Below are 144179 nucleotides of genomic sequence, written 5' to 3'. Positions count from 1 at the left end.
AAATTATAGAGGTGTTATCTATTATTAACAGAGTATAAATTTAATATTTTTGCTGTATATTATGTTTCATTTACCCAAAACTCTCACATTTGGTTTATCATCTTATTCTTACAATGTGCTTTTGATAGGCATTCAATTTCACCAGCTAATCCTATATCTCCTTTTATTAAAAAACAACGGAGATAGAGTGCCCATGACCCTTCTGAAATCTCACGGTTAGTTTGCTGACCCTTTTCTTCTAATTAATTAATGTGCTTTTGGAATTTACATGTTCTTAGGGTGGGCCTCTGTGCTGCTCCATGTGCTCGGTAACATTCGTAGTGTCAGCAAATCAAGCAGCCAACAACCATTGCATGTGCACCTCCCTTTATTGCTTCTGCAACGTCCTCAGATTTTCAGTCAGAATTCCAAATTAAGCTATTGTATTTGGAACACAGCTTTCGAAACCCTGTCTTCAAATAGCAAGATCTGGCTCCCTCACACATTGTGATGTGAAAATCTGAGTACAGGGAGCTCTAAAGGAGCAGAGCTCCCTTTGCTGAGGCCAGGGTTTCCCTGGAGGTAGAGAATTAAGATGTAGATGCTGAACTGGATACCCAGAACCATTTGTCCCTTTCCTCTCCTCTCTTTCTTACCCCTCCACTTTCCAGTTGGAGGAGGACTTGAAAATAATGAGATGACTTGCCTGAGGCCGAGTACCTAGTTGTCTCTAGGGGTAGGCCAACGTACAGGGCTTCTGGACCAGGGTTGCATAAGGGAAGCATTAAATATCAAAGTGAACAAAGAACAGCCCCGTTTTGATTTGCAGATGTAGCTGGATTATAAAAAATTTAAAGTGTATTCCATTTAGCAAAACATCTAAACATGTTCTTCATAGTGACATTATAGATGCTGAGTCAGCCTCTTCTTGCCCTTTTATGACTGAAGAAGTTGATGAGAATGTTGGACTAATAACAGACAAACATGAATTACAACTTACATTTGTATGACTGGGCTTAGTCCTTTGCAAAGCACATTCATGCATTTGATCCACTAGAGACCTAGATCCTTATCGGACCCAGATCAGCATGGAGGTCTGCAGGGCAGCTGCTGACCTGACCCATCCCTCTGTTGAGATGAGCCCAGGTTGCATCCTGAGTCCCGGACCTCTACGTGCAGTGCTCTGCGGAGCACGTCACACGGTAGGAATCTACTAATCAAGTGGAGGGCCACACGAATGTGAAGTGAAAAAGGTCAGGGAGGAATGTCCAGTCCTGACCCCAAACCTGCCACAGAGAATCTCTGCTACCATTCGGACCTCCGTGTGGCCTTTATGGAAGAGAAGCTCAGGATTTCAGAGAGGGGCTCAGACATGTGAAATCCAGTGATGAATAAATCTTCAGAAATGCCAAGCTCTGTTATTATTCTGAGTAACAATTAGTCCCCAGATGATTTTTATTTTGGGGAAGAAGATCTCAGAAGTGATTAGTCAACTAGCTGCACAGCTGCAAATGTCTTCAGATTTGAAAACATTGCCCTTTTTGCAGAGGACAGACAACAAGGATCCAAATGCAAGCAAATTTTGCATATACAAAAAAACTACTCCGTCAGCAAGCTTAATTAGGTAGAAAAAGTTTGTCTCTAATTCCATTATAAAGGCAGATTATAAATCAACCAATCATAGGATTTGGAGGCTAGAAGAAACCTCAATTTTGCTACTGCCCCACATGGCTAGCTTGGCAAATACAAAAGCAGATGAAATTTGATTCTGATTAGTGCTCTAAAAGAAAAAAAAATATTTCTATTCTGACATACAATATTTCTTTACTAATATGAGACAATTTTTAAAATGTAGTATGTTATTAGTTTGATATTTAATCTTTGAGCCCTGAATTATTAGTCTTTAATAAACAATAACATTTAATATATATTAGTGAGTATTAAAAACACATAAGCTTTTTATTTCTTAACATATATTTACTTTACAAAACAGAGCAGAGGAAATATTACCTACAAGAAATGCCATTTCTTATTCATATTCTTTCTGTAATCCTGGTTCCCTAGCAACCAGGGTAAATTTTGTAGGGGGAAATTGGAATAATAATGCCTTTCTCATAGGATTGTTGTAAATTTCAGTAGAAAAGTACTTGTTAGTCACCAGTTGTGTTGAGTGGTCGATAAAGTTCACTTCTATTTCTTGTTTCCTTCACATAAACGCGGGAGTTTTGGTCCCTGGTCAGCCAGGGGAAGACTACTTTTAGTCAAGTAACCCTTCAGATTAAACTAAATTGGAAATCTTTTCTTTGAGCTTCTTTTTTTAAAGTTTATTTTCATTTTCACTTCTTTGTAACAGGAAAGATGGGAGGGCTGGAAGGGTCCCTTCATGGAGAAACCTTGCTTTCAGTATGTGTGATTGAATTTTTAAAGTATCCTTGCTTCTGATGTACTTAGCCATTTGCTGTATTCACTCTAGCTATTGGCAAGGTATATTTATGGACTCCCTACGCACACCTATCTTCTAGGACATACAACTGAACCCTTTTGGAATGTTTGTAGTCTAGGGAATACATGATAATATTGTACTGTATGATCAGTATTGAGTGCTGGAAATACAAAGCACTTTGGAATTCAAAGAAGAACAGGATCACCCCCTCCTTTGGGGGTGTAAGATATCTTCTTGGAGAAAGTGGGATTTGGATAGAGAAGTGGAGGGGGTGGATTTCACAGAAAAGAACATGGAGAAGGTGGAGTGGTTAATCTTTCTTAAAAGAAAAAAGGGAAGAGAGAAATATTCCAGAAAAAAAGAATAGGCCAGTTTATTTAGAGCCTAAGGGTTTGTGCATTATCATGATTAATCACAGGAAGAGTTGCCAAGCTTTCATTATAAAAATATTCTCCAGGAGAATTCATCAAGTTCTATTGCCTATTAATTTCTGTTGATGCATTTTATTTAGCATCTTCAATGACAGTGGACACTTTTTTTAAAAAAAGAAATGAAAGCAATAAGATGACGCTCATTAGATAAATGATTTATGTGTCATATTTTAAAACTAAGCAGTATCATGGCCCCAAGCAAATTACAAGTCTTTAGTTTTAGTATGTTTGCAGTGTCCTTGAAATGTCTAAGCTTAGGACTTAACATTTTTACTTAGTGCATATCAGTTGATAGTGTTTTATCATCTCAAATTTATTATTTATCAATAAATTATGAAACAAGGCAATGTAGTTCTGTGGTACATGTTTTAATTTGGAACTTTAAAAAATTTTGGTTTAGGGGCACCTGGGTGGCTCAGTCGGTTAAGCATCCAACTCTTGATTTCAGCTCAGGTCATGATCTCAGGGTCATGAGATTGAGCACCAAGTCAGGCTCTGTGCTGAGTGTGGAGCCTGCTTAAGATTCTCTCTCTCCCTCTGCTCTCTGTCCCTCTCCCCTTCTCACCATCTCAAAAAAAAAAAAATTGGTTTACAGGCTTACTTTTACCATTAAAATAATCTTGTATGACCTTGGATATATTTCCCATCTGTGAATCTGTGTAATCATGTATAAAATAACTGAGACTAAACTTAAATATATTTTAATCCCTTCAAGTTTTAAAATTGTATAATATAAATATATAGACACACATATATGTATTTTTTAAACTACGATACTCTTTTATTTTTATCTTTTTTTAAAACCACATTCATGAAAATGGGATCTGCACAGTGCAAATGGTTTTTTCTTAGGTAGCAAGAGAATTTTTCAAGAGCTGCATAGCAGCTTTTAGCCCAGCTAAATCTTACTGTCAAAACCAACATCTGGGGCACCTGGGTGGCTCAGTCATTAAGCGTCTGCCTTCGGCTCAGGTCATGATCCCAGGGTCCTGGGATTGAGCCCCACATCAGGCTCCCTGCTTGGTGGGAATTCTGCTTCTCCCTCTCCCAGTCCCCCTGCTTGTGTTCCCTCTCTCACTGTGTCTCTCTCTGTCAAATAAATAAAATCTTTAAAACAAACAAACAAACAAAAAAACCCAACATCCTGGGGACGCCTGGGTGGCTCAGTAAGTTAAGTGTCTGCCTTCAGCTCATGTCATGATCCCAGGGTCCTGGGATTGAGTCCCGCATCAAACTCCCTGCTCAACAGGGAGCCTGCTTCTCCCTCCCCTTTGCTGCTCCCCCTGCTTGTGCTCTTTCTCTCCCTCGCTCTCTCTGTGACAAATAAATAAATAAAATTAAAAAAAAAAACCCAACACCCTAAAGAAATGTAATGAGATAAATGATGATTTTAAAAGCAGGTCTTCTTTCTGTTCCTGGTTGGGTGAGGCTTGCAAGGAATTCTGAAACACGCGTAATTCAACATTCATTTCAGAACTTCATGAGGTTTTGCAGTTCCAAAGTGTATCTACCCATACACTTGACCTGAATGACCTCTTATGAAAGATAAAAATATACTTAAGTCTCACCTCCGGAACTGTTGAGGGATGCCACCCTTCTGAAGATTGTGCTATTTTCTATCTTGAGGATATATCCACAAGAGGCCAACAGCTGATGAGTGGTTACCCCACTTATCAGTATAGCTAAAACGTCCCTCTGGTAATTGTGTCTCTCAATGTTCCAGCGAGAAGACTGGGCTCCCACTCTCTGAGCCTATGTGTGTTAGAGAGTATACTTGCCAATATCAACTAACACAGACCATTGATTGAACATTGCTGATGCATCTCTATCAACAGAAGCCATGCAGGGTTTCTCAGAACCCCTGCAAGAAAGCCCATGACAGACTTCTGCATAGTTGTAGTTTCTCACGGCCCTGAGAAAATCTTTCAGACATTTTCATAAGCCTGAGTCCTATATGGGCATGTAATTCTAGCTACACATAAATAAATAACATCAGTGCTAATAGTACATACACTCTGTATTGTGAGGTAATTTTTTCCTAAAGGCCTATTGCTATACATTTTTAATTGCCTTCAGAATAAATAGAAGCTTTTCTTTACAAAGAGGTTAATGAAAGATTAAGCCCTTTTTTCCTGTGTTTCTATCTAATGAAAACAAATGTATACATCTTCTTCAAGGTTTGAGAACATAGGAGACCCCATTTCTATTCCCCCAAAGCAGATTTGAATTTTCTAGCTTTGTTTTTTTTCATATTGAAAGGTAGTAAATTATATAAACCAAAATAAAACTATGATTACAAAAACTATTATTCACAATAAACCTATATTACATAATTTGAAGTTAGCCATGGTGTAGTGTAAAACTCATAGTAAAATACAATAAGGCAGAACTGGATTGAGACTTTGGCCCTATTAGTTAATAGTATGATGACTTCTGGAAGTTGCCTAAATTTTCTGATCCTTTGTTCTCATCTATCAAATGGAGATGATAATCTGAAACCATAGGGTCATAAGATAATGAAATAATGTGTTTGGCACAGAAAAGGTGTTAAAAAAATAGTACTCTTCTTCTCCCCTCTCCTCCGTAATCATGTTGAAAGCATAGGGCAGGTATTCAATGAATGCTTCATGGAAAAACAAAAAATCAAGAACTCATGATTTTATTTCAGGCCTCCTGTTTTCCTTACTTATACACTTTCCTGAGTTATCTTGATTTTTTTGTTGGCCACAACTACCACCTCTATGCTCACTGATGGCCTCCATATTTCTTTTTTTTTTTAAAGATTTTATTTATTTATTTGAGAGAAAGAGAGAGAGAGCACATGAGATGGAAGAGGGTCAGAGGGAGAAGCAGACTCCCTGCTGAGCAGGGAGCCCGATGCGGGACTCGATCCTGGGACTCCAGGATCATGACCTGAGCCGAAGGCAGTCGCTTAACCAACTGAGCCACCCAGGTGCCCCGATGGCCTCCATATTTCTGTGTCTGGTCCAAATCACTTTTCTGTGCTCCAGACCCTTATATCTTTATGCTTTTTAGTACATGCCTCTATTAAACTCACTTTAAAGTCTACATTTCCCAAATTGAGTTTAGCATCTCTCTCTTACCATTAAAAAATATAACAGCAACCAAACAATTAGCTTTTCTTGCTTTGTTTCCTATCATGAGTGCCCAAGCTTCAAATTTGAGTTACAGCTTGGACTCTTCTCTAACTTCTTCACATCCAATTCCTAAGTTTCATCCCTTCTACTCCCTGAATATCTTTCAGATCCACCTACAACTCTCCAGTCTTACTGCTACTACCCTGCTTCAGACCACCATCATTGATTGCCCGAATTTTTGCAACCAACTTTCAACTGGTCTCTCTGCTTCTAGTCATGCTTCTCTCCAATCTGCTGCTCATTATGCAGACAGAAAGATCTTTCTAAATCTACTGCATATTGTGTCTCTTCCATACTTAAAGTCCAGGCTTATCACCCTTCTAACACAGCTTATATGATGTCCCCTTAATATGCTTTATTTACAATGGGGTGCTCTCTCTAGACCTCCTTGAGGACTCAAGCATTCATTGTAGTGTTACAAGCCAACAGCTCCCAATTATGTCCCTCCGCCTTTCCCTCAGCTGAAAGTACTTGCATAAGGTTATACCCTTCCCAGGGTAGCCGGCATTCCGTGACAGCTCCACTCAGAGGTATGACATTCCACCCCCTTATCCCAAGCAGAGAGAAGTCTGAATTTAAGAACTCTCTGTAGGGTTGGTTGAAGACTCTGTTGTGGTTTTGTTATAGCCCAGCTTCTTTCCTGAACACAGAGATAGAAGTTGAGTAGTAGACTGCCTTCATTGCTTCACAGGTGTTGATACTGAAAGTTCTCCCAATAAACTTCCTGCATGAAAGCCTTGACCTCTGAGTCTATATCCCAAAGAACCCAACCTTTGACACAAGACTCTCCCCTGGACTATGCAGCATTTCAGCCTCATACTGTGTGACTTCTTCCCTTTGCCTTCTATCCTTTATCCAGTCTGACCTAATTTCAGTTCTTCAAACATACAGTGCTCTACCTGTAGCACTTGTCCTTTCCTCCAGGCTCTCCCTTCCCTCATTCTTTGGGTCTTTGCTTAAAGTGTCACTTCTTTCAGGAGGTTTTTCCTATCCAGATTCTAGTTAAGTGCGCTTTCTTTGTGTTCTCCTGGTGGTTCCTTCCTCATTGCACTTGCCACTGCAGCATTGTATTATTACAGCCCATGACCATGTCTAGTCTCTATTACTGATTGGTTGTAGGCTCTGTAAGGAAAGGGAATTATGCACCATTGTATCCTCATTCATTTCACAGTGTTTGGCTTATTCTGGTCTCTCAAAAAATGCTGAATGATTGAAAGAATATGTGAATGAATGAATGTTATTTAAGACTGGATTTACAGTGGTTAAAATTAAGACATTCATGGAAGAAGAATTTATATGCTTATTTAAGAATGATCATGTGCATTTTGGATGAGAACTTTAATTTTTACTGAATATACCCGTGTGTGTTAATTCAGTCATTAGCTCATTTATCATTCAAATGCAGGGATTTTTAAAAATTCCATAATGCATAGTCCTCCATAGGAGTTGGTCAAAAAATGTCAATTCCACTTCTGCTAAGAATTTATGTCCAATTATATTAACATTATATTTAAAGATTTACTTATTTATTTGAGAGAGAGAGGGCTGAAGGGAGGGGCAGAGGGAAAGGGAGAGAGAGGGAATCTTGAGCAAATCCTGGCTGAGCAGAGAGCCTGATGTGGAGCTCGATCTCATGACCCTGAGATCATGACCTGAGCTGAAACCAAGAGCCAGAGGCTTAACCAACCAAGCCACCCAGGCATCCCATTAGTATTATTTAAAAAAAAAAAAAAATACCTCTTCCAGAAACATCTGACTTGAAATTTTGTCAGAACCTAAAGTTATACTACTTTTTCCCTCCCACCATCTACTCTCTGTCTGCTGTTCCCAGCAATGGGAAATGAAGGACCAAAATTGATCACATCCTGTTAGGGTAGTTTTATTAGGTGACCCAAGAAATAAAATAGCCCAACAATGGTGTTCAAAGTAGTAAATTCCTAGCCTTATGCTATAAAATGGGAAAGAAGGAGGAAAGTTGATGTAAATGCCAACCACCCTCCACACTGAGTTCCTCAAGTTGGGTTTCCTGGAAGTAGGACAGGCTCTCGGACATCATAACAATCAGACTTTGAGGAATCAGATGCTCCCCTGGAGAAGAGGGTGGGACTTCCTAAGCATTTCCGGGTTAAGAAAGTCACTCCTGTTGGCCTAGGGCCATTCTTCAGGAAAGGAGAAAGCTAGGACCTGTTTGACATCCACACGGACAACAACTGCGGGATCTGCACGCTGTCCTGGTAAAGGGAATTTGACCAATGTCTATTACGCTCTTCCCCTACCTCTGTGTTTGTATCTTGAGATAACTACAGTCTATGCATGCTGCTTGCTGTCATCCTTATTTTGACCTCAAACTTTTCTTTTGGGACAGAGTACCAGAATTCCCTACATTGTCAGAAGTTATCACTAATTTTCTTAGAATTTACAAGTGGTCCATGTACTGTTGACAGTCTCTTATTTCTAAATTTGAAAATGAAAATAATAATTCTAGTCTAGAATTTCATAACTTCTGATTTACTATTATTCGATCTCTCATTGAGATAGAAGAGAATATTGAAATCTCGTAGATTCTTACAAAGCATGTTAGAAACAAGTTATTTTCTAAAGTTTTTAAATATTTGGTGACATTGCTGGTGTCAGTGGGAAATTTGTACATAATTATATGTTTATTCCCAGTGAAATATGAGATGATCTGCTACTGAAACAATTAGAGGGAACCTGAGGAAAGGGTATCATAGGTCCACCTCCCAGGTAAGAGCTTGGCATAAGGCGTATACTTGTTCACAAAAAGATGTCAGCCTTCCAATCCACACATTTGATAGCAAAGGGGTGAGAATTTGCTCTTATCCAACATTCCAGAATATTCATATTTTAGACCCGTGTCAGAAACTGTAACACCAAACTCTGCTTTTGGACTCATCAAAATTTAGAGAAGTAGAGCTCATAGAGGATACTTTGATGGCACGCAGCTCAGTCTTCTCAGCAGTTTTTCTAGACCTCATTATTGCATAAGCAGAGAGCTTTATCCTGGGACCATACTGTTGTTTTTTTTAAATCAAGTACAGAAACTAGAAGCACACAATGGTCAAATTCTAGAGAGGTCCACTGCAGCTTTCATTTGATTATAATCCCATCATTTTCACTGATGTAGAACCATGAGAGGCTGTGGTTGAAACCACTGCAGTGTCTGTTAATAGTCTGACCAAACAGTTTCAGTTAAAACCAAAGATCATCTAAACATGTATCTTTTGGATAGAAGAAAAAAATTCAGTGAAAATTGGCTTCAAACTCAAGTTTAGAAAGGATTCTAAACAGGATTATGTAAGTCAAACTAAAAATGCATGCAAATCACTACCTAATTTCTATGAAACTTAGCACATTCATTGCTAAATTAGAAAGTAGTTGGACAATTCTTTGCTCTCTGGGGAGTGTGAAAACCTCCAGGCCCATAGCCAATAGACTGAATGCCTGGTTAACTTCAGGCTGCCTGGATACTCACTATTGTTACTGAAACCCCTATCACATGGCTCAGATCTAGCTCTGGCAGGTGAAATCTAGGGAAAAGGGAAGATCACGTGGCCCAGTTTGTCCATCTCAAAAGGCTTCTCTACTTTTGCCAAAACGGAGTCCATCCTCATCTCTGGGAGGAAAAGAAAATTGTTTTAAGAATTGCTTATTAAGGGGAAAAAAAACTCTTTACAGATTTTTTTTGAGGTTTTCACCCGTTTATTTGAGAGAGAGAGAGAGCACAAGCGGGGTGAGGGGCAGAGGGAGAAGCAGACTCCCTGCCAAGCGGGGAGCCTGATGTGGGACTCGATCCTAGGACCCCGGGATCATGACCTGAGCTGAAGGCAGACGTTTCACCAACTGAGCCATGCAGGCATGCCAAACTTTTTACAGATTTTTAAGAATACGTATGTGTGTGTGTGAGTGTGTGTGTGTGTGTGTGTATGTGTGTGTGTGTATGTATACACACACACACAAACATATATATATATATATATTTATGTTTTTGTTTAAAGTCTAGTTAACATACAGGGTAATATTATTTCCAGGTATACAATATCATGATTCAAAAATTCCGTTCATCAGCCCGTGCTCATCACCACAAGTTCACTCCTTACTCCCCACCACCTATTGGCCCCAGCCTCTCGGCCCTCTCCCCTCTGGTAACCAGCAGTTTGTTCTCTAACTTTAAAAGTCTGTTTCTTAGTCTGCCTCACTTTTTTCTTTTTCCATTTGCTCATTTGTTTTGTTTTTTAGACATTGGGGAGGGTATGTGCTATGGTGAGCACTGTGAATTATGCGCAAGACTGTTGAATCACAGAGCTGTACCTCTGAAACAAATAATGCAATATATGTTAAAAAAAAAAAAAGAAGATAGCAGGAGGGGAAGAATGAAGGGGGGGAAATCGGAGGGGGAGCCGAACCAGGAGAGACTATGGACTCTGAGAAACAAACTGAGGGTTCTAGAGGGGAGGGGGGTGGGGGGATGGGTTAGCCTGGTGATGGGTATTGGGGAGGGCACGTTCTGCATGGAGCAGTGGGTGTTATACACAAACAATGAATCATGGAACACTACATCAAAAACTAATGATGTAATGTATGGTGATTAACATAACAGTAAAAAATTTTAAAATTCCACATTTAAAGCAATTTTGTGCTTGGATTTTAAACACTTAGCTTTTGCATAAAATATCCAAGTTGACTCAAAGAGAACACAAGAGATCTTTAGATTTTTATCCAGACAAAGCCAAAAGTAGATCGGTTACGGGGCTACATTGCAGGACTCTGCTATTTGCCTCACACCCTCTTGGCTACACAGGCCATGAAACCTCTGCTACTTTGTACCTCCTTTGCACAGGCTAGCTCAGCGTGTTCAGGTGAAGGCAGCTACAGCTGGTCACAGGGTGGTCACAGAACATTGGGGCCACTTTAAGGAGTCTCTCTCTGTGTTCTCCACATCTGAAGCATTGTGCTACAGGGGCCAGCAGGGTATTAAATCTCCATGGGACGAACATTGACCATGGGCAGACAGGAGAGAGGAGGGAACCAGCAAGTCGATTGTGTGTCTTTTCCTTCCTCTTAAGGACAGACCCAAAGCCTGGTTTTGTGATAGGGCCTGTGCAGAGACTTCCCACATGGCTAAGTGACCAGCTGTGTGTTTTGGTGAAGTAGGCCAGCTCCAGAATGCACCACCTGAACTGACTTCCCGCTTCTTGCTTCTCTCCCTCTGTTTGCTCCTCTGTGATGGCCTCAGGCTGTTTGCTAGTCAGCCTTGGCTAGGACTAGAACAGAATCCCTTAACTACTGCTTGATGAAATAATTATGAAACACTAAATGTCAACCACATAACAACATTTCCAAAGCCCAGCTTAATACTTCTTTTCAGGTTTTATTGTCATTAAGAACACAGTAGCTAAACACAAGGGGAAAAATGAGGAAGGCTTAAATGAGAAGTAGTAAGAGTGGTTTTCATTGGTAAGTTTACAGAGGTACCCAGTTTGTTTGTTTGTTTCTTTCTATGGCATATTCTTATTTTTAATTTTTTACCTAAAGTGCAGGTATTTATGCATTTAAAGGGTTACTAAAAGAATATGTAAAATAATTTTATATTGTATCTTAAAATGTCATAGCTATTGTTATTTTTTTCTAATCTACTTTGAAGTATTATTCTATGAAGTATTTTGTTTCCCTTACTATATCGCAAGTACCAAAACGGAATTTAGTAGGTGCTCAAAAACTGTTTGAATGAGTAAGGGAATGTATGGAAGGAAGCTTATGAAATAGGTATTTCATTTCCAAAAGATCATTTTGCCTCTCCACATCTCTACCACAGGACATCCGCCCTCCTCCATTTTTACCACCTGATTCAAGTCCCCATCGTCTCTTGCCTAAACTATTGCAAAAGCTTCCTAATTATAATCCCTGCTGGTTTTCTTGCCCTTGCCCTGTTTAGTCCAGGAAGCATCCAGCAGGGACCTTTAAAAAGTGAAAATCAAAGTATGTCATTCCACTGCTTAATGCATCTGGAAGAAAACCCAAAGCCCTTATCAAGTCACACAAAGCCCTCTATGATGTGGCCCCAGCCTGTCACTGGTCTTGTTTCCTACACCATCCTTCTCCTCCAAGAATGGCGCTCATTCCCACCTTAGCAGATTTGCCCATACTGTTCCCTTTGTCAGGAATGCTCTGCCTCTGGATCTTTATCTGACTTATTTTCTAGTCATTTCAGCCTTACATTATATACCACCTCCTCAGTGAGGTGTTTCCCTAGTGAACCAATCCATTGTTGCCCCTCTGCTGCCCCCTTCCCCATAGTCATTGCCTCTCACAGCACCCTAACTTCCTTTGGTTCTAGATCTTGCCGCTCCCAGAAATTAGCTTGTTCATGTATTTGTTTAGCTTTTTTTTTTCTCGTGCCCCTTCCTCACTCAGCACACACGCACTAAAATGTAGGCTCCATGTGGACTTAACACACACTTGTTCAGCACCTGGTTCACACCAGACACAGAGGATTTATCTCCACTGTTAATTTTGGCACTGGTATTCTATACAGAGCTTTTAAAGTTCTTTCATGTTAGAAATGTTATTGTGAAACCGCAAGCAGCTTTAACTTGAATCCAGTGAAGGAATAACAAACAAATGAAATACTTCTTTGATGACAGTGCCCCACAAAGATGTAAATTATATCCAGCTACTTACTTTGAGAAATTGGATAAGGGGATACGAAGATCCTTAGGGAAAACTACTTGTTCACTCCTTTAAACTCTCATATTTTGTTACTACTTTTATTCTTTTTTAACAAGCATGTTATAATCTTTCTGGAATTTTAAAATACATTCGTGTCTCCACACTTTTGTGGTTGATGTTTTCCTGGGTCTAATAGGGTAACTCTTCATGTTGAGGTGATCTTAGTTTTGCTTTTCTTGCAGGAAAATACTGGAGTAATTTCCCTGCAGAATTTAAAACTGAGATTACCCAAAGCAATTTCATCTAGTTAATTGTTCCACTGTGACCTAAGAGACCTTTCTTTCCCACTGCTGTTATCAGAAACTTGACATCATCAGATAGTGAAACCAGAGGTACTGACAACTGAGGCCTCAGCCTAATCTTGGCATCTTTACATGAAACAGATTAACTACCGGCTGAAGGCTGACCAAGAAGTCCGCAAGATTGCGGCAAAAATCCCTTCCTGTAGTTAAGAACTCAGATCAGCAGTCCTTAAGAGCTTTGGAAGCAACATCAAGATTTTAGTTTCTTCTACGCTTATTTTCTCACCCTGCAACACACACATTTTTATGTACTCCCAAAAGTAATATGAAACAGAAGTGTGTGTGTGTGTGTGTGTGTGTGTGTGTAGTTCATCGCTCTGGGGATATGGAATAAGAACATTTTTCTTAACAGAAAAGACTTTAAATGTAAAAGCCATCCCCACAGAAATTCTTTGCTTTATAACATGCCTCCTTTATTTTCCTGGGGGAGAAAGTGCTCTATGGAGGGTCAGTAAAGTTGCTAGCTTCCACATTGGTTTAATGTCTGCAGATAGAATTAAGAACACTTTAATGTGCCCATCCTCCAATATTACCACTTTCTGGCCAGGTTTAAATTGGGTTTGAGGCCTTCAGTGTCTACGAATGGCAATATCCACACTAACAGTGATTGGGGGGCATGTTAAATATTTCACCAATGGTTTTGTCTGGAGTCTCTAATGCTGTCTTTGTAGAGGTAAACTAAGTACATGATATTGGATATTATCTGTGGGCAACGGACAAAATATTTAAATGTAGTGGTTCCGGGAAGGTGTAACATTCAGCTGTCTTAACTGCTCTGTATTTTTACTTCTCTTTTAGTTGTACACTGACTATGACAAGCTTCATTTTGCAGTAGACCACATCTCTTAAATTTTCTTTTATTCCATGACAAGTTGGTAGAAGGGAAAGTGCAGATAGGAATCCATCTCTGTACCTAATCCTTGGAGCTCCATTAAAATGAAAACTTCCTTGTCTTGGTTTGTAGCTCCTTTGATCCAATGAGTAAAATAATTTCATACATATTAAATCATTTCCCAGCAAGAGTTTAACAGGTATAAATATCATTTTTAGAAACTGAGCTCTAAATCTTTAATAATGGATTCAAAGATTTCTCATCAGTTTAGTGAGGTCTTTCTCTAACTGAAATACCACATTTGCTATGGAAATGGCACTGATTCATTGTCTTCTTGTTTCTTGTGTTTATCAAAAATATTGAGCAACTACTTATTGGTGCTGGATTCTGTTCTGTGTACTAAGAAAATAAAATGTTGATTTTTTTCTTGTCCTTCTTAGTGTTCTACCTAGGTATACTATATTCACTAGTAGGATAAAATATCTTGCTCAGTTCTGAACAGCATGTGCAATCGGAATTATTCTTTAAAACATGTTCATACTGAGACTAGTTCTCGTCACTAAAAAGGAGTCTTATTTTCTCAATGATTTTCTTCCGTTCCCAAGAAGACGTGAGAGGCCTACTGCTGAGAGCAGAATAATTAGAATCTTCTTACAGAAGGAGCTTTGTACTTACTCTTCTTTAAGATAATACAAGCAGTTAAAAGCAACATAAACATGAGAAACACATACTGTCGGTAAATTATTCTTTTTTGAAACTACGTACAGTCAACTTGTAGTTTATTCTCGGGCTTAGGGTATTATTCTTTTCCTGAAGTAAAGTTAGTTGGTAAATGTTTTGTAGATTTATAAGTATATCCAGATACTGAATAAAAAAGAAGCATTTCTAAGACCTTTGTGTTCGTTTGGCGATGCCCGATGAATAACGAGGCAGCTCTTACCTTCTGCCTGTGTTCTTGAATATAATTCTGTACAATCTAGATACCACTTGGGCACTAAGGATCCACGTTAGGTACAGCCTTGCTAAATTTGGTTAATTGATCCCTCTTCCCCTTCACTGTGAAGCAATGAACGGTCACCCACAAAGCCCCCACCCAATGTGAACCAGGTAGAATCATTAGCAACATGACCTTAAAGGAATATCCAAGCAGATAGTGGATCTGTCTGGATCCCGAGAGCATCTTCATCTGGCAAGCTGCCTGCTCTCTGCATTTAAGATTGACCTGATTGTGCTTCCTGCCCAAAAGCTCATTCTCACACTATGGGGCCAAGTGTGCCTCAAGACTAAAGGCTCAGTATGGTATTCCAATGTAAACAGCCCCTTTGCCCTATGCTCAGTCCACCTGCTATATGCCTAAATGGATTATAGAATTCATTCACCATGATGAACCGTGATCTGTGAAACCTCACCTTTACATTCATTGAACTATAATGTGTACCAGTTTTTCCAGTTATATTTTATTTGGAAGCCTGCTTTCCATTGTTCGTCTTTTGGTAAGACTGCCAGGATTTACTTTGGGCAAATTACCTCTCTTCATTTTTGTGCAGTTAAGGTATTTTACTTTCTGCTGCTCAAGAGGAACAGCAAATGACTCGGGCTGGGCCAGCTGGATTTTCTCTCCCGCCAGGCTTAGCACTTTGAGCAGAGGAACAGAAGGATAGAACCGGTGCTCAGAGCCTGCTCGCGTTGGCAGCGGCACTCTGATAGGCCCGCTGCTTTGGGTCTCCGGAGCCTGTTTCATCGTTCTTATCTTTTTCTCGCCAAGGCCTCTTCTCCAACCTTTTCATGAATCTTGAACTACAAACTATCCTCATAATACACTGTTTTCTCCTTAAGTTTCTCCAACTCTCAGTCAGAGTTGATTTTGTTGCTTGTCACCAAAGAATTCTAGCTGAAATATGTTGCTTTCTTGAGTGCCAGTCTGAACTGCATCTGTATTCCTTACGGATTTAACCAACAGAGTTATTTTTTGAATGGGCACTTTGGAGTAAATATTGACGGTTTTAGAAATGGCTTCAGTGAGGGACCTGTTACCATCTTGCATTTCAGGCCTAGTTAAAAAGAAGATTAAGTTAATATACCATTTCCCTGGTTGCGCATTAAATATTTCTTTGGGTGCCTAGAAAGAGTATATTTCTTTGTCAGATTAAGAGGGAGATATAAAGTAATAAAAGATCCATATTTCCGTATGAAAGGAAGTTTCAGTTTATTGTCTAATAAGATTAACCTGTTTATAAACCCATTATATTTAACCACAGAAAGTTAAACAAAATGGAAGTCTTAAGTAAAAAACAAAACAAAAAAAAACCCCCAAAACAAAACTCGCCATACAAAAAGAGGTCACAAGGCAATCACGTGGTTCAACGCCAAGCCAGGGAAGGGTTAACAAGGGCCGCAGCGTCAGAGGAAGGTGAGATATGTAGTGTTGGAGTGATCTAAGGAAGTTTCCCAGAGGCTTGCTGGAGGTCGGATGAACAGGGCCAAGAAGGATGGGGTGTCCAGTAGAGTAGTGTTGTTAATTTAAGGATATCCCCCAACTCCGCAACGCATGCCAAACCACGAGAGAGCACAGCTGTGGAAGATACGTTACAATAACATTCTCGAACTGGCCTCTGGCACCTGGACACCTCACTCCTACATCTTCCAATTCAACTCTCACATTAGCTTGCTTTCTCTTGCTCACATTGTCTGATTTGGCAACACATTGGATCAAATCTCCGAGCTCCTGACCCTCCCCACTTTCCTTGCAGGTTGTAAATTGCCTCCTTCCTCCAGTATTGATTTTGGAGTGTCCTCTTGGTAATGCCCTTCTTCCAACTGGCTCCTCTGCTGACATAAAACTGCCCTTTTCAGCAGCACCTCCTGGGTACGTGCCAAGCTTCTCTCCTTTAAAGTCCCCAAAGGCTGTAGTCCTGTAACTGGGAGGGCCTGGATTGACTGAGGGAAAGAGTGATATAACTTCAGGCAAGAGAGCGAGAGGCCAAAGGCAGATGCAGAAAAGTGTGTGAGATACTAGGGGAGAGCACTGACTGACTGGGATGACAGGACTCAGTGGGGGACTCGTGAAAGATTAAAACTGCTAAAGCAGGGTGCAGGTGATGAGTGGTCAGGATGGATTTTGTACTATCGGTGATAGCACATGATTCGGTTTTTGTTTGTTTGTTTTTTTAAGATTTTATTCATTTATTTGACAGAGAGAGAGAGAGAGAGAGAGAGAGAGAGAGCAGGAGCATGTGGAGCGGCAGACAGAGGCAGAGGGAGAAGCAGACTCCCCGCGGAGCAGGGAGCCCAATACGGGACTCGATCCCAGGACCCCGGGATCATGACCTGAGCTGAAGGCAGGATGCTTAGCCGACTGAGCCACCCAGGCGCCCCCACATGATTGTTTTTAAGCAGCACCATCTATAGCAGCACCATTCCTATAGCAATAGGAATATCGACTGGATTTTAGAAAGATTAATTTGGGAAGGTTATGATCAATAGACTGAAAACAGGAGACTCTTGCAATAGCCTAGAGGTGGAGAGATGAAGTTATTGGATAGATGGTGACACCATCTTTCACTTATATGGAAATAAATGACTGAGGAGAGAGGCATATTAATGTTCCTAAGACCCAAAATGGTTTTAACTATGCTGGGCTCATGCGGAATAAATTACCATTGATTATTCTATAGATTTCAGAGTAAGCCAAGATAATAAGAAAAAATGATTCTTACCATTTTATCCAGCTTGGTTGTCAAAAATAGTCTGATTCTTTGAAATTCTTCTACTTGAGATGTGCAGGCATAGAATATGCAGTACTGTTACCAATATAGGAAACCCCAGCCCCCTATCCTCCTACCAAGATGGATAATCAGGCAGCTGCCCATGAACAGAAACAGCTCCAGGGCAGTTCAGGAGGCCACATAAGAAATTTTAGCAACACAGTGAACAAAAATCCTGAGAAGAGAATACAAGAAGGGTAGAAAGAACAGCTGCATTTTGCCTGCAGCATCCCAAGCCCCAAGCTGGCACTGAGCAGAGTGAAGAGGGAACTCCCCAGATGGAAAGAGTTTCTCTCCCAAGGAAAGGGACGGTGAGGTGAGTCACTGGCTTCCCTAGCCTTTTGTGGCAATAAATAAAGGGTCTGATTGGGTTTCACTGAAGACCAGCAAAGCTGAGACTTAAAGAAATGGCTAGAAATAAGAGTAAAGGATGCCAATGTCAGGCACATAGTGAGAGCAACTTTGGTTCCCAGTGACATGCCTTGCGGAAGACCCCTGTAGCTTTCACCTGCTGAAGAAACCAATGGATAGCACAGCTACCTTGGGCCCCCTGCAGGTTTCACCGGTTTTTATCCCCTTCGTATTAGCATCCACAGGTGCCAGTGACTGGAGTCTTTTCCTGTTGCCTCCTCCCTGTCCCTATTAGAACCCAGGATCCTCACCAGCATCAGTTCCAGGCCTCTGTGGCTGTGGGTGCAAGATGCCAGGCTACGTTCCCAGGACTGAGCCCCATGACTCTGGCTCAGCTGGGGGGCTAGCCTCTCCAGCTATGCCCCTGCATACTGCTGGCCTGGTGCCCATTCACAGGCTTCTACTGCTGTGTTTATGACCATGATGAGACACTGTACATGGAAGCACACACTGACAGGCAAGGTCCCCATAGCTGTACATGCACATAGATTCGGCCCTATCTCCTATCACTGGCCTAGGCCACTAGGCTTACCTGTAGCTAGCCAAGGTACATGTTCCCAGCCCAATTCCTGAGACCAGCCTCCACTGAAATGCATGCATCTGTGGTGAGCCCCTATAGTCATAGGAGTGCACACTGACAGCCAGTGTCCCCACAGCTGCCAGCAAGCCCATATGTGACCCTGGCCCTTGCAGCTGACCCTGGCCTCTACCACCATGTGTGTGTCTGCCATCGGCCCTACTACTAACCAGGCATCTTCAGCTGACCCCTGCAGCTGAGGATATACCCACCCCTTGCTCCAGCCACTACCACTGCCCACCATAGTCCCTAGCTGCTGGATCTATAGGTGCTCCTGAGGACCCCATCAACCCTTGCAGACACTGTGGATACCCCACAGTGCTCACCATGGGAATAAAAGGCACAGCACAGGAAATATAGTCAATGGTATTGTAATAGCATCATATGGTAACAGATGATAGCTACACTTGTGGTGAGCATAGCATAACATATAGAGTTGTTAAATCACTGTGTCATAGACCTGAAATTAAGTGTGTTAACTATACTCAAATAAAAAATTAAAAATTGAAAAAATAAACTCCCAACAAAAAAGCTTAGAATCCCTGGTGAATTCTATCAAATCCTTAAGGAAGACTTAATTCACACTGATTCTTCTCAAAATCTTTCAAAAAACTGAAGAGGCAGGAATACTCCCAAACTCAGTTTACAAGGCCAACATACCCCCTAATACCAAAGCCAGATATAGATACTATAGGAATGGAAAACTACAGGTCATTTACCCTAATAAATATAGATATACAAATTCTCAACAAAATACTAGCAAATGGAGGTCAACAGAACATTAAAAGGATCATTCGCCACGATCAAGTCAGACTTAACCCTACAATGCAAGGGTGGCTCAACACCCAATACATGTGAATATATCACATTAACAGAATTAAAGGCAAAAATCATGTAATCATCTCTGTAGATGCAGAAAAAGCATTTGAAAAATTCAACTGTTGACAAAAGCTCAACAAACTGGGTATAGAAGGGACATCCCACAACAGAATAAAGGCCATACATGACAAATCCATAGGTACCACCATACTTAATTGTGAAAGGTTTAAATATTTTCTTCTAATCTCAAGAATGAGACATGCATGCCTATTTTTCATCACTCCTATTCAAGACAGTAAAATAAGTCCTAGCTAGAGCAATTAGGGAAAAAAAAGACATCTAAATCAGAAAGGAAGAAGTAAACTTGTTCTGTTTGCTAATGACATGATTTTGCATGTAGAAAATTCTAAAGACTCCACCAAAAATCTGTTAGAACTAACAAACAAATTCAGTAAAGTTACAGGACGCAAAATCAACATACAAAAATCAGCTGTATTTCTATACATTAGCAATAAACTATTTGAAAAAGAAATAAAGAAAACAACCCCATTTACAATAGTATCAAAAATGATAAAACATTTAGGAATAAATTTAACCAAGGAAGTTAAATATCTATATATCAAAAACTATAAGACATTGATAAAAGAAATTGAAGACACAAATAAATGGAACGATATCCCACGGTTATGGATTGGAAGAGTTAATATTGTTAAAATGTCCTTACTTCCCAAAGCCATCTGTAGATTTGATACAATCCCTATAAAAATTTCAATGGCATTTTTCACAAAAAAGAGAAAAAGCAATCCTAAAATTCCTACAGAAACACAAAGGACAAATCTGGAGGCCTCACTATATTACAAAACTATTGTCATCAAAACAGCATGGATTTCATATAAAAATAGACACATAGACTGGTGAAACAGAATCAAGAGCCCAGAATGCATATATGGTCAACCGATACTTGACAATGGAGCCAAAAATATTCAAAGGGGAAAGGATAGTCTCCTCAGTAAATGACACTGAGAAAACTTAATATTCACATGCAAATGAATAAAATTGGATCTCTATCTCACACCACTCACATAATGCAGAATAAGGACTTCAACATAACAAACCATTAAAAAACTTTAAAAGCCCATAAAACTCTTAACAGAAAACATAGGTGGTAAGCTCCTTGGCATAGATCTTGGCAATGCTTTTTTTGCATATGGCACCAAAAGCACAAGCAACAAAAGCATAAGTCAGCAGGAAGGAGTACATCAAACTAAAAAAGTTTCTGCCAGCAAAAGAAACAATCAACAAAATTCAAAGACAACCTATGGAATGGGAGAGAATGTATAAGGAATACATAATTCAATAGCAAAAACATACAATCTGATTTAAAAAATGGGCTTGAACAGACATTTTTCCAAAGAAGAAATATAATGGCCAAACAAGTACGTGAAAAGGTGCTTGACAACACTAATCATCAGGGAAACACAAATCAAAACCACAAGATATCACCTCACATCTACTAAAATGGCCGCTACCAAAAAGAGAAAAAGTAGCAAATTCTGACAAGGCTATGGAGACAAGGGAACCCTCATGCACTGTTGATGGGAATGCAAACTGGTGCAGCCACTATGGGAAAGCGCATGGAGGTTTGTCAAAAAGTTAAAAATAGAACTACCATATAATCCAGCCATCCCACTTCTGAGTATAGATCCACAGGAAATAAAATCACTGTCCCTAAGAGATCTGCACTCCCACGTTCATTGCAGCATTATTCACAATAGCCAAAACATGGAAACAGCCTAAGTGCCCATCAGTGAATGAATGGATAAAAAAACGTGGCTTATGTGTGTGTGTATACATACATACATACGTAATACACACACAATGGAGTATCAGTCAGCCATAAAAGAAGGAAATCCTGCCATTTGCAACAACGTGAATGGATCTTGAGCCTTGAGGGTATTATGCTAAGTGAAATAAATCCGACAGAGAAAGACAGATGCTATGTGATCTCACTTATATTTGAAGTCTGAAAGCATGGAACTTATAGGGACAGAGCTTGGAATGATGGTGGCTGAGGGGTAGGGGTAATGGGGAGATGTTGGTCAGAGAGTATAAACTTTCAGTTAAGAGACGAATAAGTTCTGGGAATCCAATGTACAGCATGGTAACTCTAGTTAATGGTACTGTATTTTATAGTTAAAAGTTGCTTTGAGAGTAGAGTTTTAATGTTCTCACCATAACAACAACAAAATGGTAATTATGTAAGTTGAAGGATGTGTTTACTAACCTTATGTGGTAAACATTTCACAATATATACATGTATCAAATCATCACATTGGATGCCTACATTTATACATTTTTATATGTCAATTAATATAGCAGGGGAAAATCAGTTCTCTAATATTGCAGTAACTCATATTCCAAAGTTTACTTGCTGAAGGTTTTTTCCAGACAGGAATATTTTCTCCAACTCTAATATAGTTTTAAGCATTTTACTGTTAGCATTGGCCTCTGTAGAGGGCAGTATGCTATCATTTTTTAATGATTAAGAACACATAGTCTTCAAGAATCTTTAAGAACATGATCTGAATCAGGTAGGGTGCTCTTTATCTAATCACTTTGTAGTTTTGATTAAAGGTTTTCCAGATTCGTTGACTGAGGCAAGGAAGACACCTAAGTCTCTTAAAGTGAAAATTAGATATTATTCCTGTTGCTGCCATATTCAGAAGATAGTGCTATATCACTTTCTATGTATCATTTCAATTGCTCCAAGCAAAGGACACTTGGCAAGCAAGCCTTGCCTAATAGGGGAAGCCTGTGTTTGCTCCCACCCCCCCGCCCCTGTACTGGTATCACTGTCCTCTACTTCCCATTCACTGGTGCAGATACAAACAGGGCCAGGGCCAGTGCTTTGCTGAACTTCATCATTTAAAGGTTTTTGTTATTTATAAAGTTCAACACCCAAAAACTAAATAATCCAGTTAAAAAATAGAAGACATGAATAGACATTTTCCCAAAGAAGACATACAGATCGCTAACAGACACACGAAAAGATGCTCAACATCACTCAGCATCAGGGAAACACAAAACAGAACTACAGTGAGATATCACCTCACACCTGTCAGAATGGCTAAAATTAACAAGACAGGAAACAACAGGTGTTGGCGAGGATGCAGAGAAAGGGGAACCCTCATGGACTGTTAGTGGGGATGGAAGCTGGTGCAGCCTCTCTGGAAAACAGTACGGAGGTTCCTCAAGAAGTTAAAAATAGAACTACCCTATGACCCAGCAATTGCACTACTGGGTATTTACCCAAAAGATACAAAAACACTGATTCGAAGGGATACATGCACCCCAATGTTTATAGTAGCATTATCTACAACAGCCAAGTTATGGAGAGAGCTTAAATGTCCATCAACTGATGAGTGGATAAAGAACAACACGGATGGAGCGACAGTGTATTATGCTAAGTGAAATAAGTCAGAGAAAAATACATACGATTTCATTCATATGTGGCATTTAGGAAACAAAACAGATGAACATAGTGGGGGCGGGGGAAGAGAGAGGCAAACCATAAAACAGACTCTTAATGGTAGAGAACAAGCTGAGGGTTGCTGGAGGGTATGTGGGTGGGAGGAGGGGGTAAATGGGTGATGGGGATTAAGGAGGGCACTTGTGATGAGCAACTGGGTGCTGCATGTAAGTGATCTAAATTCTACACCTGAAACTAACATTACACTGTATGTTGACTGGAATTTAAAGAAAAACTTGAAACTGCCAAAATTTTTTTTAAAAATTTAAAAAATTTAAAAAATAAATTGGACACTACCTCTTTTCCTAATGATAAAAGTAATTCATACTTAGCTTTTAAAAAAAATCCAGACAAAAGATGAAATTCTTAAAAGCACAAGAAATTAAGAAGACATACCCAAATACTATCACCTAGAGACATTAGTGTATGATATATATGATTCTACATATTTTTTATGACTCTGTATACATACGAACTAATAAGAGTTTCAGGGAGTTGAAGAACGGTTAAAATAAGTAGAAATATTTTCAAACATACTCCCTCTTTTTGGGAAATATTTTCAAATTCACATATATACGCCCATTCTATTTGTGATTACAGGAATAATACATGAACAGATATGTGAGATTGCTTATGATGGAACTTTGAATCTTATGAGGGCCTGCCCCCAGGACCAGAGGAGTAACATGGACTGGCTGATGATCTTTATCTTTGCTACCACTAAGAGGAAACACACAAAATTCAGCTTCATTCCCCTGTCCACTGTAGTCAAGTAAATTAAATTGGATAGCCTCTATATGTGGCCCTGGGGAGTGGGGACATTTACCAGCCTCCCTGATGAGACAGAGAGGCATGAAGAAAGACAGAGACAGAGACACAGAGAGAAAGAAAGACCAAGAGAGAAAAGAGAAAGCTTTGTAAGATGGACCAAATATAGCACTGAGCTGACAGCTGACAATTTAAAGAAATAAATGCTCTTAGGTTACTGTATAATATTATGACCCTCTCCAGACCACATGGAAACACAGAAATCAACTTTACCTGTGTAAAAATAAAAATGACTAGGAGGAATTGTGCCAAAATGCAATGATTGTTTATCTCAAAGGAATATGTCTTTATTTTGTTTTTCTTCTTTTTGGGTTTCTGTGTTTTTCAAATTTCTACAAAGAACACGTGTTACTTTTGTAATCTGAGGACTTAATACCTGATTTTAAGGAAATAAGAAATGTTTCTGTAGTTCACTGTGTTCTCCCAAATGCAGCAGGCGGTGCAGACCCCTTTGAAAGGACCGGTGTGATATATCTGGCCCCGTGAAATGTGTGTAAGGAGCCTACCCGAGCTGGCCAGACTGCAGAGGACTGGGTTGTGATCAGTAAGTGGTCACTGGGCAGAGAGTTGGTTCAAGGTTGCTTTCACTTTCTTTAGTTTATACCAAACCGGCAGAAAGAGGTGCAAAGGTTAAAAACCAGATACGCCAATGACAATGAGTGGGTGGATGCAGCCCGCCAGAGCCCTCATTCCTTTCTGAGGGGCACCCAAAGTGAGCTATCTTCAAGCACAATGAGCAAGCTGTAAGGGCATGGGAATCCGGAGCTGAGGGCTGGTTGCCTTTTATTTCTTTGGAGGCCAAGTCACAATTTAAGACTTACCTCCTACCATTTAGGGTCTGCCTTGCTGTCCACAAATGCATATTCTAGATCCATTTCTTACCATCAAATCCTGCAAGAGGCCTTTTACAGGGAGATCTATGCAACTTATACTTGTCTACGAAGGTGTCCCTGACCTGGTTTCCCTCACTGCTCTCACTTGCTTACGGTTACCCATTTAGTTCTCTTGACCCTTCAGGCCGTCTAAGTGGGATCACGGTACCAGGCCTCTTTTAAGTGTAGCTCTCAGGACTGTGTATGCACTGAGTAAAGAGGAAGCTAAACCCCAGAGAGCCGAGCACTCGGGGCTGTCCTATTAATTTGCAGTGAGGAGAACTGAGACGCGTGGAATTTATAACAGAACTGTGCTAATCATTAGCACACTCTCCTCCACCCCAAAGCTCCTTTCTCCTAGACCGCTTAGGATGAGCTTGAACGGTGAATATTCTTACTGCGAATGAGGGGCATGAAGGATGGCAAAGAAAAGAGAGCGACAAAGAAGAAATTTGTTATGAATGTTAATTGAGGAATAACTTAGATGAATAGATCACTCAGAATCTGGTGTAATGATGCCCTACTGTTAGCTATGTTGTTGTTGTCAATAATAGTAAAGACTGGAAGTTTTGTCTGCCTTGTTCATGGCTTTCCCCCTCCCCCCAGTACCTATAACAGTACTTAACACAGGAAGCAGTCAATTCATATCTATTGAGTGTCTATTGAATTTATTCCACAGAACAATCATTGGTTATCATTTCTTTTCCTTTTACATTTCATATTAGAGAATGTAAGACTTTGTTAGTAAGTTAGCAAAAACATTGTGTCCACTGGAGATTCAAACGTGGCTCGATGATCATCGTGATATTGGAGCACCTAATACCCTATTCCTTCATTCTTTTTAGCCTCTTGACGACAGTTTGAGGTAATTTTCTGTCCTTTCATTTTAATAAAACTATTTAAAATATCTCAACACTTAAATATTGGAAGAGACCGTTTTTCACTCTCATATTTACAGCATAAAACAGTAGCAGACGTTTTATATTTCTTATAGAGAAGTTGCAGAGAAAGAAGTACGACATTTCTTCCTAGAGTTAGTTAGCTAACTGCTTGCACAGGCTTTATCCCAAGAGACATATTGGTAGACTCAATATGTCTTGATATGAATAATGTCCTTTATTGTGGCCCAGAACATTCTAGGAAAAATAAATCACAATTTTCATAAATATAAAAGAGTAAATACATAACTTCTATTTAAGTATGTCTCTGTCTCCCCATTCCAAAAAAAGATTTTGTTCCCCTCAATAAAAAGCAAAACAACAGCTAAAATGACAATAAGGCTCAAACTGGATTTCCAAAATACTAACCTAGCTGTATATATTAATATTCAGTTATATTGAACCAGTAAGTTATATTTGCTAAGGCTCAGAAAGATGTTGAAATACAGTTTAAAATGGTCTCCTATTTTACTGTATTTTATGAACTCAAGAATATGGATAAATTATGTTAAATTTCCCAAAGGAATGTTAAATAGACCGAGGACAGGGAGAGTAAAACATTTCCATGAGATTTATGTCCAAACATAAAGTAGTTTCATGGTCATTTTTTTTCTTTGCATTCAAGTACACATCTTTTCTAGTCATTTAAAATTAACTTCACTCTTCAGGCGGTCTTCAAGATTCCTTCTAAGCTAAGCCCATAAACCCCCAAAGATCTCAGACTTATTGGATCTAGATCTACTATTGGTAGTCTTCCTTTCTGCAGGACATTCCATCTCTAGGAGCCAAACTTTGTTCGTGGGTCAGTGCAGCGACCCATAATTTCTCATCATGATTTTAGCATAAATTTCATAAAAATTTCTTCCAAATTAGAATGAAAAGTTGGGTACAGAGCGTAAGATACCACGTTCACATGAAGTCTCAAGAGTAGGATCCGGACTCTGAGTTTCCGGGGGAAGAAGTACCAAGAGGGAAGGTGAGGAAACCGGAGAGAGAACCAGAGAGAACGAGACAAATACAGTGCTGTCTGCTTTGATAGGCAGCATTGGAGGGAGACCCGGGGGGCAATTTAAACAAGAAAGTAAGTACAATTCACAAGGAAGAAATTCATGAAGTTTGTGAAACTTTTTTTGAATAAAAAGTCACCTTATTTTTTTTTCTGACTCATACCTAGACTAGTTTAACTATTTGTGGAGCCTGGAACCCAACTACATTTTGGAGTCTGGAAACTCTTTATTTCATTGACCAGAAGATGGAGCCATTATATAAAGAATTTTAAAAACTTGCAGGCCAAAATGGAACCACCATTTCTTTTACTATATTATTATTTTAAACGTTTTATAGAATCTGAGTAATCTCAGTGTCATTTTGTTTTTGACAACGGAAAGGAGGCAGTGTGTTTTAACCTCACATATGCAGTGAAATAGCATATTATTTAGGTGATTGGCACTTAAAGAAGCACATACATAGCTATATCTTCAATAGCTATAAAAATATACACTGTAGAACTATAAGCACATTAGTTACCTTGGACCAAGGCAGATTTCAACAGGCAGGTAACATCTGAGCTTCTACTGTTAACATTCTCATTTGGGATTCTCATACAGCAGATAATCTGGGAAAATATATTTAAACTAGGAGCTGCACTAATATTTTTTTTATCCATAAACCATCTCTAAGCACCACTGTCATTATACCCACTCATAATAATTCTTCTCTGTAATATTTTAAACTTTTCTAAGCATTTTCCAAAAAATTTTAAAAGATTTTATTTATTTGAGAGAATGGGGGAAGGGCAGAGGGAGAAGCAGGCTCCTCACTGAGCAGGGAGCCTACGACTCACGCAGGGCTGGATCCTGGAACTCTGGGATCATGACCTGGACCAAAGACAGATGCTTAACCAACTGAGTCACCCAGCGCCCCTCTAAGTTTTTAATATACTGCTCATTCTTAACCAGGAGACAAAACCAAGAAGTTAAATGTCATAGCCAACTAAGAAAGTCATCCAGCAAAAAGCAGAGACTGGGACCCAAAATTAAGCTTCCCAACTCACCGCTTCGGCGCGGTCTACTTCTGGATCTTTCAACTGGCATTCAAACTCCTACTGTTCAACACACACTTGAAACAAACTGGGAAACTGAGGGAATGATTACCTTTTCGATAGGTCAGTTTCAGGAGAGGCGCTGAGAGTTGTGTGTAAAAAATATAGTGAGGGAGACAGACCATAAGAGACTCTTAATCACAGGAAACAAACTGAGGAGGGTTGCTGGAGGGGAGGAGGGTGGGAGGATGGGGTATCTGGGTGATGGACATTAAGGAGGGCACATGATGTGATGAGCACTGGGTGTTATATAAGACTGATGAATCACTGACCTCCACTGCTGAGACTAATAATACATTATACGTTAATTGAATTTAAATAAAAAAAGGTAAAAAAAAATTAAAAAAATATAGCGCCTATGTGTTAAAATCCAGGGCAACTTCTACTGGTTTTCAAGCTTAGCTGCACAATAGAATTGCCTGGGGACTTTCTAAAATCTCAATACTTTCTAAAATCTCAATACCCAGGCTGAACACAGACCAATTAAAGCAGAATATTCAGGTGGGATCCAGGCATTGGTTTTCAGGTCCAAGGGTGATTCCAATATGCAGTAAAGTTTGAGAACAGGGATCTTGACCACTGCTCTTCCAGCTGTAATGTATATACAAATTATTTGGCGTCTGGAGCCTCCCTACTTCAAGTGTGGTCCCTGGACAAAAAGCCTCAGCATCCTCTGGGAAGTTGTTAGAAATGCAGATTTGGAGCCCCAGCCTGGACTTACTGGATCCGAGACTGGCAGTGCAGCCCAGCACCTGGAGTGCTTCTGAGAACCACAAGTCCATCCTGGGACCCATGTCCTCTTTTTGTCCTTGGCAGGTGGTGATTCCATCTTCCAAAGGGTGATTCCATCTTCACTGCCTCACTGACAGTTTTGTCCTGGAAACTGACCCATTTTTGGTTTTTCTACCAGATTTGCTAAATAAGTAGACACATTCTGTTTGATACTGACTCACTTTTTCTTTCAATGCCTGCTCCCTTTGATGTCTAGAAGGTTAATGTTTACAGGGACCGGGGAAGGGGGTCAAAAAAAAAAAAAAAAAAAAGCTAGCAAAGAAAGTAAGAAAGAGGAGAGAGAGGGTTCCAAGATTTTGGTGGTGCACAGAACTCTGATTAATCTACTTTTAGGATTCTCAGTCCACCTAATTTAATCTCCACATACAATTGATGCTAGCAATAAAATTGGTATCATCTGCAAGACATCCAGGATATTCAGAAAATAGCCATGATCTTAAGAAGCAGCTTGACATTTAAGCAAAGTCCATTGGTTTTGTTTGTTGCCGGGTTTTGTTTGTTTGTTTTTTGGTGCGTGGCTTTTTTTGGCTACCAGTCCCTGAAACAAATGAGAGATGTGGTCCCTGGAGTCAGACTGATCTGGATTTGAACTCTGGTTTCAGCCCTTTCATGATGGGCATCGTTGGGCGAGTTATCTAAGCTTCTTTCCTCATCTCTGACATAGGACTAACAAATCAGTTTCATGGGTGACTCTAAGATAGAAGAGACAGAATAGAAAATGTTGCACACTATTCTTGGCACGTGGACAACAAGAGCAGTGTTCTGGGGCCTGCTTGGAACGGTGGAGAGGACCAGAGGTGCCCATCTCCTCCCCAGTCCAGTTTCAGTAACTTCAGCTTATGTGCTTGGAACTGGCTGTGGCGGGAGTATTGGCATCATGGAAGTCGACAAAGGGTACATAGAAGCAAGAGCTTTTTTCTCCAGTAGAGACAGTTAATTATTAAACACTTACCAGCACCTGATCTGCTTTCCTTTTGTGGTTGTTTATTTCCCGATGGGCTGATTTTGGAGGTAATTTGCTTTTCTCTTATGAAGCAAACAAAAATAGCCAAACATAGCCCAAACAGGTGATATGAAAGGAAAGGTTCCAGAAAACCCTTCCCTGCCATCCCTCTCCCAACACGCATTCCCAAGATTTCCCTGTTCAATCTGCAGACCGTGGAAAAGGTAACACAAAACTATGAGCAGACACTGACCTCTCCGTGATATTAGTCCATCAGAGCTTTTCCTCTTCAAGTCAAACTGACGGAGTTCAGGACTCTGAAATAATCTATTTAACTAATACTGAGCATCAGTTGTATGTCAGGCCTTCTAGGGATGGAGATCGCTAAAATGAATAAGGTCTTCGCCTCCTGTATTTATATTTGTCAGTTGAGAGGAGATGAGTAAACAAATAGATAAAATCAAAATAATTTTAGATATTAGTAAGTAATAAGATGAAAATAAAAGAGTTTAGCGTGGTGGAGAATGACTAGGGCAGTGGGGTTGCTCTGAGTAGGCTTCTTAGGGAAGGCCCATGTGAGGAGGAGACACGGGAGCTGAGATCTGAGAAGACACAGCTATGTTCGGAACCAGAGGAGCATTCCAGGCAGAGAAGGGCGAGAGCGAAGGCCCTGGGGAAAGAGGAGACTTGGTGGACCAACGAACAGAAAGAAAGTCAGTGGAACTACAGCTTGTGAGTTCTAGAAAAGGGTGTGTGATGTGGGGCAGTTAAGAGGCCAGATCACGTAAGGCCCTTTAGAGTGCTGAGAAGTCTGCCCTTCCCGCCGAAGAATTGCGAGAGGAATCCAGAAGCCAGAAAGAAGAGCTCGATGGAAATTAGAGTTTCAGTGGATCACTTTGCTCTGTGGAGAACAGATTGTAGGGAATCAAAAGTGGATCCAAAAGGCTAGTTCAGTAGCTACTGTCAAGGCCCAGGCAAAAGATGATAGCGGTTAGGACTAGGGTGAAGGTGGTAGAAATGAAGAGAACTGGGCCGATTTCAGAAAACACGGTCCAGGTTAAGCCAATAGTACTTGCTGTTTGCTGGATTTCTTCGTCCGTCAGCTAATTTCTAGCCTGAGTAGGTTGTAAAGAGAAATGACTTGGCTAGGAAATGAAAAAAAGAAAAGCCTTTAGACTTGTGAGTTGGAGAAAAGAGAGCTGTCCATATCGCATTCTTGATTTCAATCCATTCCTCCAAAGAGAAATAATTAAGGTATTTACAGTACATCCACCTTCTCAAGGAGCTTCGTGTTGTTAGCGAAATGCAGTTAGTGTCGCAGGAAAATGAAGCTGCAATTAGATCACCAAATAATTACTCTCATGAAAAGAATTACAACATTTTCTAAATTTACAGACTTAAGGGGCACGTGGGTGGTGCAGTCGGTGAAGCGTCCGCTCTTGGTTTCAGCTCAGGTAGTGATCTTAGGGTCCTGAGATGGAGCCCACGCCTGCGGCTCCCTCCTCCTGCCCCCTGCTCTGAGCTCAGCCCTCACTAGGGAGTCTGCTTGCAATTCTCTCTGCCTCTCTCTCTACCTCTCCTGCTGCTTGTATGCTCCCTTTCTCTCAAATAAATAAATGAATTAAAATTTCAAATTTACAAACTTAAATCTCAGTCTTAATGAGTCTCCTGGAACACATTATTACTTTTTTTTATTTCCCTACCTTTTTTTTTTTTTTTTAAAGCTATTTCTAGGTTTGCTGTGGGAGGCTTTAAAAATGGAGAGAAAATTATTTTGGAAGCTCAAGTTTCCTTAGAATGACCTTAGGTTTTATACTTGTCAGACAAAGTTCCAGGAGATTCCTAGACAGGAAATCACTTTGCATCCATTTAGTGTTCAGCAATTAGATGACTAGATATCCTGAAAAAAAATCCTAATATAAAATGTCTGTTGGGTGAAATTTCATAAATATCTTTTTGAATGCAAGGCAAAGCTTGCAAGAAATTAAAGGAAGCTCCCAAGAACCAAAAGCAAAGAAACAGCAGGAAACAGAGCAGTAAAATGATAACTGCAGCTGAGCCCCTGGAGGTGGTGGCTGATCTCAGTAATGCAGTCTTGTTGCTTCTTACTTTCCAGAGGTATGATAAATGTACAGTACAGGGGAAAAGTTCTACAGCTCAAATGTACGTACTGTACTTCTATGTAAACACCACCTGGGGTAAGATACAAAACATTTCTGGTACCCCAGCGTTCTCCCTTATGCCTCTCTAAGTCAATAACCCCCCAAAAGTCTCTACTCCTCTGACTTCTATTATTGGAGATAAGACTTGCCTATGAGTAAGATTCACAAATTAATTCATACACTATGTAATCATTGGTGTCTAGCTTCTTTAGTTGGTGAGATTTTCCAGGATCTTGCAAGTATCAGTAAGTTGTCCTTTCTTGCTGTGCATAGTATTTTGTTTCAGGCCTGTACTCCTATATTTATCCTTTCTAATTTTGATGCATTTTTACATTGCTTCCCATTTGTTCCAGGCTATTATGAATATAGTATCTCTGAACAATCATATAAATGTCTTTGGATGGTTATAAATGCTCATTTCTCTGTATATATGCCTAGTATAAGATTTTTGATCATTGAATATGTTTAGCATTGATAGATACTGACAAACATATTTTTAAAGTAACTGTACAAATTTATGTTCTTGCTAGAAAGGTATGAGAATTTCTTTTGCTCCATATATTTGACAACACTTGCTCTTGTCAGTCTTTTTAAAAATCTAGCCATTCCTGGAGTGCCTGGGGTGCCTTTGGCTCGGGTCATGGTCCCAGGGTCCTGGGATCGAGCCCCACATTGGGCTCCCTGCTCGGCGGGGAGCCTGCTTCTCCTTCTCCCACTCCCCCTGCTTGTGTTCCCTCTTTCACTGTGTCTCTCTCTGTTAAATAAATAAATAAAATCTTTAAAAAAAAACCTAGCCATTCCGATGTTGGTCTAGTGATATTTCATTGCTGTTTTAATTTTCATTTCTCTAATGAATAGCTTAAAAAAAGAATAAGAATGATATTCCAATATATTGATAAAGTAGCATTTCAGTTTGCCACTTTATTATTACCTATATGCCATGGTTTTTTTCCCCTCTATCTCTCCATTACTGCTTTCTTTTGTGTTAAATACATATTTTCTAGTGTTCTATTTTAATTCCCTTGTCATTTCTTGTATTATATTTTTGTGGTTGCTCTGATGATTACAATTAATATTTTAACCTATAACAATCTAGTTTGGGTTAATACCAATTTAATTTCAATAGTATATAAAACATTTGCTCCTAAATATCTCCTTCCCTTCTCCATTCTTTGTGCTATTAAGTCATACAAATTACATCCTGACACCTTGTATGCCATCAACACAGACTTAAAATCACTGCTTTACACAGTTATTGTTTACATCCCATAGGAGAAAAGGAGGAATTACAAATAAAAAATATATTCATGCTGTCTTTTATACTTCCCGATTTGGTGACCTTTCTTGGTGCTCTTTTTTCCTGTAAATTTGAGTTACTGGCTAGTGTCCTGTCATTTCAGCCTAAGCACTCTCCTTAGTACTTCTTGTGGGGCAGATGTGCTCACAACATACTCTTTCAGTTTTTGTTCATCTGAGAATGTCTTAATCTCTCCACTTTTGGAAGGTTAGTTTTTCTGGGTAAAGAATTCCTAGTTCAGTGTTTCTTTAAGTACCTTGAATATGTCATCTCACGGCCTCTGCCCTCCATGGTTTCCAACAAGAAATCTCCTGCTAATCTTAGGGTCAGATTTCCCCCTCCCCCTTGGTCTGTCCTTGGTGGTGGTGGTGGTGGTGGTGGGTGCTTGTCTGTTTAGTGGCTTACCTGGGCTAAATCAGTAAAGTCTGTCTTCTTTCTCATGTGCGGACACTGAAGTCTCTTCTCAATTAACTAGTGCTCAGCTAATGATTGGACGGAAATTTCTTTAGATGCCTTGGATCATTACATCTCCCAGCCTTTGCTGAGGGACTTTGTTTTCTTGTTGAGACATGCTTTACGACTCAGGCAGGCAGTTTGCCACTCTACCTTAGCTGTCATTTCCTGCTTATACAGAGCATCAAGGTCAGCCAGAGGTGAGGACTCAGCACATGTGCACGGCCCTGGCACGCACGTGGCCCTGTATCTGCGGTCGGCTTGTAGATTTGCAGAAATATGTTCGGGTTTTACAAAGTCCATTATGGAGGTGTCTTTCCCTGTCCTTCCTTCCCTTTTAAATTTTTCCGTAGTTTTATTTACCACAACTATCATCACTGCCCCCAGGCAGCTGCAATGTTAGATAATTGCAAACAACCCCAGGGAAAGGCTGTTTGCATTCGGTCAACTTTGAGTCAGGCAAAATAAAGGGTGATTTTTCAGGCAATTGCCAGACAATTCTCTGGAAACAGGGCTTTGGGGGAGCTCCAAACCTGTTCTGCCTCCTCCACTGGCTTTTAGGCTACAGGTTTTCACTGAGATTATGAGACACCTGGTTTTTTGAAACAACTATAAAGCTTGCTGTGCTTACTGAGATTCAGCCATTTTTCTTGAATAAAAGCTCCTTTGGTTAAATTCCAGAGTTCTGAAAAAGCTGGTTTTGACAATTTTGCCAGTCCTCTTCCTTTGTGGAGAAGATTTTGAGAAGTCCCTTACTTTGTCACTTCCACTGATGTCCTGAAATTCCAATTTAAAAATGGGCAGAAAATGCAAACACACATACTTCACAAGAAAAGATACTCAGTTTGATTCCTTAAGTTTTGATCTTTGTAATACCTACCCCACTGTGTGCTGGAAAGGTGAATTTCATGGGAGGTGGGTGATGGTCATATTAAGGCTTAACATATTTCTCATTGCCTCATGTACTGGGGCTTTTGCATCTACAATTCCACCAAAAACACCGTCCTCAACAATCGACGTCTTCAGTGTTTAGTTGCGTGACAACTCTGAAGCAGTTTGTAAAGCTGATCACTTTCTCTTTCTTCATACTCTGTTCACTCCTTAAAACTCTGTTTTGAGCTTCTACTTGTGTCTACTCTTCCTGGTTGACTTGGCGTGTCTTTGGATTCGCCCACCCCTGGGAAGCAATGACTCCTGGATATGTGTCTCTAACCCTGGCTGAACTTCATTTAACTTCATATTTCTATATTCTTTATTATTCAGAGCTTATATTCAATTGCCTTTAGGACTTTTACTTTGACTCATAGTACCTCAAACTCCACCACATTCCCAAAACTGTTACTCCGATTTTAATACTCAGCTCCGGGCTGCCCTGGCTAGAGAAAGCTCCTCTCATGTTCACATGCTGCAATACGGAAAAATAGCGTAGTGCTATGATCATCAATTCTCCCACCACCCAGGAGATGCTCAGTATCATTTTATCGAATTTATGACTGAATCCTAGATTGAGAGGTACTTCAGAAAATGCATAATAAATTGCTGCCCTTTGAAGTTCCTACAATGTACTTATGTACTTTAGGACCACTGAGTGCCAGTCTCTCGTAGATGAAATTGAGGCTCAGAAAATATAGCACATGGTTCAAGTTCACAGCCATGCTGTTAGTAAGTGACAGGTTTAAACTCATGATATGACTGCTGCTGTGTATATATGAGTATATTTACATTTTTTGACAATTCTTAAAGGCATAAGATGGTATTGCAGTGGGAACAACAGAGCTTAGATTTCTTTAAGTGCTTTCAATGTCATGTCTAATTTGCTTTATTGATCTTACAAAGAGGAAGAGATTAGTTTTGTTGGTTTTAGCTCCCAAGGTGACAGAAGCAGGGGAGGAAAAAAGAGTTCTCTTACTCTGGGAAGAAATAACTGGATAGGAAGAAATGACAATAGGGAAAAAAGTGCCAAAGGCTGTCATTTTAAGCTGCCAGAATGACTCCTCAGCTTTTGTACAGTTCCAAGGGCTCCGTTTTTCTGTACCAGCACTGGCTTCTTGGGAGCAAGCTATCCATGCCCCTTCTCGCTCTAGGCGTAAGGGTTAAGTGAAGTTTTAACCTTATTTTAAAGAAAAAGATTAAAAGATGCTTGTCTAAAACCGTTCACTTCTTGACTGCAGTCATTCTTCAGATTTCTGATCTAGGCTGTGGCCGGTGTCACAAAGCTAGAGGAGATTGCATCTCTTGTTCTCCCTGGCTCCCTCCCAGATCCCTTTCTGCCCATAACTCGGCTCTAAGTGGTATTCTGGCTGAGGTTCGTAGGAGGCAGACCCATTTATCTCTAAAATAAATGGACAGTATGTGACTCTTCAGAGATAAACATAACTTTTCTTCTAGTTGCAAGTGCCAAGGCCAAATCAGGTAACTCTAAACCAGTCATCAATCTTTGGTCTGAATTTAGGGTCTAAATGAGATGGTTAGGGTAAGGTGAATATATAAGAGGAAATAAATAAGGCAGGAAAATGAAGCATGAACAAATGCTTTTCCCACTTCTGTTTCTTCCCAGTCCTCTCTTATCAGAGCTGATTCAATTGAGGGCATCAACTAGAACCAATATATCAAAATGCACTAAGTTGTTCAGGAGATTACAAGAGACTTCTATCTTTACCATTTTCTTAAAGGGAGATGGAATGAGAGTTTGATCTTTAGAAGTTTGGTAGTTGACAGCTTCACTGATTTTTTTTTTAAAGATTTTATTTATTTATTTGACAGAGAGCACAAGCAGTGGGAGCAGCAGGCGGAGGGAGAGGGAGAAGCAGGCTCCCCGCTGAGCAGGGAGCCCGATGCAGGGCTCAATCCCAGGACCCCAGGATCATGACCTGAGCTGAAGACAGACGCTTAACGGCTGAGCCACCCAGGCGCCCCTTCACTGATTTTGTTTTAAGAAAAAAATATTTTCATGTTCACATATTCTGTTACTCTTCCCTTCGAGAAGTGGTTTCATGCCCCTCCTTTGAGCATGTGCTCAACTTGCATCTCATGAATAGAATGTGGTGAAAATGATGGATTGTGACTTCTGAGGGTAGGTCACAAAAGGCAGTGAAGTGTCTTCCTTGCTCTCTGGGGAAAGCCAGAACACTCAAGCAAACCCTGTGGAAAGATACAGGTGGAGGAGGAAGTGAGGCCTCCTTAAACAGCTGGTGAGGATCTGAGGCCTGCTAATGGCCATGTGAGTGAGCCATCTTGATAACAGATCTTTCAGCCTTCCTCAAGCCTCCAGATGACTGCAGCCCCAGGTGACAACTTCACTCTCCAGATAAACTACTCCCAAAGTCCTGGACCACAGAAATTGTGAGATAATAAATGTTGTTTTAAGTTACTAAAATATATATATACATATATATATATATATATATATATATATATATATATTTTTCCCCCTGTGGAGTTTTGATACCTATTTTTCATCTATAACATTTTATTACAAAATTATTTCTTAATTTTCAATGTTGAGAAGAACACCAGGGACAATGATAATATCCTAGCTTCAAACAGAAGCACATATTTTTATTTCAACTATAAATTTTAGTCTTTGACTTATTAAATCTTTGGCATGAATGCCAAAGCAAAATGACTACTTTGAATATTTTTTTAGAAAATCATTCATTTTTGGGAGTGAAAAGTGAAATAACTATTAGAAATCAAAGCTAGCTCCTGAGTGATTTTCTCTGGCAAAACAGCTTATAAATCACTGGAATGACCAAAGCTACAAAAATTTACAATAAAAGAAAATATATAACTTCAAGTCACTGTTTTTAAGTTTTTTTTTTTTTAAGATTTTATTTGAGAGAGAGAGATAGTGAGAGAGAGAGAGAGAGCACAAATGGGAAGGAGCAGAGAAGCAGGCTCCCCACTGAGCAGGGAGCCCAACATGGGGCTCAATCCCAGGACCCTGAGATCATGACCTGAGCTGAAGGCAGATGCTTAACCGACTGAGCCACCCAGGCACCACTATTTTTAAGTTTTGACCAAAAATTATGAAGCTTTGAGAGTAAAGCATCCTGATATTAAGTAACATAGATTATAGAACATACAATAAACATAATCGAATACATATAACATTCATGACAATAATGCATGATAAAATCAATCTAACATTATTCTCTGATATTTATAGTCATTTATGGCTCATCATTTTTGTCTCCTCCTCAAATAAAAGCTTCATGAGGGAAGGAATTTGTCTGTGTCTGCAGATTGAAGGGGGGATAATGGATTGAGGGTGCTCAGTAGATATTGAATAATGAATAACAAACTCATATATGGTGTTTCATTCTCTGTGAACACTAAATTTTGCTAAGTTTGGCTTTCTAGAGGTTAATCAAGAATCAGAAAAGTTTTAAAGTCATGGATTGGGTGTCTTAGGCTGAGATGGAAGTGAAGGTGTCCACAGCTCTAAAACTCTGCAGAAAGACCCAAAGTAGGAAGGATCTGTGAGACCTGTTGGGAAGTTTGGGAAACTCTGCATACCTGTACTCTCAATTTATCAGTGGTCTTTCTCAGACTGCGTCTTTGAACTGCTTCTTTTCCCTGCAATACATTAAAAAAAAGGGTTTCTTTGGTAGTGCTCATTTCAACTTTGCTAGGGGTCTAATGTCATTAAAATCAACTCTTATTTAAAATTCCCAATGATTATCAAACCTCAGTGTGTTCTGACTGCCCTGAAATATTCCCACTGGAGCCACCTGCTTGTTTGTATAGTATGTAGCCTTTTCAGATGGACTTCTTTCACTTAGTAATATGATTTGTCTTTGCTTTTCATTATTCTGATCGGCTCATAAAGACATTCTAAGCTGTTGCTAGTAGAAGTTAACTAAATGGAAGATGTTTTATCTTCTATGAAATAAAACCAAAAATAGGACATACCAGCAAATATTACATCTGGAGCAAGAATAATTTTTGCTCAGTTTAGCTAGATTTTAAAATTGTTAACAAGACCTAAATCTTTTCTATATACTTCTGTCCATTGTTTTATCTATTCCTTTGTTGCATTTCAATTGTTTTTGAAAAATGTTTTAAATGAAATTCAAGCTAAAACACGATAAAACATTAAACATCCCTCCTAAATTTCTTAAATTTGGCTTTTTTCTTAGATCAATTGTTAATGTACCTATCTAATTACACTCCTCGGAATAATAGGGAGTAAAGTATAGCATGTTTGCTCTACTGCTTGTTTAGAGCTATCAATTATTCATGTTACTCTTCCTGTGTGCATCAAATGCTATTGCAGCAAAGGTCTGGCCAGTATGCAATCCTCCCCTCCCTTGAGAGAGATTACCATGCACTCCGCAGCATATTTTGCTTGGGTTATGGTATAGTGTTATCTATAGCAAGGAAGAAGTTAATTCTTTTGTTGTAGGAACTTCATGTGATTGCCAATCAGTTATGTTAAGATGCATAATGATGCTGTGCAGGGACTATAATTTTATTTTGCAATGATTATCACAACTGCCAGTACAGAGGTCCCTAAGAAGATTTTCTATCTTTCTACATGCCATTATAATAGCACACAAGCTTGAAATAATGGCTGAACACAGCAGCAATTATTCTTAGTGTATCTGATTTAAAAATCAAAAGCAGGACTGGATGCTCATAGCTAAAGCAAAATAGAGGTTTGGATTGACTATTTAGCTAAATATGGGAACGACCTCCTCCAAATTTTTCTTGCAATAAGCTAAACCTTTGTAAATATGCATGTTTCTTCATTTAGCATGTTGTTTGAATTCACAAATCTCAAAAATAGCTCAATTTTGAAATATTTTTGTGTATATATCATATCGCTAAACGTTTTTTACATGCCAGTAAGATGTGTAAGACTCTTTTGGGTACCATATTTACACAAAGTCATGTGAAATAGAGGAAACAGTGTCATCATTTAGTATTTATGAAGAATGCATTGTGCTCCTATGAGCACAGGGGTAGCCTGGGCTCTTATGCTTAGTGGCAAATTTGTTGCCACACTAACTACTACTACTAATGTAAATTATTGATTTTGTATTGTCAGACATTGCTCTGATTGCTACATGTGTATTTTCTCATTCTATTTTATGACCATAAATAGTGAAGTAGTACAATTATCCTCATTTTATAGATGAGAACGCTGAGTCACACATAGGTTAAATAACGTATTCAGGAAACTCAGAGAGTCATAGCTTAACTGGGATCCAAACAGTTTTGGGTCTGGAACCCAAGCCCTTGGCCATGATGTGTGTTAAACTCTCAATGACACAATTACGCTATTATATGAAAAAGATACATGCTGTCACTGTGTGGCTAAATGTTTGCATATCTTCACTTCTTGTTTCAGTTTTTTCCTTCTGCACAAACTCTGTTGTGAATGTCAATGAATTGTTTTAGAACTCTATATTCTTTGTTCCCATATTTCTTATCCTGGAAGACTTCTTATGGAGGACATTTGAAACTATCTTTCCATTTAAAGAAAAAAGCTACTAGTCGCTTCAGTGTAGGCCTGCACTGAATTTACCTCCTTAAAGATTATTCTCACAGAAACAGAAAATCCATGCAAACATGACTTTATTTTGTTAATGATTTTTATTTTTACATTCTATAGGGAAGGCTCAAGTATAACTACAATAATAATTTATGACAAACTCAAACATTTTGAGCATTCACAGATGTATGAAAATTGTACAGAATTCTATGTAAACAGCATTATTATATGCATGGCTATTCATTTATTTTTATGAAGCAATTCTTGATTATTTTTCTCAAGAATATTACATCATAACCACAGATACTTAAAAAAATGTGTAGTCTCTATACATAGGTCCTAAACCCAGGCCGATTACTTGGCCATTCTAATTTAGCTGGCCCTCCTTTCATTACTTCCAGTAACATTTCTCCAAAATTGCTATTTAAAACTGCTTTATTTACATGTGCACTTTATCTTAAATCTTTTTAATAAAGCTATCAAAAATCTGTAAAATCATGCTGAACATTTTGGGTTGAGGTTTTCAACAAGCAGCATTTAGAAAGAGCCCACAAGTCACTTATATCTTTTGCAAACTATGTAACAGTCAAAAAAGCAAAATGAGATTCTCCTACTTTTCTCCAAATTGCATGTAGGCATTTGTGTTCAAATCTTTGCTTCCATTTGTGTTCACTTCCATTTTATTTTAACTTAAATTTTACAGTGTAACTGCCATTCTACATCATTAGGTGAAATGAATCCAGTGATTATGTAACTTAAAGATTAGCATGACAGTGCCTTCTGGAGGCATTTCATTATCAGTTCTGAGCAGTAACCTACATGAAAAGCAAAGGCTAATTTTACTTCAAGCTTACACAGTACAAAATAAGCTCTCAATTCCATATATTGTTTTTAATTGATTAAAAGTCACAACTAGACATTCCTGGGAAAACATATATACAAAACCTAAGTATGTTATATTAAAAAAAAGTATCGTTCAGCATGAAATTGGTTCAGCATGAAATAAGAGAAAGAGCAAATTCATAATTTTTTTTTGAAGTGCTAAGAAGAAACTGTTGAGGAACCAGTTGCCAGTTTTTTTATTTTACATAAAAATAAGGCAATGTAAAAACATTAATAGTAAATCACACATAAACCTGTCCACCATACGTCTTTTCATAATATATAAATATGCAAAATGCAGTTATATTTATATGGGTTTAAAATAATAAGGATAGACTGAATTTAAATCTAAGGTGATATTAATTTCTTAATTTAATGTATTAAAAAATATTACAAATGTAATATATTTTGTACGGTTCCCTAATTGTCAAAACCTATTTTCAACAGGCTTAGCAGGTATGCAATGCAATGCTCTACATAGTCCAGGAAAACACTGCATGGTAGCTTTCATATTAAAAACAAGGGGGCTCAAATAACCTAAGATGAATAATTGAATGTAGGTGCAAAGAATCTTTGGCCCTAGATTTAATTTCATATGTACCTTAGGACAAATGTCTAGAAGTGATAATCTCCCTCACGGACGTTGTAAAATGTGTCATAATTTAAAAACTTTCAAGATACAAAGTTCTGTGAAAATTTCTTAGTCTGTCCCTCTTTCTGTCTGTCATTCTCTACCCATACTCTTCATTTCTGTAGGTTTTTTAAAAATCTCCTTTATTTTTAACTAGCCTGAACAACAAAAAATATGTTGTATTTATTATAGAAATATAATTTATGTTCTTTTTTAATTTAGAAAAGCAAATGAATGATATATATACTTGCTTTGAAAACTCCTACAAAATCTTCTAAATAAAATTACTTTCTACTTATGTAACTCAATTTTTGCCTATGCATAAGTAACTTGATAGAAGAAAGAGCTCATATTCCTGAAATAAACTCATGGAAAAAAATGCATCATGGCCATTTCTTTTCAAGCCATCATCAACAAGGATTTTTTAAAACTAGATTTATAATCCTTGGTAGGCGGACAGCAGCTAAAACAAAACGACTATGTACTTGGTAAACTATAAGCTCAGGGTACTTTATTGATTGATATCAAATATACCTCATAGTCATAGAATTTTAAGTCAAAGTACCATTTTCCTCATTTTTGTAGATGAAAGAGAAAGGTCCAAAAGGATTAATAGCACAAATTAGGGAAGTAAGTTAGTGGCAAGAAAGCAGAGTGGCAAGAATTCCCGTTGAATGATCTTTCACTCATGCTAAACACAAGTCTGTGTTGAAAGACCGTCATGTAGCGTGACTTGAAAGTTTGCCATACACATTTCAGATGGCATGCAGGTGATGCAGTCCAGACTTTGCCCAAGCCATTATCTGCTCATACATGAACCACAGTATCAAATAGATATCTGCACATCAGGAAGCACTTCACTGAAGAAAAATACTAACTTTGCTTTGTGCTAAAGAATGACTAGACAATACTGCCTGAGAAAGCAGAAATTTGTGACCAAACAGATGAAGAGTAGGGTTATCATTGGTGTTTTGGGGCAGCACAGCCAAGTGTTAGACTGTATAAATAAAAGTGAAGAATGCTTTCTTCCATTCCTTCTTTTCTTAAGCATCTTCAGTTTTTTTCTTCTTTTGAGGAATGTGATATGTACTTAAAATAATTTTTCATGTTGTATGGTTATCATATGAACAAAGGGTATTTTAAAAGGCAGGCTATGAAGCACGATACTCTAAAGGTTAAGTCTTATCCTGGTCTATGAGTCCAGATGAATGAAAAATATTTGTTGAAATGAATAGCCTATATATGTTTTTAATCACATGGCATTGTCTAGGCACATAAAAGTTGGTTCTGATGCAGTACAGAATAAAGGTAAGCACCTCAAAATATAGAACATTCTCTGTACATGGAGAAGAGTCTTGCTCCCTAATAACAGATGTGTTAACTAAACATTTGTTACTAATGGCCATTCCTTCTATCAAGACATTTCAATGCAAAGCCAAGGTAAACTACTTTTATAGATATCCAAATGATAGATGCGTGTGTGTTTGTATTTGCATGGGAAACAGGAATGTTCAGAATCCCGTGAAAAATGACAAGGCAGATGTGAACACTTTCCACATGGTCTTCTGATTTATTAAAAGCAAATAAAATTAAACCAGCCTTATTTGCTATAATCAAGACTCCCTATAGAGTACTCTCACAATTCGTACAGAATCATTTACCAATGCAAATGTAGCCATCTGCTAATGCTGCCCACCTATTTTAGGGAATCAGAGCTAGTCACTGCACTGACTTTGAGAATATTTCGATAAAAAGTTTTGGCATAGACTTCCTTAAAAGAGTCTTATTAACACAAATATATCACCTTCAGGGGCTGTAAACAATATATCAAAAACAAAGCTCTATTTTTTGCTTTCCTTGCTATCTTTCCCTTTGTCTTCCTTTTCTGTTTTGTCTGTTTCATATTTCTCTTTGTCTGGCTTTGTTACACTGTCATATGAAGGTGGAGAGACAGTGGAGGGGGTTGCATCTGTTTTTTCTGGACTCGAGTTCTCATTAATGTTATCAAACACCATATCTTCTTTATTGGGGGCACCATCATCTCCGTCTCCATCTTTTATGTATATGCTCGATATATTTTTGACATTTTGTCGTAAGCGGTAACGTCTGTAAGCACGTTGAATGACAGTAGCAGACACATCCTCTTGTTTTCGTTTTAGTGTAGTTGTTATGGGTTCATAGGACACTTTAGAAGGATTTGCTGACATGAACCTTTCCTCCATCTGTGAACGTAGAGAGTCCATCTCTCCACTTTCACCCAAAACACGCTTTGTAAAAGCAAATAAGATGTCAAGACAATGGATCCGGTCCCCACTGACCATGGGCAGGTCCATGGCGATGAGCTGGACTTTGTTTGGTTTGGCTATGAGAAGAGGAGGATCCAGGGCAGCTGCAAAATCAGAGAGCTTGGCAAACTCTATAAACTGGGTGGCATCAGGATCAAACTTTTCCCAAACCTCGTAGAACATCTCAAAGTCATCCTCACTCAGGGGCTCGGTACTTTCTTCAGTAGCAACACTGAAGTTCTCCAGGATGACAGCGATGTACATGTTCACCACAACCAGAAATGATATGATGATGTAACTGACAAAATAGAATATCCCAACAGATGGGTTCCCGCAGTCTCCTTCAACTGAACTTCCAGGATGAACTTTTTTTGGATCACAGTCAGGCGGTGCACTGTTGAGAATAGGTGCTAGCAATCCGTCCCAGCCAGCAGAGGTGGTAATTTGGAACAGGCAGATCATGCTGTTGCCGAAGGTCTCAAAGTTGAACATGTCATTAATTCCAGCTTCCTTTTTAACATAGGCAAAGTTGGACATTCCAAAGATGGCGTAGATGAACATGACCAGGAAGAGCAGGAGGCCGATGTTAAACAAGGCAGGAAGGGACATCATCAGAGCAAAGAGCAGCGTGCGGATTCCCTTGGCCCCTTTGATCAGACGCAAGATTCGACCAATCCTGGCGAGCCGGATCACTCGGAACAGGGTAGGGGACACAAAGTATTTTTCTATCAGCTCAGCCAGAAACATACCTGGGGTGGGGGAGGGGTTGGAAATAGTTAAATATCCATGCTACAGAAAATCATGACTTTTAAGTAATTTTATCTGCCATCTTCTCTCTTACCATTTCAGGACTGTCATTTTATATTGAAAGCAATTTCCCAACAATCAAAAGATTGAGCAATCCCAAAGGAAAATGATTGATACTGCCATTGTGACATTTTCTCTCCCTTTATTAAGTTTGTGGACATTTTTTTTTCATCCATAATAATTTTTGATTATATGGGCGATAGCTACTCATGTAGAAAATTCAAGCAATACAGTAAAGTGCTTAAAAGGAAATCTAAATCACCTGAAATACCATCAATTATAATAACTGTTACTATTTTGTTGAGTATCACTTTAGACATTTTTCTGTGCAATCATACACACACATTGTCACATGAATGTAATTATGTTACATAGGCATTTTTTATAATCTGAGTCACTTTATCATGTCATGGAAATACTTCCATTCAAATGGCAACAAAGTAATTTCTCATAGTTTCATAATGTTCTGTCCAAATAACCACATATTGAAGAATTTTATGTTGTTTTCAATATTTTTGGCTGAGGTAAATATTCAAGTAGGTATATTTTTTCTAGTTACATGAGAATTATTTGATAATATGTTAATAAATGATCAAACAGTGTATTTAAGATTTTCTTATATATCACCAAACCTATCGCCAGAAAGTCTGTATACCTCTTCATAGTTATGTATGGAAGTGCTCATCCTCCACATGCTCAACCAGTATTGTGGTTCTTTAAATTTTTACCAGAAAATCTTTATGATGTTTCAAAAATACCTCATTATAAATTTTTTGTTGGAAAAAAATCCATGTTTTTTTCTTGTTTAGTGGACGTTTTGTGTGCTTGTTGTCTATTTTCAACTTTCTCTTTTTGGCCGTGTCAAGTCCTTTGCCCATTTTTCTAATGAGATATTTACTATTTTCTTATTGATTTAGGAAGACTATTTTTCTACTGAAAGTGCTAATCCTTTGTTGGTCTTACATGCTACATACAATTTTTCCCTGTGTTTTGTCTTTCAATCTTTTTGACTGGGGAGAGGTGGTGGTAAGGTTTTCTCCATAGAATATTTTGATTTTTATATAATCTGTTATTTTTTTCTTCATAGACTCAAATTTGTGTCATAAATAGGAAGGACTTTCAGGTTCATTGTTATAAGTCTGTTTTTTCTTGAATCCATTTTTAACACTTTAATTTTTGATTCATGTAATCTTTCTACTGAGCAAATTAGTAATTCTCTACATAGTGAAGTTAAATTTTGAATTATCTATATGAATCCATTGAGAACACTGTTTTACTTCATCAGTGTTATAATAGTCTAAGTATCTAGCAATATAAGTCACTCCTCATTACTTTAATTTTTCTTCCAGATAAATTTTAGAATCATTTAGACTTATATTGCCAATATATTATTTCCACCAGGCAAAAAGACTTATTGATATTCTTATTGGGATAACACTGTATTTACAAATTAATTTATTTCAAAAAGGGTCATGATTACAGTGACAGCCTTCTTATCCAAGTATAAGAAAAGCCTTTCAATTATTTAAGACTTCTTTTATGTCTGTTAGCTTTCCTCATAGAAGTCTTATGCATTTCTTAATAAAGTTGTTACTGGATAGTTTATTTTTATTGCAAATGCAAATGAGATTTTTCTTTAGGTATACTTTCTAAATTTTTTGTCCACATATAAAACACTTATTAATATCGATACATGTGATTTAAAGTTTGTACCTTCTGAACTCTAATTGAATCCATTTTTTTGGTTGATTCTCTTTCATTTTTAAAGAATGTCATAATATGATCTGACAATGAAGATCATTTGCTCCATGTATCCCTCTGTTTTCTTATCTAATTGCATCGGCCAACACTGTTAAAAATAGAGGTGATAGAGGAACACTCTTTTTTTCCTTCCTAACTTGATGGGAATGCTTCTGCTATTTTGCTTGTTATTACTCTGAGATTCCTACCTAAATTTTAATTTGTTTTCTGATATCTTAATACTTAATACTCTTTTTTCAAAAACTGATTTTGAATGCCTCTTTTAAGGGACATGGTATTCTATATTGAGGTGTTAGGTTATGTGACCTTTAACCTTTCTGGGCCTGCCTGTTTCATCATCTGTAAGTTGAATGTGTATTAAAATAATCTCCTTCTGTCTAAAATTTGTAATTCTAAAAATAAATACAATCCTAAAATATGGGGAAGGCATGTGCAGATAGTGAGAAAACAAGAGGACAAGAGCTATGCTAACGAAAGGGGAAGAAGGATAAAGTCATGTACTGTGATTCATGGCCATGACTGCGGTTGGTTGAGAAATGATTCTATTTTCTAGACTTGCCAAGTATGAGGCTGTAAGAAATGAAAATGGCATTTCTTGAGACCTTACCTTCACTTCAAATTCAGAAAGAACGTTTACAAAGAGTCAGGAATATTCTAGCTATTAATGATCATTAATCAAGGGACAGTTCTCATGATGTGCTAAAACTAGAGGTGATTTCAGATTCTCCATTGGTCTTTCTACCTCCCATATAGGTCTTTCTCCTATTTACCTACATATAGACACAGTTGCTACTTCTTTGAAGGGTAATCTTGGAAATCAAATATCAAGGAGTATTATATGCTTCTAACAAATAGAAAAGTTGTGGCTTCGAGACCTGGAGCATGAACCCAGGAATTCTGACACAGAGGTCTTTGTTTTATTTAGTTTTGTCTTTAAGGCTCCTTCATTCTTTCCTTTTACTTATGTACTCAAAAGTAAATTTACATTCAAGAATTCAGAAGCTTCTCTGAGCATAAGTGAAGTTTAGTTTGATTCAAAATGGTCTTACCTACAATGGAGAGAATCACAACCACAAAGTCAAAAATGTTCCATCCTACAGTAAAGTAGTAGTGTCTGAGGGAGATCAGTTTCAGCACACATTCTCCAGTAAAAAGGATAATAAAAACCACATTTATCCAGTATAAAACATCAGTCATGTATTCACTTTGTCCCTCTTTTTCTACCATCATGGTTACCATGTTGAGGCAGATAAGAACCATGATGGTGATATCAAAAACTTGGTTTGTTACGAGGTCAAATATACATCCTTGGAATTTGTTCTGTAACGAAACAAGAATAATATGGAATGTAGAGTAGAGTTTGCAAGTATCCATTCATCATTACATTAATAGAAAATATTTTAAAAAGGTTTGTCTTTAAAAGTTGCATAAATTATCCTTGGTCATAGGTTCTTGATTTTTAGAAGAAATATTATGAATGAGTTAAATCTAACTCAGAGCAAATGAAAACTTTTTGTTGTTGTTGTTGACTTCTGGTATATACCAGACCAGCCAGGTTTCCGTTGGTTGTGTATACTAACATTTGCTTTTAAACTCATCCACCCTAGTATGTTATATATGAATTGCCATAGTCACAGGTAATTTTTTACTATAAAAACCTCAGCTCCACTACCTGGAGTATTTCAAGTTAATAAAATAACATGTCTCTAATTTTCTACTTTGTCATATTATTTTAGCTAATGTGTTACATGGTCTTGCACTGATATGACTGTTATGGTATGAGACATATAATTTCCTATCTCTTTCATGTATAGACATATTTTCATACATACCCATACTTATATATCACCTTTCCTTTTAATCTCACTGCTAGTATTATGCTTTCCGGGAAACACGAAATTTTTCAAAATCCTTTTTATAGTTGCATTAGAAAGTTTTAAGGCATTTTACCAAAATCAAGTGGGGCAAGCAAAAAATTAAATACCAGGGCTGTGATTCAGTAGGTCTGGTTGAGACTTGGCAATGAGTCCATTTAAAAAAGTGCCAGGTGATCCTCATGTAGGCAGCTGCGTACTAACTGGCTTTGTCTTCAGCTATGACTCTTTGGCAAGGTATGTTATGTTGAATATAAATTGAAATGCATATAATGCACTTAAACTTTTGTGTCTGCCCACTCCCCCGCCCACCGCCAGTTGTTAGAGGAATACAAACTATCCTTTGACGGCTAAGACTCACTATTTCCATCTAAGCCCGCTCTGGTCTTTGACCTCACAGTAGAAAAAAAGTTTAGATTCATGATCAGTCCAACTGCTTCTCTTGCTATTTGTCACAATATCAAAAATCTGCAAGTTAGTTTTACCCTAATGATAGATAGCAATCACTACATCATAAAATCGTCATTTGGATAAATACATTTCAGTCAAAAGTAAATTTTATTTGTATCCTCTACAGACCATTGTACTCATAGTAAGCTGTATAGCTAATATAAAAGTAAAACCATATATAATTACTTTTCATTTTTATAGAAAAATAAAAAATAAGAATACTAAGAACTGCAGTAATGTTCAAAATACATGTATTTAGTTTTATAAGGACTTTTGTTCAAATATTAGCATTTATGTTTAAGAACTAGTTGTACATTAAAGATGAATTAAAATAATTTGAAAATTTATATGCTAGAGATATATATATGTACATATACATGTATACCTTGAACAACACAGGTTTGGACTGCATGGGTCCACTAATACATGAACTTTTTTTAGATAAATATAGTACTGTAAATGTATTTCCTCTTTTTTATGATTCTCTTAATAACATTTTCTTTTCTCTAGCTTACCTTATGTAAGAATGTATGTATGTACATACATGTGTATATAACACATGTATATATAAACTATGTGTTCATCAACTGTTCAGTTTATTGGTAAGATTTCTGGTCAACAGTAGGCTCTTAGTAGTTTAAGAATTGGGGAAATCAAAAGTTGATACACAGATTTTCAACTGTGTGGAGGGTTGGTGTCCCTAACCCCTGTGTTGTCTAAGGATGAACTGGTTTTGTTTTGTTTTGTTTTTTTACCCCTGGCCGAGGTATTGGCTTTTGTGGTTTCTTAGATCCCAGCTTTTTCATTGCATTATAATATTTCTTCTGTTCTTCTGTCATAAAGATGTCTTGACCTCCAAGGTAAAGAAATAAAAAATAAACCTAGTTAAAACCAGAATCATTACCTAGATCTTTTCTCAGATCATTAAGACAGGTTAAAAATGTTTTATATAGAAATAAAATGCATTTTATTATGTGGCACATAGCTATAAATAAAATATGTCTTAAATAACTACTTAGATATAGGCCCATGACTCTCCATAAATAATGTAATGTGCATCTATAAAATATATATATTGCATATAATAATTATTGGCTCAATTTTCTTTTGGTGAGGTAACCTGTGTTATTTTAAACTATGTGCTGATATTTGATTTTATCTGCTATTTGTCTCATCAGGCATTTTATTGCTAGATAACTAATATATTAGGAAAGGTTATAAGAAATAAGAACACTGAATATCTTTTTTGACGATTTGTCTAATATTTGGGACTCTAATGAAAAGTAGGGGCCAAAACAATAACAAAAATAGTTTTATATTTATTTGTATTCATTTACAAATGCCATATTCCTTTAGCATAGAAAAAGAATAAACAGTAGTGCCCTCTTATCCATGGTACCCCTTTCCATGGTTTCTGTTACCCATGGTCAGCTGTGGTCTGGAAGCAGGTGATCCTCCTGCTGGCATACTGTCAGAAGGTCAATAGTAGCCCAAGCTACATCACAATGCCTAGGTTATTCACCTCACTTCATCTCATCATGTAGACATTTTATCTCATATCATTATAAGAAGGATGAGTACAGCACAATAAGATATTTTGAGGGAGGCCATATTCACATAACTTGTATTACAGTATATTTTCTATTTTATTATTAGTTATTGTTGTTAATCTCTTACTGTGCCTAATTTATAAATTAAACTTTACCATAGGTATGTATGTAGAAGCAAAAATATGTTTTTTTTTGTTTGTTTTTTAAGGTGGGGTACTATCTATGGTTTAAGGCATCCACTAGGGGTGTTGGAACATCCCCTGCAGATAAGGGGTGGGGGAGACTACTGTACAGTGAACATGTAACACATATATCTGTGTGTGTGTTTCAAGAAACTGGTGAGCTACTTTTTTCATTCCAATAAAGGATTTCAATAAACATTATGAGTGTCAACATTGTACATAATAGCATTCTAAGTATTGAGGAAATTACCAAGGATCCAGGATCCTTGACCTGAAGGACTTCTTAATTGTTGAAACCCTAAGTTTCAACAGTAAAAATAACTAACATCTAAATGAAGTTTTTTGATCTTTTCAACACTGTAAGAGTCCAAATCTCACAAAGAATGCCTATGTGTTCTTTTAGGACATGCTAATTTTCTTAAAATTGTCTGTAATTTTTACATATTTGTGTATTTTCTACACTGATCTATAATATCAACTTTTTAGTCATGGGATAAAGTAGTATGATCCATGTAATTAGGAATTTATTTTGGGGAATTTACAGTTCTCAAATCCTTACTTAACTTGTAGGGTCCTAGAGTTAAAGACGAGATATCTGGTTATGGTTTCCCTTTAGATTTCTTGGATTAGGCAATATTCAGTTTCCTATTATACTGCATTTTTAAAAAAAACTTATCAAATACCTAATGGTAACCAGACTCCCCTTTCTTTCTTAATATGTTTTAATTTACCTTTATTCTAGTTGATATACAGTCTTTGGTGTTTATCTTACATACTGATGCTAGGCATCAGGGAGAGCCTTCGGGCCAATGTTACTCATCGGCAAGGGCTGAGTACCATAACATGTCAGGAACTTCCCAGAAGAAGCTAGGAAAACACTGGGAAGAGAACTATGAATTCGAGGTAAAAATCAAAGTAGCACATTTTAACTTCTCTTAATGATACCCTGGTTGCCAAAATAATAAAAGGTGGGTTGAAACTAGGAGGAGATTACAAGATGCTCCAATAGAGGAGCTTGTGTTGTTTAACTTGGTTTTACTGTAGCTTTAGAGACCTTATACAAAATGCAAATGCATCCCTTTAAAAGCTAGATGAAAGATACTCTATAGATCAGGCTGGTCTTTTTCAATATTACACACTATGTCAAAGCTGTGTTACATAGTACTTAAGAATTTAGTTCTAGTGTCAGATCATCTTTGTTCAAATTCTCTGTTGTCCTTGGGCAAGTTTCTTAGTGTCTTTAAGAAGACAGTTTAAGTCATGTTATCATTACAAGAGTAATTACACCTCGACGGTTTGTTGGGAGGATCAATTGAGATAATGCATTCAAAACACTCAAAAGAATGCCAGATACACAAGCCCTCAATAATTGTTAGTTGCTGTTACTGTCATCGTTATTAACCTTCCTAATAAGGTTATAGTTACTGAAAGGGGTTGCTTTACTTAGAATTTACCCATATGTACCCAGGTTTATACTAGGTCTTTCTGTAAATAGACTACATATTTTTCCTTTTATAACTTGAGACTATTAATAACTTATGTTCTAATTTTCCAAAGTATGTTTTCTGAAGAATTAAACCCTAAATCTCATGAACTTATTAAATGAAAACATTACTTGTAAAAGTGATGGGTATTTGGAAAAACTAGTAAAGTGGGGTTGGTTATTAGAAGAGGTATGGTTAGTTGGTAGAGCCATGAGCTGAGACCAAAGTGCCGAAGTTAAAAAGCCTTAAGAGGCAGGAATACACTATGAAAAGAATATGGGCTTTGAAGTCAAAAAGACCTTTGGGTCCTGACTGCCAGTGGACCTGTTACTTGATTTGAAACAAGCTACTTATCCTGACTAGGCCAGTGTATACACTTTTGTGTAAAGATGCCACTTTCATTAGTCTGGGCTATGGATTAGATGAATTCATAGACACAAAGTATCTAGCAGAAAGGCTCCAAAGCGGAGGTTAATTGAAGTGTTAGTCCTGTCTCTTAGTAGGGTAGAAAGAAACCTGAAGCCATTCAGAAAACGTCAGAAAATAAAAGGTACGCTTAAATTGCAAATGAAATACTGGAAGGAAGGCAGGGGATAGTGGTAGTTGTCAGCGCTTCTAAATTAGTAACTTTTGCCTGAGAGAAATGGTAATGGTGTCAGCCCATCCTCCAGTGGCAATTCTTGCTGCAAGAATAATACTTAAAAGCAAGGAGGTTAAAGCAATTAGGGCTGTGGCTGTCCTGTTCATGGTCACATGGCTTTATCTAGATACTTGTCTAATTTATCCTATTCAAGGAATACTGGGGAATCGTATGCATATGCTTATATATCATATATACACATCTATAATGACTAAAATTGGAAAAATAATTAAATTGAAAATTAGAGTATACTTTGTAAAATTATTTTCAAGATTCTCAATTTTTAAAGATTCTCTGTCTAAAGGCATGAATGTATGATAATGTTAGTGAAGAGTAACTCTCAGATATTAAATGTAAGAATAGAAGATGGAATTTTAAAATATCTTTGAAATAAAAAACCCTGTATTGGAAAATGTAAGCATAAATAACATTCAACATTTACTAAATTTTCTTCCAGTTGTGAATATCAATCATGTACAATAATGATATTTCACTGCACATACATCCGTCTTTTCTGAGATGCTAAGTCAATATCTAAAATCACTCTTTGAAGTCTACCCCTTATCTTTGAAAAATATCTTTTCCTGTGGATGATGCTGCAGCCACAGTACGTCAGTCAACTTTGACAGGAAAATGAGACTTCTTAGATGCTTTATCTCTTACAAGTCACAGACCATACTGTAGACTCTACCTCTTACAATCTCTTCATTGAACATATCGTATATTCTCCATTGCTGCAGATGACTAATTTGAAGACTTAAGTGTGGTTGAGGTGGCAGGTAATGCAGAGTCTGACCTTGTCTTTGGTCTCTCTCCAATCATTCTATACATCATTACAGGATTCATTTTCTCTTTTTATTTTTTAATATTTTTTTATTATTATGTTCAGTTAGCCAGCATATAGAACATCATTTGTTTTTGATGTAATGTTCAATGATTCATTAGTTGTGTATAACACCATTTTTAAAATCAGAACTGAGTTTTCATGGTCTCTGGAAGACAAGACTCCAGTTGGATCTGCAATGAAGCTACTTTCTAGCTGTCGGATGACATGCAAGTAACACAACCTCTCTGAGGGGGAAGTGAGGACACAACGTCTTTTAGATTTGTTGTAAAACCTAAGATTACACATGTGGAGTACTTTACACAGAATTAGACACATCATCAAATCTTAATAAGTGCCAATGTCCTGATTATATGTACTCCCTTGCTCAAAATACTTCAATGACACATCAGCTCCTACTGAAAAAGGAAGATCTGCTCTCAAGCAAGACCTCATTCATTTTTACTATTTCTCTTCTTAAAACTCCACTGTTACCAGAGGGGAGGTGGGTGGGGAGACTGGTTAAATAGGGCATGGGGATTAAGGAGGGTACTTGCGATGAGCCATGGGTATTGGATGGAAGTGTTGAATCACTGTATTATACCCATCATGCTGATATTACACTGTAAACTAACTGGAATTTAAATAAAAACTTAAAAAGAAAAACTCCATCTCAAAACTCCACTCAAACTGGATGAAGGCTATTCCTCCTGGATTATTGTCTCGTTTGTCAGCCCTGTGCATGTGCTCACACATTTCTCCACCCTTCCCTGCGGATTATTCATCTTTTTGCCTCTCAGCTGTGACAGGTCTTACTTGTCCTCCAAAGCCTACCAACTGTCACATAAATCATACAACTTTCCATAGCTGTTTTTTTCTATTTGTATCTATTTTTTCCTCTGACTGCCCACTTATTTTTTTGTTGTCATTGCTTTGTTAACTTTTCTTATTACACTTATCACTATTTCATATTGTAGTATTGGGGGATATAGAATAGTAGAGGACCTAAAAAATATATGGGATTAACTGCTGACTCTATCAAAACTATCACTTACTAGATGCATGATCTTGGGTAAATCACTTAACCTCTCTGTGGCTGCCCACACTTTTAAGACAAAGTCTATAATAATAATATATTTTATGGTGGATGTTTTAGGTTGAATTGTGTCCCCCAAAAATATATTTTAAAGTCCTAACTCCTGGTACCTCAGAGTTACCTTATTTGGAAATACTGTCATTGTAGATGTAATTAAAGTAAGGTGAGGTCATACCAGAGAAGGATGGGCCCTTAATCCAATATGACCTGTGCCCTTATAAGAAAAGGAAAGAGATACATAGAGGGAGCATGCCATGTGACCACGGAGGCAGAGACTGAAGGTATGCTCCGTAAGCCACAAGCTCCGTGAGCTACAAAACGCTGCAAGATGCAAGGAAGGATCCTCCCCTGCCAACACTTTGATTTTGGACTTGTAGCCTCCATAAAGAAAGAATAAATTTCTGTTGTTGGAAGCCACCAGTTTGTGGTAGTTGCTTCTAGGAGCCCTGAGAAATTAATGCAGTTGACGTGAAGGGTAATGAAACAGTAATCTCAGGAGAGTATCTCATTTGTAACATTTAACAAATCTTAATTTCCATTACAGGTATCATTTCTTCTGCTGTAATATAAACTCCCTGAGCTCAGGAACCATATCCTGTGTTGTTGTCCATCATGGGCCAGCCCAATACATATCCCACAGAACAGTGGCTCAGAGAATGAATGAAATGTGTCTTGAATAAATAAATAGTGCACTAATTTTAATTATAAATTATTAGTCTTTTATAGGGAACATTGAAAAAAACTGAACACTTGTCATATTGCTTAAAAATAGTCATGACTTAGGGGATAATTATTTTCTATGCAGAGATGAGTGATATTAAGCATATCTGTACTGTATCCTGGTCAATTATTTGAAAAATCAATGAAGTTCTAATGAAGCTAATTACTAACTGATATCAAATTAAATTTCCACATTATGTTTTTAGAAAAATAATTGTTCATATTTTTCAGTGCAGTATAAAAACCTTAAAATACTTATCTTCTTTTTCTGTTGGTTGAAATTATCTATGATGACACCAATGAATAAGTTCAAAGTGAAGAATGACCCAAAGATGATAAAGATGACAAAATAAATATACATGTAGAGGCTGTATTCATATATGGGCTGCTTGTCTACCTATAAAATTAACAAAAGTTAGCTGTATGTTGACAATAACATTAATCATTTTCTTTTTCACATGGTTTGACAAGTTAATCCAAATCGTTCTATCCTAGGTGAACTTGGCTTTTCAGAAGCCATAACATTTTAAGGATCGGCATAAACATTCTTAAAAATTTATTCAACATTAAGTAAATATTTATTACATGCTTACTATGTACATGAATATAATCTTCAAATGACTACAAAGGACTTAACCATACATAGTACTTGTTCTCAGATTGGTAGGACAATTTAGTAACTAAGTGACCTAATGTATGTTTTCTATTTCCAGAAAAAAACTGTAAAAGAGGAGATAACCATATTTATAGAAATTCTGCTGATTTTTTTTTTCTTCATTTGATGACAGAAATGTCTTCACTGGATTTAACTTTCTTAGCATGGAACTCATTTCACATAAACTCTTCCACAGCATTTTAAGTATAAAAACAATAAAAACTATGAATAAAATTTTTTAAACCCATGAATAGCATTTGTTATTGAATTTTTATTTTGATAAACATATTCATTCAGCACTTGTTATTGCTAGGCGGTACAACAAAGTGCTCTACTTACATTTTCTTTTTGGATCCTCAGAACAATGCCATGAAGTGGACATTGAATTTTTTTGTTTTTTTTCAGTCAATAAACAGGCTGAGAGAGGCAAAGTAATTTGTTCAAAGTCAGGTGCAGAGGTCTTATGAGAGAGCCAGAATTTGAGCAAGTTCAGTCACCAAATGCTGCACACAGAATTGCTAGTCTATTATTAGGTGGAAGTGCTTCATTCTGTGTGTACATACCATCCTTGGAGCTACTATTTGAAAATGGCCAAACTGAACTAAGGAGCTTTAAAAATTGTAAGTTTGGTGTAATAATGATCAATACTTACATTAACAGAATCAACAGCTGCATACATAATATCCATCCATCCCTTAAATGTTGCCTATAACAATAATAAAATCTGAATGTGAGGCTCAGACTCTAAAATAGCCATACCTGAGTTTAGTCCATTTATTGTTACATTTAGTGACATCAAATCACTGTGTTTTACTGTATTTCAAAATTCCAATTTAATATAAAGATGCTATGTCAAGAACAAAAAGGACATGGTCCCAAGTCACATCTAAATCTTAGTCCTAGTTAATTATTTACAGGTTGTTACAAATCCAGCAAAGTTTGCACATGAACTTTTATTTTTCCAGAGGTAGAGGAGAATTTTATGAACAAGGCAGGAAACATTTTTTTTCTCCATTTTTTAAGTATCCTCTATGATAGTGGGAAGTTCTTCTCATTCCCATATAGTGTAAAACTGGCAGTCCAAAAACTATTTATTTTTGGAGCAACATTCAGATAGTGTAAATGGTGAGGAGCCACATGACACCGAAAGTCTATTGTGAATTAATGATTCTCAAATGCAACAGAACCTTTGCTTCTTAACTCATGTTTTATAGGTATATGTTCTAAGAAAGACCAAGTCTCCTTTTTAAAGTCACAAAGTACCTTATCTTTAATTTCTAGGTAATAGATTATTTAAAGAATGACTTCTATCCCTCATCTAGTGTCTACCAAAATATCAAGCATTCATGACAGGGCTCACTTACAACTTGAAGCAGAGACAGGTAACCAAGTCCAACATTATCGAAGTTCACCTTCAGGTTCTTCCATCGTACATTTTGACTAACATTCATCAGCGCGGAACAATCAGAACGATTTTGAACTAGATTTGTTGGAAAGCGTGACCCGTCTGTGGTGTTAACACACTCATAGAATTTCCCAGCAAACAAATTTACTCCCATGATGCTAAATATTAGCCAGAATATAAGACACACCAGTAGCACATTCATGATGGAAGGAATTGCACCTATGAGTGCATTCACGACCACCTAGTATTCAAAAGAAAGAAAAGGATGATTAGGAGTAGTAAAAATGTTAAATGGTCGACATTAACGAAACACAATACAGAATTAAAGAAATTAGAAAAGCCACCGTTACATGTTTAAGACATCAAATCATCAACTAACATGTATTAATTGAATGTCTAGCTCAGTAGTATGCCAAGCAAGACAGAATGAGACAGGAGCCCTGTGAACAAGTTTACTAAAATACATGATGAACACACATTGAAACCATTAGCCACAGTGCAAAACAAAGTAACTAAAATGATACCACAGCTTAAATAAATGAAAAAATAAAAATAATAAACCAAAAACCTGATAGATGTAAGGTGAAGTCCTAAATCTGCATACTCTAGGGAAAAAAAAAGAAATTTCTAAGTATGAATGATAAATAAAATGTACATTTAAAGGTTCATAGTCCTAGAATGACCAGTGCTAAAATTCTCCCATATACAGAAGCTATTGATGTATGTAAGCTGAGTTGAGGTTAGGAGTCTTTTATTGTATGAACCCTTTCTATTTAGTTGGTTCTGCTAATAATGTGATATGTGAATTCAATTAAGACCTTGGGACCTCTGTTTCTTCATCTGATAAATGAGAGCCACCTTTTCAAATTTATTATTCTAAGTCTAAATATACTTTATATATAAGTCCTTGGCTAAATATAGACAATGCTTGCCTCAGTTAAAATAAAAATGAGGTAGTTATCTTTAATACTTCCTTTATTTCTGCTTTTTGGCATTTCCACTGCTATTAATGACCAGTGCCTCTTGCCACTCCAATTTTCCTGCATGCAGACTATCAGTATCACTCTCCAGATTTTCCTAATTACCCCACCTTTCAAAACCTACCTGTCTTTTTATACGTCAGCTCTAGTCTGAATTTGAGTCCAAATGTGTTAAAGACTAATTTGTTAAGTAAGAGCACTGTGTTCCCTCTTTTTTCCAAATGGTGAAACATTAAGCATCTCTGACTACTTTTCAGATTGTCTACAGCAGGAGTTGGCAAACACTTTCTTAAATATTTGTAGGCTTTGAGGGTTATATGGTCTCTGTTGCCAACTATTCAATTCTGCCACTGTGGCAATAAATTATAAACAAATGGATATGGCTGAGAAGCAGTAAAATTTCCTTTACAAAACAGGCAAGCAGCCTGTGGGTTTTAGTTTGTTGACCTCTGGTCTAGAGCAATAGTTATTACCCTAGGGTCTATGGGCCTGTTGAGATTCTATGCGAGCATGAAATTATATGAAAAACATTACAGGTGTACTTTTTTAATGAAGAGATGATTCGTATTTTTATGAGATTCCAATAGTGTACATGACACTAAAAGGATTAGGAAGAACAGGAGTAGAGAATAAAGTTCAAAGTGGCCAACTCCTGTTCAAGTCTATGCTTTCATCCTCACTTCCTACTGGCCTCCCCATTGTGCTTATCAGTTAGGCACATTGATCTTCTAGTCATTGCTCAAACAGGCCTTGCACACTCAATCCTGTGCTTCTCCCCCAGGTAGTGTCTCTGCCTGGAATGCCTACATGCCTGGGATTTGGACCCACTCTGTCAGTCACGGCTTCAATGTCAACTCCTTGTGAGGCCTTCCTGGACTTCCTGTGGCAGCCACTCCAACCTCCCCCATGTTTCTGTAGTGCTGCATGCTTACTACTTTATAGCTGATGTCCTAGAATAACTACTGTTCCCCTGTCTGTCTCTCCATGATCTGTGTCCCTATTCAGTCTTGGGGGACTGGGTCTCTTCACCACTGTACTCTTTTTATAGAATAATAACTGACACATCATTCGTGTTTAAAAGGTTTGCTGAAAGAATGTGAGCAACAGTGCTCTGAGGGAGATAGGTACGTATCGGTCTGATAAGAAGCCATTTGGGAAAGTCAATAAGCTTAGGAGCCTCAAGACTCAAAGGAAGCTAATGACAAAAATGCCTCAAATCACTGTTTCATTTATTCTTCAGAATCATCCTGCAGTGTGAAGGAACATACCCTTTTTGCGTGATTAATAAATGCTAAAGGGACATATCTGGCCCTCCAAATATATTAAACCATTCTCCTGCATCAGCTCTATTACAGATAAAGAACAAAGAGAAGAGAGGATAAAATAATGTGCTGGCTTCATTGCTGAGGGAAGTAGTTTTGTAAGGGAATGTATATTCTTCATTCATGAAAATGCAGTATACTGATACTGTCTGAGTCCAGAAATCAGTCATAAGTTCTAGACAGATTGTAACATTCTACCAGGGCTCCAAAAATAAAGTTAATGCCAATGGATTCCAATCCCACCTTTCTGTCTAATAACGTAAATTTAAAATTTTCAATTCTTATATGATAGAAAGGGTTGACTTATACTTATGATTTTTTGTGTGTGTAATCATGATCTCTCATATACATGGGTACACTGGATGCATTAAACAGTCATAGTTTAGCAGAGGTAACACTAAAGATCTGCTAGACCAGAAGATCTCTGATATTTACCCGAGGTTTCAGATTTCCAAGCCCCATCCCGGAGTTTATGATCCAGTATGTCTGGAGCGGGACCTGGGCATTTGCATTTCTAATAAGTTCTCAGATGACGCTGATGGCTGGTCTGTGGATCGCACTTAGAGAAGCAGTGAGATAGACTAATCTACATGTTGAGTTATTCAGGGACTACAGGTAGAGAGGCAGTCATGTAAATAAGTAGAAAACAGTATAATAAGGATTTTGTATGTCTGAACATAGAGGGAGGATGCCCACTTATGCCCCATGGTGAAGAGACAAAGCAAATTTAAATTGAGGCTTACTGGCTGGGTAGGTATCTGTCTGCTATATTGATGAGTCAGGGTTGGGACAGGGCAGGGAGAAGCATTCCCAGCCAAGAGAACAACAGAAGCATGAGAAAGCAAGTATAAAGCTGATGAAAAGGAAATTTGAGGAAAGCAGCAATAAATGAGGATATGGACTAATTGGAGAGAGTAAGGTCACTGTCCTCCATGCATTTTATGAAGTTGCTGGCTTAATACAGCCCTTAAAGCTAAGTTGCTACTAGTCATTATTTATCTCACCTTGTTTGTCTCTACAAAATGATCTCTTTTCAGGCACCGTGCAGCCTAGTACAAATTATGTAAATTCTCAGAGCTTTAGTTGTGTCAAATGTAATTTGGAGATAATTCTACTTTCATTGAAACATTTATTTTAAGGATGAAATTTAAGATGTGGCTGAAGCCGCTCCAATTCCCTGTTTTTTTCTTATGATTCCTACCCAGGTTAGTTCTTTAAAAAAATTTTTTTAAAGATTTATTTATTTATTTATTTATTTATTTATTTGACAGAGAGAGAGAACACAAGCAGGGGGAGCAGCGGGCAAAGGGAGAAGCAGGCTCCCCACTGAGCAGGGAGCCCCACGCAGGGCTCGATCCCAGGACCCTGGGACCATGACCCGAGCTGAAGGCAGACGCTCAACCGACTGAGCCACCCAGGCGCCCTATAAAATCTGAGCATTGGATACAGGCAAGTCCTTGATAACTTGTATATGGGAGATGTTATCAGAATGAATAGTGTTTCCTAGTAGAGAGATTTTCATTTAAAAAAGAAGTCACTTATTTGGATTACTGCCTAACAAAATTATGTGAAGGAGGCATTACTATATTTGATTTACTCTTTGTTAAACAATATGCACTGAATACTATGTATATGCATATGCACAAACACACATATAAACAGTCCATCTATATGTATATTTGTAGATATATGTACATATTAATATAAACAGCCCATAATTTCTACATACTTTTTTTTTATATTTTATACTCCATTTAGAAAACAAGGATATTAAAAAGTTTAGCATTTTCTTACCCTCATTCCTTCAAATCTAGATAAAGCTCTTAGAGGTCTTAAAGCTCTAAGCGTCCGAAGGGATTTAATGGGGCCAAGGTCTGAGTAGCCAAGAGTGTTTGCAACTAAAGTAACCAAAGAAACCTACAAAAAATAAAATTTTCATTAATCATTTCAGTAAAATAATAAAGCACGAAGAGGAAAAGTCAATTTCAAAGATCACTAAGAGCAGATCAACAAGAATAATATTTTACATATCAAGTTATCTCATCACTGCCTAAAAATAGATAAGATGAATGAATGCTTTTATAAGGAAATAGCTACAAAGGAAGGCTAAAGAAAATAAAAAGAAATAGTCGAAGGAAAGTAGGTTATTTTTTTTTCAATGGTTAACTTTTAGGAAAGTAGGTTATTTCTTATATCTGAATAAAGCTTTTCACACTTTTTGTCATCAATGATTATGTACTTGCTTATTAATTCTGAAGTTATGCTTGATATATTTAATTAGATATGCTATACATTTAATTCTTATGAACAACTTATGTCATACACTTATGCTATACATTTAATAAGAGCAACTATTAAATTTCAATTATAATAAAACCTAGGGCATAACAAAGTATGTGATTCTGAAGCTAAGTCGTAAGAGTGTGGCATTGACTCAACCAAATCTAAGTCTAGTATAGACTTTATTCAAAAGCATTTGAAGACTCATGATTTTGAGATGGAGCTAATTCCCCACAAATTGTTCTGCCTTGCAATTTCTCAGAACTGGTACCAAAGATTTACCTAGGAATAGTGGGAGAAAATCTCAATTGTATGGAAGAGAGCACAAGAGTATGGGATCTCACTGGCTTTACAATCAACACAGACATACGGAACTTTATCATGTTAGACCTGCCACAATGACCATAACCAGTGTCCAACAGAAATTTGTGTTCTTATCATAAACTATCTTAGAAGAAAGAACATGGACAGAAATAAAATCAATACACATTTTGGTAATCAGAGTAATGAGCTCCCCAATGACCTTACATCTGGATCTGTAAATGCATTCAGTCTCTGAGTAAGTTCCATTTAAAATATTCATGTTTTTACACTGTGAGTAGCAGGAAGCAATGGCTAAGAACAATGTCCGGAATGCAGCTCTTCATTATGAATTAAGTACTGACTAAAAGATTAAAATTTTCCAGGGAAGACTAGGAAAACCTGAGAGTCAACCTCCTTATATTTAACTATTGACAGAGTAGAAAAATTCATTGCTCACAAGTTCACTGCTCCTGCTATCAGAGACAAGTAAACTGATTTATGAATCAAGATGTGTTGAAGTGTGTGTTCTTTCTCCTGCAGTTGCTTCCAAATATCTTAATGTAACATTGTTTCTTTTTAAGTCTTTATGCTACATATCCAGCAGAACTAATCCTCCCTTATATCATTCCGAAATTCACCCAAGTCATTCAGGTCCATTATTTTCTTAAGTACACTTAAAATATGCTCTTTAATAAGAATAGCAAGTATTCCTTTTAATCAGGAAGTTTTTAAATGTCTATTATAATGGGAATAGCCCCTACAGAAATGGCAGACCTAATTTCCAAACCACTGTTAGGTGTCATGATATTGAATATAATAGATACATATTATTGAGAAAACTAGAGATTACTCTGTAACTGAGAAGATATACACACATCTATTTATCTATGCATACATATGTATGTATACAATATATGCCAATACTGACGAATAATGCTCAGGCAAATAAATTTCAATTAAAGAACCCTGTGGAAATCCAACAATCCATCCTGTGAATATCAAATCAGATCAGTGGTTCTGAAACCTCAGTATGCACCAGAATTATCTGGAAGGCTTATAACAACAGTGTTCTGGGTCACAATACCTGAGATTCTGATTGAGTAGATCTTGGGTAGGTCCTGAGAACTGGATTACTAACAAGTTCCCAACAATGCTATTGGTTCAATGAGAACCAACTTTGAGAACAATTCCTCTAGATAACTGGTTCAATTTTTGAGAAACAAAATTTCAGTTCCTCCTCCAAATCTGCATCACTAAATTTGCATCTCTACCAGCAAGAATATTGTGTACAGCTTGACTCTCCATGTTGCCTTTTAAAAATATTATATATAGAAAAAAATATTATATATAGAATATTATATATAATAGGTAATGTATATTTTTATTTACATGTATGTTACTTTTTCTCAAAATATCAAATAACATTTCAAATTGAAGCTATATACCTGAGTTCTGTATATTACATACTCTTAAATATTAAGATTCCCCAGCTCAGATTTTGAAATACAACACAAAACAATTTCTGCTACGAAATGGCTTTATCTCTTTCTTAACCTAAAATAAATCAATTCTATGTATAAGCTTTTATTTCACAGACTGAGTGATGAAAATAACTATGTTTGTGGTAATATTTTTAAAGGTTTTTGAATATCTTACATATTTTATAGTAACTTTTAAAAGACCCAATCAAATTTAATGGTTAAGAGAAAAGAAAAGAAATAACCTACATTCCTTCTATCATTTCTTCTTATTTAGGTTAGCCTTTCTTTAAATCTATTATGTTACAAAAGCATCTATCTTACCATTTATTTTTCTAGCCAGTAACTAGGTAACATATATATAAAAGTAAATTAAAGAACAATCAATATGGAATCACTAATATAAGGTTTCAAAAATTAGAGATCTCACAGAGAAGGCCTAAGAGAACATAAGAGATGTAACGTAGAGCTATACCTCAAAAAAAAAAAAATAGTTTTTGTACATCACTGATATAGAAAACAAAAGTGTTATTGTTTGCAATATTTTATATATTGAGCCGTTAAAAAAGAGTTTACTGAGCTTTGGATAACAGTTCAGAAATTGAACTTTTGAGTAGATATGATGAGTTTTGGTTTAATTTTGCAGTCAGATTTGGCTATTTATAATGCTTATTTGTAATTTTGATATCTATTAATGATGCTATATTTATCTTTTCTGAAAAGTTTGATGATGCAAACTCTTGGTTAAATGTTAGAGCACTTGTTAACACTATAAAAATTTGCATGTTGCCCTCTAATTCCACATCAGATGGAAAACCAATCTCTAAGAAGTGTAACTGATTATAAGTTGTCCCTTCCCTAGCCACAAAGACTAGATTTTGGAAAATCTAGGAGAATTAGTAGAAGATAGAAAAAAACAAATCATTCTGAGAAAAATTAGATTGGGAAATTGAGGTCATGAATTAATTTAAGAAAACCTTTTAAAATAATATAAAACATAATAATGTAATTATTATATGTTATATATTATTAAATTAAATCATTGACATAAAATAAAATTGAATACACTAAATAAGAATAAATTGATAAAATTGGCTGTTGCACCATTTCTATTTGAGAGACCTTAATCTCACAGCTATTTTAGGATTTCTTTCCCATTTCAACAAGATTCCTAAAAAATTGTTTTGCTTTGTTAAAAATAATGCATAAGCTGAGGCATTCTTATATATTTTCCATCATCCAAGTATTAAATAGTTCTCTGAATTTATTACTTGAAATTGCCAATGCCTATTTTTCTGCTTCACTGCCACTCTAGAGATGAAGGGTAAGTTGGATGTTTCAGGTGGAGACAAGAGTTGTGACTAATTTTGGTTTTCCCTCTCATTGTGACAGAGATAAATATTTTGAAATTCCATGCCTCCCCAACTCCTTAACCCAGAGTTATTTAGCTTTAGCACTACCATTTTACATAACTTTCAGCTAACATATGAGACAACTTGATATATCCCTTATCCTCTTTTATTTTCTAATTTTATATTGTAAAAAAAAAAATCAATATTTTATCTTTTTAATCTGTGCCTCTTCCCTCTTCCATTCCCAACCCCCACCACCAAGTTTTCAGTTTTTCTTCTTCCCAATAGGAATGATATTCAAATCATGTGTATATGTGTGTGTGTGTGTGTGTGTGTGTGTGTGTGTGTGTGTGATATATATGTATATGTATATATATATAATCACATTTTCTCTGATTGCAGAAAACATATGCACAAGTAAATTATAAATGTTAGAATGGTACAGGAAAGAATTCACATTCATTGCAGAATTTCTCTTTTAATATTCCTTACAGATATATTTCTACTGGCTATATTAATATTTCAAAAGTACCTATAAGACTATAGTCTGAAAGTATAAAAAGCTAACCAAGATCAAAATATGATAACAAACAACATTAGTGAAGGTTCCTCAGAACACTTATTTGTAAGAATAAATCCAACCTACATCAACAATTAAGAAATCCAGCCAACACCAGGCATTGGTGAAATACGTTTTATAACCATATGCTACCCATTTTAGAAGCATTTCCAGAATGAAGACATAAGTGAATATCTTGTCAGCATAATCCAGGATAATCTTAATGGTCTTTTTCTTTTCAATATATATATCTTCAAAAGCCTGTGAAAATAGAATTCAAATTTCAATTCACATCCACCTTAAAGCTTATGATTCATGACAAAAGCAGGAAAGAAAATTCTGATGGATAATTTTATACTGAAAGATATATACCATTATGGGCTAGCTGACTTTCTTCTGGTTTACAGCTCCTGTGTAACACTTAGTTTCTAGACTTCTTACCAGTATGTGCCACTGGTCGCCAGAGGTTAAGAGAAATGGTGCAAAGAATAAATTAATTTATAATCCTCTAAAAGAACCACGATCTCTGATAACTGCAGCAATTTCTACTTCATCTGATTTCCCTTTATCTCTCTTCAAATTGGATGAATCCTGATAATTTAAGACATGATTCCCAGATTGTCCGGTCATATATATCTTTCTCACCCTGTACTCTCCTTCACTCTCACCAGTAGGATTTGGAGATCTCCTTCAGTTCTTATATGCTTGTGCATTCCCAGTGCCTAGAACTGTGTCAAAGGACTGGGGAACACAGAGGATGGTTTCTTTCTTTGAATTCTGCACAATAGTTTATCATTCATTGAAAGCTTTAGCTCTACAAATTACTGTTACATTCAGTTCATGAATGTGGCACCTTTTAACACTCTTCTAGAACTTTTAGTAAGTGACGGACGATGATTCTGCAGTCATAGCCACTAGTCCCTCGGGAAATAATTAGAATGGACTTAATGAACTGAGCTCACCGAAGACATTGAAAATGATTCCTGACCTAAACAGGTCTAGAGTATTAGGATTTGCTTTTTCAAGATTAAACAATATTCACTTCGTTGAAGAACATGAAAGCAAAAGGAGCTGTATCCTTAGTGGTAAACATTATACTACCTATCCATAGCCACAGGCTTATCCATTCTTCTTCTTATTCCAAGTTCCTATATCAATACTTTAAAAATGATCCTTGGAACTTATCGCAAACTGTTGGTATCAATATTGAAGATGACAGAGAAGTTGGGACACAGAGAATGAGCAGACTTACTAAGACGATAAAAGAAGGTTCTAGCAGCTGGCAGAGTTTCTGAATGTCAGTGGCACTGAAATGCAAGGGGGACCTTCCAGCTCTTGGGATGTTCTAGCCTCCCTTCTCCAAGTTGTTGAGGGGTGAGGCAAGCTACCCAGACAGACACTATGGCAACACTTCAATACTTGAAATGCAAAGATAAGGAAGGGGCTTGATCACACAGAACAAGAGGGTTGTTCCTGGAACTGGGGTGCAGAGCAGGACCAGTAGTAAGTCTTGATGCTCAGAGCCAAATACCCTGTCTGAGTGCACCTTGTTCTGACTAGTCCCAGAGCTGGTAACAGGATTCAGCCTGCAGGGCTCCTAGTTAACTTCCAGGACTAGTTTCGTGGATGTGGAAGCAAGGAGGCAAGGACATCATTATGTGAGCTCTACCCAATGTGGGGTGTAGGTTTTACTGTTACTCATTTCAGTCACCATTCATTTGTTTCTACATGGTGGGTACTCTCCTTTTTGAGAAGCCAGAAATCAGTGAAAAGATATGGTTGGCTTTGACTTTAGAGCTCAGTTATGGGTCTGTTGTTTACTAGCTTTGGGACATTAAACAACTTTTTAAACTCTCCGCCCAACTTCCTCATTGGTAAAATAAGCAAAACGATAGTTTTTTTCATAGGATTGTTCAAAGATTAAGTGAAAAAACTTATATAAAGATCTTGAAACATAATAAATACGTACGAACTCGGCTGTTACCTTTTTTTGTTTTATGGACAGGGATTTTAAAAATCTAGCTTAATTAGCAAACTCTCTGAGTAAAAAGAGCAGTTTCTTAAAATACCTTTCCCTTTTCTTCCTCATATGATTCAACTGAATTTCAGGTTTTTTTTTTTTTTAAGATTTTATTTATCTGTTTGAGAGAGCGTGAGCGCACAGGTGCCTGAGCAGGGGGAGGAGCCAAGGGAGAAGGAGAGAAAGAATCTCAAGCAGACTCCACGCTGAGTGCAGAGCCCAACATGGGGCTTGATCTCACAACCTGAGATCACGACCTGAGCCAAAATCAAGAGTCCCACACTTAATCGACTGAGCCACCCAGGCACCCCAGAATTTTAGTTTTGAGAGTACCTCTTCCCAAAAAAATGTCATCTTCCTTTTTCAACATTTTCAACAAGGGATTGCTCTAAACTTTTCTTTAATTTTTCTTTTTTACTCTCCTTTCTAAAAGTCTCAGTCACATGTGTGACTCAGCAAAACAGTTACTAGCAATACAAGATAATGTAGACATTGTTGAGATTCCTACTCGCATTCCACCCGATAAGAAGAGTACCATTTTTTTTCTTCATCTGTTTTAGGAGAGGCCATCCACTGTAGGCCCTGAGCATCCCTTCATGTCATTGTTGGGTATGCCAAGAAGGCAAGGCCCTGACTTACTCTTTACTCAGGTTATTTCTCCCGGTTGCTTTGAGGGATGAGACATTGTCTCTGTCTGGGACAAAAAAGCAAGGTTGATTACTGCTTGCTATAAAAGGACAGGGTTCCCTGGGGTGCCTGGGTGGCTCAGTCGCCTAAGTATCCAACTCTTGATTTCAGCACAGGTTATGATCTCAGAGTTGTGAGATGGAGCCCCATATTGGGCTCCACGCTGGGCGTGGAGTCTGCTTAAGATTCTCTCTCTCTCCCTTTCTGCCCCTCCCCTCCTTTAAAAAAAAATGGACAGGGTTCCCTAAATTTAGTGCTCTTCAGCTATGAAGCTAATCCACGTGTGTGGGCCATTCATTTATCCCCATGCCATGCCCTCATGGAGACTTGGAGACAAAGGGGACCAACACAAACATGTTGAAGTTCATGTTGCTTCCAATGTCATGACTAATAAAATCCTTTGTCTCTGACTTGGAGGTCGCATATATTCTATCAGCATCCATGAAATAGCAACAGGTTAACTTCTCATAAAAATCCAATTCCAGATCCATGAAGACTATCTATGAAACAACTTACAAAGTTCTTAAGTATTCTGTTTTTAGTATAAAGAATTTCCAGTGGTATCTCTAGCTGGAACTGAGCTTCTAATGGTTCATCTCTGTTCGTGTCAGCAGGAAAGAAAAACAAGAGAAGGCTTAGGGAGTTTGTAACTCTCCCAGGTCCCTTTCAATTCTCATAGAAAGTGCTTGGTATATATGCAAGAGTGGGAAACGTGTCCCATTCTCACCCTTAAATTACAGTTAGTTTTGCAAGATGCTTCACAAGCTGACGCTGCCTATCTTTGTCACAGTACCTCTGGCCACCACTCTCCTCCCGGTATTTGCTCTTCCTCCGGCGTCACTTTCTACAACTTGGAAACTTTTAATTTCCTGAATACCGCATGATGTTTTATGCTTCCTTATCACTGTACCCTTGCTCCTCAGCCCACCCTGTCTGGCTGGAAAATCCTATTCATCTTTCTAGATCTTGTAAAATATCAACTACTTTTCTGAAATTTCAAGCAGACAATTGTTCATCTCTTGCTATAGAGTTTATCAAGTATATTCTTCACTTACAAACACATTCCAGTTCTGTAATCCCTTGTGCCTCTCTCCCCAATGCTCTATGAACTCCTTGAGAAAAGGACCTGGATCTTATCCACCTTTGCATTCAAGGAAGCAAGAATAATGTCTGGCATGTAGTAGTGCTTACTAAATATTTACTGAACTAAACTAAAATTTTGTCCTAGTACTAATCATAGGAATTCACTTTTAGGTAAAACAACTTTCATATTTTTATCCTCCAACTCATTTATTAAAAATACTGACTTGGGTGGTTGCTTTAGGTGTCATATAACTTACCAGAGCACCACTGCTGAGCAGGATCATGAGAACAATAAAGCTTTCAAACCAACTGTGTTCAACTATCCTGTAGCAGGTTTTCCTGATGTTCCACCAGATTTTTCCTTTCCCTGACTCCATGTCAACTTGGCAGCATGGGAACCTCCGCACACAACCTGACAAGAGAGATATACATATAAAATATTGATATTCAGAATAAATAAAATACTTATGCAAAGCTTTCCCTGTGATGTCCCTCAACTGAATAATTTCTAACACTTACACTGCAGCTTGTCAATTATTTCTAACTTAAAATGCATTCTGTGCTTCCTTGATTTCTCATCAATCTCCTCCTAAGTGTTAAAACTACTTATTTTTTTCATTATTGCAGTCCTAACGCTGTGCTGATACATGATGAACACGGAATGAATGAATATTAAACTAAGATCTGAGGACAAAATGCTTTTCAAGACCTTCTTTGCTGATAAATTAATTTTCCTTGATGTGGATCTCACCTACAGTTTCCTGATACTTCCACTGTATTAAAAAAAAAAAAAAGCTCTTCACAAAGCTTCAATTCTAGATAATATTAAGAAAATTGGTAGAAGTTTCTAAAATTATGTTCAAAAGAATTTGATCTTGATTAGAAGATGCAGGTAAAACTGTTTCAAGTACTCTATGTTAAAAACAACTCTACCTTTGGAACTGTAGGTGTAAAACATGCTGCTATGATAAATTGAGGAACATTTTATTTACATTTTAGGTTTATTCATTCATTTCTCCATTAAACATTTATTATATTTTATATACTTAGCTGTGTATATAGTTTCCTCTCCTCGGGGGATTTATTTTTGGTTTTGGTTAGGTAGATAGAGATAGAAATAAATGACTATAACTGGATATGTCAACTAAAATCACATATATAAAGGGGTTATTTTGGAGCATGGAAAAAATCTACCTCACCTGGCTTGTTTGCTGAGGACAGACTGGAAGAGGCTTTGTGGAAGAACTGGAGCCTGAACTGAGTCAAAGTCTTAGCCAAAAAGAGTATGGGTGTTATTCTAGACCAAGGAGGAGCAAGAGGTATTGTGCATAGGAATTATAAGCAGTTCAGAATTGTGACGAAAGCGAAGTGTACAGAGGCATGGGGGAGAAATGAGGTTAGAGAAATTGGTCAGATTATGGAAAGCATTTTCCTCCACACGAAGGAGTTTGGTCTATATCCTATAGATGTTCAGGAATAAGTGAAGGGTTGTTAGCAGAGAATGATACAGGCAGATGCAACTTAAGTTGATGTCTCCAACAGTTGAAGATAAGTTGGAAGAGAAGAAAAAAGAGGGTGGAGGTGTAGGAAGATTCAGAGCCAGAAAACCATTTAGGATTCTGGTTCAGTAGCCTTAACAAGAGGGATAGGTCATGGCAACTCTAGTTAGGAACTATAACCAGGGCTTGATGATTTTCTAGAGTAAACTTAACAAGTAATGCAGGAAATGTTAATAAAATATATAAAACAGTAAAAGTGTCATATTTGTAGCCATGACGCTGGGAATAGCAGAAAATTTTGAGGAAGTATTCTTTCATTATTCAAATTCTATTATCTGAGATTTGCAGACATCATTGATGAGAGTGAAGTTCTGACATATAGTTTCTTTGTCTCACTTTAACCTTACTGATCAACAGAAATGAAATTACCAACCACCCTTCAGGTTAAATCTATACATGTTCATCAACTGCAATCATTGACTATCTATAAATGCAAAATTTTGGTAAAATTTAACAAAAGCATTGTGTGAGAATCAATGAGTTATATGGAATGTGCAATAACAAATATTGCTTATATTATTATTTGTAAATCATGTGCTACACACCCTTTATATCAGCAAAATTTATAGTAAACTGAGGTACATATGCACACTCTCTTTTTCTTGGAGAACTGGTTGTTAAACATTCACCTGTACACCACCAGGACAGGTGGAATAAGAGAAAACCTTTGAAGGGGACGGAGAGAGAGTCGAAGTAGGAGAGATGTACAAGGAGCTACAGTAAAAAAAGTCAGGGAGTAAAAAGTTTCATAAAGGGCTGGTGAACAGAACTGTGACCAAGAAAGACCCAGAAAGATAATGACTGAAATTTCAAAAATTAAATTTCAAAAATTAAAGTTGATTTAAAAAAAAACCCAACCATAATTACTGTGAAGAAGAGGAAGCACTGAAAAAAGAGAAACTACAATTAGTTGATCTCTTAAAAATTTTCCTTTCAGAACCACTGTGTACTGTTCGTGGGAATGGAAACTGGTGCAGCCTCTGTAGAAAACAATATGGAGGTTCCTCAAAAAGTTAAAAATAAATACCATATGATCCAGTAATTCCACTACTGGGTACTTACCCAAAGAAAATGAAAACACTAATTTGAAAAGTTACATGCACACCTATGTTTATTGCAGCATTATTTACAATAGCCAAGTTCATTGATAGATGACTGGATAAAGAAGATATGGTATGTATATACACCATGGGTTCTCACTCTACCATAAAAAAGAATGAGATCTTGTCATTTGTGACAATATGGATAGATCTAGAGGGCATTCTGCTAAGTGAAATAGAGAAAAACAAATACCATATGATTTCACTTACATGTGTAATCTAAAAAACAAAACAAATGAATAAATAAACATAGAAAAAGCAGAAACAGACCCATAAATACAGAGAACAAACTGACGGTTGCCAGTGGTGGAGAATGAGGGTATGGGCAAAGCAGGTGAAGGGAAGTGGGAGGTACAGGCTTCCACTTAGGAATTAGTCACAAAGCACAGGGAATACAGTCAATGATATTGCACACAAGAGCACTGTATGGTGGCAGATGGCAGCTACACTTGTGGTGAGCAGAGCATAACATACAGACTTGTCAAATCACTGTGTTGTACATCTGAAACTAATACAACATTTTGTGTCAACTAAACTTCAATAAAAAAGAAATCACTGAAAAAAAAAAGTTTTTCCTTCCAATTAGAAGGAAGGTAAAAAGGGGGGAGAGCACTTTTTAGATACTGGTTTCAGAGGTTTGCAAGGTAGGCATTATAAAAAATAATTTCCTTTTTTATAAAACAACATATTTAATTAAAAAATATTGAGTTTATCAAGTAATAACTTCAGAGAATCATAAAGTGTATGCCTTGAAACACAGAACCAGAATTCTTTTGAACTATACTGTTTAGGCAGTATCTTATTATGGTTTCTTTCATGATTCTAAAATGAAATTAGTTCATTGACCCAGGTAATATGAGGTGTACCTGGCACTTTAATTTCCAGCACTATAGGAATGTACCAAGCTATGTTTCCCACCGCCTCCCCCTGCACCAAAGTCTCTGGTGTTTTTGCTATTGTGTGTATTTTATGTGTTCCTGTCCTTTCTGGAAGCTTTTAAGCTCCCAGAGGGCTAAAACTGCATCAGTTATGCCCTTTGTTTCTGCTCACGGTACTTACTATAGTCCTCTACATATATGGTTTAATGGGTCATGTATAGTTGACTTAAAAGACGTAATTCCCCCCCCCAAATATTCTAAAATAATCCAAGCATTAGTAATGATCTGAAAATTCTAGAATTTACAAAAAGATTGGATGAAAAAAAAAAAAAAACAAAAACAAACCCAGGGTGAATAGAAAATATACATATGCCTTCATTTAACCAACGTTAAATTATAGTCAACATGACCTCAGATCTGAATGAATTCACCTTCACATTGTCTAAAACATTTACCTTACATCTCAAATGTATTTAATAAAGTTAGAATATTTTATAAAATGATGTGGGAAAATAGTAAAAAGGTAGGCCCCAAAATGGACTCCCAGATTATCTCTTCCGGGGCAAAAGAAAATACCAGAAGGAGTGAAAAAAATTTTAAGATGGAATTATTTTTTTTTTATATTAACTTAATGCTTGAGACTTAAGAATTTATCTCAATATAAAAACAAACATCTTGTGCAGAACAGAATCGATCTGCCTCAAGTATAATTGCCAGAGGAGAAAGTTTCCCTTTAAGATTTTACTATCCGAGATTTATTTGTGTCAGTCTTAAAACTGAAGAGAAATATTACTCATAAGATTGAGGTAAGAAAAGGGACCCTACATTCTAATTACAAAAGTAAACTTTTTATCTGAGATGAAGGTTGATAAATATTGCCCTCGGGATTTATCACATCTCAGAGAGTTTCTCACTCTTATTTTGAGGCAAGAGTGTTCGAGTGCTTGTCTGGCTTTTATGCAAAGGCATATCCTAAGAGATTTCGAACCTAGCTGGTTAGCAATGTTATCACATCTTCTTTTTTAAAAGGACTATTAATTAAATGTAAACATAACAGAAGAACCTCTCAAGCATTTTAATGGGTCCCTATGGGGTAAAAGTTCTTTCTTTTGGGTGGTTTCATTAATTTGTTCTCGTGATGCATTTCATAAAGTCTATACTGTGTTTCATCATGTTAAACCAGTGCTCCCAGCCCCCACCGCACAAAAAAACTAACCAACATCAACCTCTTCCAAGACAGACTACCTATTAATACAAATATAATAGCATAATCAGTATAATTAACGTAAAAATTGATAAGGAAAAATGAGTTTTTTATAACTTCTTAAAAATTTCTAAATCTTTTAAAACAAGTGTTTTGTCCACATTTTCTTTAAAAAAAAAGTAGGCACAAGTGAGTTGTTACTGTATTCTTAAAGTTAGAATTAGTTATTATTTTATAGGAAATTGAATTCAGAACATTTTGGGGGGAAGCTGAGTTGGTTCCTTCTACCAAATTAACAGAAAATACATTATTTTATGGAAAAGAGAGTATCCTTCTCATAACTTAATCCTGATTTTGTAATTTACTGATTGTATAATCCAAAAGGAGTATAATGTAAAACCAAGCAGAATCAGAGTTCTGTCATGTCAAGTTGTCATGACACGCAGAAGTAAGGCTAGTGAAGAACAGTGGCAGATCTAGAGAAGGAGCCTGGTATCTTGAATTACAAAGCTAATGGAACAGAACTAAGGAAAGGCCTGGCATAAGAGGGAGGAGGAAAGGATGCAGGAGAAATATGAAAATTAGTAAAGTGATAGTTATGAAGTTGAAAAGGATTAACGGATGTGAGACAATGAACAACAAATCATTTTGGTGTCTGTTCTTCAGTGAAAACACAACCCCTCTGATGTAACTCTCACACTCCCTATGATTTTTCTGCTGCCTTTTAGGTAACAAAAATCTTTGGAGGCCAAATGCTGCTCTAAACTGGCATTGGTTCTAGCTCGGCTCTTATAGACCTATCACAAACTGGTAAGAGTCATTTCTAATGTAAGTGAATGAGTTCTCAATTTCCCATCCTGCCAAGCCCAATCATTTTGAAGTCATTATGAGGAAGACATCTCCCAGTTTGAGACCCCAAATTTGGAATCGTTGTTGACTCTTTTTTCACATTTTCACATTGGAACCAACATCCAATCTATCAGCAAATTCTTTTAGCTTTCATTTCAAAATCTACTCAGAATCTCTTACTGCAGGAACATCCAAGAATTCACCCAGCATCTGTCCTTGCTATCCACCCATTTACTCTTTTTTTTTTTGGATTTTATTTTTTTTTAATTTTTTATTGTTATGTTAATCACCATACATTACATCTTTAGTTCTTGATGTAGTGTTCCATGATTCATTGTTTGTGCATAACACCCAGTGCTCCACGCAGAACGTGCCCTCCTTAATACCCATCACCACACCCATTTACTCTTAAGATGGCATGTTGTGAGACTTTTACAGGAGGTCTTTATAATGTCATTAAAAGCGCTTATGTTCTGGCCTTTACTACATCCCTGACCTCACCTTCTACCACGCTTCCCATCATTCTCAATCTCCATACTGGCCCCTTGACTTTCCTCAAATATTGTGCTGCCTAAAATACTCTTCCTTCATACATTTGCACAGCCCACTTCAATTTTCTTCAGGTCTCTGATCAAATGCTACCTTTTTGGAGAGGCCTTCCTGACCACTCTATTTATGTGATAGTAGGTTCCTACCCTTCAACTATTATATTCCTCTTTTCTTTTCACTTCTCCAAAGCATGTAACACTTATCTGACCTACTAAATATTTACATATGTATTTGAGCAAGGGGCAGTGTTTTTTTCATTGCTCTATCTCTCTCCAGTACTCAGGCCTAGGCCTAAAATACAGAAGATCTTTAATGATTATTTGTTAGTTGGATGAAAGAATGATTATGTGGATAAATGGTGAGAGGCTCAGCAAATTGGCTGTCCTGTTTGATTTATCAGGCTGAGCCTCTTAGCCCAGCAGGTCTAGTGAGTACAAAGTTCCCAGTGGAGCACAGCTGCTCAAAGTGATAGGACTCACAGATGTGTGTTTCCTCATAAATTTTCTTGTCTTTTAAAAAAAAATATGTATTTGTTGATTTAAATTTTTACTGAGGTAGAACATACATTTAGTAGAGTACACTAGTTATAAAGATACAGATTGATATACTCATATAATAGTCACGTAGCTCATGATATAACATTTTAAGCACCCAGAAAGCACCCCCATGTCCTTTCCCAATCTGTACCCTCTAGAAGTAGCTACTGGCCTGACTTCTATTTTTGTAGGTTGATTTTGCGCATTCTTTCTCCACATCCCAGCTTTACTGAGGTATAACTGACAATTAAAAATTGTATATGTTTTAGGTATACAAATTGGTGATTTGATATTAAGTGTACATTATAAAATAATCACCACAATCAAGCTAATTAACAGCTCGTCTTCTCACACGGTTACCAATTTCTTCCCTGTGTGTGTGGTGAGAACATTTGAGACCTACCCTCTTAGCAGATCTCAAGTATACAATACAGTATTGTTAAGTATAGTCACACTGGCGTACATTGGCTCTTCAGAATGTATTTACCTTGTGTAACTGAAAATGAATTTTGGTCCTCAGTAAATTTCCAGCAGTCATGGCCAAACACATCTGAAAATGTGTTTTTATAATATCTCCTAAACACTAGACTCAATTTAGAAGTTATGCATAACCTCAAAGGAATCACGTGAATATTCGCATTAGTGCTTTGTAGGACTAACATAAACTTTTTATGTAGTTTAAGCTCAATAAGATAGCACTTGCAGAATGAAATAGCTTAGTATTAATGCTTTCTGTAGAAGGTTTAAGTTTTTCTAAACCCCTTTTCTAATTTGAAGTCATAATCTGCTTGATAAACCCAACTTCTTTCTAGTTATCCTAGAATTTTAAGTTAGGGTCATTCATAAAATGGGTAGAGGAAATGTTGGTAGCATCTTTACAGATTTAATGGTGTTAATTTATTGAGAAATAGGCAACACCTGATGAAATTCTTAAATGCCTTTAATATGAACATTTCTATAGGAAACTCTGTGTTTTGCTCATGGTACTAATTACAGCAAACACAAAATTTCTATCAATTGGGTCTTACACTTGTTCGTTTCTCACATAAAATGGAATTTAGCTTTGTATTTAAAGAGAATTCATGCACCCATTGTAGTTTGGTATCTTTATTTGACAGGCAGTTTCCTTATGGCATGAGTGCTAGAGGAGGCTGGTTGAGAAAAATTTTAGAGGATGAACGCAAGTCAATGATTTCTACAAAAAATACTGATGCTGAGAGTAATAGATAGTAAGTCATTAGCATCAACACTATGCTATCATAGCTTCTCTACAGAATTGCTAACAAAATATTTTTAAAAATAAAAAAAGGAAAAGAAGGATGTTAAGAACTGTGGTAATTAATTTGTGTTATCTTGTTTAATCTCCTTGATATCCCTATAATTCAGATGGGGTGGTTATACCTATTTTATAGATGAGGTATCTGAGATACAAGATTTTCAAAATGTGCTCAAGGTCTCAGAGAGTTAGAAGTAGACCAATTAGAACTCATGTTTATCAGGCTTCAAAATTTGTGGTCTATGTTATTATATTATACTGCAACTCTAGTATAGGTTTGTGTTTTTACTTGAATGACACCATATTCGATTAGAAAATGCTGTACACTTCCATAGTTCAAGTTCAAAGTTACTACTTTGAATAAAATCACTGAAACATTCCAGAAGTAGTAAGTTCAGTAAGCCAGGAAGTGAAAAGTAAACAAAGGAGGTACTGTTAGAAAAGAATAGACTGAGGTGCAAAGGGTTTTACATGGTATGTTAAGGACTTCAGGTTTTATCCTATAGACCAATGGTTCCCAGCTTCCAGTGTGCATCAGAATCCCCGGGGGGATGCAGGCCCTGTCCAGAGTTTCTGATCAACTTGTGGTTTCTGTAATCAATGTGGGGCTAGAAAGGAAGAGGTCAGGGCTGACTCAAAGTCTTTAGCTTGAGAGGCAGGATAGATCATGATGTCACTAAATGAGATAAAGACCAGAAGAAGATGTGGATTTTATAGGGGAGAACTGACTAAAGTTTGTTTTAAACTTATTATACTTCACATGTTTTAAGGCAACCAGTGGAGATAACCAACGGGGAATTATAGGCATATCTGGAATTCAAGTGTGAGGTCAGGGGTAAAGATAATGACTTAAGAGTCAAATAACACAGAAATAGATGTCTGAACTCTAGACATGGATATAAGATAAAACCCCAAATACCAATAAATGGATGGCTAATGAACATTTTGATTTTTCTCTTACCATCTGTAAAACAGGCCTCTGGCTCATCTGAATTTACAGGTTCGGCCTCCGCTTCTTCTCCTTCTCCTGGCAGAGGGTTATCAACTGTGCTGCACTCAGAGGAACTTGACCGATTCAATCTCTAAAAAGAAATTCACCACCCCACCAGACAGTTCATTTAGGGGTCATTCAAATCTTATATTCAAGCCATATTCAATAATCAAAGTCATGCAAAGTGTTATGAAAAAAGATTAACAGTATGATGGCCATAAAAACGTATAAACACATATTGAGGTCAGGTAACCTTATAATACATCTATGCTTGATCTTTCTATCTACACATCCTGTGAAAAATAAATTTTATTATTTTTAGTATGTTAACAAGTAAGTATTTAGACAGAATTAGCATAAGGTATTTTTTGTAAACTATAATATTTGCAAAGTATTGGCCACATTTTTATTGTTTTATGTTTAATATAAATTTGTGTACACCAATAATTATTATATTCAGATAACCAAGACCCTAGTAGAAATAATACAAGTGCCAAATTGCCAATGCCTGATACTTGAAAGATCATATATGACAGTTGGCAGAAAAGCTTGTTGATACTTAAAATTAAAAAAAAAAAAAGAAATTAGTGTAAAATGAAACCCAAACTTATTTGTTCTATTATCTCTTGGATTTAAGAATATGTACCAGGATGATATAGATAGAAGGCTTTTGATCAAGACAAAAAAAAGTCAGATATCATATTGGAATCAAAATGCCAAAGACCATAGTAATTATTTCATCCAACACCACCCATTTCAGTATAAAATTTCAGGACATAGTTGAAAAGATCATAAAGTATTATTTATACTGTCAAAAAACAGTGGCTACCAAAGTGAGTACCACATGCAAACTCTGAAACAAAGATTCAATGAAATTAAACATGGCAGACGCACACACGACAGGAATGAATTCATTGTCATTATGATCATATAGTTGATCATAACACAAGCTTTTCCCGCCCAGAAATTTATGATCAAACATGATGTTTACAAACATACACATACACAGAAATTTTTAGAAAAAATACATACAGCAATTGTAGCAAAACTCTGTCAATTTTTCCTAATATTGCTTTATAAGGGGTAGAGCAGCACATCAATGGAAGAGTTCATTTTTCATTCTCATTTGCTAAACGACATGTGAATATTGAAACTAGTAGTTATTACAGCAGATGCTTCCCTTATTAAGATTACAGCTTTACTATTTTTTTAGAATAGTTCCACAAATACAAGTGCTAAAAGGAAATCCTCATTTCCATTAAATTGATTCCTTAATCTATTAATTTGCATTAATATCATAGGCCTAATCTGAAATATTAATTTTTAGAGATTTACTGGGAAGCTAAAAGTGTTCTTTATGGGTACCACATTCTCAGTGCTATTATTATCACACATTATTCAACATCAGTAAAAAAAGGCATTGATACATTATTGTACGTAAGGAATGATGTAAGCAAAGTTCTTTATAATGAGAGTAAAGAATTATGAATACTCTAATACTCATAATCAATATATTGACATCGGGGCATTCTTCCCACCAGGTCAAAGAGTTTTATAATAGTATCAGTTACGAACAGTATCCCTATGAAATGTCATTTGATTGAATTCATCTAAAATGACTTGAAAATAACGGAAATAGAAATTAATTATAAGACTGAATATATTTAAGGTTTTAAAATATACATTACTCCAAGAAACAATGGGGAAATGTATAATTACTAATAGGCCCTACTGTGCCAATTACCACAAAAACTAATTTTGAGTATGTTATCTAAAAGACTACAGTTATCTGATGCCCTCAGTTCTTGACTTCTCAGATGCATGTGGACTGTCACCAGGGAACTGAAAGACAACGTACTATGATTCTGTGGCGATGAGACCAAGACCTTCAAATGTGAAAAATGGGTTATTGCCCCGGATTTTGAGGCAAAGCAGTGGGAGAAACAGCTGACAGAAAGAATGCAAAGCACTTTCCTGCTAGTAGCCAAAATACTGACAACTAGCAAGTAGTTTTCATGGTTTCCTCTAAGGTGGCAACAATTTTTAACTAAAATGATTCTAATTTGCAGAATGCCTACTCAGCCTAAATTAATGAAAACATCTTCAACCTCAGTATTTGGTTTTCTCACTGAGCATTAACAAAGAGGATATGCCAACTTAATTTGTAAGCAAATAAAATGAAGATGATTTTATAAAGTATATCTTGTCATTTCTGAAACCTTTTATTTTCATAGCTTTTATGGCAATTTTTTGTCAATTAAATTCAGAGTTTGGCTCAAATTTTATATCATAAATGACAGTTATTCAAGATGATTCCTCATCAGAACAGACATTATCAAAATATTTAATATGAACTATCATTTGTGTCATAAGCCAAATTGCTATGGCTTTTTAGAAATTCAAGTTAAAATGTTTTTAGGAATTCTATGTTTTCCTGGGGATGCATGAAGTATTCACAAAGTAGCTATTTTAGTACTGTATATAATATTAAACATTTATGTGCATGCCCTAGTGATGTAGACGGTTCAGTTCTAATCTATTCATCCTTTAAATTTAATATTTACTGAAGTGGAAGTTTCTTTAACAGGGTCCAAAAGGATGCTTTTAAGTAGAAAGGCTAATATCTATAATAAAAACTTTCTCTTAAAGGGAAGTGCATTTTATTCTCATAGCAGGTGTTGCTATATTTAACTACTGAATTTTCTTATTGCTTAGTACACAGAGATCAAGTCAATCATTAGAATCATTTTACAAAATAAATTATATGATTATTTTCATATCTATAAACTCAATCATTTGTAATTTAGTTTCCTTTCTTGTAACATTGAAAATTGAAGAATTATTATAGTACACTAAGACCAGTGAAATAAATACTTTGGTGTAAAAAATTTCCCTCTCAATATTACAAATATGCTATTTTGTAATTTTTGCATGGATTTTATTTTTAATAAAAAGTGAAATATACTTTTTTTTAAAGATTTTATTTATTTATTTGAGAGAGAGAGAGAGAGGGAATGAGAGATGGAGAGCACGAGAGGGAAGAGGGTCAGAGGGAGGAGCAGACTCCCTGCCAAGCAGGGAGCCCGATGTGGGACTCGATCCCGGGACTCCGGGATCATGACCTGAGCCGAAGGCAGTCACTTAACCAACTGAGCCACCCAGGCGCCCTATATCTTTCCATATTCTTCAATGTGTATCCATAAAGCACTGAAGTAGTTTTGAAACATTCTAATCTTGATTATAAATGATAGCTATCTAAGAAGCCCCTTTCAACTACTGAAAATATGATCAGGTTAAGATGGTGGAGTAGTAGGACCTTATGTTTGCCTTGTCCCTTGAACACAGCTAGATAAATAGGAGATCATTCTGAACACCCAGGAAATTGATACGAGGACTGAGAGAACAACCTGCACAACTAGAGGGAGAGAGGAGACCACAAGGTGGAAGGTAGGCGGTGTGGAGATGTGATCTGGGGAGAGAAGGATCACAGGTGCTGCGGAGGGGAGGGAGCCCTGATCACAGAGAGCGTACAGAAAAACAGAGGGAGACAGACGGCAGTGCACAGGGGACTGCACAAGAAAAGCACGTCCCCAAAACCAGTGACTGGGAAAACAAGAAGGGTTGATTGTCGTGAGCTTTTACAACGAGTGGAGCTCAAAAACCAGAGTTTACAAGTCTGCACCGTGGTCGGTGTAGAGTCTGGTGGGCACAGCAGGGCTCCTGTGGAGAAGGACAGGAGCCCGGGAGCACATGGCATGACTGGAGGATCCCCTGGGATGCACTGGAAGCGACAGCTTCCCCTTCTTGGTGTGCATCTGGGAAAGGTAGCATGACCTCTCAGGGGAAAAGAGAGCCGGTGGATGTCATTGTGCTCCCATTCCTTAGCATAGGGGCAGAGACACCTGCTGAGGGGAGCTAACCTGGAGTCTGGGTTTTTGCTGTGCTTTACACTAAACTCCAGTCTCCTGTGTGTTAGTGTGACTGCCCGTCTGAGACAAACTGGGACCAGCCCCAGCACAGTGAGACCCTTCCCCAGAGGACCAGCGGCAGGTCTGTGCTACACCAGGTCCCTTAAGTTTGGAGTTTTGAAACTCAGCCAACGTGTCTTAGATAAAACACAGGTGCACTGCATTGCCGGGAGGAAAGGCAGCATGGATACCAACAAGGGGAAGCCAGGGATCTGAGGGAAGCCTAGGACACGTGAGGGGAGATTGTTCACTCTTCTGTGAGGGCTTCCCGGACAGTGGTGGGCAGGAATGCCCCCTGCAAGATGAGCCATTTTTCGCCCCTGCCCATCAGCAGGCACTGACTTTAGAGAGCATAACAACACCAACAGTGGAGGCCTGAACCACTTACATCAGCCCCTGCCCCCTGTGCTCTGCAGGTGCCTCTTTACTAGGGTTAAGTGTGCCTGAGAACCAGAGCAGTGGGCCCCTCTCCCAGAAGACCAGCACAAATCCCTGCATGCACCAAGTCTACTGACCATAAAGTGCTGCAGAGCTTTGGCTCTAGTGGAAAGAGGATCTGGCCTCTTTTAACAAGCAGACCAGAGCACACCAATTTAAAACTCACCACACACTGGACAAGATCCAAACACACCCCACTGCAGGCAGGAAGTAACTCTGCAGAAGACTGACCTGAGGGAAAGAACAGCCAAAACAGAGAAGCAGAGTGCACACAGCATACAACAGAAACACTTCCTAAAGTGCCAGACCCTGGACAGTATGTGATCTCTTTTTCATAAAGCCATTACTCTCAGGAGCAGGAAACATAAGAAGCTTTACTAATACACAGAAGAACACAGACACAGATTTTAAAACAACAATCATAAGGATACTAGCTGGGCTTGAGGAAAGCACAGAAGACATCAGGGAGTCCCTTCGTGCAGAGATAAAAGACCTAAAAACTAGTCAGGCCAAAATTTTAAAAAATGCTATAACGGAGATGAAAACTAACTGGATGTAATGATGACAAGGATGGAAGAAGCAGAGGAACAAACAAGTGATACAGAAAAATAAAATTATTGAAAATAATGCCGTTTAAAATAAGAGGGAAAGACAAATATTGGATCACGAATGTAGACTTAGGGAACTCAGTGACTCCATAAAGTATAATAACATTCACATCATAGGAGTCCCAGATGAAGAAGATGGGGAAAAAGGGAGAAGGTTTATTTGAGCAAATTGTAGCTGAAAACTTCCCTAATCTGGGGAAGGAAACAGACATCAAATGCGGAAGGCACAGAGAACTCCCATCAAAATCAACAAAAGCAGGCCAACACCAAGACATATCACAGTAAAATCCGCAGAATACAGAGATAAGGAAAAAATCCTAAAGCAGCAATGGAAATGAAATCCCTAACTTTTAAGGGAAGACAAATAAGGTTAGCAGCAGACCTAAGCACAGAAACTTGACAGGCCAGAAGGGAGTATCATGATAGATTCAATGTGCTGAATGGGAAAAATATGTAGCCAAGAATACTTTATCCAGCAAGGCTATCATTCAGAATAGAAGGAGAGATAAAGAGTTTCCCAGACAAACAAAAACTAAAGGAGTTTGTGATCACTAAACCAGTCCTAAAAGAAATATTAAAGGGGACCCTTTGAGTGGGAGAGAAAGACCAAAATTGACAAAGACTAGAAAGGAATAGAGAAAATCTCAAGAAACAACTTAACAGATAATACAATGGTACTAAATTCATGTATACCTATAATGACTCAGTATAAATGGACTAAATGCTTGAATCAAAAGTCACAGGGTATCAGAATGGATAAAAAAAAAAAAGAAAACAAGACTCATCTATATGCTGCCTATAAGAGACCCGTTTTAGACCTAAAGACACCTGCAGATTGAAAGTGAGGGGATGTAGAACCACTTATTATGCTAATGAATGTCAAAAGAATGTCAAGTAGCCATACATATATCAGACAAACTAGATTTTAAACCAAAGACTGTAACAGGAGATGAAGTAGGGAACTATATCATAATGAAGGGGTCTATCCAACAAGAGGATCTAACAATTGTAAATATTTATGCCCCCAACTTGGGAGCACCCAAATATATAGAACAATAACAAACATAAAGAAACTCATTGATAGCAATACAATAATAGTAGGGGACTTTAATACCCCACTCGCAGCAATGGACAGATCATCTAAGCAGAAATCAACAAGGAAACAATAGCTCTGAATGACACACTGGACCAGATGGACTCAAGAGATATATTCAGAATATTTCATCCTAAAGCAGAATACACATTCTTTTCAAGTGCACATGGAACATTCTCCAGAACAGATCACATACTGGGTCACAAGTCGGGCCTCAGTAAGTATAAAAAGACTGAGATCATACCATGCATATTTTCGACCACAATGCTATGAAACTTGAAGTCAACCACAAGGAAAAATTTGGAAAGACCACAAATACATGGAGGTTAAAGAACATCTTATTAAAGAATGAATGGGTTAACCAGGAAATTAAAGAAGAAATTTAAAAATACATGGAAGCAAATGAAAATGACAACATGACGTTCCAAAATCTTTGGGATGCAGCCAAGGCAGTCATAAGAGGAAAGTATATAGCAATACAGGCCTAACTCAAGAAGCAAGAAAAGTCTCATATGCACAACCTAACCTTACCCTAAAGGAGCCAGAAAAGGAACAGCAAATAAAACCTAATGCCAGCAGAAGGGAAATAATAAAGATTAGAGCTGAAATAAATGAAATAGAAACAAACAAACAAAAAAACCCCCAAAGAACAGATCAATGAAACTAGGAGCTGGTTCTTTGAAAGAATTAATAAAATTGGGTGGGGTGATGGGTTAGTCTGGTGATGGGTATTAAAGAGGGCACACTCTGCGTGGAGCACTCACTGGGTGTTATGCACAAACAATGAATCATGGAACACCACATCGAGAACTAATGCTGTAATGTATGGCGATTAACATAACAATAAAAAAATTTAAAAAAAAAATTAATAAGATTGATGAACCCCTAGCCAGACTATCAAAAAGAAAAGAGAAATGACGCAAATAAATAAAACCACAAATGAGAGAGGAGAGATTACAACCAACACCACAGAAATACAATTATAAGAGAATATTATGAAAAATTGTATGTCAACAAATTGGGCAATCTGGAAGAAATGGATGAATTCCTAGAAAAATAAACTGTGAAAACTGAAAGAGAAAGAAATAGAAAATTTGAACAGTCTGATAACCACCAAAGAAATCGAATCAATAATCAAAAATCTCCCAACAAACAAAAGTCCAGGGCCAGATGGCTTCCCAAGGGAATTCTACCAAACATTTAAAGAAGAGTTAATACCCATTCTTCTCAAACTGTTCCAAAAAGTAGAAATGAAAGGAAAACATCTGAACTCATTCTACAAGGCCAGCATTACTTTGATTCCAAAACCAGACAAAGAGACCACTAAAAAGGAGAATTACAGGCCAATATTCCTGATGAATATGAATGCAAAAATTCTCAACAAGATACTAGCAAATCGAATCCAATATTACATTAAAAGAATCATTCACACAATCGGGTAGGATTTAGTCCTGGGCTGCAAGGACGGTTCAATATTTGCAAATCAATCAATGTGATACACCACATTAATAAAAGAGGATAAAAACCATATAATCTCAATAGAAGCAGAAAAAGCATTTGACAAAGTATCCATTCTTGATAAAAACACTCAACAGAGTAGGGATAGAGGGAATATACCTCAATATCATAAAGGCCATATATGAAAGACCCACAGGTAATATCATCCTCAATGGGGAAAAACAGGGCTATAGTCAAGAAGAAGACAGGGATGTCCACTCTCACCATTGTTATTTAACATAGTCCTGGAAGTCCTAGCCCTAGCAATCAGACAACAAAAAGAAGTAACAGGCATACAAACTGGCAAGGAAGAAGTCAAACTTTCACTATTCGTAGATGACATGATACTGTATGTAGAAAACCCAAAAGATTCCACCAAAAAGTTTCTAGAACTGATATACAAATTCAGTAAAGTTGCAGGATACAAAATCAATGTACAGAAAGCTGTTATATTTCTCTACTCCAATAATGGAGCAGCAAAAAGAGAAATCAAGGAATTGATCCCATTTACAATTGCACCAAAAACCATACGCTATCTCAGAATAAACCTAACCAAAGAGGTAGAAGATCTGTACCCTGAAAACTATAGAACACTGATGAAAAAAATTGAAGATGACACAACCAAATGGAAAACATTCCATGCTCATGGATTGGAAGAACAAACGTTAAAATGTCTATACTACCCAAAGCAATCTACACATTTAATGCAATCCCATCAAAATACCACCAGCATTTTTCACAGAGTTAGAGCAAACAATCCTAAAATCTGTATGGAACCATAAAAGATCCCAAATAGCCAAAGCAATCTTGAAAAAAAAAGCAAAGCTGGAGGCATCACAATTCTGGACTTCAAGATATATTTCAAGACAGTATGGTACTGGCACAGAAACAGATATATAGATCAATGGAAGAGAAGAGAAAATCCCGAAATGGACCCACAACTATATTGTCAACTAATCTTTGACAAAGCAGGAAAGGATATCCAATGGAAAAAACTCTCTTCAACAAATGGTTTTGGAAAAACTGGACAGCAGTATGCGGAAGAATGAAACTGGACCACTTTCTTAAACCATACACAAAAATAAACTCAAAATGGAGGAAAGACCTAAATGTGAGACAGGAAACCATCAAAATCATTGAGGAGAACACAGGCAGCAACCTCTTTGACTTCAGCCATAGCAAATTCTTACTAGACACTTCTCTAGAGACAAGGGAAACAAAAGCAAAAATGAACTATTGGGAGTTTATCTGATAAAGTGTTAGTATCCAAAATCTATAAAGAACTTATCAAACTTGACACCTCCCCAAAAACAAATAATCCCGTTAAGAAATGGGCAGAAGACATGAATAGACATTTTTCCAAAGAAAGTGTCTAGATGGCTAACAGACACACGGAAAGAAACTCATCACTCATCATCAGGACAATACAAATCAAAACTACAATGAGATATCACCTCAACCTGTTAGAATGGCTAAAATTAACAACACAGAAAACAGCAGATGTTGGCAAGCATGTGGTGAAGGGGGAACCCTCCTATGCTGTTGGTGGGAATGCAAACTGGAGCAGTCACCCTGGGAAACAGTATGGAGGTTCCCCAGAAACTTAAAAATCAAACTACTGTATGACCCAGCAATTGTACTACTGGGTATTTACCCAAAGGGTACAAAAATACTGATTCAAAGGGACTCATGCAACCTGATGTTTATAGCAGCATTATCAACAATAGCCAAATTATGGAAAGAGCCCGAATATCCACTGACTGATGAATGGACAAAGAAGATGTGTATATATACAATGGAATATTACTCAGCCATAAAAAGAATGAAATCTTGCCATTTGCAATGATGTGGTTGGAGCTAGTATATTATGCTAAGCATTATAAGTCAAAGAAAGATAAATACCATATGATTTCACTCATGTTGAATTTAAGAAACAAAATAGATGAACATAGCAGGGGGTTAAAAAAAGAAGAAGAGAGAGGGAGGCAAACCATAAGAGAACTATAGAGAACAAACTGAGGGTTGCTAGAGGGGAGGTGGGCATGGGCTAAACGGATGATGGGGATTAAGGAGGGCATTTGTGATGAGCACTGGGTTTTATATGTAAGTGATGGATCACTAAATTCAATGGCTGAAACTAATATTACACTATATGTTAACTAACTAGAATTTAAATGAAAACTTGTAACATTAAAAAATATGATCAAATTAAACTTTTTTTTTTTTTTTTCTCTTCACGGTTCTTTTGATTGCCTAGAAGGTGTGTTTTCTACAACAATGAATATGAGTAGAGACTGTTAAATATAGGTGTCATATGAGAAACTGTGCTAAGCTGGTAACTTACAAATTTATTACTGACATATCCTGAAATAGGCATTCACATCATAAGGCTAGTTCATTCTAGTATGGATGGCAGTTAATGCTAGTTGGTCATTTCTTATTTCAAGAAGTATGAAGTATGATTGTCTAATAATTTGATAATTGGGCACTCAAAAGCCAAAAAAAAATCAAACCTACAGTAGCACTGTAGAAAACACCTTATTCAAAGAGGATGGTTGGTGTTGAAAACATTCCAAAGATGTTACATTTAAAGTATATACTATAATAGTGCTTGCTACATACAACAAAATATATCCTTTGAGGAGCAGAGCCTAGAATAGTTATTTCACCTGAGGATCAAAACAAAGAAACACAGAGGACAGCAAGAAGTTGAGAGAAGCGAATTAAAGGGAAGGTATGGGCATATATGGACAGAAAACTTATGGGAGACATTACTGATAAACTAAGCTCTACCGTATGTCGTTAAGCTTAAGAATTTTTTTATTAGTTTCAAATCAATATCACCCATCTTTAATTTTACAATTGATAGTCATAATTAGGGCTCTAAATCATTAAAGGAGTAAAATAGTAAAGTTCATAATAAAGGATCAAAGGACCTTTAGACTATTCCACAAATAGCTACTATGCTTTGTGTAAAAGGCCAATGTTTTCCAAGTTACCATTCTGTAATGGGATAGCTTCAACTTTAAATATTCTTTTCTGATCTGGAACCAAAATATGCTTTCCTCTCCCTTGCAATTGTTAGGGTCCTTTTTGCATTCTGGAGAAATGAAAATATTATCTTCCTACAGCTTTTTTAAAATTGGAGATTACCTATGGTATTACCATGTGTGTTTTTCATTTTAAGAGTATTGATAGTTTCTTTACATGATTTAGCATTCTGGGCCCCTCAAGTCCTTCTAATCCTTTTCTGATCTCTCTGAAGTTCTGGTCTCTCTCAAGATTCTTTTTAAATGGTAATGCCAGTTAAAAACTACTAAAGATAACCTCGAAAATTCAATAGTATTTTCCTTTTGTTATCTAGATTTTCATTTTACTTCCATTTAAATTATGAGAAAACTTTAGTGTAATTGCCAGTTACAATAAACTCTTGACTCACATAATTATGGGCAACTAAAGTCCCAGCACTTTTTCAAAGAAAAGGCAAGAAGATGGAAGTTTCCCTTTCCTAGTGTTCTTTATGACTGCTAGAGAAACTGTGTGGGCTTTTAAAGAACAGCTGCTTGTTCAGCAGGAAATCCACTGAACACTTCCATCAAAGGGTCAACACGGGATATAGCATTAGATGATGCAGAAATAATGAGATCAAATCTCAGGCACCACCATGGAAATTCAAAATAAAGCAAATGATTTCATCACTGAGCGTTCTTAGTTTTCCCAGGAACTTCTACGTAGGGCACTTCCTATCCAAAAACATGACAAGTTATATGCCTAAAAGGTTAAGATCTTGCATATAAAAGCAAACACACAGATTTTGGCCACATAACAAGACTGGACTGGTTACAGATTTCTCAGCCAGATCCTACAGTGTCCTCTTGGACCTCCAAAAGGCTAGTGGAACTCACCAATAAGGCCTTGCTATGTGATCAACCAGCGGTATTGAAGGTCTCTGTGCACTAACACAGAACTATCTGCAGAGAATAGATACTTAAGTAGCTGGAATACAGTGGGTCAAGTCAGAAAGAATATCTCACAGAGGACAATAGAGGAAGGGAGGGAAACCTGAATGGGAAGAAATCAGAGAGGGAGACAAACCATGAGAGACTCTTGACTCTGGGGGGGAAACAAACTGAGGGTTGCAGATAAGGGAGGTGGGCGGGGGAATGGGGTAGCTAATGATGGGCATTAAGGAGGGGGTGTGATGTGATGAGCACTGGGTGTTATATGCAACTAATGAATCATTGAACATTATATCAAAAATTAATGATGTACTATATGTTGGCTAACTGAATTTAAATTAAAAAAAAAAAAGAACATCTTAAAAACAAACATTTAAACAGTTCTACTAGTGAAGCCTGCTAGAAAATTCCAATCCTTACTTAGCCATAAGTGGGTAAGTAAGGATTGGAACATAGGCAAACAGGACAGCAAAATGTGAGGTAAAAGCGTAGACTCTAAGTCTCAAGTTCATTCATTATTTATAATTAAAAAAAATAATAACAGACGAAAAATAAACTACTTGTACATTTTTGTCATCCCCTAAAGCCATTCCTAATGAGGAAGGGCAAGGAAAGACAAATTCCAATGAATGGAACAATTACCAGTTTTTTTAAACACATGGCTTTCTAATATTGAAAATACAATGTCAAATAAAAATTGGCACGATAAAATATATCTTTCCTAACCTTTATGTAGTCAGCTTCTGCCAAAGAAAAAGATTATATTTCAAGTCATTCTTCACAAATGAAATATCCAGAGCTTTTTGGTTTCAGGAGAATGACCATTTGTTAACATGCACCTCATGTTTTCTAATAGTTTGGTAAAAAATATATATAGTGATAATAATTCAGGAATTAAACACACACACATACACACACACATTTCTGGAAACTGTTTTCTCAAAAATTGTGTGTTTTGCCTATACATGTATACATACTATCGTGTATGTACGCATCTTTATTTAGATTCTAATGGGAGGAAATTTACTCCATTATGAAATAAAATTTTTTTACAAGCGAATATTGTCTCTGAGTCACCACCCACCTGAAATAGAAAAGTATGTCTTTTACTTAGGAGCACTTTTAAAATTAACTTCAAGTAAACTAGAACAATATTAGTTTGTTTGCTTTTTTTTAATTGGAAACTGTTTGCATCATTATCACTAGAGCATATCGTTTTCAAGATAAAGTTTTGCTTTCAACATTGCATAATGGAAAACAACAATGGAGACATCCCAACAATGACAGAGCAATTCAAAATATGAACTAGATTATAAGAAAAAAGGCAAGATTCTTATTAACATGGATTTTCTCTTCACAGGAAATTATTCATTAGAGTTCATCCATTCAACAAGCTATACTAAAATTAAGACAAAATATATCTAAGTGGCAGATTTTCTTTTATATTTGTTAGAAATACTAGATAAGGCAATCCATATTAGTTTCCAATTTTATAAAAAGTGTTTTATGTCTTATTGAAAGATTTAGTGTTCACTTCATAATATGTTCCATTTAAACCTCTTACCTTCTTGATGCTATGCTATATGCCTCCTTATGAGATATAACCATGATAAGAAACATTCTCATTAGTGGATAAGATTGCTTTTGGAATCAAATTAAGCATTTCAAGCACTTATAACTCATTCATTCATAGGTTGAGCCTATAAATTTTAATTGATGCATTTTATATATGATCAAATAAAATCAAATGTTAGTTACTGAACTGATTAAAGAAATAAAGCCCTAGTTACCACTGTGCTTAAAATCATTGCAAAATATATTCAAAGTCTAGCCTAGACGCTGGGTACTTTGGCTCTGTGTACCCAGAACACAGCTTATTTGTATGAGTCTCAATTTCTGTAAATACAGGTCTAGCACTTTTATGTTCTGAGATTTTATGTTTGTGGCTGAAATATTTTCCCACAAAAATCATTTCTTAATAGAGTTTTAATTTACTAAATTTAAATGTGACAACTTATTTTTTCCAGATTTACTGAGATATAATTGACATACAACATTGTGTAATTTAAGGTATACAAAGTGATGATTTGATACATGTATATATTCTGTGTTTATATATATATATATATATATTTACGACATCCTTCCCATACATAATTACCATTTATTGTTGTTGTTATGATGAAAATATTAAAGTTCTACTCTTAAAGCAATAAATGTGACATGCAATAGATTGAATTAGATTAGATTAGGAAAGGAAGTTGCTAGAGGTTTTCAAATTAAATATCGCTTCAATGGCTTCTGTTACATTCTATATCTTACTTTTATAATCCATCCAATAAAAATCTATAGATCATGCACTTGAAATCACCTAAGGACATGAGAGATATATATCAAGGAAGTCATCAAGAGAATCACAAAAAATGATGGAATTGCCCCCGTGACATGCTATGATGCCAATTCATCTATAGAGCAATTGTATATGTTTCTACTTTCTTGCAATGGGTCAGGCAGAAACATTTTGTAGCTGAACAGCATGCATGAAACTGAAAAAAATATCATATATGTATGATTTTTTTTAGATAACCTGTATAAAAGTGGCCATATATGTCTCTGTCTGGTTAAAAGCACAGAGCTGCATCCTTGATTGATCCAGTTTGGTTTTACCCCTGTGAGAAGTAAGAAGGTTAGGTACTGAAGTTTAGAAATGTAGAATGACGAAACAGTTTAGTCAACTGATTTAAAATGTTTAAAGTCACACACCTGTAAGTAAAAATTAGTTATATGTTTGAAAATACATGCTATATGGTTAATGCAAAGCAGTATCTTTGAAACACAGTAATAAGACTGAATATCATTCAACACAGATTTTAAAACAATCAACTCAACAGTTATATAATTCTTTTATTTAGGGAATGAATTTAAATACTATAATGTGCTAAAGCAATCTTTTGCATTCTGTTTGCTGTTTGTAACAACCATTTAAAAATAAGTGATTCTCAATACTAGAGTGGGTGAGAGTAGGAGTGTGTAGTTTTTAAAAAGTATATTCTAAAATTAGAATTTCTTGATTTACTTTTAATTATCATATTTATTTAATTTTGACATTTCAAATAGCATTGAAGGAAAAATGTTTCCAAATTCAAAATATAAAGAATAAGAACACTGATTCACATGTCAGACCAAAATTTCATTGTTTTTAGACACATAAATAAATCTAGTAAAGATGAAAGATTTTTCAAATAGTTTTAAACCAATCTGCAAAAAAGAAATGGTTAAGTAAAATTCTATAGAGTCTCTAGAACCCTCAATTTGTAGGGGGGTGGGGGGATGGGCTAGCCCAGTGATGGGTATTAAAGAGGGCACGTACTGAATGGAGCACTGGGTGTTATGCGCAAACAATGAATCATGGAACACTACATCAAAAACTAATGATGTAATGTATGGTGATTAACATAACATAATAAAAAAAGAGAGGAAAAAATTCGATAGAGTCTTTTTTTGTTTTGTTTTGTGTTTTTAAGAATCTATGCATAAAAATAGGATCAAACCCAGCTTAATTGTATAATTAAGGTACAGTATAATTATAATTATACAATTGTATAATTGTAACTAATCCCTAAATCTTGCCAAACCACATGCAATTCTGGAAGAGTTTATCGTATTTTCTGAAAGCAATGATAAAAAGAAATCTAAACTGCCTTCTTGGTGAAGGCGATAACTGCCTGTTTGAGGAAAAAACTTCATAAGAAATCTAAAGAGAGACCAAATAACAGCATAATTAAAACCACCATACACTAAAAAGACATAAAATAATTAACCTTGATGACTACCAATATTTAAACTATTTTTTTATCAATCAATAAAAGGAATGCATTTTACAGCAAGTAAGCACATTTAACTTTCTCCAAAGATAAGGGCTTTTAAAATTAGAAAGACTGAATACTGAATAGACGAATGGGTGGATGGATGAATGAAGCAGTGAATCAGGTAAGCAGTATGAATGTCTGTTCCTCTGCCTGGGATATCCCTCTCCACTATACCTACTCAATGAAATGCTCTCCATCCTACAGCATCTGCCTCAAGCACCACCTCCTCTCACATGCCCTCAACCTGATAGAGTCTCTTACTCAATGCATCCTCAATGGACCGGTTTATTATTCTGTTATGGAATGTGCTTTGTTCTAGTCATCTTATTGAGGTAGACTATTACTTAATACATCAGCATTAAAGAGGATTAGAAGCCAAATATGAACCAGCAAATGTACAATACCAGAAATCTTGATCCTTAATTGCAACATTATGGTCCATAACAGAAAATAATTATATTCCTACTCACATCTTGCCTTTCTATGGTATGTAATATGGTAGCTAAACCTTGGGGCTCATATTTTAAGAAGACCCCAGAAACATTGTGACTAATTAGCATCATTTCTTAATCTTTCAGTGTTTTAGTTATCTGTAAATATAGATAAATAATATCCATTTTCCCGGTTGTCATAGGAGGAAAGTTATATAATGTAAAGGAAAGTGGCAAGTGTGTACAATTTTTCTTTGGTCCCTTTGGTGCTTTCTTCTTTTGGGTCCTCTTCTCAAGTGTTGAGTTGCTCACTTGTCCTCTTACTGCGTGTGGTCCTTGTAGTGTAGTTGGTGCTGTGGTGCACTGCACCAATCCCCCTTTCAGGCAAGCCTTGCCTTCCTCCAGCTACCAGCGGTGCTGGGGGCTGAAGGCTCACAGCTGAGTCCCAGCATGGGAATTGTCATGTGGAAGAGAGCTGTCTCACCCAAGGTTACACCTCTTCCCCTAGAAGGTTGGAGAGGGAACCTGCATCGGATGACTCATTGGTGGGAGCGTACAAAGGCTTGACCCCTGCGCTTCAATGAGGACTACTCCAAAGGGTCATCCTACTACCTACAGGAGATGCCCACAGGATCAGCAGAGGCATCTGCTGAAATTACAGAGCATGTCAGTTTCTCCCTGTGCCCAATCATCTTGTTTCCCTCACTTCTTACAGGTGTTGTGTTGCTCCTGAGAATACTCCCCAGTAAATCTCTAACACACAGATTTCTCTCTCATAGCTGGTTTCCCAGGGAATCTGACCTCAGGCTGACTCCCTGTATATCCAACGTTTAATACAAATGAACACATAAAATCCCAACCTGTCTACAACTCTTGACTTCTCCTCTTTACTTGGTACCTATGTTTCCAAATACATACTGTTTGGCATCACTTGGCTATCCAGCAAACTGCTCATAAATAAGTTACCCAAATTAAACTTTGAATCTACTCTACCTTCTAAATTTTCTCCTCCTCCTACATATTTTTTAATAGCATTGATATTTATCCAATCTAAGATAAAACCTATTGTCATGAGTCAATCTGTATCTCCCAAAAGCGTATGTTGAAGTCTTAATTGGTACACTTGAATATGACCTTATTTGGAAATAAGGTCTTTGCAGATGTGGTCATTAGGGTGGGCCCTAATCCAACATAAGTAGTTGTCTTATGCGAAGAGAAGATAGACACACAGGGAGAACACCATGTGATGATAAGGACTGCCACAAATTAACAAACCACCATCAGAAGCTAGGAAAAAGCAAGGCAGGACGCTCCCTAGAGGCTTCAGAGAAAGTATGGACCTGCCGAGACTTCCATTTGAGACTTTTAGAACTGTCAGAGAATAAATTTCTGTGTATAAAGCCACCAAGTCTGTGATACTTTATTATGGCAACCATGGGAAACTGATACACCCTTTGCTACAACTCAGGACTCCTATATCCAGACCCTGAGCCGCTACATATTAACTTGGAAGTAACTTAGAGTTTATCACCACCTGCCACCATCATTCCCTCGCTTGCTTGAGCCCTTATCAACTGTCCTTTGGATAAGTGCAATAGCTTCCCATCTTCTCATCTTTCTTCTGGGCTGGGCTTTATTACACCCCCAAAGAAATTTTCTTTAAAAGTACAAGTTTGCTTTTAACAAGGTATAACAAAACAAGACCCTAAGTTTCTTTTTTCTGTTAGATAAAAGAAACATATTTCAATCTCTTGTCATGGTACATCAAGCTGTTTGCTAGCTGGCTCCAGTCTACCTGGGTTACCTAACTGCTTCCCACCAGGCCATCCTCATATGTATTTAATTGGCCTCTTTACATCCGAATGTTTCCACATACACTGGGCTTTTTACCTCTATCAGAAAGGTCTCTCACCTACTCTGAAGAAAGAATTTATCTTTTCACCATAAAACCTCCATTTCCTTTGTGAAGTATTCCAATTTATTTTTAAGATTAGTTATACTCTCCTCTATCCTGTCTGTATATTTTGTCTTAAAACCAAACTCTGTTTTAATTCTTTTTCATATGTTTAATTATAATTTCTGGTTTCTCTATGTGTTTCTCCTCAAAGGCAGGAACCTTGCTTTACTCTTTATCACTGAAGACAGTGTCAAAGACAAAGACCGATAGCCTACATTTACTGAAGAAATGAGTGCACTAATGATGTGTTTTCCTAATGTCTAGCAGGAATATATTAAAAGGAAGATGCTCAGTAAATGTGAGTTGAACAAATGAATAGCAATGGTTTATAAAAAATGTTCTCTAATGTATTCTTTTGCAATCCCCCCCCAATGATCAAAGTTAACGAGGGGTTTATTTGAAATTTGGTTCCTCATGGAACAATAAATTTTGCATAAATGTGTTTGCAGTGTTTTAAATGATATTCTCTTGAAGGAGGGTAGTTTGATTATGTAAAATTTGAATATTTCATTGACCTCCTCTCTCCAAGGACCTCAGCTAGTTCCATCACAACTTTGACATGTTTTAAAACACTAAAGAATTATTAAGGGATGCCTCGGTGGCTCAGTCGGTTAAGCGGCTGCCTTCGGCCCGGGTCATGATCCCAGGGTCCTGGGATTGAGTCCAACATCAGGCTCCTTGCTCAGCAGGGAGCCTGCTTTTCCCTCTCTCTCCCTCTGCTTGTGTTCTCTCTGTCAAATAAATAAAAAATCTTAAAAAAAAAAAGAATTATTAAATAAAGCTAAGTATCTGTCTTTGGCTTGAAGAGGAATGACTGGGGCATCTCTCTAGGAGGAAATGTTTACACAGAATATTTCCTCTCTGCTGAGTATACAATATGAGCAAATTCACTTAAGCAGCCTTGATAAGTAGATACATTTGTCAAAAGAGCAGTAAAAAATCCCCAGTACTTGGGGATTAGATTCACAGTGAATAAAGGAGCTTCTCTGAAGGCTGTAAGAGTCTGTACTACTTTAATATCACATGAGGCTGTTTTGTTTTTAAATATTTGGAGAAATAAATTTGGATTAATGTTTTCCTCTGAAATTTGCATACACTTCCAAAGTCCATTTTACAATTCTATAAGCTGCTTCTTTTTTTCATCTTTAGAGCAGAGAAGAAAGTAATCTGTAGTGATAGAAAACAAAGAGAGTGACTCTAATCATCTAAGAAAGAGCTCTCCATTAAAAAAAAAAAATAGTTTTTTAGAGTTTTACATTTTAAGACTTAGGACAAGAAAAAAAAAAAAAACACTACAATTAGGAATTTAGTTAAGCCAGATGCCAATCACATTAAATCATTGCAGGTGGGTAGAATAATTTTTTTTTTTTCCTCAGCAATTCTTAGCACAGTGCCTGGAGCATAGTTGGGCTCAATAAATATTTATTGAATGAATGGGTGCATTTCATGCTTCATTTGAGGCTCATAATAAGGAAGTACTTCATTGCTAATGGTAAAAATCTGTGCAGTGTGTTGCTAATGTTTGCTGCATGCTTAGAGGACCACAGTGAGTCTCAGCAGGAGGCTGATTTTGAGAGAGGTCATTAGTTCAGTGTCTGCATTCTGAGACGAAGGGACAAATCTTATTCTCATGGGTCCATGGAAGATAACAGTATGCCCTTCTCAATTCTGAGACAAACTATCTTGAGAGAAATGCTGATGATCTCCTGCCAATTATTTCCTCAGAACTGTTCACGATATTTTACTAACACTTTAATCTCATCTCTTTGGTCATCTTCTGGTAAGGAGTTTTATTATAAAATATTTTTACTTCATTCTGGAGTGTATATCAGGACAAGGACACTTGCCTATATGAGCTCTGATATTAGAAGAAGATGAAAAAGTCTCCCATCAAATATAATGGGAAAACAGAATGCTAGGCCACAAAAGAGTAGTTTTTTTGTTTGTTTTTTGGTTTTCTGTTTTTTTGGTTTTTTTTTTTGATGCACGGGTAGGGAGAGGAGTCAAGGGTTAAAGATGTTGTTTCTCTCTGTTCAAAATGCAGATTCTTCAACAGACAAAGGGGGGAAGATCCTCAGCCCCAGAATAAAGAAAATGCCATCTCAGAAACCTGGGTCCAAACACGCTAGGGATGAAGTTAGGTTTATTTCCCATGCCAACTCAATCCATCACAGTGGTCACTGGGAACACCACTGATAAGGACTCTAAAGTTGCTTCCAGACTTCGGCAGAGAGTTCAAAGGATACAACCCAGATCTGGTGTTTGGAACAAGTTTCCTGTGTCTTTTACACACTAAAATTGTGAACCATTGATCTATACCATGCTACCTCTCTTGAATTTAACCTGTAGTAAGTAACTACTTATAGTGTTTATGTGGCCACTCAGTTCCATACCGATAACTGTTAATCAGGCACTTACTTTCCAAAAGACACATATCTGATTATTTACCTACATCATTTACTCTTCATTACAACTCTTTTGCTTATACAGAAACTAAAAAACAACAAAAAAGGAGTGGTTTTGTAAATTGCTCAAGACCACAGAGTTAGCAAATACCAAAGCTAGAATTCAAGGCAAATATTCTATTTCCAGAGGCTGTATTCTTAAACATATCCCAAGGTAGTGCATAAGACTTAAATAACCCAAATGTATTGAATCAGGCATTACTTTCTTTTGGGTAATCAAGATTTGCTCTTTGCGCAAGGTTCATCAAGAGTATGGCAATCACTCTTTCAAAGATACCCTAGGCATGAAAAAATTAGAAAGTTGAAAAGGAGGAAATAAGTAGTTCAAAAATTTGGGAACTCAAGTGGGAACTGAAGATTCGGGGAATAGAGCAGGGAGGTTAGCATGGAAGGGTAACAGAAGTACTTCTGATAAAGAAAATCTGCACTTTTTTAGTGGTTCAAATGGAGAAACAAAACCAAAACCAAGTCATAATGAGAAACATTTAAATCTCAAGCAGCTGAAGAGAAAGACTATAAGCATAGGATTTCACAGTTGGAGACAGCTTACTATTACCTCTAAGTTACCCAGCAAATTTCCTATAGATCTTGAACTTCTGTTATTTCTCAAGTCCAGTATAGTAAAGTGGGTTTGAATGTACCCACACTGTGAGATATGTCATGGGAAATTTTTTTATGAAGAAGGGCAAACATTCCAAGTCTACAATTTTAAATCCGTAATTTTAGATGATAATAATGATGATGAATTCAATAATAAACACAATAGATGGCATTGTTTTAAGGCTTACCAACTCAAATACGGTGCTAAATGACTTGAAGCAATTAGCTTACATATTCTTTATTATAACCTATAAGGCAGCCCCAAGCTCCTATGTATTATACCAAATAAACCACAGATATGAGATAGTAAAAGTGTACATTTTTTTCTCATGTAGCTATGACTATAAATATGAAAAAAGACAAGAATATTAGAATGTTGCCATCAAATGATCCTTAGATAACACAGTTTTAGGACACTAAATTTCATGCTTTTTAAGAAGGGTTTATGGGATAGGTGGCAGAGTAACTTTATGGGTGGTTATAGCAGCATTATCAACAATAGCCAAATTATGGAAGCCCAAATTCCACGGACAGATGAATGGATAAAGAAGATGTGGTATTAATATACAACGGAATATTACTCAGCCATCAAAGCAATGAAATCTTGCCATTTGCAATGACATAGATGGAGCTAGAGTGTATTATACTAAGTGAAATAAGTCAGTCAGAGAAAGATAAATACCATATGGGGGGCTTCACCAATATGTGTAATTTAAGAAACAAAACAGATGAACAAAGCGGGGGGACAAAAGAGAGAGAGGCAAACAAACCATGAGACTCTTAACAATGGAGAACAAATTAAGGGTTGATGGAGGGAGATGGATGCGTGATGGGGATGAAGGAGGGCACTACCCCTGAAACCACTTTTACCATATATGTTAACTAACTACAGTGTAAACAAAAACTTGAAATCAAAACAAAAAAAGTCTAGTTCAGTAATCAAACAGTCTATAAACTAAATCACTAATTATAAAAAAAGACAGCTGGCCACTACGACATCACAAACCTCCTCTGGATGCCACAAGGTATGTAAATTTTTCAGAAGCATGGCTCAGTACCCTAGAGGAGAACTACTGGATATTAACCCAATAGGGATGTGTGTTTTATCCCTGAAATGGACAAAGACAGGGCAAAGAAGCCAGAAATAGGACTGATCTATGAATCACAAAACTGGGACTCTTGCCATGGCTCTGCCTTTGAGCTAGGTTTATGACTGTGGATAAAGTCACTTCCTCTTATTGAGCTGGCTTTTACCAAATGAGGTGCTAAATGGGCAGATCTATAAGATTCCCACCAAAAGTTATAATTAACATAGGAAGAATAAGACTTTTGCCAGCCACAGGAGATCCATTTAAGGTTAGCCACCAGTTTTGAGCAAAGGAAAAATGACCAGGTAAGAAATGATTCTTCCAAATATTAAGAAGTGTTTGATAAACTCTGCCAGCTACCAAACTGCCTTAACACCTGGAATCCCAAACTTATTCAGAAAGTCTACCAAGCAATTGTGGTTTTTCAATGATCTTCAAAGATCTCTGATCTTCATGAGCAGAAAAATGAGTAATTGAACTAGTTTCCCTTTCCACATGAGACTAGGCTCAGATTACTTCCTGAAAAGGCTTTTGTGGAATCTGATTTTCTACCTTCAAGCTGAAACAATCATACTTTTGAATTCTGGAGACAGTACTATTTCTGTGTAAAGGTTTTAAAAAATAAAAAATAAAAAATGTTATTCCTTACCTTGTCATCTTGGAAAGAATTTCTTTGACTACTTAGAAACACACAGTCTTAATTTATATAATCATGTATTCACTCAGTAAGTACTGAGCATTTACTATGCACCCAGCACTGGTCATATGGCTAGGACACACACACACACACACACACACACACACACACACACACACACACGTATGTATCTTTATTCCAAAATCCACTAGAAATTCATGGAGTGCAGGTCTTAGAATAGGGTTAAGCAGATAGAAGGCATGTGATAAATGCCTGTCAAATACTTTCAAATGTGACCTAAAGAAAGGAGTAATATTTTTAACTGATATCTTTAAATTTTAAAGATATACCATAAAAATGCTTTGTCTGAAAACTCACTTATGGTTATTATATTCCACATTAATAAAAACACAGTTCAATTAATAAAAACAGTAAACAAAAAAAAAAACACCCTGTTACTTTAATATGTACAACCAGGTGTGGAGAAAGAGGATATAAAAGAGTTTTGATAAAAGGTTCCCGTTTAGAGCACCATTTGATGCATACGATGATTTCTCCAAAAAAAATAAAATATAAGGCTAAACAATAAATCCAGGAAAAGTCATAAAATTGGATAGGATTCAAAAGGAGGAGTGCTCCTATCTCTCTGTGGAGAGATTAGGAAGGATGCAATAGCTACCACTTTTGAGCACTCTGAGTACTGTTCTAAGCATTTTGCCTGTGTTAATTCATGTAACCCTTATTACCCAACCCTGTGATGTGAGGCCTAATAATTTTACACATGAAGAATGTCTTAAAGGGGGGCGCCTGGGTGGCTCCTTCGGTTAAGCATCTGCCTTCGGCTCAGGTCATAAACCTAGGGCACTGGGATCGAGCCCCGCATCGGGCTCCCTGCACAGCGGGAAGCCTGCTTCTCCCTCTCCCACTCGCCCTGCTTGTGTTCCCGCTCTCGCTGTGTCTCTCTCTGTCAAATAAATAAATAAAATCTTTAAAAAAAAAAATGTCTTAAAGGATGTGTATAGGATTTTGACTGGGGAAGGAAATCCCAAGCAGAGTGATACACGATGCGAGTGTTTGTGGTCCAGAAGGAAACCAGGCAAGCACTGGATGACACAGCTGGTCAGCTGGATGGGGCCATGGTGTGAACACTTTATCAACAGTCTGTAATTCCGGAGACTTGGGGGACCAAACATACTTCAAAGGAGTGACATGACTGGGACTGAATCAGAGTAAAATTAATCAAACAAGTGACCTGGACTAGATGGAAATGAGAAGCAGAGACACTAGTTGGGACTTTACTTGGTATGGTTTAGGCTAGAAGTAGTGAATGCAAAGGCAAACAAAGGTGATGAGAAGGAGCGGTGGATTCAACAGACAGGAAACTGTATGACTTTACAACTGATAACAAAAGGGGATGAGGGAAGGGAAGATTTAAAGGTACCTGGCGCTTTCAAATCTAGCTAAGTATGATTGCATCAATTGTTAAGAACCAGTAAGTTAAACCTTACTACATGAACCTTCAGCAAGTTGCTGTGTAAACTCACAAACGCAATAAACTACCCATCAGTCTGCAATATTAGAAAGAACACAGCAAAATTTGAACTTTAGATTCATTTCACACTAATTAGTAATAGGAAACAATGTGTATGAAACAATCTTACCCCTTTGCTGTATTCACTATCTGAATCACTGCTAAGTTCCTCAGTATTCATATTTTCCAAATCAGATTCCCCAGGTGCAATGGGCACTGTCACAGTGAGGCTGGGATTATGAATAAATGATTGACAATCACTTTCTTCCATCAAGTATTTGTCCGCACCACTTCCAAAACCACTGATTTTGTCTTTTTCTTTGTGGAAATTGCGATCTTTGTTCATTTCAGCAATTGTGCGGTTAGAGATAGAGTTTTCCTTCTTACTATTTTGATCTTCTTCTCTTCCTGTGTCTTTGGAAATCTTTGGCTTTTTGGAAAATGCTTTGAGAATAAATTCATGTAAGGTTTGTTTCAGATAATTTATTCCCTTTGTAATTCTGCCCACTGCAGTCTGGAGGTTGTTTGCCTCCTTGTCTTCTTCAATTGCTGTAAGATTGTCTGAGCTAAATGAGCTCAATAATAAAGCCAGAAATAGGTTGAGGACCTACATCAGGATGGGGATGGGGTATGGGGAAATAGGGAGACAGGAAATAAAAAAGAAAATAAGCACGTTTTTCCGAAATACAGGCCAAAATCCAAACCAGCATCAAAGATCCCTGTACTTCACACAGAAGGAAGAACCTGTGATGGGACAGACGCGAGGCCAGACTCTCATCACTATCCTATCATGTGTGTATCCTAGCTCCTAGAAACTCGGGGACAGAGGTCAGCCATACCCACGAAGGACTTAGCGCCAGGAGCAAAGAGAAGGCTCCCTCCCCATTACCATTATGCCATTCTTAAGTTCATTTCTGCAGCAGGAGTCCCTTGGCCAAATTCCCTTTTATGGGCATGAAAAGCCCTCCTAATGTTTACCTGTAATGAATATTTGTCAACTCTGAGAAAAAAGTAGAACAAGAAAATTGTGAGGAGTGTCTATTGTGCTGAAGTAACCTACACCAAGCTGTGTGTTTGCTTTTCCCAGAAGATACATGTCAGTTCACTGCAACAAATGGAACATATAATACTTGCAAAGCTCCTGTAATAAAATATTCTGTCCAAGAATTGAGCCAGCTTGCAACTTAATGAGGCTTTTAAAGCATAGAAAAGGACCTGCCCACTGAACCCAATTCAAATGAGATAATGGCATTATGACTGTTTGGCCTTGTGCCAATCATTTGGCCCTGGAAGAGATAATCAAAGAGGGCAGGACAACTCCTAAAATCCTGCTTGTGTGCAAAACCATTTCTGTTTTTCCTCCCTGAGGTAAGGGTCCAGGTGGACTCGATATTATAAAAAAAAAAAAAAAAAATCTCACAGAGGGTTGTATTTAAATTTTATTTAAATTATATTTAAATATTGTTTTAGATAGGAAACAAAAAGGTAATTGAAATACCCTTTCATGTAAGTTTCTTCATGGACAAAAACATCTACCTCATTAAAATAATGAAAATTAGGCCAAACTGAGAAGGGACTCATGCCTCAGTTTGGGTCCCACCTAAAACAATTTTTCAGAGATGTAAGCAGAACAGCATAGTTTAAAAATGTCTATGTTAATATGTTTAAGAGAAGAGTCTGAGGGGGAGCAAAAAGAGAAAATCACAGAAAACAATTGCGATAAATCTTATGAAGGAATTCTGAAATAGTTTACTTTCATTTTGGTCTTTATGGTCAATGAGAAAATGTATTTATGTTTGTTTGTGTGTATGTTTTAACAGGAATGTTGTTGAGAAGCCAAGGGCTCATTCTACAGCTTTAGTCTCCCTAATCAATGCAAGTGTTAATAGTCTTCCTTTTTTCCTTTCAAATTTGTAATTAACTTTATTTTTCCACATTTACTGAGATATAATTGTTATATAACATTGTGTAAGTTTAAAGTGTACAACATGTTGATTTGACATATTTATACAAAATGATTACCACCACAGTGTTAAGGAACACCTCCATCATGTCAAAGAATTACCATTTTTGTGTGTGTGTGGTGAGAACATTTAAGATCTAGTCTCTTAGCAACTTTCAAGTATATAATACAGTATTATTAACTATAATTACCATGCTGCAAATTAGATCCCTAGAACTTATTTATCTTATAGCTGCAATTTTGAACTTTGACCACCATTTCCCGCCCCCCCCCCCGCCCCCAGCCCCTGGTAATCACCATTCTAGTCTCTGTTTCTATGAGTTTGGCTTTTATAAGATTCCACATATTTCAATAATGTCCTGTTCTGTCACATCTTCATTAAGGATAATAACAGTAACTTTCATTCCATCAAAAATCATAATAGTATTCTACTATTTTATCAAAATCTACTGGTACCACAATTGAAAATGAGGTCCATTCTGTATCACACATCCATTATCAGATTAAGCAGAGAAAAAAATATTAATAAAATGTATGTCTGATTCAACATCATCCTGATTAATGTTCTTTCTTATTGTTTTTAACCATTTTAACTAGTTGGTAGTAAAATTAACTAAGGAATAAGAGAAAAAAAAGGAAGATCTGTTTAGCTATAACTCTTAATATGCAGAGGACTGTATCAGAAACATAATTTTTTGTTTTTCTTTTCAGATTCTAATTCTACATCATTGGTAATTCCTTAACCAAGAGTTGTTTACCTATTTTGTGAATTACACTTCTCTTGTTTTTCATTATCACTAGTAAATAATGAATAAATATCATCATGAGTCAGTCATTACCAGGTCTATATGGATTAAACATTCACTGAGATATCCCATCTATTTTTAACTATAAATTCATATTACTTTTCAAAGTAAACCATTACTGTTACACCTGTGTTCATGCTTAAATATTATTTTGCATATTATTCAAAGACCCACTTTAAAATTCTTCTTTTAGTCACTATTTAGAACTCTCTTTTCTTCCAATGTGTCAAGAGCATCTATTTTTGCCTCACTGCTAGCACCTACCACTTCTTCCTTATCTGATAATTTTGTGTACCATTTTCCCATGTCCATAGATAGTAATTACCTTGAAGACAGGGACTAACTCATAGGTATATATTTTTAATCACCCTGCAATACCCAAATACACTTCCTTTCACAGAGAAAGTAATACAAATATTGAATGAATAACTCGAGAGTGCCCAAGGAAGCCCCCTCACTTTATCCATGCTTGAGTGAATACTAAATATTTTAAATTAGTTGTGACTAATGGCTTTGATATGGAATGTTTTGACATCCTATATCTTATAAAGAGCTACATTTCAATATTTTTATGTCAAAATTTTATAAGAAGAAGTATACAAACAAATCACATTATAGGAGCTTCTGAATACAAATGTTAAATTCAGAAGAAGAACCAGATAAAGCATATGCATTTTACTTCATATTGGAAGGGATTTATAAGCCTTTATAAAACTAGTAAATTTATTACTACAACTAGAGGATGATCAGTAATTACAGAATTCTAACTCATGGTGTCTACATTTTGTGCTGTAATGATCTAGAATTTAGATTGCATAATTTACTCTGTATATGTCTAGCCATTTAATGGCACAAAACAGTACCATTTAGTATATGACTTGATGAATGTAGGTTTCTGTCTTAGGCTCTGAGTTACTTTTGACATGGGGGCTGCAAGGGCAAAAATAATTAGCAACTTATTTTCAAGCCAGTTGAAAGTGAAAGTATTAACCATAGAGTTGTTACTATACCCCACCTCCTGGGACTCCTAATGAGGAGTCTGACGCCAAGGTGACAAACTAAACCAAGTCAACATGGTGGCTTTGAAAACTGAAGTGAGTGAGTCATGAAAGAGCATCTTATCCCAATATTCTCCTGTTCGTTAGCTTGAAAGTTTTTATGAATGGGTAGGTAAAAACAAACAAACAAACAGAGAAGGAGTACAAGCCAAGCAAACACTAATGGAGAAATAGAAGATCAATTGTGAAAGAGATGCTATGGAGCAGTGGTGGGCAAATCTTTTTCTGTAAAGGGAGAGATAAAAAATATTTTGGCCTTGGTGGGACATAGAATCTCTATGGCAACTACTCAACTCTGCCATTGCAGAGTAAAACAGACATAGACAACATGTCAGTGAATTATTAGCATGTCTGTGTTCTAATAAAATTTTGCTTACAGAGCCTGAAATTTAAATTTCATATAATTTTCATGTGTCATGAAATATTATTTTTCCTTTTATTTTTTTAACCATTGGAAAAAAAACAAAAACAAACATTCCAAGCTTGCAAGGCCATACAAAAACAGGCAGTATGCTGGATTTGGCACATGACTCATAGTTTCCTGCTCCTTGCTATGGTTGCTAGTTTTATTATATATGACTATAGTGCAATGGGACCAGTCCTTTCAATTGCTTTGTTCCATTATAACTTCATTTTTGTTATTGTTAATTTAATCATATTCTATTCACTAGTGTAACTTGGTATTTGAATGGACTTTTAAGAGATAGGAAAACCACAGATTTAATTCATATGACATCATTTTTAAAATGAGAGAATAAAGTAGAAAACTTTCCATTAAAATAAATATTGTGAAGGGGCACCTGGGTGGCTCAGTTGGTTAAGTGTCTGACTCTTGGTTTTGGCTCAGGTCATGATCTCATGGGTTGTGAGATGGAGCCCTGCATTGGACTCTGTGCTCAGCAGGGAGTCTGCCTGAAGATTCTCTCCCTCTGCCCTTCCCTCCATGGACACACACACACAGACTCTCTCTCAAATAAATAAATAAATCTTTGAAAAAAATAAAAGAAGTAAAATAATATAATCATTGTGAAAAATATGGGTTATCTATCAGGGAAATTGAGACAATATTTCATTTTTTTTTCTGTACTTTCCCATATTAAAATGACCAATATTCTATTACAATTAATAGTTTTATGTGTAATTAATCCTAAAATTATAAAATAACTGATCTTATCATCATATAACAATTTTCTATGAAAAATTTTATACGTGTGAACCTCTGATTACGTACCACTAGGTTTCCAATGACCATGACCATCATGTACACAATAAGGCACATGGCTTGACCAGCGACCTCCATACAGTCCCACATGGTCTCTATCCACTCTCCACACAGCACGCGGAACACAATCAGGAAGGAGTGGAAGAAGTCATTCATGTGCCATCGTGGGAGTGTACAGTCTTCATTGATCTTGCAGACACATTCTTTGTAGTTCTTGCCAAACAGCTGCATGCCGACCACAGCAAAAATGAAGACGATGATGGCCAGCACCAAGGTGAGGTTACCCAGAGCACCCACTGAGTTGCCAATGATCTTTATCAGCATATTCAGTGTTGGCCAAGACTTTGCCAGTTTGAAAACTCGAAGCTGAAAGGAAACACAAAGGTTAATATTAATTATTAAGAAAAGTGTTCAATGTTTCAAATCCCGAGTTCTGTCCCAAATTTTAAATTCTAAAATATTATCATTATTACCCAGCTGAAATTAATTATTTCTATTTTTTTCCTGTCAGCTACTTTCAATATTCCTGTTATTTTGTTATACTTGCCACAATATAATCACCATACATATTTTTGAAGGAAGTTCAGGATTACTATAAAAGCCTCTTACTATGGTTTCAGATATGATTCCCTTTAGAATTGATAATTTATCCTTAATTCTCTTTTCTGATACTTTAAATTTTTTTAATTTAAATGTAGTCTGATACTTTTATCTACTTTTTCATGCTGACATAGGATAAAGCCCAACATGTTAGAGAAAAATGCTTTAAGTCTTTACATTTCTATATTTTTGATATCAGACAACAATCATTTTGGGGACAATAATTTGATCTTTAGTTATCAAACCCACAAAGTAATGAACATATGTAGGAATTGAAATTCTGTAAACCATAAGCTTCTTACTGTGAAATAAATTACTGCGTACTGGCAAAGAAATATTTTCTTTACCCACTTCTATTATACTAGTTTATACAACTGAATATGTCTTCCAGATCCTAAAATTAATTCAATTACGACTGACCATGTTTTCAAGATGCTAAAATAAGAACATCCCTGTCATTTTTGAACTCTTTAAGAACTTTTGTGATGGAACGAAATTGATTATACTAGATATAAGACGTAATCTTGTCTTTTGAGTCAATCCTCCAAAAGACTTAAATAATAATGCAGAGCCTTAGAAACACCCTTTTATACACAGAATATAATGGTAAGTTTGGTCTATATTTACCAGTCTGAATGATCGCAGAACTGACAGTCCTTCCACATCTGCTAGGAAAAGCTCCACTAAACTTAAAGTCACAATAAGGCTGTCAAAAATGTTCCATCCTATTTGGAAATACTCATATGGATCCATGGCAATTAGTTTTAAAACCATTTCAGCTGCAAAGATCCCAGTGAAGACCTAAAGGAGAAATACAATGTTTTTTTCTGGTATTACTAGAAGTATAGAATCAAAGTAATGATGATTATGACTCTTTGTTTAGCATCACTGTGCTTCAGGCAATGCACCAGATCCTCTACAAATGTATGTTATTATCTCATTTAATCCCATAAATCTGGTGACTATTTCTATAGCTGTAATACAAGTATTACAGGGATAAAAAGCTCTAAGTTTCCTGTCTACCCTCTTCATCTTTAGACAGCATTTTAGAAAAGCATATTAAAATTCCACATAAATAGGGGCACCTGGGTGGCGCAGTTGTTAAGTGTATGACTTGGGTTTGGCTTGGGTGGTGATCTCAAGGTTGTGAGATCAAGCTCCGAGTTGGGATCCGTGCTCAGTGTGGAGTCTGCTTGAGATTCTCCCTCTCCCTCTGCCCCTCTCTTTCTCTCTCTCAAATAAATAAATCTTTAAAAAAATTCTACATAAATAAAACCATGACAATTAACACAGTCACTTTTTTCAAAAAAAAATTATATGGGTCAATAAGTTATTCTGGAAGAAAATGAAAAGGAAATATAGATTGATACTGAAATTTTGAGCCAGTCTTTTCGTCTGGTCTAACTACTCTTAGGGAAATAGAGAATATGTTGACTCACTCTTTAAAGATTTATCAGTAGAAGAGGAAAAAGTATTTAATTGATACAGTGGAAGCTAAAGTAAGACCTCTAAAGCTTTGACACAAAAGTGCATCACAAAACATCATTAATTCATGACATCGGTATTAAAGGACTGACTTAAAAAGACAACAGTGAAGGACTTGTTTGTGAATCATTTAGGTTTGATTTGACTCAAAGAAGCTGATCAAAGAAGGCTCAAAGGGAAATGGTGAAGTCTATAAGTGCTGAGTCAATTTAAAAATAATGCAGCATCAAGAAGATAAGCAGAGTACCCACACTTAGGGTTGTGGCAAGAGATAAGAAACACGATAAATTCTTTTGGGCTTCACAGTGATGCAGTCAACTCAGCAAGAAGGTACTGATTTTCATGATCTGTACTTCCACCAACAATTAGAAACTAGATAGTCCTGTCTTTTTTTTTTCAATTTAAATTTTGTTAGTAGCAAACAGTGCAATATTGGTTTCTAGAGTAGAATTCAGACTCATCACTTACATACAACACCCAGTGCTCATCACAACAAGTGCCCTCTTTAATACCCATCACCTGTCTAGTCCTGTCTTTTTCAAAGAGAAATCGAAGGCAAGAAGAATGCTACCTCAAAAAGCACATGGGGTACATACATCTTAACTGAAAAAATGTGGGAGAGAAGAATGACTCAGAAACAAACTCTTTGGCTTCAAAATCAATTGTTTTGGGATCTAGGCAAAAGTAAAATTATCTTACACAGACATTCACAAAGACATCCAGAGTTATTGAAAATTTATGGAGAGTCATAAACTAGGATTCTTTGGCCATGAAATAGAACTTCTGCCTGCTACACGCAGATTCTCAGAAACTAACACTTGTCATTTGCCCTAAGGCATTAATTAAGCCAAAATGTGACCAGCACTGCACATTTAAGAGATCACTCTGGCACCCATTTTCCTAATAGGATCCTCTGTCTTCTTGAAGCCTACAGATCCCTTGAGTGTCCTTGTGTCTTCTGTGTCCATTCCTCCCATTTTGGTTTCTTCGTATCCTTATTCTTAAGGCTTCTTTCTGCTAACTGATTTAAAGCATGATGATGATAATAATAACAGTAACAATAGGTTTAATTTGTTAATGACTTATGATATGCCTGACTAATAAGTAGAAAGCATTTAATCCTCTCAACAATATGATAAATGAAGTGCTATTATTATATTATAAATAATGAATTATTTTTCTTATTTTATAAATGATGTATTATAATTATTTTATAAATGAGAAAATTAAAGATTATAGAGATTAACACATTTGCCAAAGGTCATATAACCAGTAAGAGGCAGAATCAGAATTCAAATCCAAGACTTTGGGACTTCAAAGGCCCAGACACCTCACTTTTATGTCAAAATAAACCATGCATAATTTTTCTGAAAATATGTAGAGAACTCTTAAGGAAGCAGCAATGTAATTATAAAATGGGTAAGAAAGTATCAAATTTTCAGAGTGTTGCTTTAAAGAGACACGGCAGCAGGAAAAAAAAAAACAAAAACAAAACCCACACACTATAAACTCCCAAGATGGTGACCTTTGGAAATAGTATTGTTATAGATCTCTATACTTCTGCAAAGTTATTTTAAAATAGTATCACCAGAAACTTGACTTTGTACAATGATTCATATTGTGAATTCTGGATATGGATAATTATGTAGCTACATACCCATCTGACTTAAAGAAAAGAAATGACAATCATGACAACCAAAGAGAAGATTTATGGGTACATAATACACATTGAGAAACTCACCAAATTTCCCACAGTGAGTACATTTTTGAATTCATCAGTCATTGGGTGATGCTCCATAGCCATAAACATTGTGTTTAAAACTATGCAAATGGTAATAGCAAGATCTACAAAAGGATCCATTACAATAAAATAGACAAGCTTTTTGAATTTTATCCAATATGGAGAACAATTCCAGATCAAGAATGTGTGTGCAAATCTGTACCACCAAGGTGGACATCTTTGTCTGGACTCTTCAAGTTCTGGGGAAAGAAACCAACAGAGAACATGAAGCCAATCATTTGTTTATTTTCTTCCTAACCAGGTACGGTACAAATCAGCAGTACACTTTAACACTGAAAAAAGTTTTCTGTTTAGACTTTGCAAATTTAACAGTACTTCTTCTATGAAAGCATAGCATATTACATAAAAATCTTATATCAGAATGTTCATTTTACTAGAGCAAGCATAAGTTAGGGGAAGGCAGTGAAATTAATGACTCAAAGCAGATATGGGCAACTCCCAGAGAAACATACACCTAACATGTGATGGGAAACAGGAGAATCTATGGAGAAATATATATTTTCCACCAATATATATCCTTTCATAGGTGAAAACAATCTCAGAACCAAGAGACTAGAAATAATTTATGGAGTGACTCATTCAATAGATATGTCATACCATGAGCCCTTTTATTTCTCACCATTAAGTTTAGGAGGTGGGTGGAAGCTTTGTCTGAGGCCATCATGGAATGTGTGGGTATGAGGTAGTAACCCATGGACAAGGTGGGACCTGGGGCATATTGTAGGGGGAGAGGGTGGGAGCCAGCACATTTTAAAAGTTGCCACCCTTAACTCTCTTCTCAATGCATCTCAAGGTCTAACCACTATTGTTCCCATTATGCTCTCTAAATTGCTTTCTCTAATGCCTTTTCATCATATTCTGAACAGATGTTACATCACATATTACCATTTTATAATTTCATTGAATGTGCTCAGAGGCAGCAATTTATAGACATCTGGAAGTATGTATTTTTTTTTTTGCATATTAGAATGATGATAAATTCAGAGAGATTAGTTTAAGTTTCTAAGACTATATAGTGAGAACCACCCAGCCCTGGGTTAACCTAGATTTCTTCATTAATTACCATTAAGCTATTTATCTTTGAAAAGTCCTATCATCCAATGTCTTTAATCACAAAAAAAAACTTTATCAATTTTTTGAGCACATAAAGACCATTCTATTAGTGTCCATTGATTATCTTTACTATTGTTTATAACCATTTTTTATTCTTTGAATTCTTCCTAAGAATTTTATATACCTATTTAAGGCTGACCAGGATTTATCTAAATTCTGTTTAAAAATCTGTATGGGTAAGAGGGTATTATTACATACCTTCTACAGTGTTTGTTAATATGCTTACTCTACTCATTGCTCTTTGTCTCAGATTGGGATCATTCAACATATCTTCAGAAAGAAGGTAAGAACTGGAACGTCTTTTCTTATGTATTTGATTGGTTGTACCCTGAAAGAAAAAAGATGATTAATTAAAGTTCTAAGAATAGAATTCTTATAAATTATATGTGTAGAATAAAATCTTGCTTAGGTAGCTGTAGTGATTAAATAAAAGTAGAGACTAGGTTGCTGGGTTGGAATCATAGCTCTGCTACTTACTGGGTATGTATCATTGGAGGGTTACTTAACTCCTGTCTCAGTTCCATCACTGGTAAAATGGGGATAACCATAGTACTTGCCTCATATTCTTGCTTTGAGGATGAAAAGAATTAATGCTTAGGAAAATAAAAAATAAAACAAGTTGCTTTTATTGTTATAATCACTTTCATCATCTATCTTTCTGGGTCTTGAATTTATTCAGATAGTTTTACCATGTAAGAGTCCTACATGAGAACAGCTAGACATGTGTTGCAGTGATGTGTGTTAAAGGGGCAGAATCCTGGTATTCTCTGATAAATTTCTGTAATTATTCTTTGTTGAGGTAACAGCATTAAATGGCGGCGACTGTAATGTTTGCCTCATGAATTGCTCTGAGTATATGATGATAAATGACTCAGTTTGAAAAGGACAATGGAGACTGACGGGAACTGTAGCAAAATGGAGAATGTAAGCTCCATCTAAAGGAGGTGACCACTTTCCGCTCTAAAGGATTGCTGCCATGCAGGACTATGAGCTCAGGCTTACCAGGTACACTTATTTTTGTGTGAAAACGTCTTGTTTTTAAATCTTGGCAACTAATTCAAAGTTAAAACACTGTGCTGGTTCAGTGCAGGCCAATAATACATACACACACATACCACTCACACACATATACACACAAACAACTATACAACTCTATATGTATCACCTATCTATCTGCTTAGGTGTGGTATGTGTGTATGTATAAATATACACACACACCACTTTACAAACATATAGATATAGTTCTAGAGTTTTAAAGTTGTATAGTTGTTTAGATACAGTTATATATGTGTGTATATTACAACATGGACACATGGGCATAAATATATGCTTGTGTGTCTGTATGTGTATGTGCACAGACATACATGCACACATATCTGAAGGTGACTTTTTGTAGAGCTCTATTAGATCCAATCTCTAATTTACTGACTTTCCAGAAAAGGCAATTTTTCTCCAAGTCAAACAAGGATAACAGATTCTTTTTCATGTACACGTTTTAGTTGTCAAAGTTATATTATTTATCATGCAGTTTTTTCATCTAAACTGAACATTTTGCCACACTATTATGTTTATTGCATTTCTGTTGAATCCTAGAGTATCTACTAACTCCTCTAGTTTTGCAGTTTGTTTCAGGATTTATGGTAATACTGATTTTCCTATGGTAAAAGTAAAGTCTTAAATAAAATAAAAACATTTCATTTAAAGATATGAAATAATATCCAAATTTGATATAAATTCTGTATTTCACAGGTAATAGATCACTGAAAAGAAAAACACAGCAAAGATCTGATTCCATAGAAATTTAACATGCTCACTTGATACGGAAAAATATCTTGGCAGAAGGGCTGAAGCAGTGTCATGCAAGCACAGAGGTCACACGTTACCTAAAAGCACATGCATTCATTCCAACTGAAATGTTTGTGGCCATGACTTTGATGGAACTTTATTCTCACTAAAAATACTATGTTGTCTGAAAATATGAATATATGAATAAGGAACATGAGTTCAAAGGTTGTTAGGTTAGTCAAAACCCCTGCTGATATTTGGTCATGCAATATAACATGGTGAGTAGTCTAAAGAGGTAACCTAGAAACTCCAGAAACCAGAAAGATCTCTTTCAAGCCTAATCAGACTCTTTTTCTAACCACTCAATTACTCCTAAACTCTTGAAATTATTGCTTTGGACTGGTTGTTTTGTTTTTGCTTTTATGTGTATATGTTTGTATTAATGTATGCAGTTTGGATATTATATTTTTATTCATAGACTCCAGACAAAAGAGGGTTTTTTTTTTTTTTTGGAAATTTAATGAAATGAAATGAAATTTTCATTTATGTACGGGGGAAAAAGCGCAACTATTCTAAATTATTTCTAAGTTCAGAAGCCTAACACACACTGGAGAGAGAGCAAAGGTGTGGTGGGTTAAGAGCATAAGCTCTGAAACAGAGGGCCTCTCTTTGAACTTCAGGACTACTGTTTATTAGCTGAGTGAACTTGAACAAGCTGCTTTAGTTCTCCGAGCCTCAGGTTTCCTCTTTGTAAAACAGGGATAATAATATATCACCTTATAGGGCCATTGTAAATACTAAACACACGTTTGCTATTATTATTACTAATTTAAAAACTCAAGATTCCCTGCACAAGGAATAAACAGTATCTTGACAAAGATAGCAGGAGGTGGCAACTAATCCAAACTTCCTTACAGAAATGGGACCTATTATCAGTGAAGGAGATCAGCATTAGCAATGCATTTCCTGTGCTGACATATATGTATATATCTTTTATACATTGTTTTCTAAAGGAATGGTTTATAATATTCAAGTATAATTTCAACAGATAAGTTCCTTTTTTAAAAAATGGAGTTTTAAATATCTTTGCATTAGATGTCTACAGCATATGGGATGAGAATTCCACGAATGAGTTAAAGGTGTATTTCTACAGTAGAGGTATTGCAAGACACAGAGCCATTCACAGGACCAAAGAAGGCCCCTCTAGCAGAGAGACTGACTGATGCAAGAATAAGGGTGGAGCCATGCCTGAGCTATTTTAAAACGTCCTTACGCTGTCATCAGAAGTTGCCTTATCTATTATCACCTCTGGCAGAAGCTGTCCATTGGGGAGCATGAGGGCTGAGGGTCCATCAACCAGGGAGACCACACCATTGCAGTCCACGGCACTGTGCATCTTCCCATTCACTGGCAGCACTGGGGGAGACCTACTGGCTTGGCTGATGTTACTGCTGCGCCGCTCCCGAGGTCTGTGGGGCACAAACAGCGAGCCCCTCCTGCTTTCGCTGTCTCCAAAAATGCTATGCTCATCATCGGCAAATTCAGTCTCCGATCCAACATCTTTCCCTCGACCTTTGAAACTAAAAAGGCTTGTTCTGCTGCTGCGCCTTCCAGAAAACAAGGAGCCTCGAATGCTGAGCGGTGACTGCAGAAAAGAGAAAAGATGACATTTATCTGCTGAAGCACCTAAGAGTAGAAGCGCACAGAACTGCCACGGACCCCACTGAGCTGAGGCCAGGTGGCCTTGTGCTGGTTTAAAAGAAGCGTATTTAAAAATAAAGGAATTTGGCAGCAAGATAAACTCCTCCAAATCAGGGATGAAAAGACTGGATGAATCCATCCTTTCAGGACCAGGTAAATTATTTATTGCCACACAGGTCTTTCCTACTCTGTCTGGCCTAGAGTGACATCTCCATTCTCTCCATTGTTTCTATCCCATTCATCTTGCTACAAAGAACATATCACTTTTAAAAAAACTGTTGGTATTAATACCTGTTATTTAGCTTTTCATGTATCAATCCCCAAGTTCCAGAAGTAACTGAAACTTTCTCGAGGCCAAAGGCCACGCTGTATGCTTCTTTGCCTTCCATTGCTTGCAATTCCACTTTACATATTGGAAGCTCAGTCATGGCCAGGATAAACTGTGTCCATAAACCAAACTGAATGTTTATTCTTTGGAAGTACCTAATTTAATACATGTTAGTGCTTCCTATGTAAAGGACAAAGTGGCAGGCACTCTGAATAATGGAAAGTGAGTAGAACCAAGTCTCTGCCTTAAAACAAGCTTGGATTGCTCTTGTCCTATTTCCTTTTATTGATATCACATGTATTCAAGTTCAGTCTCCCCAGCTAAATGATAACATCTTTGAGGGCAGGGGCTCTACCTTTTATTTCTATGTCCATTTGGCAGCATCTTACACACTTAAGTAGTAGACATTTTCAATGTAGACATAAATGAGAAGGATAGTAATTTCTAAGCAGGGCACCAAAGGGCAGATTGGAGAAGGGAGAGGGCAGAGGCAAATGTGCAGGGCAAGCGGCATCTGAGCTAATGAAGGAAGAACAGGTGCAACTACACCAGGTGGAAAACAAAGAAGAAAATCATCCCACTTAGAGAACACCACACGTACTAAGTAATAAAGGTACAGGGCGTGTCGGTAGGAGTGAACGATCATGGTGGACTGAGGGTATGTGAAGGTAAAGAAAGGGGGGAAATGAGGCTGAAGCCAGTCCATAACGTGGATAAGATGTGGGTCTTGTTCTGCAGACGGTGATTAACACAGTCGCGATTTATTTTTGGGTTTTGTCTTGTTTCTTAAAGTTGAACCAAGGCACAGCTTTGGTTTAGAAAAATGATTTGGGAAGGTTGTGTGATAGAACACAAAGAAATGTGGAGGAGAATAGAAGCAATTGTTCTTCTTGGAGGTCTGTAGGCAGGGAAATCTGAGATATGGAGGTTTCCGTGGAAAGAGAGGGAAAAAAGCAAGAGAAATTTTACACAAGCAGAAATAACAGACTGTGTGACTAGATGTTAGTAGCTGAAGCAGTTGGGGGTGGGGACTGTCCAGGTGTCTCCAAACTTTTCCAGCTTGGGTGACTGATATTTAGGCAGTACCATGACTTACAGTGGTGAAGAAAAGTGGAGAAACTAATCTAAGGTTAGTTTTTAACCAATGAGGCATTAAGAAATACAGACTAGATAAAAAGGTAAAAGTTAATATATAGTGTAAATAATTTTTTCATTTCTACAACAGTTCTCATGAATACTTTGTTTTTAAAATTTGTTTATCGGAGAAGATAATATGACAATGCTGAAACTATCAGCTCCTTCAAAAATGGTCAAACTTCAATGGAAAACTATGGACATCTACGTTCTTTCCATAAATGCCCAATGATCAATACGTTTTTACCCAAAAACATACTGATGAAGTCATTCACTCTCCTCTCCTGAGATCCCATCCTTCAAAATAAAACATTTTTCTCTATAATCCTACCCCTGGCCATATGCATTCGATAGGTGCAGGGGTACCTGATTAGGGGTAGACAGTCTCTTTTCACGTGCTTGTCTATGACCTTCAACACCAAGGTGGAAATTTTGTCTCCTGATACTCTCCTCTGACTCTGATTTGGACAACTTCTCATTGTCTCCCTTTTCTTCCCCACTGGAAAGCTTCTTTTGATTCCTTTTCTTTCTTCTGTTTCTTCTTTCTTTAGCACTTTTAGAGCTCAGTTTGGATGTTTCAGAGGAACTCTCAGAGAAACCCATCATTCTGCTTCTCCCAATACTTGTGTATTCAGCTGCTGCAATTGCAATTGCCTGTTGGACCAAGAGGCCACACATACAGTAAGCCATTTCCAAAGTCTGGGAAACCCTATGATGGGGCACCTCTCTGCCATGAATGTAATTACACTATGCACATAATCATGTCCCTTGTACATGAAGTGATGCCGTTTTCTTTGCACTATGACCAGAGAGCTTACAGAGCACTCTTGCTTTGTAATAAAGCCCCATTTTACTTTGGAATTAAGCTATTACACACTATTACTATATTTATAGTAAAACAATTTAAAATAGTATATATGAAGGTTTTACTAGGTAATTTTGGAACATAAAACTCACATAAATCATACAATAAGAAAATGTGTACATCTCATTCAGGTAGTTAATTCAATATTATCAATAGAGTCAGATACTCAGTTTAATGAAGATTGAATTGTCTGAAAATGAAAATGAATTATTACAAAATACATCTCAAGAAAATAAGGGACTTCTAAGGGTTTCCTATTAAATTCCTGGGATGACCTAGTGTTAACCCTTTATTAAAAAATTATGTTTTTACTATTAAAACAATCCTTGTAAAAATTTGAAAAATAAGGACATAGTGAATTAAAATTAAGAATCACTCATAGTCTTACATCCTGGAAATAATTGGTGTTAATATTTCTTCCAATCTTTATATGTAATTTTTAAATGGTTTGCATATTATACTAAATTTTGTATCTTACTACTAATACATTATATTAACATTTCACTGTTATAATATTCTTAAAACACATAATTTTATGGCTGAGTAATACTCTGAGACACAAAAATATCATAATTCTATTAACCATTTTTTAATTTTAAAAAATTAAATGCTTTCTGATTTTTAATATTTCCAGATACTGCACTGAACATCTTTCTGCATTAAAGTTCTCTGCATGACAGATTACTACCTTCCCCCTAATGAGTTAGATACTTTGAAGATATTTAACTAGTTGAACCATCAAATAAATTTTAAACTCTTGCAGAATATTTAAATTTGTGTTCTCTTAGTACAAACCTTCTCAAACTTCTCTACTGAAGTGCCCCTCTGGAGAGGAGAATAAGGGAGAATCCTCAAGAGTTTGTGTCTTCGCCTAAAGTGGCCACAACCATAAGTATAGGTTTTCTTAACAGCTCATGTTTTTTATTTTGAAAGTGCCTGCCACATTAACAAAAATCGATGCACATTTTGCTTTCTACCCCATAGCGTATCTGTTAACTTAAACATATAAATAATTTTCCCTAAATTCTGTACACAACTGTTACTCTGGTGAAACATACCATACCTGTTCTGGGACTTTGCATAATGTTATGCATACTGAGGCATCATGGATAACAGGTTTAGGAGGAATGGCTTAGAACATTCTCTGTGCTGGAATGAGCTGGTTATGGGGAAAGGTACAATGGGACACATGCCGATTCTTTTTTTTTTCCTCCTTAAATTTTTTATTGTTATGTTAATCACCACACATTACATCATTAGTTTTTGATGTAGTGTTCCATGATACATTGTTTGTGCATAACACCCAGTGCTCTACGCAGAACGTGCCCTCCTTAATACCCATCACCAGGTTAACCCATCCCCCCACACCCCTCCCCTCTATAACCCTCAAGTTTGTTTTTCAGCGACGATGGACTCTGCCGATTCTAACTCAAACTAAAATTGGTTCCTTTGACCACACCAGAATGAAAATTCTGTTTATATTTAAAAATCCAGTAAGGAAAATCTCCCTGGGGAAGGCCACAGAGCCTCTTTGGACTTTGATTTCTAGGAAGAATTTTAAACCAAATAATAATACCTCAGCTTCTTCTTGCTCTTTTTTAAGACGATCTAACATCTGCTGAAATTCTAACTCCTTTTGCTTCGCTTCCTCAATGTTTGCCTGGTTCTGTTCTTCATAGGCCATGGCAACCACAGCAAGGATCAAGTTTATTAGGTAAAAGGAGCCCAGAAAAATCACCACAACAAAGAAGATCATGTAGGTTTTCCCAGCAGCACGCAGTGTCTAGGGAAAAATGGAAATCATTATTTTAGGAACACAAAGATCTTTGGAAAATTATTTCAACTTGAATGGCATATTAGGCATGAAGAAGGTGGGGAGGTTTGGTATAATCCCATGTTATCAAAAATATAAAGGAATAAAGTTATACCTCTAAAGAAAACAAACACTTTTTCAATACAAAGGATGTAGCCATCTATTTAAACTTATATTAAAATTAGGTACGGTTCTTCACTATTTTTAAGACTAATAATCCTGATTTTTTTTTTTTACCCATAGTCTGAAAATTACTCAAAAACTAGCTGCTCTGCTCATTTTCAAATTAGAGGACCAGACCTTTTGCTGATAAAATTCCATCTTTACCAGGAAGTATTAATGATGATGTGTTATGTTCACACAAAGTAGATAGCTTTACTGAATGATCTTTTCTGCTCATCTACTCTTATATTTACTTTTCATTAACATGTATTAAAAATTTCTGAATGCAGTATATGGTAAAAAAATTCAAATGGTATAAAAAGCTATTACATGAAAAATCTCTCTCTCCTATCTCTGATGCCTCCTCATTTCCCTTTTCTATCAGTTATTGTTGTTACAATTTCTTCTCTTTGATAAAGTTTTAGTAGTAGTTAGTGGGTATACTCGTTTTCATTTTCATAGGAGTTCTGTGTTGCATTCTGCGGTGGTTCCCAGCAACGTGTGAGAAAGTCTGCCTCCCCACATCTCACCCAGACAGCATCTCTCTTTTGATCTCCATCATTCTAACCACTAAGAAATTAGAGGTCACTCTAGTTTTAATTTGCATGTCCTTAATTTTGAGTAAAACTGAGCATCTTTTCTATACACTTAAAGTTCTCTGTATTCCTTTTTCCCTCTGAAGTATATACTTATAGAATTTCTATATTCATTTATAATATTATCAGAAATGAAGTAAACATAAAACAGGCTACAAGAAGAATCTGGCAATTAGGAGAAAAGTGATTCATTTTTATATATAACACAGAATAACCATTTTCATCTCCTTCCTCTTGGGGTTGGGTGCTGAGAATATGTAAGTGAAAAGATGCAGCCCACAGGCCCAAAAGGATCACATCTACGCTGGAGAGATGGCCATGTGAATTAACAATTACAGCACAAATGATGGATAAACTGAGGAATATTCAAAGGGCGTGGAGATCTAGGGGAAGGAGCAAATGAGTTGGGACAGGAACATTTAGAGAAGTGAACTGAGTCTTCAATTCTTGTATTAGTTTTCTAGGGCTGCCATAACAAAATATTACAGACCAGGCAGCTTACACAACAGAAATGTTACTTGCTCGCAGGTCTAGAGGATGGAATATCAACGTGTTGGTGTCCTGGATTTCTCCTGAGGTTTCTCTCCTTGGCTGGCAGATGGCGACCTTCTCAGAGTCCTCACGCAGCCTTTTCTCTGTGCGTGGGCACATTTCTGGTGTCTCTCAGGTCCTAATCTCCTCTTCTTATAAGGACACTAGTCAGATTGGATTAGGACCCACCCAAATGCCTCATTTCAATTTAGTTACCTCTTTAAATCCCTCACTCCAAAAATAGTCATTCTAAGGCACAGGGAGTTAGGACTTTACCATATGCTTGGGAGGGGATACAATTTAATCCATAACAACTGTACCTGGGAATTCAAAAACTAAAGCACGATGAACCCAGGAGAGCCTGGTGTTTCGGGCACTGCAAGCAGGGCAGCATGGGCAGATACCAGCGTGGCCAGGAGAGCTACAAGGGCCATGATGGTGTATTTCCTGCTATTTACTTAGGACCCCATGGGATGCTATATTCAGAAAGGGGGAAAGGGAACTGGAGATCAGAGAAGCCAAGAAAGGATAAGACAATAATTTATGATTTTAAGAATTATCCACTCGACTAGTGCTGGAAGTAAAACATGTCTCATTTTAGTGGTAAGATAATAGGGTTTTGTCCTTTCTAAATTGAATAAAACATCTCACATAAAGTCCAGCAAGGAACATTCACCAGTTTTTATGCCATTCAAAAATGCAATGAATGTTTCTCTTGGCACTCACCTGTTGGTAAAGGTTTTCCCAGTAATCCTGGGTCATTAGCCGAAACAAGGCCAAGAAGGCCCAACTGAAAGTGTCAAAGCTCGTGTAGCCATAATCAGGGTTTCTGCCTGCTTTCACACACCTGTACCCTTCTGGACACTGACTACATATGAAAAAGAACGTCGCAAGTTAGAATGCTTCTAGGATGCAGGTTAAAGAGTGCTACAGAATAGTTAGACATCCCAGGTTCCTTTTCTAGGGGGACAATATTGAATAATGATTAAGAACACATTATTTGGAAGCAGGAAGAACGGGGTTTGAAGCCCATCCCTATGATTTACTAGTTGGTGATTGTGCCAAATTACTGAACTTCTCCAAGGCACAGTTCACTCCTTCTGTGAGAAAAGGATAACACCTACCTCAAAAAGTGAAGACTGTTGGTTAAGTTTAAAAAAGATAATACATGTAAATTACCTAGCCTAGCTCCTGTAGCTATAAAGCATTTAATAAATGGCACCTGCTATTAGCATCATCATTAAAACTTGGAAACTTCCGCCAGATGCCAAATAATAGTTCTTGTATCAAAAATATTGATAAATAGGCCTCCACCAAATCTGGGTTCCCCCAAATTATTCTTGGAGTGAATCAGAATAAAAAATAGCCTAAACAGAGCAACTGTGTAAGTTCATAAAGATTTGTAGCTTTCTGATATTTTTCTAAAATTGGTGGATTGATATCCATGATGCTATTGAACAGTAGTCTGAGCTGTCTCTGGGAGCAGCAACCTTATTTGTTTAATGTTCCCAGTATACACAGAGTCTGGTGAAGAAATATCTGGTCAGGAGTGCCCAGAAATATCTGGGCGGCTCAGTCGTTAAGCGTCTGCCTTCGGCTCAGGTCATGGTCCCAGGGTCCTGGGATCAAGCCCCACATTGGGCTCCCTGCTCCGCGGGAAGCCTGCTTCTCCCTCTCCCACTCCCCCTGCTTGTGTTCCCTCTCTTGCTGTGTCTCTCTATGTCAAATAAATAAAATCTTAAAAAAAAAAAAAGAAAAAGAAATATCTGGTCAGGGGCTCTGCAGCAGAAATGAAGTTGGTGCATAGCAGAAACTGCAAGATGGGTATTTCGCATAGAGAGGAGATTCTTAAAATATATTTACCCAAGTCCATGGGCTCCTTTTGTTTAGAGTGGCCAAAATGTCACTGCATTCAGTCATTTATGAGTCATTCTTGATTGGAAAAAGAGTAGAATTTGGGAACAGGACGTTGATTCTGTCACTCTTCCTTCCAGAAAGAAGAAAGACTTGAAACTATCCAGCCAACTTTTGGTAGGGTTTTCTGGAAGTAACTTTCTACTTTCTTAAGATTTGTATGACTTGTGTCTTGTTTCACTTCAAGCACTACCTCCAAGTTTTGCTTTCAGAAGTATGCATTAACCATAAATGTTTTAAAGTTTGGGCTCACTGTGGGACATAATAATGCCATGAAATATATGAAAGCAATATAAAATCAAAGGTTCTGATTTTTAAAAAAAAAGCTGATTGGATATGCTTTTTCCCTTTTTGTAGCCTTTTGACTAAAAACAAATACTACTTACCCTGAATCTGTGCTCAAACCACAAAGGAGAGCATCCTTAGATCCCTCCAAGTAATAAAAATATTCTGTTTAGGAAGAAATTCAACAATATAACATTAGACAGTGACACAGAAGGTAGGTTAATTAGTATAGACATATTCACACACCTTCAGGCCCAGTCTCAGGCAATGTGCATTCATTTATTTATTATATTCTCATATATTCTCCCTCAAATACTTATTGATAACCTCTTATGGGACAGGCACTGAATATAATAATAAAACCATGATAAACAAGATAATTAATTTTGTGTATCTTTCTTTACATGTAGGTAAGGGTGGAAATTGGGGACAGAGAAGGACAAGTAAATAAGTAAGTAAGTAAATAAATCAATATACAAGGTATTTTCAAGATAGTGATAAATGTCCTAAAGAAAATAAGACAATGTGACAAAATGTGGTCAGGGAAGGCCTTTCTAAAGATATGACATTTGAACTGGGGCCTAAATGCTACAAAGAAGCCAGCCATCCAAAGACCCTGGAGAAGAGATATTTTTGGCAGGGTGAAGAGCAGGAAGGAGCAAGGGCCTTGAGGCAAAAGTGAAGTTTAGTGTATGGAAGAAACAGCAAGATAGGCAGCCTGGCTACAGTGTAGTTTGTGGAGAGAACTATCGTGGCAGAGGTAAGCAGGTGTCAGATGATGTCAGCCTTTGTATGTTATGAAAGGAAGTTCGGATTTTAAGTATGGTTACAAGTAATAGAAGTGGGAGGTAGAAATGGGCGGTAATCACTATTTGAAAACGTCACTCTGGTTGTTTTGTGGACTGCGGCCCTATAAGAGAGCAAGTGTGAAAGCAGGAATATGACTTAAGTGACTATACTGAGAGGTGACGTGGCTAAAACTCAGAGTAGCTGTGCACATGGAGAGAAGGGGATGAAAACAGCGTGGAGGGGACTTGCCGCCGGAGTCGGAGTGGAGGTAGAGGGGGCACACAAATATGACCATCAGGTAGGTAGTTTTCAAAGCTATGGGCCTTGAGTTACCCCAAAGAGAAAGTGTAGCTCAGAAAGGGAAGGGAAGAAAAGAGAAAGCAGGGAGACCCTAGCTGAGCCCCAAAGCATTCTAGAAGGGGTGGAGCCAGCAAGGCCATACTATAAATGGACACGCCTGTCTTCTGAAATTCTCTTGTTTATTCATCAATCAGCATTTATGTAGGACTTATGGAGTTTCAGATATTGAGGATATGGCAGTGAACGAAATGCACATTTCCTCATCATGGTACCCTCTGTGTCCATTTTCAGCATAAGAGATCCCATAATCTCTTCCTCCATACACTCTCAAGGCTTACTGTTAAGACAAAGAGCTGATCCAATCATACACAGTAAACATATAAAGAACTAACAAATATCCATGCTTCTTAGTAAGGGTCCATCTTCCCGTTTGGCTCAAATCAAAGAAATAAAGATGTAATGATTAGAAGGCCTTTGGAGTGATAGCAGAAGAAAGACTGAAGTCAGATATACTTGGATTTGAATGTTGCTTCTACCCTTTCCTATGTAGGTGAATGATCATACCATGTGAATGGTTAGCCACTGCCACTGCATCTGTAAAATGTGCTTAGAATGCCCGCTTTGTGGAGATGCTGGAAGGCATAAAGAGGATATTGCATGTAAGGCACTTACTGCAGTGAGCCACACATTCTACACAGTTGCTCAGATGCTCAGAGAGCAGCAGATATCATTACTAAACTACTAGACAATTCCAGGGAAGATTAACTGACTGACTTACACACCATTTTGTCTTACACAGAAGATACAAATCTTAGAAGACACAAATAAAACAAAAAAGCCTCCTAGTTTGAGGTGAAAATTTAGATGAGAATGCACATGAACAACTTTTTGGAAAAATTCCTGTGCCTGAGGTAGGGCAGGCATGACGTAATGAGGACGGAGGAGGTTAAGATACAAATTTTTTGTACATAAGTTTCCAAGATATTTTTGTAGTGGAAGGATTACTTTAGAATTATCCTTTAAAGTAACTCTGGCTCACATTTACCAACCACTGAGGAGCTGCTTTATAAGAATGGGCTCTAGAGCTGCCCGTACTGGCGCATGGCAGGGCGAACAGACTCAAGTCAGTACAAGAATGATGAAAGGTAAAGCAATGGCAGCAGTACATGCTGGTCTTATAGAACACTTTAAAATAACCCCTAAACAAGCAGACATTAAATTATTAGAATAATTAGCCTCAAGAGTATTAAAGTTAATATGTAAAGGGAAAACATAATGCAAAGAGAAATAAAAACATGTCCATGGATCATATGACCTCATTGAAAAGAGGAATTCTTAATCTCAGGAAACAAACTGAGGGTTGCTGGAGTGGTGGGGGGTGGGAGGGATGGGGTGGCTGGGTGATAGACACTGGGGAGGGTATGTGCTATGGTGAGCGCTGTGAATTGTGTAAGACTGTTGAATCACAGATCTGTACTTCTGTGACAAATAATGCAACATATGTTAAGAAAAAAGAAAAAGAAGAAAATAGCAGGAAGGGAAGAATGAGGGGGAGTAAGTCAGAGGGGGAGACGAACCATGAGAGATGATGGACCCTGAAAAACAAACTGAGGGTTCTAGAGGGGAGGAGGGTGGGGGGATGGGTGAGCCTGGTGATGGGTATTCAAGGGGGCACGTTCTGCGTGGAGCACTGGGTGTTATGCACAAACAATGAATCATGGAACACTACATCAAAAACTAATGATGTAACGTATGGTGATTAACATAACAATAAAAAAAAAATCAGGCCACACATTGACCAATGAGTCCGCAGAAAAGCATCCCTAACCTGCAGGAGGTTGCCTCTATTAGAATTTTGTACTTATGAAACAAATAATACATTATAAGTTAAAAAAAGATGATGATAGCGGAAGGGAAAAATGAAGGGGGGGAAATCGGAGGGGGAGACGAACCATGAGAGACGATGGACTCTGAGAAACCAACTGAGGGTTCTAGAGGGGAGGGGGTTGGGGGAAGGGGTTAGCCTGGTGATGGGTATTAAAGAGGGCACGTTCTGCGGGGAGCACTGGGTGTTATGCACAAACAATGAATCATGGAACACTTCATCAAAAACTAATGATGTAATGTGTGGTGATTAACATAACAATAAAAATTATAAAAAAAAATAAAAAATAAATAAAAAACACCTCTAAAAAAGGCTTTGCCGTAGGCACCAGAAAACACTTTCAGAACATATTCAGGATTTCTTTGTAGGCTGCCTTTACCATTGTAATTCTTTCATCTCTTCAAGAATTCCAATTCGTTTACTTCCCCATTTTCTCATAATCTATCAACCAACTCCTGGGTTCACGTCTTTCCTTGTCCAGTTTAGAATCCAATAGACACTTGCTTTCATCATCCTTTTACAATTTCCACAACTTCCAAGTATTTCTCTCAGTCTATCATATTAACCTGGCCCAACATTAACCCTACATGTAATCAAAATAAAAAAAACTGGTAGTGATCCCAGTGAAAAAAGTTAAGCTTGAGTAAGTATTGTAAACCGATTATTAATCGTAAATGTGAACAATTATCCATAAGATATATTACTTTTATAGTATATACATTAAGGAATAAAATTCTTTGTACATTGAAAATAAAATTTAAGATTATACCAATAAAAATCAGAAACTTAAAAAATAAGTAAAAATAAATCGGAAGGGAAAATATGCTAAATTCCTCATCAAACATGGGTAGTAAAGAAATGTTACATTAAATATTTTACTTGAAAACTTTCAGTTTTCTCATTTTAGGCTTCTATATTTTTTTTGTTTTCTTTATTTACTGTCTTTTACTATATTAGCTAGGTTGTATTTGCTTTTATCTTCCCCAGTGAGTGGGAGAGTATACATTTAGTAAAGTAAGAAAATGATGTATATTCTTCATAATCCAAGGAGAATCCTGACCTTTACTCCATGACCTTATTCTGTCAAAGGCATATACACTTAGAAGGTTGTATATGTATCTTGACGTCCCCACCCCCACTCTGGATCTAAGTATCTATTAAGGTTTATGGGTTCATGTGGGCAGCATCACACAGACACACTGCAGGTGTTAGAAAGCACAATCTTGTTTGATCTCATTTTCACCGAAATTCATCAACAGCTCTGGCAAGAGAAACTGTGTTAGGGGACAACTGTTCAGAAAACATGCAGTTCAGGCTTTCTGTAAGATATTCTAAAATATACTTGTGAATTAAGAAGACTTCGAGACTGTGTGTACAGATCGACTCACATGTTTCCTACAGAACTAGTTCTGATGAATTAAACTTTGATATAATGCCACTGGCTAGACTGAGGGAAGCCCTTAGAAAGAGCTGTGAAACTCATCATTGATTATAGGGATAGTGCTGATAAGCTGAGTAAACCCACTCTGCTTTATACAAATCTTCAGAAATACTTATCAAGCAGACACTTTAATATATGATAATTAATATGATTGTTATACTAGGATTTACACAACTGTATGTTATAGATATAATACAAATGTAAAAACATAATTATATTATCATATAATAAATAAATTACCCTATAAACCTAAGTATAAATTATACAATAAAACTATAGTATATAAAACACATAATATGTCTTATGATGAAATGTAATGGTTAATATTAAGTCATAGCCAAATGTATTTCTCTAGAGCAAATTTATTCATTTTTATCTTACAGAAATTGGGTATTATGGAACTATATCATGTGTCTAATACCAGAACTGCTAGAAAGCTTAGAACCAGGGAGATTTATGAAAATATAACAGGATCGAAATGCACACTGCGGCAACTTTCTATATACTCGAGCAATTTTGAAATAATTAAAAGGAAAGCAACATTTCATTGCTAAAAGAGAACAATCTTATTTCAACCTATTAACAACTTCAGGGACATTCTTACTTTTATAGTCTTCTTCTTCAAGGGTATCTATTATGCTTTCTAATGTTTCATTATTTTCCAGCGGATCCCGTAGGCATTTATGCTTCAGGTTGCCCATAAAGAGCTGCAGCCCAATCAGGGCAAACACGCTCAGGCAGAATACAGTTAGGATCATGACATCAGAGAGCTTCTTCACAGACTGGATCAGAGCTCCCACAATGGTCTTCAGTCCTGAACACAGGGGGCAAAAAAAAGTGTTGCTAATGAAATAAAGCCTCTGAATGAGAAATAAAAACAAAACACAAGCTTGCCTAGAAATGCATGCACCATATTAAATCAGTGACCTTAAATAACCTAGTTTGAAAAAAGCCTAGTCGATTTGCTGTTTTTTATATATTTTTTGTTTCTATATAGTACAGCAAATGATAAAAATTGTAAACTGTTTCCAAAGAGTAACCAAATCATCAAAATGAATAATTTGGTTGCTCATACCATACCCATATTCGCTTGTAAAAATAATTTTTAAATTAGTAATTTAGTCAATGCTTGTCAAACAAACCATCTCTCTATAAAGACATTAAAACAAAGAGGCTGAATTGCAGCATAGAGTGACAACTTAACTAATTTTCAGTTAAGAAATGGTTTGTTGTGGAAAGCTAAAAAACACAGTACGACATGCAATACTCCCATGCTGATATTTTTTTTATCTCTTTTCCTAACTGTATGAAAAGCAATAAAAACAAATTGAAATTTTCATTCCTGGCTAAACAAAATGGAAAATGATCTGTTACACAGGAGGGAAAATTTCAAGTTGAGATATGAGCCAAACGGCCATCTTTATCCTCTAAGACCCATGCAGTTGATTAAACTCAAAGGCTGACTTTTAATAATGATTGTGAAAAACATAAAAAATCAAACTTAATTAAAATGGCATATGAGAAAGTCATTCTTGTCTTTCCTCCAAACGGTCAAAGTCAGCCCTGGTGTTTAACCCCACTCTCACCTGGAATGACTGAAATTGTTTTCAGTGCTCGGAGAACTCTGAATGTTCTCAGTGCTGAGACATTGCCCAGGTCCACAAACTCTGTCACATATCTGTAATAGGGAGTTCACACACAACACAGTGACAACACACACACAAACAAACGAAGAACAACTCCCAAATAGTTGGAGTTATGAGTGGCCTAATGCTTCACACCAATCACTCCTTACCTGGAATTACAGAAATAGTTTTCAAAGCTCTCAACACTCTGAAAGTTCGAAGAGCTGAAACATTGCCTAGGTTTACAAATTCTGTTAAATACCTGTAGAATTAAATCAGAGTTATTCAGAATTTAGATAGAGTCTATGATACTTACCTGTGCCTTTACTCAAGGTATTGCCTATATTTGGAAAATTCTTATTTAAATGGACAGTTCTGCAAGCCCTCTTTTTTTTTTCACCTATCACAACTAATTTAATTTGATTAGATTTGATTTGACCCCTTTTACATGAGCAAAATGCAAATATATTATTAAAATTGTTCCATACACTTAAATGCCTAAATAAACAATCAAATGCTTCAATTATCAGACCTCAACATTATGGTAATATAGATACTTAATATCCTATAAAATGTCAGCAGCAAACCTTGAAAACTCTATGCTAATTAAAAGAAGCCAGACACAAAAGGTCACATACTGTATGATTCCATTCATATGAAATGTGTAGAATAGGCAAATGCCTAGATTCAAAACATTGATGAATGGTTTCCAAGGATTAAGGGCAGAAGGGAATAGAAGTGACTTCTTTTGGGGATGATGGAAATATTCTGGAATTATAGATTAGTGATGGTTGCACAGCTTTTTGAACATACTAAAAAAAAACACTGAATTTTAAGTTTAAAAGGGTTAATTTTATGGTATATAAATTATATCTCAATTAGAATAATGAGACCTCTGAGAAGAGGCAGCCTTCTTTGACACAATGTTGTCTTATCAGCAGGTGGCAGGTACAGCTTGCAGCAGTCACATGACCATGAAAGAAGCGAGGCTGATGGACAAGGAGATGGGCAGGGTGGTGAGGGAATGGGAAACTAGAAATCTTAAGACTCTTCTCTATTGTCTAAATTCCTCCAATGAACATGCATTACTTTTAAAATTCAAGATGACAGAGGGAAAATATTGTATCCAGGTTTGAGATTTCAAAAAAACAAGGGAATATTTCTGGCAAATAGATTTGTGAAAAGAACAGCAGTGTGAATTAATTTAAATTATATTTTAATGTAATATTTTTCCCTTAAAAATAAACTGTGGCTGCAGATGTAATACACATACAATTCACTGATGTTAGGATTAGTATGCAGTGTTAGGTCTTATAAAAAGATTTACTTCTATATTTTAATATACTTATTAGCTCTTGAATAGTATAGGTTATAATTAAAGGCCCGAGCTTTTTCTGTGATTCTTACAGGTTTTATTAGTTTTTAACTAAGACATGGAGAAAGATGTGAACCTTACTTGCACTGCATAGACTATCCATCCAGGTGCTGAGCATGGAGGAGAAGATCAATCTTAATGATGTCATACACTTTTGAATGAGAAATGCTCTTTCTCAAAAATTAATATTTGCCTATCAATGACTAGCTTTCACAGAGTATCCTTTAAATGCAACCTTTACATACAGGAAAAGTCAGACCCCAAAGGTTTGTTCTTACTGGACTACTGTGCTGTCTGTCATTCTCACGAGTTTGCCATTTCAAAAAACTGAATGTACTTACGCAAAAACAATGACGACAAAATCGAGCCAGTTCCATGGGTCACGAAGGAAAGTGAATTCTCCTACACAGAAGCCTCTTGCAAGGATTTTGACAAGTGACTCAAAAGTATATATTCCAGTAAAAGTATACCTAGACACAAGAATCCGATGGGATATTAAATATGAGGAGAATACAGCACCATGTAAATCTTTATTTTTTCTGATCAACCAAAGAAAGGCATCTATTGGAGTGTGGCTGTTGGCTTATGGATCCACTCTATTAGAATAAACTACAGTAAAGGTATTTCCAGAAAATCTTCAAGTGTCCATATTAGAAATTCTTACAGAAAGTAGAGGTATTCAAAATGACTAGAAGATAGGTATTAGATCTGCCTGGAAAAGTCCTACATTACTCCTATCAGAAAGACACATGTCTAAGAACGAGGCAGGACACCTGATATTTTCTTTCTTCTAGAAAAGATCGTAGCATCTGATTATTCTATTTTACCGGTAGCAGGTTAATACCACAGGAAGAAAAAATAACTGAAAGAAAAGCAACCACATAACATGGGAAGATAAACACAATTTTTCGAGCTGCAGTAACTTTGTGGCAGGAAAGAAGAGGAATAAAATAACACAGAGATGATATTAAAATGTATTTATACCCACTTACTCTACATTCTTGGTCCAATCTGGAGGGTTACTCATGGTCATAAATATGCAGTTCGTCAGAATAGTGCACATGATAAGCATGCTGAATAAGGTAGCTTAGAATCAAGGAATATGATAAGAGAACACAGTGGGAGCTTTGAATACTTGATAATGACACTTGTTAAAATGCTAACAACTTTTTCCTAGAAAATAATTCTTTATGAGTTTATAACTCTTCTTTTAATCTCTTTAAACAAGGGAGTCATATATAAAGTAATTTATCCTAAAATGCTAAAATTGCCATTCTCCCAATTTTCTCGGAGACTTATACCAAATTATATTGAAATTGGTAAACTAAAACCAGTCTTTTCAGGAACAAAAGGACTAAAATCTATATTTGAATAACTAGCAAAAACCATATTTTATTTATTTATTAAGATTTTATTTATTTATTTGAGAGAGAGAGAGAGAGAGCATGAGCAGGGGGAGGGGCAGAGGGAGAAGCAGACTCCCCGCTGAGCAGGGAGCCCGATGTGGGGCTCGATCTTAGGGTCCTGGGATCATGACCTGAGCTGAAGGCAGACACTTAACTGACTGAGCCACCCAGGTGTCCCGCAAAAACTACACTTTAAAGAACCAATGCTAGTAATCATTTAAAAAAGGATATGAGTGTACTAAAATCTTAATAGATATTCTTCTTAGAGGACTGAAAGGAGACAGCATGTACAAAGCAGGGGTGGCATTGAAACGGAAGATTGCTTTCCCTTTGTTCAATACTATGAAAGTCTGTGGGAGAAAAAGAAAACAGCATGAAATTGAGAATCCAAAATTTCACCCTAGCACGTTTATATGAGCAGTTTACCGCATGTGCACGTGGTAGGGTCATATTAAAGAAACACTGCCATCAGACTCAAACAACGTGATACCACTGCCATTAATGGAGCTGTTTAGGTCACACTGGCCAATGAACTAAATCCATTTCTTCTTAGTAAATTAAGAAGTGAGCCATTTGTGAGCATGAATTGCCTAGAGCTCCCAAAATAGAGCATCTTCTCTTTTTCATATCCCTTTAACACCCAAATCAGTAACAGTAAGTGTGGCTACTGGTATTAGTTTAGAATACAATTTCCTTCTATCATTTCAATGTATTTTAAGCGAACTAAATAGAAACTAGCATCTCTGACTTTTGCCATAACACCTTGAGGATTTTAATACTTGTTGGCTATTATCATGATTAATAGCAAGTGTTCCAAATATGAGTCCTTTCAAAAACACATTTTCATAAATTTAAGGAATATTAGAGTTAAAAGAATCCTATTACCCAGTTCAATTTTCCTATTCTAGATATAATTCTAATAACAGCTAAAATAAATGAATACAAAGTAAAGGACTTGCTTGCTCCTACCCACGGTAATTTTTAAAAATAATACAGATGAACCAAATATTCTTGAAAGGTGTTATGTAACCATTGCACAATAAGGGACAGTCTCCATGGCTTTGGTATTGAGTTAAAAATTTAAAAACCCAAACAAATAAACAGCAACAACAAGAAAACATTAACGCAATTTAGGAAGACCAAGTTCAAATCTTTGCCTTAGTTTTCTATAGTTGCTAGGCAAAATACCTGTTCTATTGAGAAGACATTGACTTGGTCTTTTGTTGTTGTTTAATATGAATTTTATATAAGTTTATGAATGGGCTTCTGGAAATAAACATTTTCCACCAAATTGGGGACCTAAATTCGAGTATGTTGCTTTTTAATTGTTATGTGGCAGTGTTCTCAAGAAAACAAATCAGAATCTACTATTTTCAGATGTCCTTTTACAGTCCTGGCCACTTTCACTATACTGGTTATGTCTAAACATAATTTAACATAAAGTTCACTTTTACACTGAAAATTAGTTTTAAAATTAATATCTAGTCATTGAGTACAACCACTGCTTTTTTAAATCTTAACACACTGTGCTTTTTAAAATTCATTCATCTATTATTTTCTGCAATTGTGTAGCGAGCAACTACGGCATATGAAGTAACAAAAGGCATTTGAACATAAATGAGGCATGGGTTTTGCATTCAAGAAACTTCCTAGAAAAGTCATGCATATACAATAACTCGAATACAAAGCAAGATGTGACAAGTATAATACAGAGAAATACAAATGGAGTGTGACAGTATGGAGGAGACAGGGTCACACGTGTGTCAGAATTATTAGGGAGACATCCTGAACCAGAGGTCAGCTGAGCTAACGTGAAAATCACAACATTGCTGCCTAGACTTGGCCAGATCAAGTTACCTTGTGCTTGAAATTTTTACAAAACAGAATTCATTTGATATTTTTAATTTTAAATGTCCAATGTTTATTTAAATCAGAAACTTCTCTAGGAATATCTGGGTTTACACACACTCAGGAGTTAATTATAGGTAGGAAAAATAAGTAAGCCTAATGAAATTTGAGGGATCAGTATAGGTCCCTTTAATAAACTCTAAAATCCTACTACAAAATGCATAGATGTCAAAGTCTGAATAAATTCTTTTAATTTTGCTCATTTATTTAAGAATTTGTTGAACATAAAATTAGAAAATTATGGTGCCTAAAGAGCATATATTTTTGTTTGGACAGATGTGATTCTAAATATCAGAACCACCGTTTAGCAGCCTGAGAGCCAGCATTTAGTGCCTGTAAAGCTTTTTAAGTTTCCGGCACATTGTAAATTCTTAGTCAATGTTGGGAGCAGCTGCTGAAATTATAGGCAACATATAAAGCACAGAAGATATGAAGATAACAAGACATTGTACCTGTCTTCTTAATACCCATAGCAGAGGGTGATTGGTAATTTATTTTTTCTTAAAGACACAAACTTTCATTTACAATAAAAGCACTGCATAACACTATTGAAAAGTACTTATATATTAATCACACATAAAAATGAAGCCCTAACTTCTATCATTAAGTGTTCTTTGTTTTAACAAAGCATTGATAATTACACTCAAATGCAAATTAAAATCTGAGCCCAAGTCAAATTTGGGGTCATTAAGATTTTAATCCAAGCAATAATTATAATGTAGCAGAAATAAAGTTTTCGTCAATTAGTATGAATAACTTGAAACACAAAGTTAACCCTAACGTTGCAAGCAAAAGTCAAAACTACTTTTACCAAGAATGTTTGAGGAGCTCGGCGTAACATTTGATCATCTAAAGCTCCAAACCAAAAGAAAATAAAAAGACTTGGCTATCCCATTAGGTATTTGTTCACATGACAAGAACAGAGAACCACGAAAAATAGATTACTTTGACCTAGTTCAACTCAACTACACTGATGCTAATGTGGGTTAGGCTTTTGATGTGGGTGCTGTTTACATTATCTGAAAGGAACTGGGGACAAGGCTAAGGGTTGGAGTCCCATCCTAAATGTTCTCTATTAAATTAGTCTGTCAAATAGCTAACATTATTCCATTAGTTAATAAGTCTATAATCCTCCATTCAAAGGCAAACATTTTCTCCTAACCTCCCAAGTCACTTTAAGCCAACATTAGTGTATATCTCTGACTCCTGGGTTATCCCGGAAAGATTCCTTTCCTCCTTATGGCGGAAGCAGGGCGAGCTGACTAAGTAATATCCAGGCCCCATTTGGAAATAGGAAATGTAGTAGGTATCCATGTTGAGCCAGGAAGTAATAAGTAATAAGTAAAATGAGAAGGTACTTTTTATTTTGCCTGTCTCATTATTTACTCATCATTATTTCTTTCACTTTTGTAAAGTTGTTAGCATAGTGGTTGCTATACAACAGAAACTAAATTATACTAAGAGATGTTGCCCAGAATATCCAAATAGGGGAACCAACTTGAATTTTAAAAATCTACAACTTCTATGGTGTAACATTTTGCACATTTCTTAATTTCCCCAAGCCCTCCCTCATCTTTTTTTTTTTTTTTAAAGATTTTATTTATTTATTTGACAGAGACAGCGAGAGCAGGAACACCAGGAGGAGTGGGAGAGGGAGAAGCAGGCCTCCCGCCGAGCAGGGAGCCCGATGTGGGGCTCGATCCCAGGACTCTGGGATCATGACCTGAGCCGAAGGCAGCCGCCCAACGACTGAGCCACCCAGGCGCCCCAAGCCCTCTCTCATCTTAAAATAGGATATTACCCCCTTTCTCACAGTATAATAAATGTGTGCTAATTTATATAAAAAGTCCAGTGCCTGACACAGAGATCCTTAATACATATTAGCATTCTTCCTTTCTGTGTCAGAATACTGACTGATTAATTAGCATGCTGTGTAATATTTCAAGGCCTTCGCAAGTGTTCTATTTTTTATTGTTGTGCTGCTAACTTGTTGAGATGCTGGTTTTAATATGAAGCAAAATATTAGGTATTGTTATTCATGGCAACTACCACTGAGGTAGATGTGTTTCTACTGTCAAAATATAACTTATATTTTATATCTCTCAAGATATTTAAAATATGTTCTATTTTATCTTACTTGCTAGATGTCTTATGAAGAAATATTCCCTTTTAGGGATGCCTGGGTGGCTCAGTTGGTTGGGCGCCTGCCTTCGGTTAGTCATGATTTCAGGATCCCGGGATCAAGCCTCGAATCGGGCTCCCTGCTCAGCGGGGAGTCTGCTTCTCCCTCTCCCACTCCCCCTGCTTGTGCCCTCTCTGTCAAATAAATAAATAAAATCTTTTTTAAAAAAAGAAAAAGAAATATTCCCTTTTATTTATATTTTAAACAAATCAAAATGTTTATTATTATTATTTTTTAAGATTTTATTTATTTGAGAGAGAGAGAGCACAAACAGGGAGGAGGGGCAGAGGGAGAGGCAGAAGGAGAAGGAGACTCCCCAATGAGCAGGGAGCCCAACGCGGGGGTGGATCCCAGGACACTGGGATCATGACCTGAGCCGAAAGCAGATGCTTAAATGAATGAGCCACCCAATGGCCCGAATTATGTTTTTAAATGGACTTTATTCTGCCTTTCTTGACTTTTCTAAGTCTATAGGCACTATATTGGCAAAGCAATGTTGGAGAAGTTATGGAACTGCTGATCTAATCCTTTACAGACTCCTCTTAGTCAACTTCAACTTCAACCTGGTTGTGTCTGCTACCATGTCAGAAATGGTGTACTCATTTTCTCAAGGGAATAAACTTTACAGCAGTTGTTCCCAACTTTCTCCAATTTTCCTAATGTAATAAACACCTTCTCAGCTCTGCTACTCTCAGCATTTGACTCTCAGAGGACAATTTCCTTTCCTCTGCTCTGGAAAATATTGACACCAGTTAACATGGATTTCCTCTGATGTGCCTGCATTTACTTCATGACTGCATTACTTCAACATATCAGGACTCAAAATCCAACTTTATTTGCCCCTCAAGTCTCTCCACTTTTCTAACACAAATACAAACCAACCCATAGGCTTGTCTTATCTGTTAACATCTACAACTAGCTACATTATTCCAACCCTCTGTATTTTTCTCCTGAGAATAATTTTTTCTTTACTTCCAAGGTGCTATTTATACCCTATGTTAAAAAGGTCTTCAATTTATTCGGTGCCTCAAGTGACCATCTTTCTGGTGGAAAAAACTTCAAATTTCTCAGCATGAATGCATTACTAGTTGAATGATCTTATATATTCCCATGGATTCAGTTGTCACCTGAATGCAAATGCATTCTGGACGTATGCCAGGTCTTAGTTCTCAAATTGACAGTAATTTTATTCCTACAGGTATACATCTATGTCACGTCCCAAAAGGCAGAACATTATATTGAATATTTTGAAAGATTAAGGATATCAAAATAATATGCCAGTGACAGAACCGTTTTGATGAAAAATTAAAAGTACCTATTCTGAATATCCTATATATGCACTTAACTGACCATATTTGTCATGATGTGGTTTTTCACTAACTTCCACTTACTCTCAATTTAAAATATCTCTCTGAACAAAAGAAGCAAACAGAGACTGCACTACTGCAGTCACAATAAACTCACTTTTTTGTCTGCATAGTAGGGGTCCAGGTCCTCCAGGGGCTCTGACACCATGCCTGGGGGGATGTCCCCATAGATGAAGGGCAGCTGTTTGCCAGCTTCCAAGTCGCTGCTTGGCCTCGGGCCTTCTTCATCATCATCTTTCTTTTCTTCTTTGGGTTCCTTTGTTTTTCCTTCAGCAATACGTTGTTCAATGAGGGCAAGAGACTGTTTTGTAAAATAGACAAAACTCTGAGGTCCTGGGGGAGGCAACGTTGCCATCTTTTCATCCTGTATATTTTATTTCCCCTTCAGCTCCTTACATAAGAGGCCTAAGTGGAAAAAAAAGAAATAAAGTGTTAAATGCTAGCCAGAAATGGCACATTAAAAATAATAATAAACAGATTTGGGGGCACCTGGGTGGCTCAGCTGGGACTCCTGATTTCAGCTCAGGTCATGATCTCAGGGTCATGAGATGCACTTGCCTCTGGCTCCTCATCCAGCAAGGGAGTCTGCTTGAGATTCTCTCTCTCTCTCCCCCTTTCCTTCAGCAACCCCCCACCACCCTGCCGCCACACTGCACCCCTAGTCATGTGGTCCTGTGCACGCGTGCTCTCTCTCTCAAATAAATGAATAATTTTTTAAACATATTTTTGGTTTCAACTATAAGAAGCAATGTGTTCACAGAATTATTATGTTGAATTAGCATTTACTGACTACTACGCGCAAGATTTATTTTCCACACTCTCTACCATCTTTATTTAAAAATTTGAACTTAACACTTCTCAGCTTTTAAAGTGAAAAAGTCACAACTTAATGAAAAAAAAACCTATTCCCTTTACTTTTCATTTGTATTCACTTTTAGTCCAATTCAGTTAAACTTCCTCATTTAAAATTCTTTACAACAGTGCTTCTGATAGTACCACTCTCCAGGTTCTCTTGCCTCTCTGATCACCTGATCCTCTTCTGTCTCAAACTCAAAATATGCTCACAAACTTCTGCTTCTCTCTTGGAGAAACTCATTTCTTTGAAATGAGGTGATGGAAAGATTGTTTTATTCTATTTTGCATATTTAAATTTTCTTACAATTACATATCCCTTTAGAAATCAGAAAAAAATATATTCTCATTTTGAATTCAAGACAATTTGGGAAAATAATTTAGGAAGAACAAAGAAAAGAAATTTGGAACATATTCAGGATAGATTCAATTTAAAAATTAGAAAAAAAACCCAATAGGATATGCATTCAAACTCTACTTCCCTAAATAACTTATATATGTATACAAAACCTGTAGAAAAAAAAACAAAATGAGAAAGTCAAGTTCCATATATTATTATCTTGGAATGTTGTAAATAAAAAAGCATAAAAATAATAGTTCTTATTTTATTTTATTGTATTTTTTTAATTTTTATTTTATTATGTTAATCACCATACATCATTAGTTTTTGATGTAGCGTTCCATGATTCGTTGTTTGCGTATAACACCCCGTGCTCCATGCAATACGTGCCCTCCTTAATACCCATCACCAGGCTAACCCATCCCCCCACCCCCTCCCCTCTAGAACCCTCAGTTTGTTTCTCAGAGTCCGTAGTCTCTCATGGTTTGTCTCCCCCTCCGATTTTCACCCCTTCATTTTTCCCTTCCTCCTATCTTTCTTTTTTTTTTTTTAACATATAATGTATTATTTGTTTCAGAGGTACAGGTCTGTGATTCATCAATCTTACACAGTTGACAAAGCTCACCATAGCACATACCCTCCCCAATGTCTATCACCCAGCCACCCCATCCTTCCCACCCCCACCACTCCAGGAACCCTCAGTTCATTTCCTGAGATTAACAATTCCTCATATCAGTGAGATCATATGATACTTGTCTTTCTCTGATTGCCCTGTTTTGCTTAGTGTAATACCCTCTAGTTCCATCCATGTTGTTGCAAATGGCAAGATTTCGTTTTTCTGATGGCTGCATAATATTCCATTGTATATATATATACCACTTCTTCTTTATCAATTAACCTGTTGATGGACATCTTGACTCTTTCCATAGTTTGGCTATAGTGGACATTGCTGCTATAAACTTTGGGGTGCACATACCCCTTCAGATCCCTACATTTGTGTCTTTGGGGTAAATACCCAGTAGTGCAATTGCTGGGTCATAGCGTAGCTCTGTTTTCAATTTTTGAGGAACCTCCATACCGTTTTCCAGAGGGGCTGCACCAGCTTGCATTCCCACCAACAGTGTAGGAGGGTTCCCCTTTCTCCACATCTTCGTCAACATCTGTCGTTTCGTGACTTGTTCATTTTAGCCATTCTGACTGGTGTGAGGTGGTATTTCATTGAGGTTTTGATTTGGATTTCCCTGATGCTGAGCGATGTTGAGCACTTTTTCACGTGTCTGTTGGGCATTTGGATGTCCTCTATGGAAAAATGTATGTTCATGTCTTCTACCCATTTCCTGATTGGATTATTTGTTCTTTGGGGTGTTGAGTTTGATAAGTTCTTTATAGATTTTGGATACTAGACCTTTACCTGATATGTCATTTGCAAGTATCTTCTCCCATTCCCTCGGTTGTCTTTTAGTTCTGTTGACTGTTTCCTTTGCTGTGCAAAAGCTTTTTATCTTTCATTTTTGCCCTTACTTCCCTTGCCTTTGGCGATGTTTCTAGGAAGAAGTTGCTGCGGCTGAGGTCGAAGAGGTTGCTGCCTGTGTTCTCTTCTAGGATTTTGATGGACTCCTGTCTCACATTTAGGTCTTTCAACCATTTGGAGTCTATTTTTGTGTGTGGTGTAAGGAAATGGTCCAGTTTCCTTCTTCTGCATGTGGCTGTCCAATTTTCCGAACACCATTTGTGGAAGAGACTGTCTTTTCTCCATTGGACATTCTTTCCCACTTTGTCGAAGATTAGTTGACCATTGAGGGTCCATTTCTGGGCTCTCTATTCTGTTCCATTGATCTATGTGTCTGTTTTTGTGCCAGTACTGTACTGTCTTGATGGTTACAGCTTTGTAATAGATCTGGAAGTCCGGAATTGTCATGCCGCCAGCTTTGCTTTTCTTTTTCAACATTCCTCTGGCTATTCGGGGTCTTTCTGGTTCCATACAAATTTTAGGATTATTTATTCCATTTCTTGGAAAAAAAAGTTGATGGTATTTTGATAGGGATTGCATTAAATGTGTAGGTTTCTCTAGGTAGCATTGATATCTTCACAATATTTGTTCTTCCAATCCATGAACATGGAACGTTTTCCCATTTCTTTGTGTCTTCCTCAATTTCTTTCATGAGTATTTTATAGTTTTCTGAGTACAGATCCTTTGCCTCTTTGGTTAGATTTATTCCTAGGTATCTTATGTTTTGGGTGCAATTGTAAATGGGATCGACTCCTTAATTTCTCTTTCTTCTGTCTTGTTGGTGGTGTATAGGAATGCCACTGATTTCTGTGCATTGATTTTTATATCCTGCCACTTTACTGAATTCCTGTATAGTTCTAGCAGTTTTGGGGTGGAGTCTTTTGGGTTTTCCACACAACGTATCATATCATCTGCAAAGAGTGAGAGTTTGACTTCTTTGCTGATTTGGATGCCTTTTATTTCTTTTTGTTGTCTGATTACCCTGGCTAGGACTTCTAGTAATATGTTAAATAGCAGTGGTGACAGTGGACATCCCTGCCGCGTTCCTGACCTTAAGGGGAAAGCTCTCAGTTTTTCCCTATTGAGAATGATACTGGCTGTGGGTTCTTCATAGATGGCTTTTATGATATTGAGGTATGTACCCTCTATTCCTACACTCTGAAGAGTTTTGATCAAGAAAGGATGCTGTACTTTGTCAAATGCTTTTTCTGCATCTATTGAGAGGATCATATGGTTCTTGTTCTTTCTTTTATTAATGTATTGTATCACGCTGATTGATTTGCAGATGTTGAACCAACCTTGTAGCCCAGGAATAAATCCCACTTGGTCGTGGTGAATAATCCTTTTAATTACTGTTGGAATCTATTGGCTAGTATTTTGGTGAGAATTTTTGCATCCATGTTCATCAGGGATATTGGTCTGTAGTTCTACTTTTTGAAGGGGTCTTTGTCTGGTTTGGGGATCAAGGTAATGGTGGCCTCATAAAACGAGTTTGGAAGTTTTCCTTCCATTTCTATTTTCTGGAACAGTTTCAGAAGAATAGGTATTAATTCTTCTTGAAATGTTTGGTAGAATTCCCCTGGGAAGCCATCTGGCCCTGGGCTTTTGTTTGTTGGGAGATTTTTGATGACTGCTTCAATTTCCTGAGTGGTTATAGGTCTGTTCAGGTTTTCTATTTCTTCCTGGTTCAGTTTTGGTAGTTGATACATCTCTACGAATGCATCCATTTCTTCCAGGTTATCTAATTTGCTGGCATAGAGTTGCTCATAATATATTCTTATAATTGTTTATATTTCTTGGTGTTGGTGGTGATCTCTCCTCTTTCATTTATGATTTTGTTGATTTGGGACATTTCTCTTTTCTTTTTGATAAGTCTGGCCAGGGGTTTATCAATCTTGTTAATTCTTTCAAAGAACCAGCTCCTAGTTTCGTTGATCTGTTCTACTGTTCTTTTGGTTTCTATTTCATTGATTTCTGCTCTGATCTTTATTACTTCTCTTCTCCTGCCGGCTTTAGGCTTTATTTGCTGTTTTTTCTCCAGCTCCTTTAGGTGTAGGGTTAGGTTGTGTATTTGAGACCTTTCTTGTTTCTTGAGAAAGGCTTGTATTTCTATATACTTTCCTCTCAGGACTGCCTTTGCTGTATCCCAAAGATTTTGAACAGTTGTGTTTTCATTTTCATTGGTTTCCATGAATTTTAATTCTTCTTTAATTTCCTGGTTGACCCATTCATTCTTTAGTAGGATGCTCCTTAGCCTCCATGTATTTGACTTCTTTCCGACTTTCCTCTTGTGATTGAGTTGTAGTTTCAAAGCATTGTGGTCTGAAAATATGCAGGGAATGATCCCAGTCTTTTGGTACCAGTTGAGACCTGATTTGTGACCTAGGATGTGACCTATTCTGGAGAATGTTCCATGGGCACTAGAGAAGAATGTGCATTCCGTTGCTTTGGGATGGAATGTTCTGAATATGTCTGTGAAGTCCATTTGTTCCAGTGTTTCATTTAAAGTCTTTATTTCCTTGTTGATCTTTTGCTTAGATGATCTGTCCACTTCAGTGAGGGGGGTGTTAAAGTCCTCCACTATTATTGTATTGTTGTCGATGTGTTTCTTTTTTTTTGTTATTAATTGGCCTATATAATTGGCTGCTCCCATGTTCGGGGCATAGATATTTACAATTGTTAGATCTTCTGGTTGGATAGACCCTTTAAGTAGGATATAGTGTCCTTCCTCATCTCTTATTACAGTCTTTGGTTTAAAATCTAATTTGTCTGCTATAAGGATTGCCACCCCAGCTTTCTTTTGGTGTCCATTAGTATGGTAAATGGTTTTCCACCCTCTCACTTTCAATCTGGAGGTGTCTTTGGGTCTAAAATGAGCCTCTTAAAGACAGCATATTGATGGGACTTGTTTTTTCATCCAATCTGATAGCCTGTGTCTTTTCATTGGGGCATTTAGCCCATTTGCATTCAGGGTAACTATTGAAAGATATGAATTTAGTGCCATTGTACTGCCTGTAAGGTGACTATTACTGTATATTGTCTCTGTTCCTCCCTGGTCTATGTTACTTTTAGGTTCTCTCTTTGCTTAGAGGACCCCTTTCAATATTTCCTGTAGGGCTGGTTTTGTGTTTGCAAATTCCTTTAGTTTTTGTTTGTCCTGGAAGCTTTTTAGCTCTCCTCCTATTATCAGTGACAGCCTAGCTGGGCATAGTATTCTTGGCTGCGTATTTTTCTCATTTAGTGCTCTGAATATATCACGCCAGTCCTTTCTGGCCTGCCAGGTCTCTGTGGATAGGTCTGTTGCCAATCTAATGTTTCTACCATTGTAGGTTACAGACCTCTTGTCCCGAGCTGCTTTCAGGATTTTCTCTTTGTCTCTGAGGACTTGTAAGTTTTACTATTAGATGTCAGGGTGTTGATTTTGTTGATTTTGAGGGGGGTTCTCTGTGCCTCCTGGAATTTGATGCCTATTTCCTTCCCCAAATTAGGGAAGTTCTCTGCTCCAATAATTTGCTCCAATATACCTTCTGCCCCTCTCTCTCTTTCTTCTTCTTCTGGGATCCCAAGTATTCTAATGTTGTTTCGTCTTATGGTATCGCTCATCTCTCGAATTCTGCCCTCGTGATCCAGTAGTTGTTTATCTCTCTTTTTCTCAGCTTCTTTATTTTCCATCATTTGGTCTTCTATATCGCTAATTCTCTCTTCTGCCTCATTTATCCTAACAGTTAGTGCCCCCATTTTTGATTGCACCTCATTAATAGCCTTTTT

At 36.9% G+C, this 144179-nt stretch overlaps 1 protein-coding gene across 3 annotated transcripts; it reads right to left on the bottom strand.

Moving 5' to 3' along the window:
- Nucleotides 1-43231: 43231 nt before the first annotated feature.
- On the bottom strand, nucleotides 43232-138064 carry SCN9A (sodium voltage-gated channel alpha subunit 9). 3 transcript variants are annotated; one of them, XM_028123003.2, is made up of 26 exons: nucleotides 137807-138064; nucleotides 132484-132602; nucleotides 131839-131928; nucleotides 131188-131316; nucleotides 129642-129733; nucleotides 128451-128660; nucleotides 123533-123596; nucleotides 121959-122100; nucleotides 119707-119913; nucleotides 117632-117919; nucleotides 115376-115747; nucleotides 112516-112645; nucleotides 111145-111383; nucleotides 108546-108719; nucleotides 107328-107684; nucleotides 102400-102876; nucleotides 78099-78219; nucleotides 69444-69598; nucleotides 65484-65657; nucleotides 61219-61341; nucleotides 57082-57363; nucleotides 56370-56423; nucleotides 55322-55459; nucleotides 49323-49427; nucleotides 47293-47563; nucleotides 43232-44424 (listed from the first exon to the last, which is right to left on the bottom strand). In XM_028123003.2, the coding sequence occupies exons 1-26, from the start codon at nucleotides 138062-138064 to the stop codon at nucleotides 43232-43234; spliced, it is 5964 nt and encodes a 1987-aa protein (XP_027978804.2). The 3 variants fall into 3 exon arrangements, with proteins under 3 accessions (XP_027978804.2, XP_027978807.2, XP_027978813.2); XM_028123006.2 differs by having other exon boundaries at nucleotides 115409-115747; XM_028123012.2 differs by lacking the exon at nucleotides 129642-129733 and adding an exon at nucleotides 129433-129524 and having other exon boundaries at nucleotides 55322-55455; nucleotides 56366-56423; nucleotides 115409-115747.
- Nucleotides 138065-144179: the final 6115 nt, after the last annotated feature.

The sequence above is a fragment of the Eumetopias jubatus genome, unplaced genomic scaffold, assembly GCF_037043125.1.
Source record: "Eumetopias jubatus isolate StellerSeaLion01/CBP00866 unplaced genomic scaffold, mEumJub1_p1.0 scaffold_3, whole genome shotgun sequence".
Lineage (NCBI taxonomy): Eukaryota > Metazoa > Chordata > Mammalia > Carnivora > Otariidae > Eumetopias > Eumetopias jubatus.
Note: the sequence above shows the minus strand (reverse complement) of the source record. Positions and strands in the feature narration are given on the sequence as shown.

What these genes read in the sequence shown, in the direction of transcription:
- SCN9A (XM_028123003.2), bottom strand. Translation starts at nt 138,064, where the DNA reads ATGGCAACGTTGCCTCCCCCAGGACCTCAGAGTTTTGTCTATTTTACA. An exon ending in TGCTCAGCAGTGGTGCTCTG is followed by an intron (nt 65,658 to 69,443) that starts GTAAGTTATATG and finishes CTATTTTCACAG; the next exon opens with GCTTTTGAAGATATATATAT. An exon ending in ACCTGTCTCTGCTTCAAGTT is followed by an intron (nt 56,424 to 57,081) that starts GTAAGTGAGCCC and finishes TTATTGTTATAG; the next exon opens with GCAACATTTAAGGGATGGAT.